General features: G+C 49.5%; 3 protein-coding genes across 3 annotated transcripts; all 3 read left to right on the top strand.

The window, feature by feature from the left end:
- The first annotated feature begins 23164 nt into the window (after positions 1-23164).
- PSMA5 (proteasome 20S subunit alpha 5) lies at positions 23165-43068 on the top strand. The gene is made up of 9 exons (XM_032799639.1): positions 23165-23332; positions 27942-28008; positions 31298-31424; positions 33676-33743; positions 34799-34906; positions 35011-35069; positions 36041-36143; positions 37668-37754; positions 42777-43068. Exons 1-9 carry the CDS (start codon positions 23304-23306, stop codon positions 42852-42854), a joined length of 726 nt encoding a protein of 241 aa, XP_032655530.1. The 5' UTR covers positions 23165-23303; the 3' UTR covers positions 42855-43068.
- Positions 43069-55716: 12648 nt separating this feature from the next.
- SORT1 (sortilin 1) lies at positions 55717-98101 on the top strand. Its single transcript, XM_032799642.2, has 20 exons — positions 55717-55940; positions 70371-70430; positions 72224-72297; positions 73636-73738; positions 74809-74979; positions 75366-75439; positions 76966-77015; positions 78285-78415; positions 78793-78937; positions 80859-81014; positions 83031-83137; positions 83700-83802; positions 84065-84233; positions 84650-84840; positions 90163-90352; positions 90888-91004; positions 91630-91738; positions 91908-92014; positions 92976-93099; positions 94098-98101. The coding sequence occupies exons 1-20, from the start codon at positions 55776-55778 to the stop codon at positions 94110-94112; spliced, it is 2361 nt and encodes a 786-aa protein (XP_032655533.1). The 5' UTR covers positions 55717-55775; the 3' UTR covers positions 94113-98101.
- Positions 98102-103281: 5180 nt separating this feature from the next.
- Positions 103282-105758, top strand: LOC116836181 (galanin receptor 2a-like). Its single transcript, XM_075064717.1, has 2 exons — positions 103282-103371; positions 104679-105758. Exons 1-2 carry the CDS (start codon positions 103282-103284, stop codon positions 105756-105758), a joined length of 1170 nt encoding a protein of 389 aa, XP_074920818.1.
- Positions 105759-112931: the final 7173 nt, after the last annotated feature.

Here is a 112931-nt window from a genome sequence, read left to right as displayed (position 1 = left end):
TGATCTCTCTCCTGCCATCCATCTCCACCCTCTGACAAACAGAGGCTAGGGACCCCATTCCTTACCCATCCTGGCTAATAGCCATTTATGGACTTCACCACCATGAAGTTATCTAGTTCTCTTTTAAATGCTGTTAAAATCAGACAACTCACTCTCTATAGCTTAACCAATGTCACCTTAGAGCATTAAACTCATCCAGGCTGGAGTGTGGCCCAGTGGGTAGAGCAGTGCTCTAGCAATAGGAGTCCTGGGTTCTACCCTCACTGGGGTCTAGTGGTTAGAGCAGGGAACTTAGAGTTAAGATTTTTAGGTTCTCTTCCTGAATCTTGCTCTCTGACTTATGCAAGTCTCTTCCCTTCTCTGCACTTCAGTTTACCCCATTTGTAAAATGGTGACAATAATAACAATAATAATAATAATGGAGGAATGGGGGAAAATTATTAAATATATATTTGTGAAAGTACTGTGATGCCCTTTTAAAACAATAACAAAAAGATAGACATAAAATGACTATGAAGAACAAGTGGGTAGCCAAAATAAAAACAATCATTCAGGGCCAGATCCTCCAATTCTGGCATGCCCTAATCTCCCACTGAAGCATTGTATTGGAATTGGAAAAGGTTCAGAAAAGGGCAACAAAAATTATTAGGGTTATGGAACGGCTTCCATTTGAGAAGAGATTAATAAGACTGGGACCTTTCAGCTTGGAAAAGAGACAATGAAGGGGGGATATGATGGAGGTCTATAAAATCATGACTCATGTGGAGAAAGTAAATAAGGAAGTGTTATTTATGCCTTCACATAACAAAAGAACAAGGGGTGACCTGATTAAATTAATAGGCAGCAGGTTTAAAACAAACAAAAAAGGAAGTATTTCTTCATACAATGCACAGTCAACCTGTGGAACTCCTTGCCAGAGGGTTCAAAAAAGAATTAGATAAATTCATGAGGTTAAGTCCATCAATGGCTATTAGCTAGGATGGGCAGGGATGGTGTCCCTAGCCTCTGTTTGTCAGAAGCTGGGAATAGACAACAGGGGATGGATCACTTGATGATTACCTGTTCTGTTCATTCCCTCTGAAGCACCTGGCTTTGACCACTGTCGGAAGACAGGGTACAGGGCTAGATGGACCTTTGGTCTGACCCAGTCTGGCCATTCTTATGAGAATGTTGGGTGCATGAAGAATACACAATCTTCCCTTAATATTAAATATGGTTTAGTTTGTGGTCCAGCTGAATTTGGGTCTGGAGGGTAATAAATAAATATTTATAGGAAAGTTTCGGTGATAAGGTTAGAATCAGCATGTATCCACTGTTTTTGAATAACTTTGCCTTGTTTAAAAGTTCGGGAATGCAGATTTACTCAGTCGTTATTACTAGTGGAGGTAGTGGTCTGAGGATCACATGTGTAAGGGCCTGATTCAAAGTTCACTGAAGTCAATGAGAGTCTTTCTATTGACTTAAGTTGGGCTTTGAATCAGGCATGATGAAAAATATGTCATTTCACAAACAAGTGTGACAACAAAAGCAACATCCAGATATGACATATAAATCCACCTGCCGCTGTGTCTGGGAGGCAGGGGGACAAGATCAGACTGTAGCAACATCAGGGCTGCCTGAGAGGGGCTAGTGGAGCAATTTGCCCCAGGCCCTGGGCCCTGCAGAGGCCCCAACGCGAATGCTCCAGCCCCGGCCCTGCCTCCACCTTCCCCTGGCACCTCAGTGCGCTGCGTTCAGGAGCGGCCCTGGACAGAGCTAAAGCGGCATGACTCAGGTAAGGCCTGAGCTCCTCCCACTCGGAGCTGCGTGGTAAGGGGGCGGGGCTGCGAGCTCCGGTGCTGCTGGAGCCGCGCTGTTGCAGTGCTGTCCAGGGGCCAGGGCCACTGCTGGACACAGCGCATTGAGACTCCGGGAGAGTGGGGAGGCAGAGGTAAGCATCATGGCAAGGGGCCGGGGCCAGGGCTGGGGCCGGGAGGGGGTTGGATAAGGGGCAGGGAGTCCCGGGGACAGTCAGGGGACAGGGAGGGGGCAGAGGTTCTGGGGGGGCAGTTGGGACAGGGAACCTGGGGGTTGGTGGGGTCCCGGGGGTGTGGTTGGGAAGAGGATCTCAGGGGAGTGATGAGGGGACAAGGAGCAGGATAGGTCAGGGATTCTGAGGGGGGCAGTTGTGGGGCAGGAAGTGGATGGGGGTCAGATAGGGCACAGGGCCAGGCTGTTTGGGGAGGCACAGCCTTCCCTACCCTAAAGCTCATTCAGCAGTTTGAGGCTTGCAGACAGCTATTTAACACAAACAGACAAGCTGTTATCACATGAGAATAGCAATATCCTACACCACCTACCTCCTTCTCAACCCTACCAAGGGAGACCCCCCTCCCCTGGATTACCCGAGGCTCCAGAGGGGTTAATTCAGTGGTTCTCAAACTTTTGTACTGGTGACCCCTTTCACATAGCAAACCTCTGAGTGTGACACCCTCTTACAAATTAAAAACACTTTTTTACATATTTATATTATAAATGCTGGAGGCAAAGCGGGGTTTGAGGTGGAGGCTGACAGCTCATGACCCCCAGTAATAACCTCATGACCCCCTGAGGGGTCCTGCCCCCCAGTTTGAGAACCTCTGGGTTAATTTAATGTTAGCACCCTGTGTCCATTCACATGCATGTGCTATTTTGAGCATTTCAGTTTTCACAATATAAGCTCAACCCAGATTCTGGAATAAGCTCAAATGCTCAGTTCGTGGAGTATGTACATAAGCTATACTAAAGACAAACCCACAGTAACCGTCTCCAGTTTGTGGGGGACCCCATGGAGCCAGTCTCTAGGAAACAGGTACATTCATGGAGGTTAAGTCCATTAATGACTATTAGCTAGGATGGGTAAGGAATGGTATCCCTATCCTCTGTTTGTCAGAAGGTGGAGATGGATGGCAGAAGAGAGATCACTTGATCATCACCTGTTAGGTTCACTCCCTCTGGGTCACTTGGCATTGGCCACTGTCGGTAGACAGGATATTGGGCTGGATGGGCTGGCCATTTTTATGTTCTAAGTTAAATTAGCCCAAAGTTATGGAGACAGATATGAGTCAAGGAAGCCAGCAGAATATCAGAAACCTGGAAAAATCTCTGACTGGATGGGCTCAGGCATTTGGTAACAAGCTGAGGTGGTTCAAAAGTTTTGGATTATTTTTAAGCAGATTTCTTATTGTTTCTTTAAACAAACACAGCAAGCAGCAAATATTTGGCCACACACTTCTGAAACCCCAAACCATGTTCAGGTTTTGGCAGACTAATTCCCAACCACTTGTTCATTAAACAAAACCAACAACAAGAGTTTGAATGAATAGCAGACATTACAATGATTTTTTTGCTCTTTTTACAACGCCCTCAGTTTCGATCCAAGAAAAAGTTTTGAAGAAAAAGATTTTTGTCCAACCCTTTTAATGAGCTTAGTTGCCTTTAGCAACTAGCTGATTGCTGAGCAACCAGAAAACCCTTGTAAGATGACTTGAAAAGAAGTTTTCCTCAAAACTGGGTTTGTGCCGAGATGTGGAAGGTTTTTAAATGCTTATTTTTCCCAGGGCTGCCCTGGGGGGAGGGAGGCAAGTGGGGCAATTTGCCTTGGGTTCCCCAGGGCCCCCCCATGAGAATATAGTATTTTTTTTTGTAAGGGGCCCCTAAATTGCTTTGCCCCAGGCCCCCTGAATCCTCTGGGCAACCCTGAGCAACATAAACACATGTCAACTGAATAGACAAGATCAAACATAATATCTTGAGAGCGAAAGTTACATGCATCCCTCGTTCACAGGAAGCCATGTTTAGGAGCTTCATCATATCTGAAAGCTGGCTCATCCACTTATCCCAAGTAACTCCTATTGTGTGTCACTAAAATTTACCCCTATGTGGATGATGATAATGGTCCCTTCTGGCTTTAAATCCATTGATTTCCATTTAAGAAGGGTTGCTGTAGTGGGGTGGTCACCGGCTCCTGGTCTGAAAGGGATTAAAAGCCAGCCCTTGGAGAGGGCTGAGGCTGGGAGCCTTAGGCTGGGTTGATTGGAGAGGCAGCCTCAGCTGTGCCCATGCCCCAAACAGACCCAGCTGGCCATATAAAGGCCAGGGAAGTCAGGCGCAGACACACAGTCTCCTCTAGCTGTGGAGGGAGACTGGCTGACTGCTGAGGAATTACACAAGGTACCTGGAGTGGAACAGGGCTAGGGGATGACCAAGGGAGCTGGGGAGCTCTGGCCTGAAAACCACCCTGGCTGCAGCCTAGTATAAGGCCAAACAGGTACTGGGGTTACTGGGGACAGCCCAAGGCTAGGCAGAGGCAGCAGGTCCAAACCCAACCTTGCCTGTGATGAGTGGCTTATACTGCAGTCTGCCTCAGGGAGTGGGGACTAGTTGGTGACTGGCAGGTAGCCTATGACTGAGGTGAGGGGGGGATAGAGGGTGGGGGTTCCCCAGGGAGGGGAGACCCTGAGAGTGAGGGGTTACTCGCAGGGGGAGGTGCCCCAGACAATGGGGCTCTGAAGTCCTGGAAGGCATGCGGGGGCCCAGTGGCAGTGGGACACTGACCTGCAGAGAGTGCTCCAAGGCTGGAAAATGAGCTAATTCCCAGGACACCAGCAAGAGGCACCGCAGGAGTGAGTCCTGCACTGTTACAGTTGCTTACATGGGATTTAGGGGGTGTGTGAACCTTGTGCTATGGTAAATGTCATGCTGTGTGAAGTGTCAGCACCATATAACCCCAAACAGTTACTTAAAGAATAATATGTTCTGTTCCTATAGCACCTTCTGTCCAAAGATCTCCAGGCTCTGTAAGCTTCACAATTCCCTGATAAGGTAAGTCTTACAGATGGGCAAACCAAGGCACAAAAATGTGAAGTGAATCAGCAATGTCATACAGCAAATCAATGGCAGAGCCAGGATAAGTCTGTGTTTTAAAACTCGCCTCCCATAATTTAAAAAATGCTTCCTATGTATGGGGTACCATAAAGAATTGAGAATTTTCTCAGCCAGCCAGAGTGCAGGGATGCTGTGTAGTAACTAGCACATAATTGCACACTTCTCAATTATGTAGTTCCCGGGAGCCTGAGTGGCAGAGAGATTCTGATTTGTATAATTATGTCACACTTATTTTGCAGCAGTCATGCAGCATAGAAATCCTCGCAGTGGTCCTCAGCTAATCAGAGTAGAGGTATTTGGGGAACACCTATACAGGTATGTTTCAATAACTATCTATCTGGGTGGTTCTGGTCACAAAAGAACCATCTGTATAGACAACAGAACATGCCAGTGCCCATTCTGGCACCAATGGCAACATGCAGCCAAAAGCTTCCTCACCTCATCACCTCTCCAGAGTTTGTCACCCCCACTTACTGTGTCACATCTAGAATTTTAATCACACTCTCTTTGTGGTGGGACTTACTATGTCTCTGTGAAGCATCCAGCATCCTTCTATGAGCCAGAAAATAAGACTATAATTATACTCAGACTATGCAAATCTTTGTAATCTGATTGGCTACTGCCTTCCATACAACACAATCGAAGCCCTGAGGTGACAGGATGAAAGCCCATTGCAATAATAAGTAAAAACATAAAGCTGTGTCAGATTAACTTATTAATAACTGTATTCTGGACCAAAAAGTTCTGAGGCCAAAGGCTACTCCAGGATCCAGTTTTCATGCCTACAACAGGAAGCAATCCTATCAGAGAGTCATAGATTTGAAAGCCAGAAGAGACTATTATGATCTAGTCTGTCCTGCTACCCAACACAGGCTAGAAAATTTCAGCAGATAGATCCTGCATCTAGCCCAATAACTTCTGGCTGGGCTGGATCAGATCTATTAGGACCTCCTACTTGACCCAAAGACTCAAATGATAGAGAAACCACCACATCTGTAGGTCCGTTGTTACCAGTCTGAATTCATCTAGCTTCAGCTTCCAGCCACCGGTTCTTGTCACGTCTTTGTCTGTTAGATTAAAGAGTCCTCTACTTCTCCACATTTAGGGCCTTGGAGATTGTGAGCCAGTCACCTCCCAGGCTTCTTATTAAAGTTTCTGTACTGTGTCAAATTCCTTGGGGAACCAGAAATTCTGAGTTCTAATTCTAATTGGGCCACTTGCTGTGTGACCTTTTTGGTCATAGTTAAGGCTACATTTTAGTCACGGGTATTTTTAGTAAAATTTATGGGCAGTAAACAAAAATTCACAGCCTGTGACCTGTCTGTGACTTTTACTATATACACCTAACTAAAACTGGGGTTGGGGCAGCCCAGGACCACTGTGGTAAGCGGGAGGGGCAGGCAGGCTTCCTACCCGGCTCCAATCAGCATGTCCCTGGAGCTCCTAGAGGGAGGGGCAACAAGGGGGGCTCCACACACTGTTCCGGTCACAAGCACCAGCTCCGCAGGTCCCATTGGCCGGGAACCACAGCCAATGGGAGCTGTGGAGGTGGTGCCTGAAGGTGCGAGCAGTGCGCAGAGCCCCCTGGCTCCTCCGCCTAGGAGCTGCAGAGACATGCCAGTGGGAGCTGGGGAGCCCCCCCGAGGTAAACGCTGCCCCACACCCCAACTTCCTGCCGCAGCCCCCTCCCACCGACCCAAACTGCTGCTGCCAGGTCAGGGGCAGCCCAGCCGCTGCAGATGTCACAGAGGTCACAGGAAAGTCATGGAATCGGTGACTTCCGTGACAGACACACAGACTTAGTCATAGTGACTTGTCCATTTTCCTATGGGGCCACTGATTTTTGGGTGCCCACCTGAGATTTTTGCCCTGATTCTTGGAGGTGTTGAGCATCCCCAACTCCAAATGAAGTCAATGAAAACTGTTCCTGCCTATGCCAAGGCTGACTTTGGCTTTAGTAGTTTTCCCTTGTTTTGTCAGCTGGGTGAAATGAGAGATCTGGAGGCAGCCATGTTGGTTATGGGCACCCACGTGACTGATATATTTCCAAGGCAGTAGTCAGAGTTCTAGGACTTGCCTTTAGCAGACGCTACTATCCAAAGTTTAACAGCAGCGCATCCCTGCACTCTGTCTGGCCGTGTTCATTCCATGCCAGTAAAGCAGCCACACATCTGAACAGTAACTAGCTAACCACTCATCTTCTCTAAGGAACAATAAGCCGATCAGGAACTGGTGTTTCAGTGCTGGCAGGGCCGGCTCCAAGTTTTTTTGCTGCCCCAGGCAAAAACATTTTCCTGCGCCACTCTGGCCCCGCCCCAACTCTGCCCCTTCCCTGCCCCGTTCCAACCCCTTTCCCAAATTCCTGGCCCCACCTCCTCCCTCAGGCGCACTGCACTTCCCCTCCTATCCCTCCCTCCAGGCTTGCCTAGGAGGGAGGGGGGAGAAGCGGAGTGGCAGTGCACTCGGGGGAGGAGGCAGAGGTGAGCAGGGGGGGAGTGGTTCCTCTGCCCCCCTCAGGTTATTTCCTGCAGCCCTCCCTGCGCCCCCCACCGCTGCAGCTCACCTCTGCTCTGCCCGCTCCCCTGAGCGTGCCACTGCCACTCCGCTTCTCCCCACTCTCTCCCAGATTTGCGCTGCAAGCCTGGGAGGGAGTGGGGAGAAGCGGAGCGGCAGCGTGCTTAGGGGAGCAGGCGGCAGTGGAGCAGAGGTGAGCTGAGGGGGAGCAGTTCCTCTACCCCCCGCCCTGGGTTACTTCCTGAAGCCCTCCCTGCGCCCCCCACCACCGCAGCTCACCTCCGCTCAGGACCGGCTCCTGGCTTTTTGCACCCTAAGCAACAACAAAAAAAAAGAAAAGGGAGCCAGAGTACCGCCCCTTGGAAAGTGCCGTCCCAAGCACATGCTTGGAGTGCTGGTGCCTAGAGCTGGCCCTGAGTGCTGGTGCCTTTCTGGATGCATTTCAGATTAACTCATTAATAGATGCAGTCTCAAGACACCAACTAAGCACAAGCAGAGCACAGATTGCCAGTTGTGAGAGAAAGTAAAGGCAATCATCATTAGAGAAGCCTTTATCTATATCTGGTCTGGTTGCTGTCTCAGAAATTCAGCCATAGGCAGTGAAACTATGAATCCAAAACTCCAGTTGGTGATCTGGTCTCTGGATTCAGCTCAGTTTCTGAAATGTCACTACTTACTGTGGGGTGAAAGCTACCCCTGTGCAGAGGGCCATCAGAAGGGCTAGCATATGTAAAGTCTTTTGAGGGCATGAGTAAGATTTAAATAATACATAGGCCTTGCACTGGTCCTCTGCCTAGGTGTGAATGTCACTCTGGTGGTTTGATCCATCTAAGGTCAAGCTTATATAGCCCCCATTCCTGTAATATGTGAGCACTTTATATTCTTTATAGCATCCCTTGTGAGGTATAGAAGTGACATTTTACAATAGGAAACTGAGCCACAGGGTGGGTAAGTGACTTGCCCGTGGTCAGACAGGAAGTCTCTGACAGACCAGGAACTCTAAAGGCCTGCCACATCCTAGGCTTTAGGACTAAATGCTGGACTATATCCTTCCTCAAACATAGGTGTCCCACCAACCCACTTTCCCACCAGGTGCAGGCTTTATACCAGGAGAGTGGGCTAAGCAGTGCATAGGGACTATCAACATTCCTAGAAGCTACAGGGTCAAAGTCCAGTGCAAATAACTCATTCCTTTGAATGGAGTTATACTGTGTTTTAGATGAGACTTTTGATTCTCTGACCTTGTCTGGTCTGTGTCCGTGACAATAATATAGTCCACTGATTGGAAGAATAGGGAATTGGCCTGCCAGCCTCAACTAAAATTTTCCCTTCCTCTTCTGGGATGGTGTGTACTGGCTGCTGGTGGTTCTCCACACTAGAGATGGTTGTAGGGTTGCCAACTTTCTAATCACACAACTGAATGCCCTTACCCTGCCCTTACCCTGAGGCCTCGTCCCTTCTCTGAGGCCCCGCCTCCTGCTCACTCCATCCCCTCTCCCTCCGTCGCGCGCTCTCCTCCATCCTCACTCACTTTCACAAAGCTGGGGCAGGGGGTTGGCTGTGGAAAGGGGTGAAGGCTCCAGCTGGGGATGCAGGCTTTGGGGTGTGGCCAGGGATAAGGGGTTTGGGGTGTAGGAGACATTGCAGGTTCCAGGATGGGGTTTGGGTAAGGGAGGGGGTTCAGGGTGCGGGCTCTGGCCTGGCAGCGCTTACCTCAGGCAACTCCCAGAAGCAGCCTGCATGTCCTGCTCCTAGGTGGAGAGACCAGGGGGCTCTGTGCACTCCCCACTCCCACAGATGCCACCCCCCGCAGCTCCCATTGGCCACTTCTAGGAATCACGTGGAGCCAAGGCAGGCAGGGAGCCTGCCTTAACCCCACTGCCCTGCTGACCCAACTTTTAGCAGCCCAGTCAGTGGTGCTGACCGGAACCGCCAGTGTCCCTTTACGACCAGGCCAAAAACTGGATGCCTGGCAACTCTAGATGGCTACTTTTCAGTGGTGCATGTACATGGTTTGTACAGTGCTTTGAGATGAATGGCACCATATTAAACCTGCTTGTTTTTATCAGCAGGTTTCACCAACAATACTATCTAGTGAGAAATAAGACACTCATCTCCCCAGTTTTCTTTTTTATGAAGGCAATTTTTAACAGGCATAAGCTGTGAAAAAGAGTTGTCAGGCTCCCTAAATAGCAGTTCCATCCTGTCTCTCTGCTTGCAGTACCTTCTCCTAAGTCTTGTTTACACTGGGAAATTTACCTGCTATTGATAATGGTATAGCAGAACTGGTGCTGAACACAGTTTAACTGCCAGCATAAACAGGATTAAATACTGTTCAGTTGCATCTACCAAGGCAATCCATGGTCAGCAAGAGGTTAATTTCCTAGTGTAGACAAACCTGCTGCAGCTAAGCTCTGAAAGTGGGGCTCTTCTGTCTGCTTGGTTTTGGCTGAGTTGTCTGTGGACTCCTAACAGCTCTCTTCCTAAAAGAAGATTCTTTGCAAAGAGGAGGTCTGGATGGTGCAGGGAATTGTTAGCAGACTCTGGAGGCTTTCATACATAGGTTGCCAATTTGAATCTAGCTAAACTTGTTACCCTGAAGCATGGGGCCTTCTCCCTTGGCCAGGCCTTCTACCCCATTATATTTATGGCAAACTCACTCTGAGGATGGTGAAGAATGGTGCAGGGTAGAAGCCTTGGGCTGTCTCATTCAGTGTCCCTACGGCATCCTTCCTGGAGTGGAGATGAGGAAGCAGCTGGTTCTGATGCTGCTGCCATTGTTCAGGGCTGGATAATGGGAAAGTGAACTCAGAACTTTCATTAATTGGTGTGGTGACATGAAAAGAAAATCATGTTCTTCTGGGGTATATCCATGTCCCACACACAGGCTGATCTGGTGCCCCTTCTTGCTGATTGCAAGTCTATAACCTCCCAAAGGTAGCTTTCAAATACCACAAGCACTGATCACTGAAATGGAAGGTGCAGCTATCCAGAGATGTTAACAGGGTCTGGAGCTACTCTAATTGATGCTATGTCCCAGGCAAGCCCTCAGCCTAGCCCAGAAGTTAGGAGGTATATAAGTACTTGCTGCACCTCCTGAGGTATGGCTCCTGAGAGGCATGGCTCAGAATCTAGCTCAACATTTGGAATGTGCTGACACTTTTGTCCTGTTCCAGATAGTTTTTTGTAGATGGCTGTTTTGAAGCCAGATTCAGCTCAGTGTTAATATCTAGATGCAGCATCCCCAAGGCAGAAAGTGCTGGAGGTGAGGAGGCTGCTGTCAGCAACCAAGTCATGGGCAGTCTAGCCTAATAGTTGGAGCAACAGTCCAGCCTACTATTTAGTGCTGAATCCAGCCAGGGAGAGTCCTGGACTGAAGTCAAAGGTTGAAGCCAAGAGTCAGAAGCCAATGCCTAAGCTAAATGGTATGCTGGAGTCACAGTCAGAAAGAATAGTCGAGGATCAGAGTTAGGATGGAGTGGGGTGCTGAGGCAGAAGCAGGTACTAGCTGGAATTAGGGCAGGGCTAGAGAGAGAGAGAGCAGGGCTGCCCAGGGTGGGGGGGGGGAAGTGGGGCAATTTGCCCCAGGCCCCTCAGGGGCCCCCATGAGAATATAGTATTCTATAGCATTGCAACTTTTTTTATGGAAGGGGCCCTCAAAATTGCTTTGCCCCAGTCCTCCTGAATCCTCTGGGCAGCCCTGAAAGAGAGACAGGACCAAAGGCAGCTACAGATAAGGAGCACATTGAGCAGCTACTGGAGTGCTGCTGCTTCTAATGACCTTAAGTATCATCCTGCTGATTCCTACTGCCAATCAGGTGGCTCAGACAGCTTCTATCGGGGCAAGCTACACTCATTAGATTGTCAGGAAAATGGCTCAGCTGCAGGCCTCTGACAGTATCCTCCTTCAAGAGTGTCTCCTAGAGGCCATGGGATCTGGTTTCAGAGGGTACTTCTGGTGAAAGACACATGAGTTCTCGAGCCTGGATGTTTTCTACCAGCTTCCATGATCACTCTTCTGATCCAAAACCCTCCCAATCCACTAGATAATAGGGTTTGCCTGAAACTTGTTTGGAGTCTAGGATCTCATGGACCTCATACTCCTCTTGGCCCAGGACATCTATGGGAGGTGGGGTTGGTGCAGAGCAGCCAGGACAGGAATTTCCCACCTAGGGTTTGAGAAGGGACACAAAAAACTGAGTGGACCTTCAAGGATTCTGGCAACTAGAGCCACCCTGCTTCAGGGTTTATTGGTTCCGTGATTTTAAATAGGTCAAACTGGTGGTCCAGTTTGGCTGAGAGACAGGTGGATTTGAGGTGTTTGGAGGTCAGCCAGACAGTCAGTGTGGCTTGGCGGTTTTGCTCTGCGTGATGTTTGTATACCTGCTTGGTAGCTTCCAGGTGTTCAGTATGCTCTTGATGGACCCAATGAAGATGGGCAACTAGAGCTGCTGAGGTGGGGACTGGGGAGCCTGTAGGTGTGGCTGAATGAAAGCAAGGGTGAAAACCATAGTTTACATAGAATGGACTACGTCAGGTGGATGCATGGGTGCAGCTGTTGTATGCAAACTCTGTGTATCACAGGAAAGTGACCCAATCATCTTGAGAAGAATTGATAAAACAATGGAGGTATTGTTCGAGGGCCTGGTCCAACTGTTCTGTCAGCCCCTTTTTTTGTGAGCGATAGGCTGAGGAGGTAAGCAGTTCCATTCCCATGAGTTTGCACCAAAAATGGGAAGTGAATTTTGGACCTCAATCTGAGACTATTCCAGTCAACATCCGATGGAGCTGAAAAATATAATGTAGAAAAAGGGTGGCATGGTTGGGAGAGAACAAATGGAAATGAAGTGCACCGTATTAGTGAGGAGCTAAATGGGGACAATTATGACAGTGCAATCCTGGGAGTGAGGTAACTCTATGGTGAAATCCAAAAATACCCAGGAACCATCTTTAACACCCTGAGTCAGGGATGGGGTCTGGGATGTAAAGGATACCTTCTGTGATAAAGTAGACCCTCCTTCAAATGAAACCCCAAACTGGACAGAATGCTAGGAGTATTTAGGGTCTGACAGGTCTTAGTAGCCTGGAGGTCTTGGGGAAGCAGGGGCATCACATCTGTGTCCCTCTAATAAAATTAGATGGGCATAAAATGGTAGCTAAGGGAGCCATGTCTGACTTGGCGTATTTGTCCTTGCACAACAGGGCATCTGCCTTCCCATTCTGTGATTCAAGACGGTAGTTGATAAGTCAAAACTCGCAAAGAAAAGCAACCAGCTGGTTAAGGTTATGAGCAGTTCAGAGATATTCCAGATTCTTGTGATAAGTAAGAACCTGGACTGGGAACTGAGCTCCCTCTAGTACATGTCTCCACTCTTTGAATGCTACTTTTATTGCAGGTAACTCCTTATCCCAGATATCATAATTCTTCTCAGCAGGGGTTAGTTTTCTTGAATAGAAGTTTCAGGGATGGAGTTGGTTGCAAAGATTCATATGTTGTGACAGAATTGCTGCAACAACAAAGCTAGAAGCATCTGCCTCTGGTAAAGAGCTTGGCAAGAACTGGGTGTAAACGTTCTTTAGCTGATCAGATGCACAGTTTGCATCTGCTGACCAAAAGGGGGTCCACTACTTCTAGAGAAGTACAGTTATCAGGATTACTAAGTGAGAGAATCCTTTGATAAAATGCATGTAGAAACCGGCAAAACTGAGAGAGCACAGATCACCACCTATGTCCTTCAGGGTATTCCACCCAGAGATGGCAGAAACCTTTTGGGTGACCATTGTTAGCTCTTTGGGGGAAATGATATACCTGAGGAACTCAACTGCACCTTTGTTGAACTCACATTTCTCCAGTGTAGAATAGAGATGGTTTAGGCAGAACCTGTTAAGAACATGGCATACATGTTGCTTGTGCAGGGTCTAGTTTTCAGAAAAAACAAGAATATCATTCAAATAAATAACCACAAACCAGTCCAATATGTCCCAGAAGATATTGTTGACAAAATGCTGAAATATCACTGCAGCATTACAAATCCAAAAGGCATAACTAGATATACAAAATGTCCATATCAAGTGAAGAAAACAGTCTTTCACTCATCACCCTCTCTGATTCAGACCAGGTTGTAGGCCCCATGAAGGTCCAACAATAAAAATATTGGCTGAGTGGACTCAAATAATAAGTGGAAGGGGGTAGCAATTTCAGACTGTCACTTTGTTCAGAGCTCAATAGTCAATGCAGAGACTCAAGGAACCATCCTTGTTCACCCTGAAAGATTGGCGCATGACAAGGTATCAGTTCTCTTTATCGAAAACGTTAGCATAATCCCAATATTTCACCAGGATTCCTAAAGCTACTGAAGGAGTCACAGGAACAGCAGCAGTTGCACTCAGAGTATCTCCTGCGGTCTCTGAATTCAGAGGTAGATGGTGGAGATCACAGGGCATTTCTAGTCAGGAACATGGTTTTGGGAGGCAAAGCTGACGACAAAGTCTTGACGTGAAGCATATTGTTCCTGGACCCCAGCAGATGACTGGGTCATGGGTGGTGAGCTAAGGATGATGGGGGAGTGAGGTGTACAGATCAGATCAAACTGTAGAACCCCCCCTGGTATTCTGGAGCATGGTAACCATCAAGGGTGCCATTTAATGAGTAACCAGGCTGGAGGAGAGGGGAGAATCCATCAATAGACTCCACCAAACCAGGGTTGCTCTTGTGCTGAGATGGAATATTGTGAATCTGGGCAAAGTCTAAGTCCATGAAATGGTTGGAGGCCCTGAGTCTGAGTGCCCTCAGCTCTACCCTTTGCCATGGTGGGATGCTGCAGCCATAGTGGGAGTTGGAGGGTGCTGGCACGGTGTCCATCCATAGCCAAGGTACCAATAAAAACGGGAGTTAAGATTCTGGAGTAAGGTGGGGAATACAGTCTCAGTCCAGACCCTCTTATTGAGGCTGAGGCATGGAGTCTTTCTGGTCAAAATATGGCCTGATACTTACAATAGCATCCCATGTCATGGTGTCCAGATTCCCTACAGTACAGGCATAAGCCTGAAGCATGACACCAGCCCGTCACAATGTAAGAGACGGAAGGCCAAACTGGCTGATCTGCCTCAGCTCCTGCGATGAGAATGTGGAACATGCCAGGAACCTGATTGTCTCCCCAGGCAGCGTTCAGTCAGGCAGTTGTCAGTGCTGATACACAGCTTGACCAACACGTCCAGGACAGACAGCAGCTCCAGCCATGCCAGCTCATCCTTGATTTCCTCGCTTAGGGCATGTCAGAAGCAGTAGCACTGCATTACCTCGTTTCTATCAGCATCTGCTGCTGGGTGCTGGAATTCTGCAGCAGACTTAGTGACTGACCTGTTTCCCTGATGCAGCCCCTGAAGTGCATTCTTGGAAGACTCCACCCAATTTGGATAGTCAAACACAATCACCATGGCTCAGATGAACTCTTCAAATTACCCCATTACGGGGCTAGAAGTCCCTTGGACAGGAGATGCCCAGGCCAGGGCCTACACACTTAGTAGACTAATACAAAGTCCTACTCAGGTCTGGTCAGCACGGAATGATTGAGGCCATAGCATGAACAGGAGCTGGCACGGGTTCATGAAACTACAGAACTTCCCAAGGTCCACACCAAACTTATCCAGCACTGGAATCTTTGGCTCCCTTGAAGCTGGGGCAGCAAACACAGGTGGGATGGCTGGAGCCTGTAGGACTTCAACTTGTACCTGAAGGACCATAACCTGAGCCTGTGGGGTTTGCAGAATTCCCACAATGTCCTGCAGGGCTGCCCTGATGGAATCCATCTGAAAGGCAATCCGGCCCCATGCCTACCCTTGTTCAGTCTTTTGGGCTGCTCAAATTCTCAATGACCGAGTTGCAGGCAGGCAGGCTAGCCTAATGGTTGGAGCAACAGTCCAGCCTACCAGATAAAGCTAAATTCAGCTGGGACAGGGTGCTGGAGTGAAGCCAAAGGTCAGAGCCAGGAGTCGGATGCCAAACCCTAAGCCCAAGAGTAAGCCAAAGTCATAGTCAGAAGGCATAGCCAAGAGTTGGAGCTAGAAGCAAAAGCTGAAGGATTAGCTAGAGTCACAGTCAAGTGTCATAGCCGAGGATCAGAGCCGGGACTCAGAAGCTAGGATGGAGTGGGGTGCTGGGGCAGGAATAGGACTGCAGAAAGGGACAGGACCAAGTGCAGCCACAGGCAAGAAGCACGGGGAGCAGCCACTAGAACAGGGGTTGGCAGCCTTTCAGAAGTGGTATGCCAAGTCTTCATTTATTCACTCTGATTTAAGGTTTCACGTGCCAGTAACACATTTTAACCTTTTTAGAAGGTCTCTTTCTATAAGTCTATAATATGTAACTAAACTGTTGTTGTATGTAAATTAAATAAGGTTTTTAAAATGTTTAAGAAGCTTCATTTCAAATTAAAATGCAGAGCCCCCCGGACCGGTGGCCAGGACCTGAGCAGTGTGAGTGCCACTGAAAATCAGCTCATGTGCCATAGGTTGCCTTCTCTTGCACTATAATGTTGCTACTACTGAGCTTAAGTATCAGCCTGCTGACTCCCGTAGCCTATCAGGTGGCTCAGTCAATCAGACAACTACTATCAGGGCCAACTGCGCTCAGTTTGGCAGGAGACTGGCTTTGCTGCAGGCTGGCCCCTGACAGCTGCATTGCTGCGAAGTGACCTCAGCCTTAACATGAAAAATTCCCTTTTAAACATCAGTGTCTCTGTTGGGCAAGATTTTGAAAGCGAATAGATTCTAGGAAGCCAGCAAGATTATCATTTTCCTCTTCTTATGGCAACAGCAGCAGCCTAATATAAGTGTAGAGATGGTATTGTAGGGTCTTGATTTTAACTCACATTGCCTGGTTTTCGCTGATGATGTCTTGCCTAGTCAATCACACTGAAACATAATGGTAACTGTGTAGAACTGTGCCTTCTGCTGGACAGGATCAGAACTGCTCAACTATGCATTTACTAGGCTGAAAGATGGAATAGTTTATGAAGCTTTTCCCTTATCTCACTTGTTGGGGGAGGGGGGGTGTCTTTGCTTTTGGAGCAGAAAGGTTTGAGTTCTAACACTGCTGAACCAGTGAAGGGCTTGCAGTGCACCGTAGAATGACAAACGTGAAGAGCTGGATGGCCACTGATGGCAAGCCATGAAGTCCTTCTCAATTTTCAACCTGTGTCTAAATACCAGGGGTCTCAAACACACGGCCTGTGGAATTATTTCCTGTGACTTGCCGTATCTCCCCTCACCCCCCCCACCGTTGCCCCTCTGAGTGTGCCATGTTCCCACTCCTCTGCCTACCTCGCAGGGCTTCCCGCCGCCAAACAGCTGTTTGGCGGCACTTAGGACTTTCCAGGAGGGAGGGGAGAGGAGTGGGGACGGCACGCTCTGGGGAAGAGNGCATAATTATGGAGCATAAGGTTTTAGATGGATTTGGGGAAGGGGTGAGGTGGTAGTGGGATTGTGTGACAAGTCCTTGGAGAGCTAGCAAGCAATGGGGAGCACGAGAAGGCTTTCACTTTGTCACTGCTGGTCATAGTTACTACCTTTTCCTTCCTTACTTCTCAATGCTGGCTGCTTTTCCTTCCTGATCTAGGAAGAGGTGCAGCGAGAGGGGAGGAGGAGAGAGACAGCTTGGCTAGCTGTTTAGCAAGTGTCACAGTAGCTCCAGTAGTGAGAATGAGTAATTGTAGGGCAAACTTTTCTGCCTCCTTGAAGCTCTGCTGGATGTGTGACATTACAGGAGGGCTTTGGGAATGAGACACAGCAGGACTTTGTGTATGAGTGTCATGTAAGATGCATGGCACTTGACAGGCCTTTGTGAGGATGATCACATACTGTATGTGCTGGGAAATGTATGCTTCATTATCTGTTATGCTTTCTGTCTGTTTAAAATATATTTACTCTGTTATGTAGTTGCAGTATCGCCTGCCCCATGAGTTCAAAGATCACGAGTCAGACCTGAAAACATAATGAGCCTCTTTAAAAATCACAGTTTTTAGTCTGTCTTCTGATACTTTATTTCCCCAGTCTATTCCCAATGAGTCTGTGACAAGCACAGTATGGCCAAACTGGTGTATTTACTAAAGGAAAAGATTTTGGCCTCTGCTGCAGTTCCCCTGGCAATAACATGAAGGGCTCTTGCCTTTATGCAGATTTGGAGCAGGTGCCTATAGGTCTTGCTCTCTAGGTCTTGCCCTCCCAGGTCCTGGCAGCCACTTGTTCTCTTAGCTGCCAATGTTTCCACATCTCCATGTGTGAGGTTTCTTTACAATGTAAAAATGTCACTAATCTCCCCTCCATGGTTCTCTGCTGCCACTGCACGGGGGCGTGGGAGGGACATTAGAGACTTTCTCACAAATGAGGAACATCACACATGGAGCTGCACAAAACTTCATTTGCCCCATAAAAGTCAGTTGCTACTGCCACCGTCTCTCCCACAATAATCACTTCATACTCCCCTTACATTCTTGTGGGCCTTGCTACTACCCCAGATCCCAGGGCTCTGCTGCAGGAAGCCTTTTGTCAGGATTGGGGGATGCAGAGGAAGATGTAGGAGTCAGAGCTTAGCTTTCCCTTACTCCTAATCAGCAGAAGGAGGGGCAGCCATGGCAAGAGAGGAAGGCATGGAGAAGGGCACATTTTCAGGCAGAGAGGTTGAGAGGATGCTACTGCTGCAGGCTGAGCAATCAGGACAATGCTACTCCAAGCAACTGCTTGTGAGGCAGAGTGCAGCCATTACTGAGAGGGTATATTGAAATGCCTCCCTGTGGCAATGTACATATACCTCCCAGACAGTGGGATAAGGAGGGAAGGGGCAGTGGGGCTCAGCCTTAGCTCCCAATTCCACAAGGCAGGGAGAGAGACAGAGGAGGAATTAACATTTTTACCTCCCCACTCCCAGAGCGAGAAGGGTTCCCCCCAATTGATCTCTGTTTGCATAAGGAAGGGAACTGAAGGCTGGGGAGGAGAGTGAGCCATCTTGTCAATCCCCCAAGGAAAGATGGGGAGCAAGTCAGCCAGTAACCCTGAGAAGCTTGTGGAGTAGTGGGCGAAATCAAGACCATGAGATTCTCCCAAAAAGACTCTGAGGGTAAATGGGGTGGAAGACGAAGTTTGGGGCTGTGAGGAGTTTGTGGGATGAGAGGGCAGAAGCTCTGGGGGCGGGCAGAGTAAGTAGCTGTAGATGCCAGGCGCAGGAAGGGCTCAGGGCATCAGGTTCCTTTTATGCAACTGAGTAGTGAGAAAAGGGGTTGGGTGGTGGGTACCTACTGGGGCTGGGGAGTAGTGAACACTAAGCCAATGAGAGGGAGGAGATAGCAAGGATGGGGTATAGGAGTTCCAGATTACTGAGAGGAGGTGGGGATTGGGCTGGAGGATATCAGATACCTGCCAGGACTTGGAGTGGAGAGTGGGGTTAGTGGGAGGGAGAGCAAGGAAGGGGCCAGGTAACTGGGAGAGATGGGTGAGAAGGGAAAGGGTCAGATTGGGAAGCAGGGGTTGTAGGTAGTCAGAAATAGGGAGGGCTTGAGCCAGTGGTGGGGGGAGGGGCTAGGGGAAGAGGTGGGGGCTTTTGTATCTTTGCATGAAAAGGTGTCAATGATGCGACCCTCGTGGCAATATACTCGTGTGGCTGTATTGGTGATTTGAGTTTGAGATCCCTGCTCTATACCCCGCCCTCCCTACTATTTATTATGCCACTCTAGTGCTGCATCTAAAACTATAGTGGCTGGTTGTTTAAATTTCACCCAATTATGTTTGCAGAATACAACACCTCTGTATAGTGTAGAATATATTGTAGGGGAAAACTCTTGCATTGGCTGGGCATGGGGGCTTGAGGCTAGATAATGTCAGGGGCCTTTTCCATCTCTGACAAATCTGTGTGATTGTTGAATTGCCGGGCACTTTGCAGATGCAGGCAGACGGTCCTGGCATGCAAGAGATACTCCACTGGCTTTGGAAGTGCTAAGTCTCTGCTGAGATAAACCCTGCTGATTGGATTTACCCCTTCCCCTTTGTTGAGACGCAACAAAATAACTACTTTGGGAAGGCAACGATGCCTCAGATAAACACCTGGGGATGGATTTTCATTCAAAGGCATCTTCCTGCCTAAAGTCCAACTGTTCCCCTGTTCCTGACCTACTGTAGCTTTAAAAATAAAACAACACAAGCTGCGAGTGGTGCAAACTGCTGGTGTAGACACATGAAACTCCTTAGCAGAAGGTGTGAGCAAATATTTTTTTAATCATCACAGTTACCTCTAATTATAATATTTAAATATATCCAATTATAATATTCTAATTATACGTAAAATACCAAGGGGCAGATTCACTGAAGCTGGCTTAGGAAGATGCAAATGACAGCTCTCTGCACCAGCCTGTACCTCCTCCCCCAGCCCTGGGAGGAATTTACCCACTGGATTAATTCCACCCATCACTGCAGTTTTGATTCCAGCCAGAGGCTCCAAGGGATATTTGCTTACAGAAGCTATTTCTGTGCATCCCTCAGGTTCCTTGCACGTGTCCCCTTCCCAACCAATACTTCTCACTCTTTGGGTTGCAATGGAGGAGGAGAGGTTGGGGCCACTTTCTGCCATGGCAATCTCCTCCCCAGTGGATTTGCCATTGACTTTGGGGACCCTACGCCTGTATTTGTGTTGAGCAAATCCAGCATAAATCTGAGTTGAATCTGGCCCCAAAAGTACAATCCACAGCAGTGTTCCTTCTAATTTGTCCCACGCATGTGTGGAATGAATTTTGTTATGTGCACCAATATGGAGGTGATGTGCAACACATCACCTCCATGCTGGTGCACATAACAAAAATCATGTGGCGGGGTGGGACCGAGGGGTTCGGCATATAGGAGGGGGCTCAAGGCTGGGACAGAGGGTTGGGGTGCAGGGGGATGAGGACCATGGATCATGTGGGATCTGGGGTGGGGCTGAGGATTAGGGGTTTGGGGTGCAGGCTGCCCCAGGGCTACAGCAGGGAGAGAGGACTCCCCGCAGCTCTCTCTCCCCGCAGCAGCACTTGGGCTGGGTGGGGAGAGGTGCCTCTTCCCGCTGTAGCATCTTTGGGGCTGGGCCATGGGAGGAGTGCCTCTCTCTGGCCGTGGCAGGTCCAGGCCAGGCCAGGCCAGGCTGGTGCTTGAGGAGGGGCACCTCTCTCCCAACTGCAGCAGGTCCGTCTGCAGTCTGGGCCGCCGGTGACAGTCGGCAGCTTCGGGCTCCCCAGGGGAGCCCAAAGTGGCAGACCGTCCGTCACCAGCAGCCCAGAGGAGCAACAACGGCTGTGGTCTCCTTTCCACCCCCTCCTCCTCCCTCCATGCTGTCACTGGCAGGCAGCTGGCGGCTCCTGTCTGCCAGTGACAGAGAGCAGGGGTGGAGAGAGGAGCGAGTGGACGGAGGGTGGGGAGGAGAGAAGCCCTGGGCTGGTGGGCCTAGAAGGATCAGAGAGGAGAGGACAGGATGGGCCACCAGGACCCCCTGCTGAGCATGGGCCTGCCACCATTATAAACTCAGTACTGGTTTAGGGCCGGGGGAGCGGCATCACTCCCTGCCGTGGCAGGGCTGGAACAAGGGGAGGGGTATCTCTCCCACCACAGCCCTGAGCACCTGCACAGAGCTTAATAGGCTGCTATGCGGCCGTGTGGCCACACAGCTTAGAGGGAACTTAGGTCCACAGTACCACATACAAAAATAATCTGGAGTAAAAGGAGAAGAGGCCTCAGGATAGTCCAGACTTAAAGGGGAAGGGGGATTTTATGTCTAGCATTAAAGATCATGGACTAAGACCCTCTGAAAATAAGAAAAGATGCTGACTCAGTTGTGCTGGAGGGCCCTGATATAACACAAACCATAAGTAGGGCCCTATCAAATTCATGACCATGAAAAACCCATCATGGACCATGAAATCTGATCTACCCCGTGAAATCTGTCTATTGTAGGGGATGGGCTGGATTGGGGCTCCTACTGTGCACCGAGCTTCAACTGCTAGTCCTGGACAGGCTGGGGAGGGACAGGACTTCCTCTTCCCTTGCACGGGCTGCTTCCAGGGCTGGGTCAGACCCACCTCCAGGAACCTTCTCCAGCTGCAGGAAGCTCCAGAGCTCTGAAGGCAGGACCACTGCAAGGAGCATGCAGAAGTAAGGGTGGTAATACTATACAATGGCACCCTTACTTCTGCGCTGCTGGTGGTAGCAGAGCTGCCTTTAGATCTGGCAGCTGGAGAGCGGTGGCTGCTGCCTGGGCATCTAGCTCTGAAGGCAGCGCCGCTGCCAGCAGCAGCACAGAAGTGAGAGTCACATCATATGGTGGGGTCATCACTTTTGGAGAGGACAGGGCCAGACTTACGGGTAGGTGAGTGGGTGACTGCCCAGGGCCACTTGGTCAGGGTGGTGCTGTCATCCTCCCCACATGCACACAGCCAGTCTAAGGCCCCTTTAGCTCATGTACTCAGAGCATGGGAGGGGCAGAGATGGGGGTGCCCAGCTGGGGGTTCCTACCATGCACCAGGCTCCAGCCCTCCCTAGCTGGGCTGGGACTTCCTCTTATCCTGCATGGGCGGCTCCCAGGGCTCTGTCAGACCAACCTCCGGGAACCTACCCCAGTTGTAGGAAGCTCTGCGGCTACTGGCTGGGAGCCAGGGCCGGCTCCAGGCACCAGTGCAGCAAGCAGGCGCTTGGGGCAGCCAACGGAGAAGGGCGGCACATCCAGCTCTTTGGCAGCAATTCAGCGAGAGGTCCTTTTTGGAGGGAAGGACCTGCTGCCGATTTGCTGCCTAAGAATGAAGCCGATCGTGGCTTTTTTTTTTTCCGCTGCAAAAACACTGGAGCTGGCCCAAGCAGCGGAAAAAAAAATTATTTATTGTTTGCAAAACAGCAAGTCTGAGATTTACAGAGGTCTGAAGGTGGTTTACCACCAGCGCTGGTAATTCAGAGTTTGTGATTTGTACTTCATTATTTATTGTGTACAGCATGTAAAAATCATATTTTTAAAAATATTGTAAAAAATTATACATTTTGGAGTATTTTTCTTTGCCTTCTGCTTTTAGAGCTGCTAGGGTGTATTCATTGTGTGATTCGAAAATTTTTGCTGCAGCAAAGTGGAGGAGGATCTTTTTTTAATATGAAAGCTGAGAGTCTCATGCAATCTCCTTATCTCTGTAGGTGGGGCTTTAACAAAAAACCACAACCGTTGTGAGACTTGTCATGAAGTCAGCAGTTGTGCCCAGTGACCCACCCTGGGGCCAGCAGTGAGTGGTAGGGGCAAAGGTTACTGTCACCTTGGTCCGGTTACTCTGGACCTGGTGCCCCACTAGGAGCAGGAGCAACAGAACTCAAGACCTGCTGGCCTCAACCCCTTCTTCTGCACCTGCTCCAGCTCCAGCTCCACCTCCTCCCTGCTGGACCCACTGCTCCCACATCCCGCCTTTTTCTCCCGGTTGTGCCCAGCCTCCCCCGCGCGGCCTCTGCCGGCCCGCCCCTCACACCTGTTGCCCCTCCCCCTTCATTACCATTTGGGTTCTTCCCCCATCGAAAGGATTGCAGAGGGGGGAGGGATCCTCATGCACTTTAGACACTGGCAACCAGCAGCCAATCAAGGCTTGGCAAGGTAGCTTTTGACCAATAGCAAAGAGGCAAGGTTGGATCCCGCCTCGGAGGTCTATTGGCGAGGGCACTGTGACGTATTAGGGAGTGTCACCTATTGGGTAGCGATAGGGGCGGGTCCGCGCAGGCGCAGTACGGAGCCGGTGGCTGACAGGGCCGCTCGCCGCAGGTGTCGGGCCTGGCGTGAGACTTGGATTCGGACTCGGCGTTTCCCTGCCCCGCACGCACCGGCCTTCAGCTCCGCGCCCGTCGTCGCCATGTTCCTCACCCGCTCCGAATACGACAGGTGAGCGAGGGCCGGCTCGCCCGGGCGCGGCCCTCGGTCCAGGCCCAGGATCTGCCTCGTCATGGAGCCCGGCTGGGCCTGGGGCCGGGTCACGCCGGCGGCGGCCCGGCCTCCGAGACCCCTGCGCAGCCTCTCCCGCTGAGCCCCCCCCAGCGCCCGCCTCTCTGCCTGGGGAACTTTGCCCCTATAAGCCTCCCAATTCCCTTTTCTCCGTCCTCCCCCGGCTCCTAACTTCTCTTGGTGGGGAAATCCCCCCTCCCACACCCTGTCCTTGGCCTGTTCCCTGGTGCTGTCAGTGGGGATGAGAACGAGGCCCCGGGTGTTCCTAGTACCTTCATCTTAGCCCTGAACTGGGCCCCTTTAGTGGGGGAGTACAGTCCCCACTACATCATCACTCTGGAAGGGACTACTCCTCTGGTGGTGGCCCAGGGAAATGGGAAAGGATGCTTTAGCCACCCAGCCTTAATGAGTCTGAAATAGGAAACTTGGGGTTTGTTTATACTGGCACTTTACACTCCCCCTCCCCTGAGTGCTGCAAGTTTCAAGGCTGTCAAGTGCTAGTGTAGCCAGTGCACCAGCGCTGGGAGCTACTCTCCTCTTCGGGGTGGTTTTTTTATTGTGCTGGGAGAGCTCTCTCCCAGTGCTGTGTCATGACTACACAAGCCATGTTAAAGCACTAAAGTCAAAGAAACACCATCGGATTATCCCACTACAGTATCTTCCTTTTCCACTCATGGCACGCGACTCTCCCTGAAGTCTCTTGAGATTGAATACCAAAAGTGCTGCAGTATGACTAAAAGTCTGATGTAAAGCAGCAGTAACCAAGTGGACTCCAAGTCAGCAAGGTCATTTTGGTTCTGTCCACGCTACAGTTACAGGTGGCCGTAGACTTCATTACAAGAAAGAGACACATTGGATGGGTTTCAGAGTAGCAGCTGTGTTAGTTTGTATCTGCAAAAAAACAAGAGTACTTGTGGCACCTTAGAAACTAACAGATGTATTTGTTAGACATATTGGAGAGAGGTAGTTGTAGAGTAGTTGGAGCCTTGTCCCTAATTCAACATATTGTGCCTTTGTATTATAGTTTAACTGCTGTTCTCAAACACTTGGGCCCTTTCTATGCCATGGCTCAATCTGCTTTAAATATGGTGATGGTTAGCAAAGTGTTTAATGTAGTTTCCCTGACCTGAGTAGATGAGGCCTACTCATGTTAGGCCTCCTACTGTCTGACTTGCAACTCAAACTATAGTGTAGGCAGGGCCTAAGAAGCAGGCTGGGTTAGTCACAGAGTGGCTCCGAGTTTTCAGGCTTTTGGTTTCATTTTTAGTTGGACTGAATTCTATATTTTGCATGGTTATTAAACTGCCATCAAAGCAAATAAATAAAAACTACTCTCAAAGTTTAGGTGACCGTATAATCATGAGCTAAGTGTTTTGTGGGGATCTGATAAATGTGAATTTGCATATGCACCCTTGCACTTTGAATGTATTTGGAATTGTTCAAATAATAACTTTTCAATTAAAAACATAGCTAATTGTTCCTCATACAGTTACAAATCCTAATACAAACTTACAATTGTATTCCAAAATGATTGCAATATATACTGATATGACAGCAAAGTCATTGGGTACAAAAACAACACAGGAATATAGAAATCATAGTAAGACAGTGTTTCATTGATTTGAGGTTTATTTCTGAGAAAAATGCAAAGTTAATTAACTTTGATAAATGGCTGAGTTGCAGCTAATGCTTCTGCCTTTTTATGGTTTTGTTGTGTGTGTATATAATTCAGATGTATAAGGTCCTGATCCTGCAAGGAGACTTATGTGGGCTGAGCCCCACTGAAGTCACTGAGGCTTTGTGTGTGTGCAGTGATCCACCCATGGAGCCCTGTGCAGGTGCAAGAGTCTCTCCATATGGAACTCATTGCAGATTTGAGGCCTCAGGGTAGATCTTTTTGCATGGTAGGGTATAATACAGAATTCTGTTGCAGCAATTAAAAATAAAAATCTGAGTGACCCCGAAAGAGAGTTAGCAGGAAGATATTTACAACTTCTTTGATGTGCTGTAACAATACTATATACATCTCACATTTCTATACCATTAAAATACTGTGGAGAAAATAGCTTTATGTGCTGCAAGGCTACTTCGAACTGGCAGCGTGGTGGGGGTAATTAGGAAGAGAGTAACCTCAAAATGTAACTTGATGCTGCTGTTGCGAGTTGTCTTGGTGTCCCATCGAGCTGTTTCTTCCCATCTGAAGTCTCTTCAGTTGTCAGCAGCTTGATTGTTCTACCCTCTTCAATAGCTCTTTTGGGGGTGGGAACCAGCATCTATTTTGCCCATCCCTTGCATGATGATCACCTTCATGGGAGCAGCTGGGGGGCTCATTCAACGGCAATTGCTAATGTAAGTTTGCCTGCAAATTGTCGATGCAGAACAAGATAGTACATGCACACAGGTCTTCTGGCTCTAGATTTTGGGTAGATGGTGGGACAAGGCTGCTTGGATTCCTTCTCGGGCATTTGCAAGAGTCTCTCTTCTCTTCCTCCCCCCTCTCCCTTTCCACATATCAATATGGCACTTCCTTCTCCTTCCCACTCCCCCACAAAGGTTTACATAGATATTCCCTTCATCCCTTTCCACCAATAGGTTCATTTCTTTAGTGTGGTGGTGTTCCTATTTCTAACTGCCCAACCCAAAATACCAATTAAGTCTCTTTTATGAAGAAGGGCTATATGCAGTATCGCTAGAGTAGTCCAAGATTTTTTGTGGGTAGCAGGTGGTGGCATGGAATGAGTTCCTGGCATATACCAGTGGCTGGCTGTGCCCTGGGTACCAGCATCTGGACCAGTCAGTTGGGGCACTGTGCTGTACCAAATATGGAGTTTCGTACGGTTACATTTAAAATGATACTGTCTTCCAAAGTGAGGCGGAAGTCGTATGTTAAGAAATCTCCCAGAGTTCCCACAGTTTTCTGGATGTTAGTGGGGCATTTGGTGGTGGCACTGCATTCACGTAGGCTACATCTGCACTACAACACTTACAGTGGTGCAGCTGCACCGATGCATTGCTTGTGGTGGAGACACTCTAAGCCAGTGTTTTTCAAAGTACAGATCAGGCCCTGGGTCACCTTGCTGATTCAAATTATAACGATTGTTGCTGCGCAACAGCTCTAAAGGAACCTGGAGAGGAGAAAGGAAAGAGGTGGGTGGGAACTGGGGAGGGGAGCAAGTTGGGGCTTGGAGGGCTGCTGCAGGCATCTCCCCTGGCCCTCCGGAGCTTGCTGCTGTGGCGGGAGAGAGGGGCCCTTCCCCCTGAGCTTGGGGCTAGGGGGAGTCCTCTGGCCCCAGCTCTGAGGCAGCCTGCCTGCTGCATCCCAAGCTTCTCATCCCTGGCCCCACCCCAGACCCGCATCCCCAGCCAGTGCCCTTACCCCCTCACATCCCAGCCCTGAGCCCCCTCCAGCACTCTGAACTCCTCATCCCCAGCTCTACCCTAGAGCCGTCACCCCCACATGCCACCCTCTACCCTACCCTGGGCCACCTCCCACACTCCTTACCATGGGCTTACTAAGGTTAGTGTCTAGTGTTCATTATGTAAAGTGGGTTAACCTGGAATGTTTTGCATTATGATTTTATGAAAACTCTAGTCAAAAGATATGATTATATTGGGTTACGAGCATCAACATTTTTCTTCAACTGGGTCATGAGGAAAAAAGTTTGAAAACCACTGCTCTAAGCCAACGGGAGAGAGCTCTCCTGTCGGGTTGTTAACTCCTGCCTCCGCAAGAGGCGGTAGCTATGTAGGTGGGAAAAACTCTTGCTAAATATAAGCAAGGCAATAGCTTTCCTGAGCCAATAGGAGCATATACTGTTTAGAGTCCAGTGGCCATTCTAGCATCTGCTTGTGGAAGATCCCTCAAAGCATTTCTCCCTACATTTATAACTGGACCCACTGGAATTCTAGGGCATCTTCTGCTTCTTTGTCCAGTCCCTGCTGCTTTTTCACTTCTTCCTCTTTTTAAAACTTGTGGATCTACATCCCTCTAGTCCAGGGGTCGGCAACCTTTAAAAAGTGCTGTGCCGAGTCTTCATGTATTCACTCTAATTTAAGATTTCGCATGCCAGTAATACATTTTAACATTTTAGGTGTCTTTCTTTAAGTCTATAATATATAACTAAATTATTGTTGTATGTAAAGTAAATAAGGTTTTTAAAATGTTTAAGAAGCTTCATTTAAAATTAAATTAAAATGCAGAGCCCCCTGGACCAGTGGCCAGGATCCAGGCAGTGTGAGTGCCACTGAAAATCAACTCGTGTGCCGCCTTCGGCACGTGCCATAGGTTGCCTACACCTGCTCTAGTCAATATCTGCCATGTTTGTGTTCGCTTTCTGATTATACAGGTGGCATGCTGCTGAATGAGGAATGTACCTCTATAAACTTAATCTAGCCATTGACTTTAATGCACTCTTTCAGCATTACCAGCTGACTTGACTTAGTGCCATTAGGTCCCTCTGTGGAATTGAAACAGGAACTATTTTCTCTGATGTTTGTCCTTAAGTTTTTGGCCTTTTCTCTAGCTCTGATTTTGTTTTCTTCATTGCAGGGGTGTGAATACCTTTTCTCCAGAGGGGCGGTTGTTCCAGGTGGAATATGCAATTGAGGCTATCAAGGTATTGCAAACCTCAGCCATTGTTGTTACATTGCAATCTGTAGCCCAAATGCTTCTAATTGTGATTGGGTTTAGTCACTAATGATGGGAGAGCTCTTAAGAAAGGTCCTGTTCATTTCAGTAGTTGACTCTCTTCATTTGAAGTGAGGACTGAACCAGTGCCCTATCATTATTTATTGTTCCCTTTTTGTGTACACATACCTGGTGGAGCGCTTATGTTCATACAGTGATACTGATGACATCTTGCAGTTGAGAGCCAATCCCGTTCCATTGATGTTCATGGGCTTCGGGTACTGGCAACAGGCATACCACTTATTAACAACTTTTTCTGGAGGAAAGACCCCAGCTGCAGGCAGGTTTGCAGGACTATAGCAAGGAAAGGAAGCGCTTGAGGCTGCACAGTACGTCTCTATGCTATCTTGCTTTAGCACTAGTACCTGGGCTTGGCACTCCCCAGTGCTTCCTTCTCTGGCTGCGGCCCCACAAACCTGCCTGTGACCAGGAACTGCCATCCACATCCATAGTGCCCTGGAGTGCTCACATTCCTGGCTCTATGAGCTGGGAGAGGAGGCTGTGGGCTGGGCAGTGATAGAGAAGGAGACTTCAGCCCGGATGCTAGGGCTTTCCATGGAGAGTATAGGTGCTGAGGCCCAACAAGGCTGCACAATACCTCTCCCTGCACTTTACTGGCTGTGTCCTGTCTTGGCACCGGGGGCTCAGGCTGTTCTACTGCTTGTTCCCTGGCTGCAGCCCTGCAAACTTGTCTTCTGCTTATTGGCAACTTCTGGACAGCAGCAATTTTTACTGGGAACCAAGAGGTTGCTAATAAGCAAAATCCATTGTATAGTCAATTGAATTGAATGTTAGTTAACGCTTAGGAGCGCCACAGCCTGGAGTAGGGGAATGGGAAAGACCTCTTCCCCAAAACTACACAGTCAGCAAAAGTTTAGGGAAACTACTGAATGCTAACATACTGCCAAATGTTGTGACTGGGACCCCCCAGTTCTAACCTGAGATTATTAAAGATCCTATGGCATTTTTGAGACTTGGTGTTAGCGCCAACATACAAACCAAATTCTAATGAGAGTAACATTCTACCTCCTTAAATGCACCCCTACAGCTTCAGTTAAAAATATTCACTTGATGCCCTGAACCTTCTTGGGCTAATGGAGCATTGCATTCTGGGATGTGTAGTTTCCACATACCGCCCCTCTCAAAAATTACCATTTTATAACTACACTATTCTATGTTAACTAGGTGACCTTTATTTTTTTGGCTAATTGCCAAAGAAATTGGGGGGTTGTGAAGTTTGGCAGTGCCTGTTTATAATGGTTGGGAGTGTTCTTTCTGTTGCAAGTGATGCAGTTGTCTCATTGCACATGCACAAGATATGTTCTAAATGAATTGAGAGATGGAGGTGTATTTTTTCTAATATGTAAAGAAACGAACAGTTTCTCCCCAAATTTTTGATGCAGAGCGTTTTAGTGTAAGTGGCACTGAGGAAAGAAACCTTTTTTTTATAGGTTTCTTGATGGCCTCTATTTAGGGATTAGTGTTAAGGGTCCCTACAGATGAATATCTTCTCTGTGTTACTATTGCCCACTCAAACACTTTGGCCACAAGGAGCAGGCAAGGTGCAGCTATTCATTTTCATCGAGCTTTTGGAAGCAAGAACTCCTTAAATGCATCCTAGTAGTCAGGGTGTTGATGCATTCATATTGCTCAGAAAATACGTATAATAAAGCTGAAATCCAATCCATAGGATAAACTTGCTTGTCTTTATTGTCAGTTCCACCAATAAGCCTGGAAATGAATTCAATTTATGCTGCTCAAATATTGCCTTAAAGATGCTTGGTACATTATTCCATGTATCGGGAGTACAGCGGGGTCCTTCAGTTTACAGGGAAATAAATTGGGGCAGTTGGTAATGCAATCTTTGCTGTACCTCAGACAATAATATTTTGTTTCATAATTACAGTCAAAGCTTTGAATATGGTTCAGGCAAGCTAAATACTTAAAAGGGATCCAGGTGGTTCAGTTATTGAGAAACATGTAGGTGAAGATGATGTAACTTCCAGAATTAGGGAATTCTTACGTGCATTTGACAGTGGCATGATTTAGGGCTTATCTACATGGGGAAATTTACTGATATAGTTATACAAGTAAACTTCCTTGTGTAGGTAAGCTCTTAAAGTTATGAACAGGCAATTGATAGCCAAGTATTTTAATCCTAGTTTTGGTGCCCTGTGTGGCCTTTGTTGGTCACCTCACTTCATTATTCATCATTTCCATGTCTCTAAGAGGAGTGTAATACTTAATTATCTCAGAGGGGAGTTGAGGATGCAGTAATTAAGGCATGAAAAGCGGTATGTGGTGTGAGTGCAAAGTACCTCTCACTTGTACACTAAGTAAATTCTGAAGTGGTAGGGGATTTCACAGCAAAGAAAAGAATAAAAGTGACTAAATTAATAAAATTAATCTGAAAATAGTAGTTATATCCTGTTTTAAGGCCTCCATAGAAATCAATGCATCTGACTTTAATTTTATTCTGCAAAAGAAAATTCACAAGGCTCTTTTTAATCTGTAAAATTAAAAAAAAAAATCTGAGAGATTGTTACAGCTCGGGGAAGAGATTAATTACTAATCTGTAAGAGGGTTTCTGGGTCTCAGTGCACTTTCAAACTGCACATCCTGAGCAGTTTAACTTCCTCTGGTTCCCAGATCAAATTCTGACCTCTTAGTTTAGCTCTCACTGTGCGTTATCCTGTATTTGTTGTGAAGGTACACAATTGTAGATACATTAGTGCAGCAGTTCTCAAACTTCATAGCACCACAACTCCCTTCTGACTACAAAAATTACTACACAACCCCAGGAGGGGGGACCGAAATCTGAGCCCCACCGCCCCAGCTGGGGGAGGGGAGCAAAGCAAAGGCCAAGCCCCTCCCTGGGCAGGGGGCCTGTAATCTGAGCTCAGTTGCTCAGGGCTGAATCTCTCCGGCTTTGGCCCCAGCAAGTATAACACCAGCCCTGGCAATCCCATTAAAATGGGGTTGCAACCCACTTTGGGGTCCTGACCCACAGTTTAGAACCCCTGCGTTAGTATATGCAGAATCTTTTTATGCTACTGATGTTGTAGTACAGTAATGGCATCATTCTGGGGGGTAGAGATATTACAAATGATGTAGGTCAAGATAAGCATCTTCATTTTGTGTAGATTAGATACCAAAGTGGAGGCGCCCTGGTAATGTTGTAGATTGTGTGATGGTGGTAACTGTGTGTGTTTTCTTAGCTTGGCTCCACAGCCATTGGGATTCAGACATCAGAAGGTGTTTGCCTGGCAGTGGAGAAGAGAATCACCTCTTCGCTTATGGAACCCAGCAGTATTGAGAAAATCGTAGAAATAGATTCTCATATAGGTAAGAGTAATGCAGGTTTGTTCCTTCTCATGGTAAGGCCTGTTGCATCCTTGCAGCCCTGGATGTGTAATGAAAGCCTCTCCTTCAGAGGAGTTTCATGAGAGACTTGTCTTGAAACATGACTTCTGAAGTCAGCTGTCATGCCTTCACCTGGCTTTCTTGGGTGGGAACAAACAAGCAACTCTCAGCAAATACTGGGTGCTGGTTACTGGTTTTCCAGGCTCCAGGCCAGCAGGACATAGTTGCAGAAGCAGGAAGCAGCAGCTGAAATGCTCCTCCTGTTTGACCTCTCTAATGAAAGCTCATCCCCAAATTTAGATCTGGGAGGGCACGGAATTATTGCAATGTAAACGTTTGATCCCAGGCCAGTGTCTGTGCTGGAAGCTCACTGATTGGATCACTAATGTTAGCCTGTTCCTCTGTGCTAAAGGCAGCTTGCTGCGGCTACAGGGGGCCCGAGGAAGATTGATTGCCAACTATGTCAGCTTAAAAAATTAGAGCTCTCCAAAGCACTAGTCTTGTAAGTGATGAGAATTGGGGTGGGCTGTGCTGCTCGTGGAGAGACAGGCTAGATTCCCAGAAAAGAAACTTTCTCTCTGCTTTCTTATGATACAGCCCTTTCCACAGCTACCAGCAGCCATGTGGTATTACAAGTTGAACAAATCTGTTTATTTATAGCCACTTACTTCAGCCAGCTTATAGTAAGGGAAAGCTTCACTGGTGTGGCGCCTTCTGCTGCTTGTCCTGGGAATTAGCTCTTCCAGCCCAGAGCGCCCTCTGCAGGCCAGTGTCTTGCCTGCTGCTGGCCTGTGTCCCTCCTGGACCCTGGTGCCCCTCTGTGTCAGGGTTCTGCCCCCAGCAGTAACCCACAATCTGAGTCTCCCCACCCAGGGAAACCCCCCAAGCCTCTATCCCCACCTTGCCTCAGTGGCTACTGCTATTCACCATCTAGCCCCTGCTCACTGGGGCAGACCGCAGTCTATAAACCACCCATCATTGACATGGAGGGGTTCAACCAGCTGCCTCTGCCTATTCCCAGGCTACACTTCTGTAGCCCCAGTACCTTTCCTGGCCTTTAGCAAGGCTTGCAGCCTGGAGGGTTTTCAGGCTGGAGCTCCCCAGCTCCTCCGGACTTCCCCCAGCCCTGCTTCACTCTAAGTACCCTGCTCAGCTCCCAGGTAACCAGGTCCTTCTCTCTCTACAGCTAGAGAGAAACTCTCTATGCATGCCTGGCTCACAGCCCTTTTATAGGGCCAACTGTAGCCTGATTGGGGTGTGGCTCCAGCAGTGGCTCCTTCCCCAGTCAGCCCAGCCTTTCACAGCTGCAGCCCCCTCTGGGGCTGCTTTTAACCCCTGTTCTTGAGGAATGGGGCAGCCACCTCACTACACAGCTACAAATGTGCAACTTGGTGGTATTGTGTGTGTGTGTATATATATCAGCGAGATGCATCTGACGAAGTGGGTATTCACCTACGAAAGCTCATGCTCCAATATTTCTGTCAGTCTATAAGGTACAACAGGACTCTGTCGCTTTTTACAGATCCAGACTAACACGGCTGCCCCTCTGATACTTGTGTGTATACCAAATACTGTCAAGCAGAAAGGTGACTCTTCCAGTACTTAGATTTTTAGTCAATAGCCCCACGGGTCCTTCCACTCCAACCCTTCACACTCACACGTATAGTAGGTCCCTGGCCTGAATTCTGGCTGCTTTGTGCTACCCAGCCACTAATTAATTCACCCTTGCATTATGCCACCTGTGTTCAGGAAGCTGGTGAGTGGCTCCCTGTGGAGCCTGATTGCTGTCTCAGACCTCCTACTGTGCCAGTGCCAGCTAATAGAGAAGCAGCCAGCCCTGTTTTCAGGGGAAGATAACTTTTTTCTTTTCAGCAGATTTGGCTAGTGTCTTGGATTCTCTTCCAAGGTTCCAGATTCAGTTCCTTTGTCAATTCACTGCACTGGTGTTTTGTGTTTGTTTTTTTTTTGCCCTGATGAGCCATAGCTTTAGCCATCTTGCTGAGTAGTAGAACCTCATCTGTCTGGCAATACTATTTGCATCCAGTGTTCTTCACTTTCTGACCTAAACTATTGTACAGTGTTACTGAATGCTGTTACACAGCAGCCACGTTTGGCCTGGTGGGTGAAGGAGTACTTATGTCACTAGTACAGTGCTTTGAGGATTTGGGGGACAAAAGTGGTAGATAATTTCATTTATTAAGTTATTTGTCACACTCTCTCCCCTTTGTTTCAGGCTGTGCCATGAGCGGATTAATAGCTGATGCAAAGACTTTAATTGATAAAGCTAGAGTGGAGACACAGGTAAAGCTTCCTCTGTTGTTGTTCCCCCTCCCCAAAACAATGACCTGATTCTGAGAACAGATTATTTTTGTGGCCAGTTGGATGGTCCTGGCACTTGCAGACCTGGGTAGCAAAGGCAAACAATGCTGAGTAGGAACTGAGAAACTTGGAGCTAAGCCCAGCAGCTGAAATTTCACAGGTGTGTGGCAGAACTGACTCTCTCGCTCTCACTTGTTGTTTGTTTTGGTCTTTTTAGTAGTGAGAGCTTGGTATGAAGAAGGAACTGCATTAATTTCTCTTGTAGAGGGGCTTTTCCTGGGGGACTCGCAGCTGGTATGGGTGGATAAAGGCACATCAGCACTGCTCCTCCTCGTCTTTTGGATTAACATGAATCCTTCTCTCCTTTCAGCTGAGTGTAGTTCTAAGATCCCTGACCTTGCAATCACCCTGTTAGTGGCCCAGGGTCTCAGACTTCCCTAAGGGAGCAGCAAACTAGTAAAGAACCAATCCACTACTCCTGAAAGAAGTCCTTGTGAATTGGTATTTTCAAATTACTGGGTTTTTCCCATACCAAACCAGGCCATGAAGATGCCCTTCTTCTGAGAGGCCCATGTCAAAGACACACGTCCTTTAGTTTGGGATATCACTTCTGAGCACTTCCTTGCATTATCTCTATATTGTAATTGAACGTACTGCCCTTGTAATGCTCCAAGCCCCTGCCAGGTTAGGAAATGGAACTGGAGTCCAGAAGCTGGGAATGGGTGACAGGGAATGGATCTCTTGGTGATGACCTGTTCTGTTCATTCCCTCTGGGGCACCTGGCATTGGCCACTGTTGGAAGACAGGATACTGGGCTAGATGGACCTTTGGTCTGACCCAGTATGGCTGTTCTTATGAGTCTTCTGCATGGCAGTGAAGAGCACCGTCACAAGGCTGCATGGCAGGCCCATTATCTTTGAGACCCTTTTATTCCATCAGAGCATTGGCTTGTGCATGTGTCCTGATGAGGATCACATGCAAGAACTGGCTTTTGGAAAGGGATGGGTAGTTCAAGCCCTTGTATTATCTTCTCCTAGAATCACTGGTTTACATACAATGAAATCATGACAGTAGAGAGTGTGACACAGGCCGTATCCAACCTAGCCTTGCAGTTTGGAGAGGAGGATGCTGATCCTGGTGCTATGGTGAGTAGGTGCTGGCACGGGACATTTTCTGAGTGTAAAACCATTGGATTTCCTCTGCCTTAACAGTCCTGGTCTCTCTCAACCCTCCTGTGGTTTTGTTTCAGTCTCGTCCATTTGGTGTAGCACTGTTGTTCGGAGGAGTCGATGAAAAAGGACCCCAACTGTAAGTTCAAGTCTCTCGCTGGTTCATGCTCTTCTTGGGAAGAGGTGGGGCTTCTACCTGAAGCACCACAAGATAGTCTTATTAGACAGGAAATAGGGAATTGCATAGAAATCAACATCTTGGGCTTATCTCGGTATGTGTCTAGGGATGCAACAAGCTTCAGTGGTTGCCTGTTCAGTGTTGAACAGAATATGATGCTTGCAGTAAATCCTGATTTTAAGTCTTATTTAAATTGAGAATAAAGTTAGAAGGGGAGACCTTTCTTACCCTTCCCCAGAGAACTAGCAGAACCACTCGTAACATAATATCTGGAGTCTGCTATACGATTCCTTAGGGAGGGGGTGGGAGCACTTGTAATCAGAAACTCAATGTGCTTCCAAGATCCAGACCTTCCTGGAGTGGTGGGGCTGGAATCTCCATTAATGCAGTAGGAGGAATAGCTCAGTCAGAAGAATCTCTAGCTGAAGGTCTGTCTTTCTGGGTAACCATGGCCTCAGTCCCTATCAGAATAATAAAAAATCCTGTTGATGTGAAATGCTTCTGCATGGGTTGCAAATGATAGTGACAGAAAGGGGTGCAACTCTAATTCTAGTTTGGATACCCTGGTTGTGTGTTAGGTTTGGCATTTGCATCAGGGCATTTCTTGACCCTTCAGCCCCTTTGGAATCTTGGTCTGAATTTCATCTTGCCCTTCAAATGCCAGCAGGAGTTACCTGTGGCTGGGGTGTCTTGTCTCAGCAACCCCTCAAATCTGTCATACAGGATGATGCTGGCTTTAGCCACATATCATGTACACTGAGCCTCTGCCTCAGGATGTCAGGCAAGCTGCCACTCTCTACATTTCACCCAATGAGTCCTTAATTTCCAGCTGTGAATTGGGCTCTGCAGAGAACGTTTCATTGTTGTGAATCTTCTGGGGAAACCCCTTGCAATGCAATGGCATAAGACACTCTTATCTGTATTCCTGGCAGGTTTCACATGGACCCTTCTGGGACGTTTGTGCAGTGTGATGCCAAAGCAATTGGGTCTGCCTCGGAAGGTGCACAGAGCTCCCTGCAAGAGGTTTATCACAAGGTAATGGAATGAGTTCAGAATTACACCTGTTGATTAGCTAGCTGATGTTTGCAGTGCCCTGGGAAGTAGGTATTACCCCCACTTCATGGGTGGGGAAACTAGGTACGGGGCTAAATCCGGAAGGGTAGTACCAGAACACACCAGTACCAAGTTATGGTATAAACAGGCTCCACAAAGATGATACAGGGACACACTGATCCTTCCTAAGGATAAGGTCAGGATGACAGCGTGATGGATAGAGATGTTTTGATCGAACCAACAGGTACAAGTTAAAGGGTGGTAAATAACTATGTCAGAGAGGCAATACGTAACTTGTTTATATCGGTGTATAAAAGTCGGATTGCCGAGGGGGTGTGTCTGTCTGGACTAGTGGGGAGCAGAAGGTCATGCCTGCTCACTGAGCTGTGCCCATTGTAATGGGTATACATGTGTTAAGTGTCCCCATAGAACAGGGGTTCTCACAACAAATATTTTGGTGGCCTCAGAGTGTGACCACCAACTCTTGCTGGTGGCCGCTCTGACAAACCAGATTCTCTGTCCCTGCCTCCCACAACCCTTCAGCGAGAGCCTTCCTCAGGCAGGTGGGTCAGGAACTCACCAGCCATTTGCAGAGTCCCAGGCTCCCTTTGCCTTGCCAGGGCAGGAGCAGGGGAGCTACCCAGGGGAGCGCCCCAGCAACCGAACACTGCAGCCACCTCCGATGCCATGCACACCAGCCCCATGTGCCTTCAGAGGCGCTGCCCAGAGCCCCTGAGGAGGGTGCAGGACGCAGAACCCTTGTGGCAGCACCAGCACAAACACCAAGGGAGCACATCTCGCTGGTTTTGCTAACAGCTATTCGGGAGCAACAGCTGGATGCTGCAGGTAGAGGCCATTGCTTTGCCCCCCAACTCTCCATGTACGCTTTGGAGGCTGTCGTAGCTGAAAAAAAATCCGCTGGTGGCAGCATTTGAGAAATGCTGCCATAAAGTCTACCAGGTGCTAGGACCGCGCTTCATAAACAATAAACCTGGCCAAACACCTTTGCCACTGAACCAAGTCTGTGATCTTCTTGGGAGGTTAACCCATACAGCAGACCTTGATCGATCTGGTCAGAGCCAGTACAGTACAACACACGTGCGGCCAACTACTGATAACAGCTAGTCATCCATTCTTGGGTATCACATAAATCTTTGGCTCTGGACATTGGCTCATGGGGGGGCCTCACATGTTAGAGCATGAAGATGTCTGTGAATACGGAGGCCAATTTTTCATACATGTTAAAACACTTACGCTGTAATTTATTACCTTGCCTGAACTACATTCCTCACTACTTCAGTGTTGGTAATATATAAAAAATTTGGTGACATTTTGATTTACTGCCAATGGTAGCTTCATATATTTTGGAGCAGGACAGAGGGAGGACATGACATCTAGAGAGGATGTGATTTTTCTTTTTTTCAGAGGACTAGTTAGAGGGGTGTACATGAGAAGCTAAGCAATGAAACTGAGTGGCTAACTTTTGTGGCTTGTTTTATTTAACAGTCAATGACACTGAAAGAAGCAATCAAGTCATCCCTCATCATCCTAAAGCAAGTTATGGAAGAGAAACTGAATGCAACTAACATTGAGGTACGTGCTGCTGTACTATTCTTCCTTGCATAAATGCTGTAGGAGTTTACAGCATTTGGACTACAAGAAAAGTCTATCCTGCTTATATTCTCTGCTTCCCTGGTCCAAGTGTCTGTGGTTGCACAGCAAATGTGTCCCCTTATGGTGTCTTACCTGATACTAAGTCAGGGCTGATTTTAGATATTTGTCAAAACAGCAATGACTGGGATGAGGGGACTTTAAAACAAGGGCCGATCCGCAACTCTTAAGACTTCAGTCTTTTTCTGAGGTTCTCTCTTTCAATGTCTATATATTTCTAATGTGCTCATTGGCATAATATCAGTGTGTTGCCACATAACTCCATGTGGCATACCTGAAGTAAGAATGAAATCCTCAGTCTTTCTCTTGATGTGGGCTCTTCTGCCCTGCTAATTGGAGAATGCTTGTCTGAGTGAATATCTCAATCCTGCAACACTCCCTGAATGTGGCTAGACTTGACTTTGTATTGCTCTCCAAAACCTTGAAGGGGGGGCCCTGCTGAGAGCACTAACACAAGATCTCAAGAGTTGCCAGAGTGGACATGTCATGCCAGCTGGGCAATTTTTTTAGACTTTCCCACTGCCATCCTTTCTTGGCACTTCAAGGAATGAAAATTATACAGCTTCAGGACTTGCTATTCTTAGTCTTGTATCAGTGCAAAAATCCTTGTTAGATAACAAGACCAAAGAGATGAGTTTCCCAGACTTCAAATCTCTGGGAAGGAATATGTAGAGCAGGGGTCGGCAACCTTTCGGAAGTGCTGTGCCAAGTCTCCATTTATTCACTCTAATTTAAGGTTTTGCGTGCCAGTAATACATTTTAATGTTTTTAGAAGGTCTATTTCTATAAGTCTATAATATATAACTAAACAATTGTTGTATGTAAAGTAAATACATTTTTTTAAATGTTTAAGAAGCTTCATTTAAAACTGAATTAAAATGCAGAGCCCGCCAGACCGGTGGCCAGGGCCTAGGCAGTGTGAGTGCCACTGAAAATCAGCTTGTGTGCCGCCTTCGGCACCCGTGCCATAGGCTGCCTACCCCGATGTAGAGTCTGTTAACCTCCATTTCCTAGTGATGAGCAGCAGCCTTGCCAGATGTCATTGGGTTCAGACATGCTAATACTTTTTTAGGGGGCAAATAAAAATGTTTTCCCTCTGGGTAAAGAGTAAGTGAATCAATTTCTTTTTAGCAAGGCTGGTGTATAACATTTGTCTCTATTTCTGGCAGTTTACAAGATAACTGAACCTTAAAATCATGTCATTCTGACTATTAACTTGCTCTTCTGTCTCTTCAGTTATTGATGTGATTTCAACAGCTGCTGTCTCTAGCTGGTAACTTTCAAGCGGAAAGTAGTAGGCACACACTCTAATTTTGGGTGCCTCTGTTTTTGACTGTCCACCCTGAGATGCCTTGGGGCCTGACTTCTCAGAGTTGTGAGCAGCAGGTGTCTTAATTCTGGCAGTCTGTGAAGGATCAGTTGCTGAAATTATAATGGAAGTGAGGTGGGGAAGCGAAGCAAGATGACGGTCAGAATGATGTGATTTTACATTTTTGTATGCACACCCTACTGAAGCACAGAAATACTTTGGGTCCAGTATGAATGCTCTGAGGTCCAGTAAACTTCCCTAAGCGCTGTTCCTGAACAGTACCAGCAATAGGAGAGAAGTTTAATGACTACATTAGATACTAGCAACCGTTTGAGCAACAGAAGCTACTAGCAATAGGCATCTGACGCTAGCTGTGCTGCTTGTCTAATATTAAATGCTGCTAGTGAGCCCTTCTGAGATGATAAACTGAGCTGTCCTGGAGAGGAGAGATGGAAGAGGACGTGCCAGGTTGAGTTTGCACACTCAGAGCACAATCTTGTGCCACATCCAGAAATGTTCCAATTAGCATGGACTATGTCATGAGCATTTTAACAGGGTAGCAAGCCCCTTAAATGAAGTTGGACTCAGCTATCCTTTTTCAGTCCAGATGTGCTCTAGTTCAGTGTAATGAGGGTGAGGCTGCCCCAGGAGTTATAAACGAAAGCTCAGGATCCTGAGGTACAGTTTAGAATGGAAGAGGGTCCAGAGGCTTGAGAGTAAGGAGCTCAGAGGAAGAGCAGAGCTGGGCTGAGAGCTCAGGGACGAGATGTCCCTGAAGCCAGATCAGGCTGGGGAAAGCAGAAGGCAAGCAGGCAGTTGGAGGTGGGGCCCCTACAAACTTCCCCAGGCCAGAGTGCTGACGGCTGAGAGCGGCAGAGGGTGATGCCTCTGAACTGGAGAGCTGAAAATGGAAAGCCAGAGAGGGCTGAAGGCCAGATGGGTGAGCCTGCTGATGTCTCAGGCAAGAGCTGGAACTATTCCTGAAAAAAAACAAGGGTGGAGAGAATCCCCAGCTAGAGGCAGTGAGATGGGGCATGTTGAGAAAAGCCAGAGCTGTACTTGGTGTTGGACTGTTGGGACAAATGTGCTATTTGGACTGTGCAGGGGGCATCTTGGTTTATGGTAGATAGCAGGACTTCTGGTAATAAACTAAAACTGCAACAAGGGTTACTTACGTATTCCAAAGGCTGTACTGAGTTTATTTGAGGAATAGAGGGAAACTGAGGCAAGGGACCATTTGCAGGGCTGCCATGAGGCTACAGTGGGGTGCCCAGTAAGGGGCCACACATTTACAAGCATGTTTGCTCATTATTACTATCTTACAAATCCAGTATCTGGGTCAGTAAAGTTTTCTTCTGGATGACTGACTTGTAGTACAGTGTGTGAAGAAATCAGTGCAGAGTAATGTGTACAGTATACTTATGTCAGGCCCTCATTTAACGGGGCTTATCTATCCTCAGCATAGCTCTGTATGCATTGAGGAATCACTGTCAGGTTTAGGTGTGAGAATAGTGTACTGAGGATTAAAGGGGCACTGTAGACTGAAATCTCCCTTCTAGTTGAGAATGTTTGAGTTAATTACTATATCTGAAAGGCTAGAATGCAAACTGAAGAGAGAGTTAAGGTTTGGGGTTGGGTTTTTTACATTTGGCACCACGGTGTTTGGGTTTTTTCACATAGAAGCAGGGTGTAGAAAAACAACATGAAAATGTGGTAAAAGAACAGTTAAAAATATACGTTGACAGCAGGGTTCAGGAGCCAGTGCAGCACCTGAAACGTCTCTCAATTTGCTTTTTCAGTGTGACTGTTTCCCTTTATTTAACCTCTTTCCTTACAGACAAGTTTTAAAATCTAGAGCAGTGGTTCTCAACATGTGGTCCACGGGCTGCTTGGGGCCCAGTCAGCATACGGCTGCGGTCCATGTGACATCCTCGGGGCCATACAGGTAGTGTATATATTGTGTGGCTGTGGCCCACATAACACACACAGCGGCATATGCGGCCCACAATGGTAAATAGGTTGCGAACCACTGGTCTAGAGTTTAGACAAATTTGAGTCGTTCACTAGTGTTTTTGAGTGGTGGTTTGGGGGCATGGGTAGATTTGTGCTTAAAGGGTTACCTAGTCAAAATGGGTCCAGTATCTTAGGGCAACACTATCAAAAGCAGTTAGTGATTTTTAGGTGCCCAACGTGAGACTTCTTAAACAGAGCTGTCTTTCAGAAAGTGCCAACCGCCCGCTGTCTGAAAGCCAGGCCTGATTAAGGTGTCCCATGTTGGGACTCATCATTTAGAAAATGCTGGCCTTAAAAGTTCTTGACCTATTTTTATACTCTTCGTCTTGTACATCTTTGACATTCTTTGCTCCCTTGCTGGTATCTATGAGTGACCACAAAGCAGCGCCAGTGGGGCCCAATGGAAGCTCCAGGACATGCAGGGCCTTGGCCCTTTTTGTTCTGCACTTCTGTGCCCAGTCCTTCCTCTTCCATTGATGTGTGGCAGCAGCATAGTCCCCATTCCCTAGAGCGTGAAGACTTCTGCCCCACTTCCAGAACTCAGTACATCCCAGGGTGGTCCAAGAAATGAAGATTCTATGCAACACACACTAGCAGCCACGGGTGCTCCCCAGTCCCCCTTGTCAGCTGCCACTGCTTCTATTCTTTACTGCTGTCTTCCCATGTCAGCCCCATTAAATGGCTTTTCAAATGTTCTGTTGCTCATTTTCCAATTTCTTCTTAATATTTTGGTACTTGGTCCATGAAGGTTCCAGGCAGTCTGCCCTAGAAACTGAATTCCTCTGATCCAAACAGCATCAGGAGATCCATGCCCTGCCCTGCCTTGCTCTGCCTTGTCTTGTTAATGCGCCTCTGTCCTGTTCTCCTGGGGTCACTTCCAAGAGAGTGAACTCCCTCTCAGCCCAGGTCCCCTTGAATCCTTGGCCCTCTTGCTATCTCCATGTGAGACACTAAACAACTGATTGATAAATGGCAGTGACTGATGTTCATTACTGATGAGGTCTGTATTTGAAGTAATGACTTAGGTGTAAATTGCCTCTTTGGTTACCAATTTCCCAAAGATACTTAAGCTCAGTATTAACAAATTATATCATTAGGGGACAATTTGTTATAGGCTCATTTTTAGAATGCCTGTACGACAGGACAGGGCTTGTAACCCTGGTTGTTATAGAAGAGGGCAGCTGGCTCCCTAATCTTGCCTCCTGAAGATGTTGGTCAAAAGATGTTTGCCTGAATCTGATTAGAAATGGGACTGGGCTGAATTGCAGCTTGTCTTTCCCCCTGCTTCTGTAGTGTCTGCTGAAGAATTAGTGCTAACTGGTCTGTCCCTGCAGAGGGAGAAGCAGCTGAACCTGAGCCGTTCCCAGTAGATGTCTCCCTGAGCTGCTGCTACGATGAGGAGATTGAGTCAATTAGAAGCTATTTCTGCAGCAGGCAGCTATTTTTGGGAATCAAAGAACATGTTACAGGCTGGAACGATCTTGCTGGGCTGGCGGATCAGGCAGCCGAGAAAGAACAGCTGCTCTATCTCTGGCAGTTTCTCTGTTCCATGCCCTGTGCTGTCACTTCCTCCTGTATGCAGGCAAACAGTTACACTGAACCCTTCCTTCTTCTCCTTCCAGCTTGCAACTGTGGAGCCCGGAATGAAGTTTCACATGTACACGAAAGAAGAGCTTGAAGAAGTCATCAAGGATATCTGAAAAACACAGAGCTTGAGAGAGAGACTCCCTCAAAACCCTCATTCCCTAGTCTAAGCGAACTGGAAGAAGTCAGTTTGCTTTGAGTGCCTGTGATTTTATTTCCAGCAGCATTATGTACTTGCTCTTTGTAGAAGGCTCTAATGGTTTTTTTTACAGGTTCTGTACATAAACAATCTACAATAAGAAAATGAGAATAAATCCTTTTGTTACTCTATCTTGATTCTCTTGTATTGAAGATCTGGGGTGGGGGGAGATGCGGAACAGATATAGAACGACCTCTGCTGTTAAACTGCTGCAAGGTAATACAGTAAGCCCTGCATCTAATGTATGTTCTGCAATCTGGCATCCCTAATAAAACTGCTCTCCCTGCCCTGCTATGCAGACTGCTTCTCTGAACAGTATGGTCTGGTGTTCCCAGGGCCGGCGCTACCATTTAGGCGACCTAGGCAATGGCTTAGGGTGCCAGAATTTTGGGGGTGCGCTATTTTGCTGGGGGGGCGGCATGCGGGTCTGGGGGACCTTCCACAGTGATGCCGGCGGACGGTCCGCTGCTGTGAAGGTCCGGCAGAGCTGCCGCAGTCATGTCGGCGGACGGTGCGCTGCTCTAAAGGCTCCAGCGGACCTACCGCAGTCATGCCAGTGGCAGGTCCACCAGAGCCTTTAGACCAACGCACCATCCGCTGACATGACTGCGGCAGCTCCACCGGACCCGCGGGGGGCGGTGAAACGGCCGTCTGCCTAGGGCGTCAGAAACCCTGGTGCTGCTCCTGGGTGTTCCCAGACGTGGCACGACCTTCAGCACTCACTCTGGGGAAGATCCTTTCTGGCAACTCCAATGGCAAAGCTCCCTCTTGTGGAGAATGCTGTAATAACATACTATCTGTAATGAAACATCTGATCCAATGTCACTTATCTGAGACCGATGGCCCTTTGTGTATCAAGTGCGTCAAAAAGACCCCCTGCTAATCCAGATTCATCTTGCCCATTCTCCGTCATGTGTCCAAGGCTTGCCTGTAGTTTTGATTTATGTTGAAGGTTGTGAAATCAATAACTGGATTTGACATTCTTTCTTAACAGGAGCCTTAAAAGTAGGACCAAAGAGCATGGTAGGATACTTATACCCTTAACTGGAAATGAATTTTAATGTACCAAAGTCCTGTGACTTTATTTTCATAGTTAATTTTCAGAGAGCGACTTCTTTTCCCAGATCTGAAATTGCTTTGAGATTTATGGGTGCAGTAGTGTCCTGTTAACAATCAGACTAGTGTCATTTATCTCTGGTGGTTGTCATTTAGATCAGTGTCCTTTTTGCTTATCTAGAGTGAATCTTATCGCGTTATTTGTCTCACTTTTGTTCCCAATTGAGTAACACACAGCATTAGTTTCTCTAACCAGAGGAGCTGTAACTTCTGCTGCACAATCTGGGTACTGGGGATTGAGATCAATGTGTGTTGGATTGTTAAAAGTAAAAGGAAGCTCTGCTTAATCATCGGACCAAAAATGTTTGTTCCTCTGAAATCAAGGTCTTATTTTACTAATGCTGTTTCAGAATTTAGGAAATTAGCTGTGTGGTGGTCCCTGCCAGTAAAGGCCTGAGACTACAGTTCTGTTGAGTGGGTGGCTCTTTAAACCCTTGCATATGATTGAGAGTGGGCCTACCTGAAGTTTCGCTTTGTCTGTGTCTTATTTTGAAAAATTAAAGTTTCATAATGAAGAAATTAGAACTTCTGTTTTTTGTGAAATAAGCAACCGAGGTAGCTTTTTTTAATACAGGCATTGAGAGACTCTGAGTACTGCAGAGAAGAAAACTTGCTTTGGCAAATGGGAATGCTTAAGACATCAATTTCTGTAGAATTTACTGAAACAGAAAACTAGTATTCTTACACCTCTGAAAAAAACCTTTCCACTGTGACTCTGAAGTGGAAGCTGTTTCTGTCTCCAGCATTAATTTCATGGCTGCTTTTAGCTTTTTCAAGCAGGAGCGTGAAATTGACAAGACTGATCAGTTTCACTGTTACTATCCCTTACCTTGTGGAAGTCCCAACACCAAGAATTGGGTCAGTTTTCTTTTGCTGTTGCTTGGGAATGGTCTGAGCAGCAGCAAAGGGAGGCAGGGGGGTGTTGAAGGCAGGAGGAAGACCTCATAATGGAGACTGGGTAAGGTTAGAATAGCAGAGCCCTCCAGAAGGCTAGGCAGAGGGAAAACTCATCCTTCCAGCTGCTGGGAGCATGAAAGTTTCAAATTGAACACAAATAGACATGTAAGGTAAACCCCAAAGCAATGTCCAGACAGCATCCTTATAGGAATCCCAGCATCTCTTTCTAGTAGAAAGAGTGGGAGGCTGGACTTCACCAGCCAATTGTCTGTGGACCTTAAAAATAAATTAAATAAATAAATAAAAATAAAGCCATATTGGGTCAGACCAATGGGCCATCTAGCCAAGTATCCTATCTTCTGACCATGCCCAGTGCCAGATGCTTCATGACTGGTGTGGAGAAATTGCCCATTCCCTCTGATTTTATAGATCCCTATCATATCCCTCCTTAGTCATGACTTTTTTCTAACCTGAACAGTCCCAGTCTAAGCTCTCCTTGTATGGAAGCTATTCCATAACCCTAATCATTTTTATTACTTTGTACCTGTACCTACTGTTCATGGAGGCTCCCTCATATCCGGTACTAGAGTAATTGTATGTTGGATTCTCTTGTCCATCGAAGCAACAAGTGTTCAGCTGGTGTTGACTTAAGCGCTGTTTATTTGGTTTTATGGCTTCACACATGGGAAGTGACTTTGATCCTGGATTTGCAAAATATGGTTGCATGTCTTGCTAGTGTAGTGGTTATTGAGGGGAGAGTTTGAGGCATTGGCCTTCTGACTTGCTCTCTTCTCCTGCAGAGATTTCTCACTCTACTTCTCGAAAGTAAAGAGAGCCTCATGGCACTGACCTCTCCATCTAGATCTGTCCAATGCAACAAGTTCCCACGTTTCAGTGACTAGCATGCTTTGAGGTTGGCCTTCAGGGTGTCTTTGTATCTAAGGCTAAGTCGACCCTTAGAATGGGTTCCTGTGCTCCGCTGGCTGTAGAGCACTGCTTTTGGTATATAGGAAACCTCCATGCAGACCAGGTGCCAAACCCAGCAAAGCTGAACCTGGATGAGGATGGTCTCAATGGCAGAGATTTCACACCTCTCAAGGACTTAAATGTTGGGGCTCCTGTCCTGCCCCTTGATGTTGGAGATGGATGTTAGGTTGCTCTCCACTTGTTTGATATGGCAGCGGTACGATGTCCATGTGTCACAGACATGGAAGAGTTGAGTGCGTACAATAGCATGGTAGATCATCTTGGTTCTGAGGTAGACTGCATGCTCCCTTTGGAGGAGCCTGTGGGTGAGCCTGCCAAATGCCAAGTTTCCTTCACCAGGTGCTGAGTGATCTCATAATCCAACATGGCATTGCTGGAAAGTGTGCTACCCAGGTAGCAGAATTTCCTGCCTGAGATGAAGGGTGTATTGTTAATTGTGACACTGGGATCATTGTGCTCATGATGCTGATGATCTGATGCTGGTGAATGCAGGCTGATTGTAAAAACAAAGCATTTTGAGGCTGAGGCATAGGCAAAGCAGTTCACGGTAAGCTGATTGTCCTTGGGCGTGTGTTCAATGAGGGCACAGTTATCAGCACAGGAGCTGTCCTAATAGCTGTTTGATTACCTTGATGCGGGCCCTGAGTCACTGAGATTGAATAGACCCATCCTCCACCCCCATCCAATCTGAACTGGATGTGTACTTCTCCCTCCATCAAAGTCCTGGAATGCAAACAAGAGCATGGCTGAAAAGACAAATGCAGAGAATGAGAGCCATTCTTCACCCCTGTTTGGGGCCATTGGTGACAGGGAAGGCTTCTGATGAGTCACCACACTCCATCACCTTGGCCATCATGCCACCGTGAAATGAGCAGATGGTAGCAATCACCTTCTCTGTGCAGCCAAATTTAAGAAGGCGTTCCCATAGGCCCTCGAGATTCACCGTGTTGAAGGCCATGGCCAGGTCAGCAAACACTACGTACAGGTCCTTGTTCTGTTCACAAGCCTTCTGTTGTGTTTGTCAGGCTGAAAAAATAATGTCCAGGGTGTCGCAGTCAGCACCAAAGCCACACTGTGACTGAGTCAACTAGATGAGAGACAAGCCTGTTGGGGACAACCTGAGCAAGGATCAGACACCAGTGAGATTCTGCACCGGTTGTCACAGCTAGAGGTGCTTCCCTTCCTCTTGTAGAGATGGACTATGAAAGCTTCCTTATATGCCTGTTGCACCATACCCTGTTCCTATAGAACCTTGAAAAGGCTGGGGGGCTTCCTGATTAGGGGGGCACCTCCCACATTTGTGCACTTCAGGTTGACGCGACGCTATCAGGACATGGTGACTTGCCTATGGACAGCTCCTTTAACTTCATCTAAAGAAAGGTACACGGGCAGCTCCTCCAGGCCAGGACGCTGCAGGAGTGAGTCAATGGCATTGTCAGACATAGTTCAGGAGACGATCAATGTACTTTGCTCAGGGAGAGAATATTCCCTTTGTGAGCAACTGGTTACTGTCGGCTGTGAGGGCAGTGACTGTACCACTGGATTTTGGGCCATACACAGCACGGAGACCTTCATAGAAGGTCTTCATGTCATGCTTGTCAGCAGCTTCCTGCAGTTCTAGAGCCTTCTGCTCCCCCCACTGGTTCTTCATCAGGTTTGCAGTGTTTGGCCTGATGCTACCAGGCCTTCCTTGCTGATTTCTTATCCAAAATGTAGGGGGTGTGTGTGGTGTGCATAGTCTCCACTAGCCGGTCTGTTTCTTGGTCACTCTCATTGAACCAATCTTGGTGTTTCTGCCTTAGAAAGCCAAGAACCTTGGATGTGACATCTGAGCTTCTGCGTGATTGCATCAATATCTCCAGAGTTCTCTGGGACCTCAGCTAATGCAGTCTCTGGTGTTAGTTTGAACTTTGCTTGCTTGCTGGGGTATTTCGTGGCAGCTCATTGATCTTCTTTGGTGGTTTGTGGTGTCTTCTAGAGCACTCTGAGAAGTGTAGCAACATGCTTCTCTCCAGCATTCGGCTCTTCTCACAGCGTGGGTGATGTGCACATCTTTAGTGTCTTTAAACCATACAATTATGTAATACAGCATGTGCCTGTTTTGATCTGGGATGCATCCATATTGTCTTGGCCTGTTGGAAGACTGTGTTGGTAAGGGTGAGATTGAGCTCGGCACACTTGGAGAGAAGTAGTTGGCTGCTGGAGTTTGACCTTCCAATAGCATTCTATTCCCCATGTCAGAACTGGCTCGCACACAAGCATTAAAGTCTCTGAAAAGGCCTGCTCTGTTAGCTCAGGAGGATATGAGCTGCATATCTGCTCTAGTTTGTGGAGAATGACCATTGCCATAAGGCCACCTGTGTGCAGAGTTGTGACTAAGGACTGCCAGCAGCATCCTCTGCCTGTCCTTGTCACCACAGCATTTGGGTAAGTTGTTTACGCTGAATGAGCTAAATGAGTTTGGCTGAACAACCAGCACTATGAATGGGTTTAAGTGAGAGAGGCTTGCTCAGAGCCTCTCCCATGCTCTTACCCAAGCAGCTGTTGCTCCGCTGGTGCAATAAATGCCACTGGCATGGCAGCTGTTGTGCATGCAAGATTTCTGTTCGCAGTTGTCCCTTTTCCTAGGTGAGCTGCCGAGCTGAGCTGAAAAGACTCATCTACCATAAACGTAGTAATTGGCCAGTGACTACTTATATCACACAGGTTGCCCTTATATGCCATCACAAGGCATGTGCTTCGTTGACCTGAGTATTAGAATCCTTGACTCTTACTAAAATCTACAGATGAAAAGTAAGTCTCAGCTCCATTTTACAGATGAGTATTCCTCACGGGCCTTATTTGCAGACCTATAATCTCAAAGGTGTGTGCCACTGAAACTTGCCCATTAAAAAGAAATGTAGGATTCAGGTATGTGGAGGTCAGTGTTAGTGTTTCCATGGCTTGGATTAATATGATGCACAACAGCATGTTGCCTTTATAGCAACATTCTCTGGTTCTCAATTGTTGTGCAATTAGTCATGGTACCTGACCAGAAGAATCCTGCTGTTCCAGGGGATGGTGCTGTTCCTTTGACTTTCCTTTTCTAGGCAACAAATACAACAAACACATCTTCCCTGGGTGGGGACTCAAAACAAAGAAATGTCCTTTATATCCTATCCTAATCACGTTTGCTGGTACCAACTATCATGTGATGCTGACATGGTATTTTAACTAAATCAAGGCTTTGCATTCTGATCTCTGTTCCCTCGGCCCTAGGGAGAAACACTAAACACTTGAAGTTGTTGCAAGTCAGCCAACAAGTCAAATATAGTACAAGTAGGGCATCCTGAAATAATAGATTTTGCTCTCTTGCCACATCCCACTCAAATGAGTTTCATCTCGGCTCTTTTTGATGCCTTCCCACAGTACTACTCAGATGATATACAATGCTGTTAGGCAGTTGTAGAAATGTCAGATATTTGTCCTTATGTTTTTCAAATTTGAAATCCAAATGAATGCATGGAAAAATAGCATCTGTGGAGGGGATGACACTGATATAAAATTAAGCTCTTTTCTTGCCTGCAGTCCCCCTCTCATTTGCTAGAGAGCATGGAATGAGAACAAAATGAAGAGTCAGAAACTTCTGATTTTTAATCTGTTTACCCGCTGACTTAATCTGTGGCTTTGGGCAAAGCAAAGTCACTTAACCTGTCTTCTACACAGCTTATCTCACTTTGGCAGATATCTCACTTCCGCATAGTTATGAGGCTTAGTCACTGAAAAGCTTTCAAGATGACGAGTGTTGCACAGATGGGTTAGGAATTTTCTCCTTTGCGCCTTCCCTTAACCTGAATATCTGTAAACTCCATACCTGCCTTGGGCCAAAGGGGGAGCTTTTATCTCTTTGATTCCAATGGTCGTTTCTGAATGGTCTTACTTTCCCCATGACCTCTGCCATGGAGTTGGAGCTTAATTTGTTACAAAGCTGTTCTTTACCATCAAAAAGCACTTAAAGTTTCATTGTGCTGGCATGGAGCTGCACTCTTCAAACAGCAGCATCGCACTGTGGGAGCTGAGGTTTAGTCTCCTTGCTAGGATTCTGAGACTGTGTAAGTGTGTGGCCATGGTTCAGCTATCTTGCATAACATTTTAAATGTGGATTTGTAAGGGCATAATTATAGCCCAGAATGAAAAACCTTTCAGAATGTTTATGCTAGAAGAGGGCTTAGGCATTGAAGAGAAACCAGTTAAACGTGCATGTCCAGCTTCTCTGCCTCTTCCAGTGAATGAACATCTATTCCAGCCTACCTACTAAAAGTATCTTTTTACATTCCTTCTATATAGTGCTATATTGCATCCCTTCACTGAGTCCCCATCTGTTAATCCATCTAATTCAAACTCATTGTTTTACTAATCTCGCACCTCATATCATTTGTGCTCTCATGTCCCCTTTCTCACTAGGTTTGTTTTTCCCCATCTTCTCATTTTACTAATCCTTTTGCCTCCAGTTTTTGGCTTCATGTCTCTGTCATGCTACTTGCCTAGGCCTGGATCAGTTACCAAGCTCCCTCTCTATCTCTCCCTTTCAGTCTAATTCTCCAGCAATTTCTTCTCAGATCCCTGCACTGTCTTGAGGGTGAAGTCCAGTGGTGAAGGGCATGTGCCTTAAAGCATGTAAAACATCATGTGAATTTGGGATTCTAGATTTGTTTTCCAACCTTTGCAAGCAGCCATCTGTTTAATCGTGCTAAATCCTCACCTGTAACAGAAGCTGCTTTCCACTCATGCCATGGCGTCACTGAGGCTTGGAATTGGGGTTACTCTTGTTCCTGCCCAAATTACCGTGGCTTGCACTGCTCACTGGGCCAGCTACCCCTAGCATTGCTACCATGAAGCGCTCAAAAATCTTGATGTGATTTTTGAACCAAAGATTTTAAAAACATTTAAAAAAAAATGACCTTCTGGTTTTTAAGCCTTTAGAGCATGTTCTGGGTCCCACTTTCAACTTTGTTCACAGCCAGGATGGTTAGAAACTTTTAAAACTACTTGGTTGAGTCTCACATATTCACCCAACTTCAGCTGGAGCTGTAAGAAAAACACTGTCAGGTGAATGTCAGATTGTTTGTTTGAAAAGTGTGAATTGGGAGTGCTTTGTTCCAGGTGGGCCTTGAGTGGGCCTGACTGTTATAAAAAGGCAGTTAGCTGCTCAGCTGGTTTGCCGCTAACAGCGAAGGCTAACAAGGGGAGTTTGCCTGGGAATTGGCCGGGGGAGAGCCCACCTAGGCTGTCATCTCACGGGCTTCTGTGAGTTGCTGCAACAGTAGAGGAAGCTCTTAGAAGGAAGAAATTATGGATGGTGAACGATCAGCTGTTGTAACCTGCACAGGATGTGCCATGTTTGTCTTTCTTCCACAGGACAGAACTGACTTTGTACAGACAAAGTGCAAGCTGGTCTCCATATTGGAAGAGAAGGTTCAAGGTCTGGAGCAACAAGTATCGACCCTGCATTGCATAGGAAAAAATAAAGATTTCCTGGACAGACATCAGGATATGCTTCTACGGGCACAACATTCTGAAGAATTGGAGCAGGCTATGCAGAGGGGGGAGAGAGATGGTGAAGAAATTTGGCAGCATGTGACCTCCAGAAGAAGAATGAGGAGTGTCCATGTACCAGCAGTGGAGATACAGAAAAGTAACTGTTTTCATGTTCTCTCCACAGGCACTAATGTGGAGAGTGGACTAGATGATATGTCTGAGGGAAGGGAGCAGAAGGAGACTTCACCGATTGGAAGGCATGAGATGCACTGTCCTAGGAATGGGGGTTCCATGACCACCGCTCCCAAGGAGGGGGGTGGTGGTTGGAGACTCCCTCCTCAGGGGGACTGAGTCATCTATCTGCTGCCCCGACCAAGAAAACCAAGAGGTCTGCTGCTTGCCAGGAGCTAGGATTCACAATGTGATGGAGAAACTGCTGAGACTCATCAAGCCCTTGGATCGCTACCCCTTCCTGCTTCTCCACGTGGGCACGAATGATACTGCCAGGAATGACCTTGAGCAGATCACTGCAGACTACGTGGCTCTGGGAAGAAGGATAAAGGAGTTTGAGGCGCAAGTGGTGGTCTTGTCCATCCTCCCTGTGAAAGGAAAAGGCCTGGGTAGAGATCGTCGAATTGTGGAAGTCAACGAATGGCTACGCAGGTGGTGTCGGAGAGAAGGCTTTGGGTTCTTTGACCATGGGATGGTGTTCCAAGAAGGAGGAGTGCTAGGCAGAGATGGGCTCCATCTAACGAAGAGAGAGAAGAGCATCTTTGCAAGCAGGCTGGCTAACCTAGTGAGGAGGTCTTTAAACTAGGTTCACCAGGGGAAGGAGACCAAAGCCCTGAGGTAAATGGGGAAACGAGATACCGGGAGGAAGCACGAGCAGGAGAGTGCAAGAGGGGAGGACTCCTATATCATACTGAGAAAGCAGGACAATCAGCAAGTTACCTTAAGTGCCTATACACAAATGCAGGAAGCATGGGAAACAAGCAGGGAGTCCTGGCAGAGTCAAGGAACTATGATGTGACAGGAATAACAGAGACTTGGTGGGATAACTCGCATGACTGGAGTACTGTCATGGATGGATATACACTGTTCAGAAAGGACAGGCAGGGCAGAAAAGGTGGAGTTGCACTGTATGTAAGAGAGCAGTATGACTGCTCAGAGCTCCAGTATGAAATTGGAGAAAAACCAGAGAGTCTCTGAATTAAGTTTAGAAGTGTGAGCAACAAAGATGATGTTGTGGTGGGAGTCTGTTATAGACCACCAGACCAGGGGGGATGAAGTGAACGAGGCTTTCTTCTGGCAAGTAGCAGAAGTTACTAGATTGCAGGCCCTGGTTCTGATAGGAGACTTTAATCACCCTGATATCTGCTGGGAGAGCAATACAGCAGTGCACAGACAATCCAGGAAGTTTTTGGAACACGTAGGGGACAATTTCCTGCTGCAAGTACTGGAGGATACAACTAGGGGCAGAGCTCTTCTAGATCTGTTGCTCACAAACCAGGAAGAATTAATAGGGGAAGCAAAAGTGGATGGGAAGCTGGGAGGCTGTGACCATGAGATGGTCGAGTTCAGGATCCGGATGCAAGGAAGAAAGGAGATCAGCAGAATACGGACTCTGGACTTCGGAAAAGCAGACTTTGACTCCCTCAGGGAACTGATGGGCAGGATCTTCTGGGAAAATAACATGAGGGGGAAAAGAGTCCAGGAGAGCTGGCTGTATTTTAAAGAATCTTTATTGAGGTTGCAGGAAAAATACATCCCAATGTGTAGAAAGAATAGTAAATATGGCAGGCAACCAGCTTGGGTTAACAGTGAAATCCTTGCTGATCTTAAACGCAAAAAAGAAGCTGACGATGTGGAAGATTGGACAAATGACCAGGGAAGAGTATAAAAATATTGCTCAGGCTTGCAGGAATGAAATCAGGAAGGCCAAATCACACTTGGAGCCGCAGCTAGCAAGAGATGTTAAGAGTAACAAGAAGGGTTTCTTCAGGTATGTTAGCAACAAGAAGAAAGTCAAGGAAAGTGTGGGCCCCTTACTGAATAAGGGAGGCAAGCCTGAGACAGAGGATGTGGAAAAAGCTAATGTACTCAATGCTTTTTTTGCCTCTGTCTTCACAACAAGGTCAGCTCCCAGACTGCTGCACTGGCAGCACAGTATGGGAGAAGGTGACCAGCCCTCTGTGGAGAAAGAAGTGGTTCGGGACTATTTAGAAAAACTGGATGAGCACACAAGTCCATGGGGCCGGATGCACTGCATCCGAGGGTGCTAAAGGAGTTGGCAGATGTGATTGCAGAGCCATTGGCCATTATCTTTGAAAAACTCATGGCAAACGGGGGAGGTCCTGATGACTGGAAAAAGGCTAATGTAGTGCCCATCTTTAAAAAAGGGAAGGAGGAGGATCCAGGGAACTACAGGCCAGTCAGCCTCACCTCAGTCCCTGGAAAAATCATGGAGCAGGTCCTCAAGGAATCAATTCTGAAGCACTTAGAGGAGAGGAAAGTGATCAGGAACAGTCAGCATGGATTCACCAAGGGCAAGTCATGCCTGACTAACCTAATTGCCTTCTATGAGGAGATAACTGGCTCTGTGGATGAGGGAAAGCAGTGGATGTGTTTATTCCTTGACTTTAGCAAAGCTTTTGATACGGTCTCCCACAGTATTCTTGCCAGCAAGTTAAAGAAGTATGGGCTGGATGAATGGACTATAAGGTGGATAGAAAGCTGGCTAGATCATCTCGGGCTCAACGGGTAGTGATCAATGGCTCCATGTCTAGTTGGCAGCCGGTATCAAGCGGAGTGCCCAAGGGTCGGTCCTGGGGCCAGTTTTGTTCAATATCTTCATTAATGATCTGGAGGATGGCGTGGACTGCACTCTCAGCAAGTTTGCAGATGACACTAAACTGGGAGGAGTGGTAGATACGCTGGAGGGTAGGGATAGGATACAGAGGGACCTAGACAAATTAGAGGATTGGGCCAAAAGAAACCTGATGAGGTTCAACAAGGACAAGTGCAGAGTCCTGCACTTAGGACGGGAAGAATCCCATGCACTGTTACAGACTAGGGACCGAATGGCTAGGCAGCAGTTCTGCAGAAATAGGTTGGATATTAGGAAAAACTTTTTCACTAGGAGGATGGTGAAGCACTAGAATGGGTTATCTCTGGAGGTAGTGGAATCTCCTTCCTTTGAGGTTTATAAGGTCAGGCTTGACAAATCCCTTGCTGGGATGATTTAGTTGGGGACTGGTCCCACTTTGAGCAGGGGGTGAGACTAGATGACCTCCTCAGGTCCCTTTCAAACCTGAGATTCTATGATTCTAATGGTGATAGATGGAGCCCGCCAGCAGGGTTAGCTTTAAGTCCATTATTAATGTAGAACCATAGAATATCAGGGTTGGAAGGGACCTCAGGAGGTCATCTAGTCACAGCCCCTGCTAAAGCAGGACCAATCCCCAGAACAGGTTTTTACCCCAGTTCCCTAAATGGCCCCCTCCACGACTGAGCTCACAATCCAGGATTTAGCAGGCTACTGAGCTATCCCTCCCCCCATAGAACCAGCATGCAGCAAAAACGCCCATAGGGCCACAGCTGGGGGCCTAGGACAAGGCCTGGACTCAGATGCCTGGGTTCTGGTCTCAGCTCTGGGGCCCGGCTCTAGTAGGGGAGTAGGCTGTTGTACCCCCGGGCTGCCTGGTGGGAGCGTGGAGGAACCAGGCTTCCACAGGGCGCTGCGCCTTTAAGTGCTCTGGGGAGCGGGACTTGTAGACACAACGTTTCCAGGTTGCAAAGTAGAGGCTGTTAAATTCAACCAATTAAAAAAAGAACAACCTGCTCTGCGCATCTACTAGCCAATCAGAGAACGGTCGCGGGGTAGACTAGGATTGAGGGGAAATAAGATTAACGGTGGGTCTAGGCAATCACTTTATGCGAGGTCAACCAATGAGCGAGGCGTTTGTGGAAGAAGGTGGTGCTTGGAATGCATGAGTGACAAGGAGGGAACCTAATCAGAAGGTAAAGGGTCTGGTCAGGTTCGGCCCATGTGACGTTGCTAGGGGGACGGTGTGAGTGCTTGAGAGATAGAGACGGACAGTTCATGAAGCCAATCACAATTATGAGGCGCGCTCGGCCACACGAACGGGGAAAGAACCCTCATGGAGGGCGGGGCTTGTTTCCTGGATGGAGAGTGCCGTTTCCTTTAACCAATGAGAAGTGGCAGCTGAGTGCGTGCTACCCAATGGGGTGGCTGTAGGCGGGGCGCGGCGAAGCCGGGGTCCGGACGCTGGCAGCTGCTGGCCTGGGCTGGTTAGTGGCGATGGGGCTGAGGGAGGCTGCGCTGTGGGGGACCGTCCTGCTGCTGCTGGGACCCGACCGGCTGGAAGGGGCCCGTGGCGGGCCGCTGCGGAGACGGCGGGCGGTGGAGCCGGGCTGCGGGGAGCTGCGCGGGGTCGAACCCATCCTGGGCAACAACACCTACCAGGTGCGGGGCGGGGGGGCGGACAGACCGACACACCGCGTTCCCCCCCGCCGCCGCTGAGTGCGGACAGACCGACACACCGCGTTCCCCCCCGCCGCCGCTGAGGGCGGACAGACCGACACACCGCGTTCCCCCCCGCCGCTGAGGGCGGACAGACCGACACACCGCGTTCCCCCCCGCCGCCGCCGCTGATGGTCTTGCCGTGCCCAGAATAGGGGATACTGCCCTGTGCCAGCCATGCCTGCCTGGTCTTGGGGGGCTCCCACGCTGCCTTGGTCTTTGCCTCCTATCAGAGCCGCCAGGACAGCAATTCACCTTCCTCCTCTTGCAGGCAGGGGCCCGGGAGAGCTAAAGCTGGCCCTCCCACCTTGCTTTCTAGCACTAGTTGCCGGTGCCTTCAAGAAATCGCTGCATACAATAGGTATTGGGGCGGGAGGCAGCTGGTCTTTGCCTGCGCAGCCAGGAGCCGAGGGGGTTAAGTTTGTATAGAGCAGGTTCCTGCCACGTGAGTGTCTATTATGGCAAATGTCAGTGTGACCTTTGGTAAGTCACTTCCTAGGTTGGTGCCTCTGTTTCCCCATCTGCTGAATGGGGATAATGGAACCCATTTTGCCTGGAGTTAGAGAGGTATCTTTAATGTCTGAGCGCTTGGTTTACCTGCATGTGTCAGCGAAGGGCAGGCTAGTCTGTGCGCTATTGCAGGCCCATAGAGGACCTACAGAGAACACTTCAACGTTGTGTTGAACACCTGGGTGTGCCTTCACCTGAGAAGCATTGTAACTTCTCCCTGATTTTCAAAGTGAGATTGAAAACAGGTCACTCTGCTGATGCTGAGCGAGCGGCAGAGGGGCCATACTGCTGCTCCTGTGAGCTTGTCGGGCGTCTGAGGTGCTGAGTCTTGTTGCATCTGTGGAACTCTGTAGCAGTCTCTGAAAAAAACAAAATATAAAACAGCCATTCCCTCGCCCCCCTAGTCATCAGTTAGCCACACTTCACTGACCTGATAGAGTGCAGTGGCTCCAAAGATTGCACCTGTATGTGTACTGCAGGAACCTGTGCTCCACTGACAATGAGCATAGGGGCATATAATCCAGACTGTAACAGGCCCTTAACTGTAGCAGGGCAATTCAGTGCTGCTGTTGCATTAATAATCTGCTGTAGAAAATCCTATTATTTGGTTCCTTCTGTATCCCTCCTGTCTCTCCCTATTCTCTTTATGGCTTTAGCAGATGTTTGTTTCACTCTTGGTGTTTGTCTTTGTGATTTAATTCTGTACCTGAGACGTATTACCATTTTGGGGATCCCCTGAGAGGCAGAACTATGTCTGGCAGGCTTATCCCCCTTTCCTCTGGGGAGGGATCTCTTAGCTGGGTAGAGCCTGAGTTAACATTTGATTCAGTGGCTTCTCTTTCTGCATTTTTCTATTTTAAACTTTAAGTAATAGCTGAGATGCTATTCTCACAGAAGATGTGATGTCAGCACTTCACCTGAATGCAGTAGCTTCTTAGTACAGTGATTGAAAGAATGAGGTGGAAGATTAAGGAGATGCTGCCAGGTTTGGTAGACCTAAAATCTAATGTCCTGGTTATTTCCCATTTGCACAGACAGCTTAAACTTCAGTCATCTAACCCCCACAAAAGCTAAATGGGTTAGTCCTCTCTCCTAGTACAGGTCTCCCCCGCAACAGCCACCTTACCAATTGCTTACTAGCCAGGAGCTGGTAGAAAAAAGGAGATGTTAACCCCAGAAAGATCTAGGGGTACTGTGCTGGAAGCCCCAGCTGCCTTCTGCTTTTGTGTAAATACTCTGTTTTATTGTTACCTCATGCTCCCAACTCACCCTCATCCTGCTTGCCTGTGGCATCCTGCCTGACACCTTGATTGTAACTCTATGGGGGAAGGAGTGTTGTCCTAGTTACTTGTCTGTCCAGCACTTAGCACAGTGGAATACTGTTCTTTGATGGGGGTTCCTGGTTGCTACTATAATATAGCAACTGGGAAGGGTCCTGGGATTCTTAACTATTGTACTATCGTTCCCGCCACCTGCCTCAAATAGGTGAGCTTCCTGGCTGCTCAGAAGGGCAGAGGTTTCTTCTACCCATCCCACAGAGCCTCTGTGCTACAGCAAGCTGGGGGTGCGGCGGAGGGGGAGTGTGACTATTAGTCCCCTTCTTTCCCCAGCCTCTTCTTTGGGCCCTTCTCCCCCCAGGAGCAGCTCCAGTGTCTGCCTCTGCTTTTAGCTTTCCAAACTAACAGGTGCTGGGAGAAAAAGACAGAGATTCTAAGGCCAGAAGTGATGATCCTGATCAGTTTCGCCTCCTGGCCACAGCATTCTTAGTGCTATTATTAATCTTAACTGCTCTTGTTAATTTCATGCTGTTGCTTGGCAAAACTATGAGCAGAAGCAGAGGCACTGTCTGCAGACTCTGGAAGATAGGCACTGCATCGATTTACATGAAATTCACATTTGGGAAGGTTTTCTTCGCAATCATAAGGACTAAAACCTTAGATTCTGTAGCAATGAGTGGTGAAGCCTACCACTCACTAGGCAGTAGTAAACTGGCCTGGCTTGGATAATTGGGTTTTAAGCCCATTTCTATTAGCCTCTTCTTTACCTGATGTAGGATCAAAAGTTGGGATTCATTTGCTTACTCTTTCTGACACATTGGAGGTATTTAGTCCCAGTGTAATGTGACATTGTTTGTGGATGCTTTATCCTTCCTTTGTGGTGGATGGGCCCTATGGTATAACGGTATTCTGCAGTATATCTGCTGTCATCCTATTGTGTCTGGAGCTGAGACTTAAAAACCTCCTCTGGCTTCCTTCCAGGGATTGCAAAGCCCTTTACTAACACTGAGTTTAGCATCCCAACCTCCCTGTAACACAGGCAGTTTTGTCCCATTTTACAGTTGAGAAACAAGCTTAGAGAGGGCAAGTGTCTTGCCCAAAGTGAGTATATGACAGATCTGAGAACAGAGGCCATATATCCTGCTTCCTGTTTCTTTGCCTTAACCTACAATCCCATCCTCTCTCCCCTTCAGCGCATAGCTTCTGTAGGCATGTAAAAAGCACTTAGTGCCTAAAAGAAACAGGCTGTGTCAGAAATCAGCATTGGGGAATAACATTGGTGTCTCAGCACAGAGAAGAATATGAGCATTTATTTGCTAGAACTGTCAGTGTTTTGTCCTAGCCATCTGTGATAGAACAGATCGTGTCTGCTGGAGACGAGAGAACAAGCCATAGCTCTTACGCTTTTATTATGGGCCTCTGGAGTCCTGAAGAGGGAGTGAAATCTGGTATCTTCTTACACAGATTTCAGCCTCTGTTTTTGTTTAGCTTGCTCTCCCCCAGCCCTTGAGGGTCCTCTTCTCCCAGAGTCTCTGCTTTATGCTTGAGAGGTCCAACATCTCAGCTATGCCTGTGTGTGTATCTGTGGGGAATATAGTCTGTTCCCCATTCCCTATGGAGGGGAAAGGGTCTGTCAGTCTTCAGTCCAGGGAGGCCTGACCGGAGCTTTCTGTACAACTGAAGTACTGCTCCCTATTTGGCCAAGCAGACGACACAAGACACTCCTTCCATCCCCTCCTTGCGCAGGCCAGCTAAGGTAACTTCCCAAACCCTCTGCAGATTGCTGCCTGGGTAAACAGCTCTGTCTCACAGCAACACTTCTTCCTGGGATTCTCACTGTACTGGGATGTCAGTTCCAAAACTTCCAAGCAGCAGTAGGGGTGAGGAGAGAGCCAGTGGGTTTAATTCTATTGTTTGCTGGGCTTTCTTTCTCTAATCAGATGCTGAAACATGTGCCCACATGTGGCTGGCTCCTGATGGGTTTGAAAACCTCCTAGCTCAAGAATACACCTGCAAATCCAGGGTGGGGGTGAGGCTAGCATCAGCCAGTGTGCTCTCCTGCCTTAGCTGCCAAGTTAATGCGTAGCACCTGCCAGCTGGCTTGTGGAATAATAGCAGCTCCTCCTCCCTTTGCAGGTGTTTCCTCTGGGTTAAACATGCCATATGAGCAGACCTGTTTGGGTCTGAAGTGTTTTGTTGCCTTATATGTAAGAGGCAGTGTGGCCTCAGGGGCTGCGCATGGGACCGCGAGACAGCAGCTCTGGGGTTTCCATCCTAGCTTGGAAGCTACACTGGTTTATGCCTTGTGTAAGCCAACGGAAAGTGTTGCAAAACCCCCTCACTGCTTGCAATTCTTCTACCTTACAACACTTCCATATCTAAACACAACAGTGTTTGGGGGAATAAGGGAGTGATGCTTGAGCTTCTCTGAAAGCTGTGGCCCGAACATCATAGAAGGGAGCTGTGCTGCATGCTGATGTATCACAATGGTTTTGTCAGAAACCATGTGGCTGTGGGGACAAGTGAGATAGCCGCTGTCCCTGGAGCAACACTCGGTAAAGCTGCTTAGCCTCTGCACCTCAGTTTCTCTACTGTAACATGGGAGGCTACCTCTACCATTAGGGAGGAATATGGAAAAATCCTTGATGCAGTTTGAAAATAGAAAGTGTTAAACAGCTGGGGAATGTTAAACTAGAGGGAAGGCCTCAGAGTGATTTGCCCTGGATTTGGGAAACTTTCTGTGTGCGGTCTCTTATCTACTCAGTGGCATTTTGGGTTGCTTGTTGGCAGCCTGGCAGACAGCTTTTCTCTGAAATAAAATGATTCTTACCCTCTTAACAGAGTGAGGTCCCAGATCAATGTGAAGAAAAGGGACTTTCTGGCAGCAGAAGTGGGCCCTGCTCCAGCTCTGCTCATGCTTGAGGACATTTCATTTATTCTGTGTTCAGAGCAGCAGCCACCAAAACGTTTCCCAGCAGAGCCGGAATTTCCGGTTTAGAGACCGTGCTGACCAGCAGTGCGAATGCTGTTCCAACAGTGGGAAAGTGGGAGAACTCTCTGCTGTCCTGCTTGGTCCCTGCTGCACTGTCAGCCCTTTGCACTCTTGTCTGAGCATGAGCCATACCACGGCCTCTAGGTTTAGGAAGACACAATGCTCTGTTGCGAGGCTGGGAAGGTCAAGTTCTGAGCTCCTCCTCTGGTTTCCAGTGAGGGATGTTGTCTTCCATGATCAAGGGCTGCAGATGCAACCAGCCACCCTCGCTGTGTAATTAAACTGAAGAGGTGGCTTTGCTGATTGCCAGACCTCTCCAAGGGCAAGGGACAAGACACCTGAATAAGGAAACGCTTAAAATAAAATTCCTAGCTTTCCGCCTTCTCTTTATCGCCCTCCCAAATAGAATTTAAACAGGGGGTAATGAAAACCCATCAGGGATGTAGTGCTCCCATTCTGACGTTTCCAGAGTTCTTTGTAGGAATTGCGGTTGCTGCTTCTGGGGTGGAGCCCAGCAGCTGCCAAACAGCCATGCTGCTCCATGGTTTGGGAAAGCAATGGAGAGCCTTGTTTCTAGCAATGTAGTGGGGTTAAAGCTTCTACTCTTGAGGAAAAGCACTTGGGGTCTCTAATGACTCTAGGTAGTCAGGCCCTTGCATTTAGATCTTTCCAGAGATGGAGGATGGTCCAGTGGTTAGGGCTCTGGCCTAGGACTTGAGACATCTGGGTCCAATTCCCAGCCCTGCCACAAACTCCCTGTGTGAACTGGGGCAAGTCACTTAGCCTCACTTTGTGCTCAGTTCCTCATCTGTGCAATGGGGATAATAATCACGGAGGAAGATTGGAAGGTGCCCAGATAATAGCAGTGGGGCCATCTAGGTACCTTGGATATCGTACGGTATCAGAAAAATGGCTTCTATAGCGCATGGATTTTCATCAAGGATGTTTCTTATCCAGCTACAGCACAATCTGAGCCTGTGGCGTAGATGTGGGTTGTGGTTAGACGGGTGTGGTCCTCTAGATTCAGACTGATCCAGTAGGTCAGCCTGGTGACTTTCGTTGGCTGTTGGCAGGACTCAGGCATTACTATCCCCTGTATTACTGTACTGGATATATTCTACTGCCCCCTGTCCTGTATTTTGCATTTCAGGAGCTGGGTGTCTTGTTTGTGTAAGGGAACATCCTGTCTCCCAGGTGACTGGGTGGAAAGCTGCCTCTCTCTCTAGATGTATTGCCCAGTCTCCTGTTAGCACACATGGTGTGGGCGTGCTGGGGTATATGTCAGAATGTGGCTGTGCAGCTTTCAAAAAACCCTTAAACCTTGGCAGAACACTGAGTAATGATGATGCCACACTGCAGGAGCTGGGAACAGATGCTAATCTCAGTGTCTCAGAATCCCGGTGTGCTGACAGCTGCATTTCAAAGCATGATCCCTGTCAGGATAAGATACAGGGTCAGGAAGGACAGAAGGGGGGCTCTTCCCTTCCAAAAAGCAACTCTTAGCTCAGTCATTGGAGACTGGAGACCCCTGTGCTCTCTGCCAGATCTGCCTTCCTCATGCGCTGATGGAGGGGGCCTGATGTGCTAAATGCCACGATGACATAAGTGACCCATACTTTGCAGGGTCTGATTCACCACAGGGGTAACTTTTTTTCCTCTGCCCTTCCCAGGGAAGGGGTCAAGGTCCCGCCCGTTCAGCCACTGCTCTAGGATTTGATGGCGTCGGTACATGCTGAACCTGAACCCAGCCTAGCTCTCCACATGGTGTGATTTGTTGCCTTCTGTCCTGTCTGGTGCCTCCTGCGCTAACATGCACTGTCTGCTCATGCTCAGGCCTATTGCAAAGGCCTCAGATGCCTAGCTGGGATTTTCTCTTCTACCACAAATGAGGATTTAAAGTCTTTGCACCACTGATCGTTTACTGGAGGAGGTGAGCACTGTCAAGGCACAGACCAGATAGAACTTGACAGGTCTCGTCCCTGCCTAGCATTTAGTGCTAGATGGATGCTCTCTAGGTGATCAGCCTAGCTGATCCCCAAGGTCCTGTCCGCCTTGGAATCTGTGACCGAATGAGCCATGTGAGGGCTTGTCTACACTGGCACTTTACAGCGCTGCAACTTTCTCGCTCGGGTGTGTGAAAAAATACCCCCCTGAGCGCAGCAAGTTTCAGCGCTGCAAAGCACTGGTGCAAACAGTGCCCCAGCGCTGGGAGCTGCGTCCCTTGTGGAGGTGGTTTTTTTTAGAGCGCTGGGAGAGCTCTCTCCCAGCACTGCGCCGTTAAAGCATTGCCAGTGTAGACTAGCCCTGAGTTCCCCTCTTCCCTCAGCTGTGATCTGAGGGAAGGGATGCTTTGGCTGCATGTGTGCCGGCATACAGTCCCCCTCCTCGGACGGAATGAGTGCACATCTTGTCTCCCGGGAAAGAAACAACTGAAAGGTTGGCTAGGGGGATGGGTGGGAAGGAGTGAAAACTGGGTTCATGTTTTCTTAATATGGATACTTGGCATTTCTGTAGTGCTGGTCACTGAAGGATCTCAAAGCAGCTTGAACGTCAATGACTAACTCTCCTTTTGAGAACCATTCTAGAGACTGGGGAGAGCTGGAAATAGGGCCCAGGGTGGTCCAGAGGATTCAGGGGGCCTGGGGCAAAGCAATTTTGGGGGCCCCTTCCATAAAAAAGTTGCAATACTATATTCTCGTTGGGGCCCCTGTGGGGCCCGGTGTAAATTGCCCCACTTGCTTCCCCCCCATGGGCGGCCCTGGGAAAAATAAACCTTCTGCATCTCGGCACAAAGCCAGTTTTGAGAAAACTTCTTTACAAGGTATCACTGGTTCTCAGCATCAGCTAGTGCTAAAAGGCACTAAAGCTCATTAAAAGGGTTGGACAAATATTTTCCGTCAAAACTTTTTCTGGATTGAAAACTAGAGGTTTTTAAAAAGGAGAAAAAAATCACGGACAATGTCTGCTTTCCTTCAAAATTTGTTGTGGTTTTTTTTAACTGAAAAGCTGAAATTAGTCTGCCAAAACCTGAATATGGTTTCGGGTTTCAGAGGCGTGTGGCTAAATATTTGCTGCTTGCTATGTTTGATTGTTTAAAGAAACAATAAAAAAATTCTGCTTAAAAAAAATCCAAAACTTTTGAACCAGCTCAGCTTGTGACCAAATGCCTGAGCCCATCCAGTCAGAGATTTTTCCAGGTTTCTGAAACTCTGCTGGCTTCCTTGACTCATTTCTGTCTCCATAACTTTTATGGAGCTTTTATGTTCATTTAGCTTAGAACATAAGAATGGCCATACTGGGTCAAACCAAAGGTCCCAGTATCCTGTCTTACCGACAATGAGCCAATGCCAAGTGCTCCCAGAGGGGAATACCTAACTGGTAGTAGATCAAATATCTCTCTCGGCACCATCTCCACCCTCTTACACAAGAGGCTAGATACCATTCTTACACATCCTGGCTAATAGCCATTAATACTAACCTCCATGCATTTAGTCTTTCTCCAGAAGACTGGCTCATGGGTCCCCCACAAACTGGAACGGTTACAATTGGATTTGTCTTTACATACTCCACGAACTGAGCATTTGAGCTTGTTCCAGAATCTGGGATGAGCCTATGTTGTGAAAACTGAAATGCTCAAAATAGCACATGCATGTGAATGGACACAGGGTGCTAAAATTAAACTAACCCAGGGGTTCTCAAACTGGGGGTCAGGACCTCTCAGGGGGCATGAGGTTATTACTGGGCGTCGCGAGCTGTCATCCTCCACCTCAAACCCAGCTTTGCCTCCAGCATTTATAATAGTGTTAAATATATAAAAAGAATATTTTAAATTTATATGGGGAGGGAGGTCAGACTCAGAGGTTTGCTATGTGAAAGGGGTCACCAGTATAAAAGTTTGAGAACCACTGAATTAACCCCTCTGAAGCCCTCAGGGAATGCAGGGGAGGGGGGTTTCCCTTGGTAGGGTTGGGAAGGATATTGCTCTTCTCATGTGATCCCTCACCCAGAGGCTAATTTTAAATGAAGCTACCCTCTCCTGACATGAATCTCCCTACGGCACTGAAATGAAATATAGACTAGGGATAGGCAACCTATGGCACGTGTGCCGAAGGCAGCACACGAGCTGATTTTCAGTGGCACTCACAGTGCTCCAGTTCTGGCCACCAGTCTGGGGGACTCTGCATTTTAATTTAATTTTAAATGAAACTTCTTAAACATTTTGAAAGCCTTATTTACTTTACATACAACAATAGTTTAATTATATATTATAGACTTATAGAAAGAGACCTTCTAAAAAAGTTAAAATGTATTACTGGCACGCGGGACCTTAAATCAGAGTGAATAAATGAAGACTCACCACACCACTTCTGAAATTGCCCCACTTCCTCCCCCCCTTCCCCCCCGGGCAGCCCTGCTTATTCTCAGTCCCATTCTTCAGCCCGCACAGGGATGTGGTAGGGTCACAGGAAGTGGTGCTGCGGTCCGAAGGGGCACTCTAATACTGGAGCTTTCCTGGACTGCTCCCTCAGCTGTTCCTGAGGAAAGCTCCATTTTCACTGGGGTCTTTTGCCCTTGGCCCAGCCTCCTCCTCCAGTAGGGGAGCTGTCGGACACAAGTCGTTAACCTTTCCCATGACAAGTGGAAGCGATGGGCATTCTCTCGGCTTTGGAAAATGTCCCTATTTCACTAGATGTCATATTTGACGTGGGTTGTGAAGATCCACAGCACATCTGGGCCTTTATTTTTAGCTATGCTCTTATGAACCTAACAGGGTCAAGTCATCTCTAATAAGACCTGAAATATTAAACACGAGGGCATTTTTCATATTAGTTTTGCCAGAGATTCTCTTCAAGCTTCTACACACACAATTGTTCCCCACCTTAGAAGTCATTCCCCTTCGGTTAGATCACACCAGCACCGTGTCTGCTTAGCCAGAGCGTGCTGCTGATGCCTTCTAAGCAGCAATGCTCAGGCTCCTGTCACTGTAATCTTCTCTAAGCACTGTTGACAATAGAAGAGCTGATCAAATGGACACTTGTGCTTTTTAAAAAAGCACAACAAAGCTTGTCTGTCTGTCTGTCTAACCCGTGTGTCCTGGTCAGTTTCCAACTGATGTGGCTAGCTCCTAGCTCAGCAGTTTGCAAACTTTAGCAACCCGAGGACCTCCATTTTCATTTAAAAATTTTCATGGACCCCCAAGTCAGCTTCTGTTTTTCCCCAGGGGTGCTCAACCCCTGCTCAGCCACAAGCCCTGCCCCACCCCTTCCCCCAAGGCCCCACCTGTTCCCACTCCTGCTGCACCTCTGCCACTCCTCTTCCCTGCCTCTGCCCTCCCCTGAGCATGCCCTGTCCCTACTCCTGTTCCCTCCCAGTGTGTTCTGCATACTGCGGAACAGCTGTCCAGCAGCGTGCAGGAGGAGGTGCTGGGAGGGAGGAGAAGGAGTTGATCAGTGGGGCTGGTGGCCCCGGACATGACTCGCAGACCCCCAGAGGTCCGCAGGCCCCAGTTTGAGAACTGCTGTCCTAGCTCCCTAGAGCCTTCCTCTAATTGCAGTTGGATTGCACTACCTTTTATGCCTTGACCTCTGCCATTTCTCTGGTGCGGTGGCGTGAGCTCTGCATGGCAGGAGCTGTTTGTGTGGTGCTTAGCAAAACGAGATGCTGATGTTGGTTGGGTTCTCCAGATGCTACCATAATGCAAATAGTAAAAGAACAGCTGCCATGTTCCATCCCAGAGGTAGCTGCACTTCAGTGCCCTGGGAAGAGATATCTTCATGTTCCTTACCTGTATACTGTGGTGTTGAGGCTTAGCTGTTAAACACTCTGTGATCATTTATAAAGTGCAAAGTAGCTTTCCTTCTGCCTCCCTGAGGGATAGTCAGTGCTGAGGTGAAATGCATTTGAGTTGCCAGCATCTGTGCTAAGGAGCTATGTGAGTAAGCAAGTTTTAACTGCTTAAGAGGAGAGTCTCTATCCTGCTTCTAGTCAAGCAAGCCCTGAATCCGCCCACTAGCCTTCTAGCATGATGATCTTCCTGGGTATGGCAGCCTCTCTCATGCAGACAGGTGCATTTAGACAGCAAACTCTGTTGCCTTCTTTGTGCTGCTGCAGATGCCACTCCTAGAGTTCCTAGTTTAGCACCTGCACCCCTGCCGTGGGCCCAAATGTCATCTCATAGGAGGTGGGAGGGCTGCTATCCATAGAGCCCCTTCTGACTGTAAGAACTTATTGCAATGTAATAAGCCCATTTTTTCCATTTCTGCATGAAGAGGAGCCATTAAAATCATCCTTTATTAACAGAGACTGAGTAGCAGGGGTTACGCTACCATGAAGCTTGGCTACTAATGGACCAGTAGGCCAAAAACACAAGATCTTTTACCCTGCTGTATAGCAGAGTGGCCTCCTGTTGCATGGCTGTCCAGTGGATGATTTGATGACCTCATAGCATGAGGCCTGGCGAGATTAAAGCACAACCTAGTTCCTAGAGAAGCAGAATCTTCCCGATCTCGCTTGGCTGAAGTGGAGATGGGTTTAGAAAACCTGTTGGGATTGTTGGGTGAGTGAGCCATGTGCCCTGGGAGTGACTCAGTGCTCTCAGCAGAACTGTTCCCCATCTTGCGTCAAAGCAGAATCTTTACGTAACTGTTCCTTCCTGGGAGGAGGGGAACGAGGAGGTGGATTTGCCTGAGGTTGGGGATGGCTAGGACAGTAATGCAAAGTCAGATGCCGTGTTTGGAGGTGGCTGGTAGCGGGCAGTTTTTTGCCAACCATTTGTAAATTTCCCCCATGGATTTCCTCACACTGGAAGCCCTGGCTGTGTTGTCTGGATTACATTCACTGTGGCATGTCTGTAACCGCCGTTGGTATCCCCCGTCCCATCTGTCATACAAGCAGCTAATTTACATTTCTTCCATTTTTTTAATGAGATGCTAATAGGTGTCTCTCAGATGAATCTGCTAATGCTGCACTGGCTCCCGGGGGGGAGGGGCACAGCTGCCCTGACTTTTCTCCCCCTTTCTTCAGCTCACAGGTTCTGCTCTTTGTCTGCACTCTACCATACCCACCACTCTGACACTGCTGCACTGCTGTATGCCATGTATGTCATTTCCTCTTTCCTTCCTTTGCTTGGAAGGTCCCTCTGCCTCCCCCTCTTGTCCAGAACTTTCCTCCTTCACCTGCCTCGTGCGGCTGGTGTAGCCTGCTGCCAGTTCCTGGCTGTGGCAAGTCCCACCTGTGTCTCCCTGCCTCTCTCCATGTCTGCTGAAAATGCCTCCCCTGTCTCCCAAAGTCCCAGTTCCCTGCACTCAAGCACATCGTCAGCCACTTCCTGCACACTCCAAATGGTGAGACTGCATCAAACTCCACACTTGTTCTTGGGTCCATTTCAGAGTCACCCAGGCTAGTGATTCTCTAAGGGCTGCTCCAGCCCACTTCTTGGATTTTCTGTCTACTCCTCCCCTTGTTTGCATAGCATCAGCTCTCTTCTGTCCTTCATGCCATCCTCGTTGATGCAAGAGCCTTCTCCACAGCCTCCTTGTCTCCTTTCGTCTTCCTTCTGATCGCCCCAGGAGCCTGCCTTTTGCACAGGTCTGGCATAGCTCAATAACCGTGTTGGCACAGCCCTGCCCCTGCACTACTGAGGCCGTAAGGTGCCCATGGCTGTGAAGAAACAGCATCCTGCACTCTCCCCCAGGTATTCCCTGGGTCTCTGCTCCCCTCCAGCGAAGGTAACTGGACACTTGAGGTTGAAACTGGTAGTGCTTCTCCTGTCGCAGTGAAGGTATTGAGGGCCTCTCAGAACAGACCATTCCAAGGTCGCAGGTGTATTTCCATGGTGACTGTCTGGCCATCTCCCAGGTTTTGCCTGTAGAATGCTGGGATTCCTGTTCCCAGAGGCAGAGGTGTATCAGAGTCACTGCTCTGGGAGGGGGAGAGGTTTCTCTGCCTGAAACCCAGATCTCGGTTTATGTCCTGTCCAGCTCAGAAACTGATCTAGGATTTTATGGCGTAAGTGCTGGCTGAGCTGTAACATGGCGAGCCTCAAAATGTAGCGAGATTGTGAACAGATTATGAGGCAACCTTTGAGACGGCAGGGCAGGGCACTGATGGCATTCATTGTTCTGCTCAGGAGAATATTTGCATTGCCAGGTTTCTTCTTGGCACTAACGTGGCGCTAGCTAGCCAAATCCCAGTATCACTGCTCTGCTGGCTTCATCTCTCTGGTGTCCCTCTGGGCTCTTAGGCCGGGTCCAGTTTGTCCCCTTGCTGAACAGGAGCTTTTGCTGTGGTCCTGCCTGGCAGCCAGCAGGAGCTGTGGAAAATATTATCTGGAGGCAGATGCCTTTGCAGAGTGGCAGGGCTGCGCTGTTTACTCTAGTGCTTGTGATAAAGTGCACAGCCCAGTTTTACTGCTCTACAAGGCCAAACAAATGCACCAGAGTATTTCTTGTCGGCATGGTGCTGCTCTTAGGGGTGACTAGTATGTCCAACAGGAAAAGAGTCCAGCTCTGCTTAACTTTCAGCCATTACTGCCCGTCTGGGTTGGGATGCTTCTCGATGCCAAGTGGATGCTGGGGAGCTCTCTGATAGGAGAGGCGTTGTTAACTGATGAGGGTGTGAGATCTGGGAGCAGTCTGTGCTGCTCACTCTCGTGTTCTTGCAGGGCTAGATTAGAAACGATCGCAGGCCTCATGACGCTCGTGGGTCCCTGGCTTCTGGTTTAGCAATGAAGCCCTATTAGGGGAGGGTGACCACGCCGGGCAAGCATCTGCACTTCAGCAGAACCAAAAGTGAAATCAGCTTCCCTTAGCAGAGCTGCTATCCTGCACATGTGTTCAAGGGCAGACACAAGGGGAACCTGATTATGCTTTTTCCATATTGCAATAACTCGCTGATGAGTATCAAGTGCTAAGAGGAAAGGCCGCAAGCCCCTGCAAAGCTTTGAGGTAGAGACAGGATGGCTCTGTAGCTCAGATGTGAGCACGTCAGCCCCTTGGAGAGGTGGTCAGTGGGGGCTGAACTTAGCACCTTCGACCCACAAAGCTTGAGTTCTGCTTCACTCTGTCTGCCCAGCACAAGCCGCCCAGTGTTATCTGAACTACTGAAGGGACAAGGTAGTATTGAGAGAGAGAGGACTCGGGACACCTGCCCATGAGATCTGCCAAGGAGACAAACTCTGAGTTGTCACACATAGGGTGTGTGGCAAGAATCCACTGGGCATTTCAGCAACGTCCCACGTAAGGGGATGTGTGGGGGTTGGTGAAGGAAGCCACCTGAGGGAGCATGAAGCTGGAGAAAAAGCGCCTCCTGGGATGTGTCTCCTGGCTTTACTGATTCAGCAATAGACTGCCCAGGTAATCCCTAGCGACCTGTGATGAATGGGGGGTGGAAATGCCAGTGGGCTGGACAAATCTTGGGCTGGCAGCTGGGTGGTTAATACTGCCTTGGGATGGTGTGTGTAACTGGGAGGTACTCCACCATGCAGATCAAATTCCTCCTGATCCCCTCTGGTGACAGGAGGTATAGGGGCTTGTTGCCTGATCCGGGGTGTGGAGCACAGAAGTTTGGTTGTGACTCCAATCTTTTTCCTTGCAGTATATCTTTGATGACTTCAGCGGCACTGTGTCGCTCTCCTGGGTTGGAGACAGCACTGGAGTAAGTAGTGCATTTGATCTGAATGGGCTTTAAAAGGTAACTCTTCTAAATGATGGGGCAGCAGTGGGGGTGGGCAAGCCGGAGAGGCAGCTGGGAAGCACAGCTTGGCTTCCGGGAAGCAGTGTCCAACTTGAGCACAAGCATTCCTGATATTGGACATTCCCAGTGTTCTGCGCGCCCAGACATTTAATCCTGCCTAGGAAGGTCCCCAGTGGGGGCTGGTCTAACACTCCAGCTAGATCATTGGCACAAATCTACATATCCTACAGCAGGGGTGCAGTTATGCTGGTAGAATGGTGCTTAAACTGGTATTGCTTATTTAGGTCCAGTTCCCGGAATGAGCTGCACCGATAGAACACCTTTATCCTGATGTCTGTGCCACCCTGGAGCCCCACCCCAGAGCCTGCACCCCCAGCTGGAGCCCTTACCCCTTCCCACATCCCAACCCTCTGCCTGAGCCCCAGAGCCCGCACCCTCAGCAGGAGCCCTCACTCCCCCACATCCCAGCCCTTTGCCCCAGCCTTGAGCCCCCTCCCATAACCCAAACCCCTCGGCCCCACCCCTGCCACTCATCACCTCGATATCGGTGCACAGAACAAAATTCATTCTGCACCTGGATGTAAAAAATTAGCGGGAACATTGCAGTGGTCCCTTCAGGCTTTGGGATCTATGGAAGCTCCTGGCATTTGAGGAGTGGGATGGTGCTGGGCCGTGCTCTTGTGTGACTGATGCCCATTAGAAGTGTCCGAACATGGAGCAAGTGAGCTGCTGCTAGGAAACCTTCATAGCCAGCACTGCTCGCTGAGCAGCTGCTGTCGAAGGGTTTATCTGTAGAGCTATCACAAGACGGCTGCTCCTCCAGCCCCTGGAATTGACCCTCTAAATTACAGCTCCGGGCAGGGCAGGGCTGTGCTGTCTTTATCAGGCAAGGCAACCTACACTCCCGTGGGCTCCTGCAGGAAAGAACTGCTGAGGCAGCCAACCTCCCTGACTCTCATCAGATGGCCGCTGCGTCCCAGACAATGCTGGTTCTCGCAGAGCAGCTTGGAGGCTCAAGTCCGTGTCTGAAGTTCTTGGCTCAAGCCCTGGCAGAGTTGGCTCAGCTCCTCAGCCTCCCCTACGTGTGGGCCTGCTGGGCAAGACCAAGGTCTTGTCTGGGCTGTGGACATCAAAGAACCCTTGGCCTTTCTCATGCGGGGGGAATGGTTTGTCCTAAAGCCTGGCCAAACCCCTCCCTCCACATCAGTTTTGTGCATTGTGCTGTCCGTAGCTTGGTGCCTTCCACCCTAGAAGTGGCTGCATGTTGGGAGGTGAAGGTGCCGTATACCCCTGTAAGACCATCCTTTGATACTAGCTTGTGGCATTTGCTGCCTTAAAGACATTGGGATTGGCTGTTGAAAGAGGTGGGTTGAGCCAATAACCTGCCCCTGGATTTGGCTGGAGGCCAGATGACTGTCTGATTGCCTGTGATTTGGGGGTATCTTCCCAGCAGACTCATTTCCTGCCCTGGCAAATACAAACCTTTTTGGCCAGCGAGTCCCTATCTTGTTAAAGCCGTTCTCACTGGGAGAAGCCACATGAGAGGGGTAAGAGTGGGGTGGAGGGTTGGTCAAAGCACTAACTGACTATCCTGAGGTGGATATTTAAGGGACTGTCAAATCCCTTCTCAGGGTCAGTAAATCCAGTGGGAGGGGGTGAACTGAGGGCTGTACTCACAGGCTGCCTGGGGGGGCAAGGGGGGGCCTGCTAGTGACTCTCCCCAGGATTGACACTCTGGTCCTCTCTTTGGCCAGGTTATTCTCGTCCTGACCACATTCAAGTTACCGTTGCTGTTCGTGAGTTTCAAGCAGTCCAAACTCTACAGGAGGTGAGGCCCCCCGTGCCTGATGCATGCAGCTGATTTGATTAACTCAGTGAATTAGCGAGCTGCATCGTCTGGCCATCCAACCTGATGCTGCAGCTCTCCGTCGCTCGCCCGTGGGAGGCCAGCCGTAAGCGTGGCGTACCCACTGGGGGAGGAGTTGGAGGGAGGCTGAGCTGCCAGCAGGCTCAAGCAGCCTTTTGGGGTGTGGTGGGGGAGGCAGGGCTTCGAAATTGGTGCCGACTCACTCCACTGTGTCACCCCAGCTGACAGGTGCTGGGCTGCCGTACAGGAATGGGAGATACCTCGAGTGGGGATAATTGCCAAGGGCTTGGTTGTATCTTGCCTCTTCCTCTGATGTGCCTGGTAGAGGGTGAGGAATGCAAGAAACTCTGCCCAGCCCAGTGGGATGGGTGTGCTGCAGGGTAACAAGAACAGCTCTGGGCTGCTCTGGGAATCTGGGTGTTCAGTTGCTGAGACTCTTTTCATGCCAGTGAGGAGCTAGCATTCGGTAAACCTGGTGCGTGGTGCCTGGTCACTCACTTCCCTCTACAAAATCATGCCCTGGTTCCGCATGTGCACGAGTGATCAGTACCCGCAGCTTCCCAGACTCCTCTGCACTGATGCAAAGGATTGTGGGGCTCATTGGAGACTGGAATATCCTCAGTCCTGGGTAAACACCTTTTTGGGGGGGAGGAGCCTTGTAGGCCAGAGCTGAGCAATGCAGGACTGGCCTGGTGGTCTTGTGACTCCCTTTTGGGCCAGTCCTGGGTGATTGGAACTCTTGCAGGTTGGCTCCTCCCTAGCTCGAGTGTTGGAAAAGCAGCTGTTTGCCATGGAATGCTTCCGTTCTTTGTCTGAGCAGCTGCTTTGAGGTGCCCAGCACATTCCTTCTTTGAGGCTCTCTAATCCCAGCAGTTGTTTCGGAAGCATCAGTGACACCTTGTCCCCTGTGCTGCATCCCAAGGTGTCTCCTAGACCAGGGACTCTCAACCTTTCTGTGTCTGAGGCTCACCCGACGTGCTATAAAAACTCCACGGTCCACCCATGCCTCAACAGCTGGTTTTCTGCATATAAAAGCCAGGGTCAGCATTAGAGGGTAACAAGCAGGGCAATTGCCCGGGGCCCACACCACAGAATCCCCTGCGAAGCTACATTGCTCAGACTTCTGCTTTAGCCCTGGGTGGTGGGACTTTGGCTTTCTGCCCTGGGCCCCAGCGAGTCTAACACTGGTGCTGCTTGGCAGACCCCCTGAAATCTGCCCACAGCTCTCCAGGAGGCCCCAGACCCCTGCTTGAGAACCACTGCTCTAGAAGAATCATTATCTACTTTCTTCCCTCTCAGTGAGGACTATGGAAAAACTTTCATAGACATCACAAAGCTCATTAACCACACCTTCATCCGGACGGAGCTTGGGATGGCCATCGGCCCGGAGAACTCGGGGAAGGTAGGAGACAGCTGCTCATAGACTCATAGGTCAGAAGGGACCAATATGATCATCTAGTCTGACCTCCTGCACAAGGCAGGCCACAGAACCCTACCCATCCACTTTTATAACAACCCCTAACCCATGACTGAGTTATTGAAATCCTCAAAATTGTGGTTTGAAGACCTCAAGCTGCAGAGAATCCACCAGCAAGCGACCCATGCCCCACGCTGCAGAGAAAGGCAAAAAACCTCCAGGGCCCCTGCCAATCCGCCCTGGAGGAAAATTCCTTCCCGACCCCAAATATGGCGATCAGCTAAACCCTGAGCATGTGGGCAAGACTCACCAGCCAGCACCCAGGAAAGAATTCTCTGCAGTAACTCAGTTCCCATCCCATCCAACATCCCCTCACAGACCATTGAGCAGACTTATCTGCTGATAATCCAAGATCAATTGCCCAAATTAAACTATCCCATCATAACATCCCCTCCATATACTTATCAAGCTTAGTCTTAAAGCCAGATAAGTCTTTTGCCCCCACTACTTCCCTCGGAAGGCTGTTCCAGAACTTCACTCCCCTAATGGTTAGAAACCTTCGTCTAATTTCAAGTCTAAATGTGCTCTTGAACAGCATATACTCCCTGGAACTGCCCCTGAGTTGGGGATGGAGCTGGCCTTCATGAGGGCTGCATTCATGCTGCATAGCAATGCACTTCTGTTCACTGAAATGCACCTCTCCGCATGGCAGTGCTGACTGGTGTTCAGAGGAGGGGTGGTGGTATGCTCCTGGGTACTGCTCCCAACGCTCCACTTACCTGCTGGGAGACTTAGGGGAAGTCACATCACAGCTCTGTGCCTTGGTTTCCCTGTCTGTAGAACGGGGGTAGTGCCTTTCTCTCTGGGCTTAGCCAGAGCCTATGAAGCCCTTGGAGCCCCCTTGCCAGGAAATGGGGTCTGAGTGAGCCACACAAAGCCCATTTGTATTGGAGCAGGTCAGTACGGCTGGTGCAGGGGATGTGGCCGAGGCTGACTGTCACGGTGAAGGCATGTTCACCCTCGCTGACCTGGTCTCCCTCTTGCTCCTTGTCTAGGTGATTCTGACGGGGGACATGCCTGTGCCTGGAGGGAGCCATGGAGGAAAGATCTTCAGATCGTCTGATTATGCTAAGAACTTTGCTCAGACAGATCTCCCCTTTCAGCCCCAGAGTCAGGTCATATACCACCCGCAGAACTCCGACAACCTGCTGGTCCTCAGCACTGAAGTAAGAGACAGCACACATCCCACTCCCTCTCATCTCTGCTTTTTTACATAGCTGCCAGTGTGCTCTGTGAGATGTCCTGGGACTGAGTTCTGTAGCGACACCTGGCGGGGTCGGGTGGTAGCATCCCACAAGGGGAAGAATGACAAATCACAGCTGCTGTGTCCTTTAGCCCTTTAGGATTCTGGGTGATGAACTTCTATTCCTGAATCTGAAACATACAGTCAGTACTTTCCAGGGAGTGTTATGTGGCCTTGTATTTAGAAGCCCTGATGTGTGTTCCATTTCAGAGGGTTGGCTCTGCATTTTTTTAGGGCAGATGCTATTTGAAGCGTTAGAGGTAACACAGCCAGTAACCAGCAATCCTGTCTGACTACTGAACTTTTCAGAACAGCCTCTGGGTGTCCAGGAACTTTGGGGAGAGGTGGGAAGAAATCCACAAAGCTGTTTGTCTGGCAAAATGGTGAGTAGCCGAATGGTAACTCGGTAGCTGCTGCTCTAAGCTCTCCTGCCAAAGGAAAGGAGGAGCTGCTCAACACAGCTTGTGGCACTTCCATCAGCTCTCCTGCACTCTTTTTTCTGTCCCCTCTGTCTTCCCATAGAGGAAGCCCAACAGCATGCGGGGCCCATGCTACTCATGTTTAATACTTTTTTATTTAGAAATAAGTGTCCCATCCCCCTGGGGGCTGGGGAGTCTTCCCTGCCATAATGCAATGTCCTGGACTCAGATTCTTCCATCAGGAGCAGCAGCATGGACTGAGTGTTCCCTCAATGGAAGGCTCCACTCTTTTCACATGGAGTGTCTAGAATTCTGCACACAGCCATGGGCTTCTGGCTGGGCTCATCTGGTAACCTGCCTGACTGGCTTCACCTAACTGTCTGCTCTGGAGCCTCCCCATACCCTGGCCAGCCACCCTTCCTTACTGGGGTTATCTGAGTGTCTTTGTTCATCACACACTTCATTTAGACCTTTGGCCGTCTGATAAATACTCCAGTTCCTGCTTGGCTCCTCCACTTCTCTAATGTGTGTATAAACTACTGTGCCTGTGCTGCACCCACTCATGTCAGATTCTGCCTATGGATGCCCACAATCTTCCTTCCTGGCTGCTGTAGAGGGAGGGAGGGCGGGCGGGTGGGCACTCAGAAGGTGAGAGGACCTTGGATTGTTTGGAGTTGATTCCCAGTTTGCTTAGTCTCTCTGGATTTTGAACCCCTTGGAGTCAGCAATGCCACTCAGCATTCTGGTCCTAGATACCAAGGTGACATGTGCATCCGATAGCTTTCAGTTCAGACTGGAACAGTTTAGGAACCATGGGCTTGGGTGCCATGAGTTTGATAGGTCTCAGCCCTGCTTCTGGTAGGTAGAAGCTTCATCACAATCTTACTTGTATCTAGTCAAACTAGTCCTTCAGTGACTACCTGGATGGGACCGTGTGTGCAGTATGGATGGTATCTGGTTGCAGTTCACAGACCCCTTGGATGTTCCCCAGACTTTTGAGCAAAAGGACCCATGCTTCTCTGAAAGGCCCTGTAGCAGTCCTTGCTGGTGCATGTGTTGTAGAATCCCAGTATACCACTGGGATAGAAGCTGTCCCTGCTCAGGGAGTCTGGCTTCACTTGTGTCCTCATGTTGTGTAAAATTATGGGCATGTCTACAGTGCAATCGGGGGTATGACTGCTGCCTCTGTGGGCGTGCCTGAGCTAGTTGTAATATAACTGGCGCAGCTAAAAGGAGCAGAGAAGACATGCTGGCCGGGACTCTGGCAATGTGTTCTGGGTGTGCTTGTATAGCCTGCGTTGGTGTATGTGCTGCTGCATCTTCATGGCTATTTCAGCAATGCTAGTTAGAAGAAAGTTAGCACAGATCTGCCTACCCAAGCTACAGTTACATCTCCAACTGCAGTGTAGACGGCCTGACACAGCTGTTGATCTGCTTTTCTTATATCAGGTTTCTAAGCACTCTTTTTTCCTCCTCCTGTCTTTTTCTAGGGGCCCCAACACCACGATTTTCTTCACCACCTACCTGAATGACTCCTGCAGTAAGTACTCAATGCACAACTGTTAGTTGGAACCAGGATCAGAGAATCAAAGCCACTTTGTGTGTGCATGAGGCCAGAGACTTCACAAGCCTTTTCCCTTCAGCTCCATGTTCTGAAAACACCTTAATAAATCATCAGCTGTTAGCAACTGACTCATTTGCCCAAGGAGCTGGGGACAGACCAGTGAATGGTCCTGAGCCCAAATGCTCTGGAGGTTGTATAAAGCTAATCGGTGGCTATTTTAACATGTGATTCTGAAACCCATCAACTGTGTGCCAGGCACCATACAAGGTGACTTAGATGCCTGGATTTACAGGCTAAACAATTTATGTAAATTACATCTCCAGTCTGTTTAAATGTAGCAGTCCCACAGGTCAGAATTCTCCAGGTGCTCTCCACCGATCACAAAAGCATGATGCCGTAATAGCCTCACAAAACTCTAAGCAAACCGATGGGTTTGATGCTGGGGAATGGGTGAGGGAGAACGGAGGCTGGCAGTGCTCATGCTACAGCTCCTTAGTGTGTTGTGGGAGAGTTTGGGTGTCGAGAAGTGAGGCAAGATGGATGTCTGGGGGGAGATTTGCTCTCCTTAGGGCTTCCCAGAGACTTCATCACTGCCAGCTTGAGATGTGATGGTGGGATCCCGAAAGGTGGGTGATGTGGGAGCGCAGATGAATCTGCCGTGTTCCAGGGCTGCGAGCACAGAAGGTGGAAAGGAAGCTGAACAGGCCTGTGTTGTGAAGTAGAGCCAGGGTTGTCTGAGGTTTCGGGGGCAGCCTGGTGTGGAATCCTGCCACTGGGCAGGTTGAGGCTAAGCTGCTGATGGCAGGATGTGGGCACGTCAGGGTGGCAGTCTGTAACAGACAATCTGGTAGCCTTTAGAGCAGACTGATGCTTCAGGATGAGGTTCTGCCCGGAATGCGGGCGGGGCTGGGTGAGAAACTGCTGTGGTGAAGCAGGAACGAACTTTAAGGGGGATCAGCACTTCCCAGCCTCGGGGTTTGTCTACTCTTAAAATGTTGCAGCGGTTCAGTGAAGATGCTACTGATGCCGACAGGAGAGCTTCTCCTGGCAGCATGGGTACTTCTAGCTATCGCCTTTCAAGGAGCTGGTCGCCAGAGAATTCTCCGATTGACCTAGCCCTGTCTACACTGGGGACTTTGACTTAACTACTTTGTTCACACCCTTGAGTGACGTAGTTATACCAACCTCACCTCAGCGTCCCCTCCTCTACTGCAGCAACGTTAATTCTCGTTTCCTTCTCTTAAGAAACTGATCTTGGGTTTTTGGAGCTAAAGAAAACCAGTGACTTTGGCAAAAGCTTTAAGACCATAGGAAACAAAATCTACTCGTTTGGCCTAGGAGGTCGCTTCCTGTTTACTTCCGTGATGACAGAGAAGGTAGGAGATTTGCTTTACTCCTTTCTGTCTGGCTTCCAGGTGGTTCTGCGAGTCCACAGAGTCACAGCCTTTCTTTGTTTCCTTGTGGGAGGCCATGGCCCAGGTTTGGATAGATGCCCTGGTTTGGATTTGTGGGTGCAGGGTCTGTGTGAATGTGATTATGCCTTAAGGGGCTGGGAACAGGCAGGGGCATAAATGAGCATGTGGCTGTCCAGAGTTTTTCGTCCCATTCCTGTGTCCTGATCTAGTACCGGGACTGTTCTCGCTCCTGTTTCTCTTCCCTGTCACCCTATCTGATCCGTCTAGGCCCTCACTGATGAACACTTGAGTACCATAGACATTGGTGGTGCAGCATAAAGATTGTGCTCGTCTTCCAGGGCAATACAAGGAGGATCCATGTCTCGACTGACCAAGGGGAGACCTGGAATATGGCCCAGCTTCCATCTGTGGGTCAGGAGCAGTTCTTCTCCATCCTGGCAGCTAACGAGGACATGGTGTTCATGCATGTGGATGACCCAGGAGGTGAGTGATAGAGGACAGGTGGGCGATGCGTGCCTGAATAGATCCAAATGTCAGTTCCAATGCTTCATCCAACTGGAGCCGATTGTAAATCTCTACTCAAGGGAACACTGTAGTCTTCTGATAACAAACCCTAGGAAATGCAGAGCCAACCTGACAGTTCATGTAACTTCCCTGCATTCTGAAGGAGAGTTCAGCAAGAGCTCTAATTCCTGGTAGCCCATGGCTGTGGGAATCACATAGCCACAGACATACATGATGGTTTTGTACGATGCCGGTCTGAAATGCATGTGGTTTCCACACTACCCTGCACCCCATCATTTAAGTTACCTAAGTTTTGGTGCACACCTTAAGTTTGTTCCCTTAGAAGTATTAGCCCTTTATCTGTGCCAAATCTTTCACTGTGGTACTTACAGCATTTGAAAAATCTGTCCTTTGAATCTTATGGTCCTGAATCCAGACTGCTTTGATGAAGGGAAGTGCATCAGTCTCCTTTATTTCCTCTGAAGTTATTCATGGCCTTGGAGGGTAAGAGCAGCTTGTAGTGATGGAAAGAATAGTGCCCTTCAGTTTAAATTCCTCAGTGCAAACTAGGAGCAAGACCAAAGCAGGCCAGTTAGATCACAAGTCAGTTTTCAGAGTCGCTGATGCAGTCAACACATTTGTTGCTGGAAAGTAGGACTGTCTTGTGAGTAGTGATACAAGGGCAGAGTTAAGGTTATCTCGCTAGCCTTAACTCTGACTTTCCAGGCTTTCTAATGCTTGTGGAGTGTTCCGAACAGTGTGGCATTCTCTCAGAGGCTTTTCCCATGAGTAACTGATCTTTACAGTCTTAACCCTGACTGAAATATTTTGCTAGGGAATATTCTTTAAGACTTCAGCAGATGGCCCTGCTCCTTCTCAGACCAGTCCCTTTGTGGAGTCTTCCTTTCTAGTGTCAAGACTGGACACCTCATGTAGCTCCCTGCCATTCCGTTCTCCAGTCATGGAGAGAGCCACATCAGGCTGGTGGCCGCATGGGACGAGGATTGAGGGGGTCCCCTCTGCGCTCCTTGCTGCTCTCCCCATGCCATAGCTGTGTGTGTCACATGAAGTTGCTTGTCAGATATGTGTAAACACTTAAATTATCCCCCCAAATCCCTCCCCAGCAAACTCCTCCATGGCACCAGGCTTCCAGAGTAGCAGATTAAGCCAAGCTTCTGCTTTCTAGGCTGCATGCTTTGAGAGTTAATGACCGCCCAGAGTTTCACTGAGTGTAATCCTCACTTCTGCACCATTGTCTGGCTTCAGACTTGCCAGAAAAGCTGTCCCCAGCACATGATCATGCCAGTGACATTTCAGTTGCACTGGTTTTGGTTTGGCAAAGCTAAGGGGCTTGGGATCAGGGCTTCCCTGGGCATTGGACAAAGAGAGACCTTTGCTCAGATGGCCCTGTTATCAGAGTACTGTCATTGGTTTATCCTCTCACACCCCTGGGGGGCAGGGCTGTTCTCCCTGTAGTACAAATGAGGAACTGAAGCCAGAGAGACTGAGTGACTTGCCCATGGTCTGTGATCAAGCCCGGAGTCCCTGTCTGGCACCCTAACTGCTGAGCCATCGTTTCTGGCAAAGCAGAGGGTGAAAGTGCTGTCTCAAAGGCCAGCTGTAAGGAGAAGCAAAGAATTTGGCATCTAGTAGCGTCACACCACGTAAGCGCTGGATTTCATGAGCCATCTTTGCTTCTCCTTTGGGACTTGCTGCTTCTCTCTGCCCCCACCACTCCTGCCATGTGAACTAGGGATAAATTGCTGATGTGATGCTGTGTCAGCACTGGCAGCATAAGGTGTGACTCTGGCATGTGGAGGCTTGAGTCTGGTAACCTCTTTCACAATTACACTGTGGGTACTATCTGATTGCCCAGCTGTATCACCTGTCTGTCTTGCAGATACTGGGTGTGGCACAATCTACACCTCAGACGATAGAGGCCTCATATACTCCAAGTCCCTCGAACGGCATCTCTACACTGGCATTGGGAGTGAAACTGACTTCACCAATGTGACCTCGCTGCGGGGCGTCTATATCACCAGCGTGCTCTCTGAAGGCAAGCGCTCGCTCTTGGGGGATGGGCTGCACCCAGCAGGACGGCTGTGGTAGAGCAAAATCCTCAGCCTCAACATCAGGGAAGGGCCTGGGCTAAAGCTTCAGTCAAGGCAGAACCTTTCTCTTGAATGCTCCTCCCTGTTCCTGGGGGGCGCGATTCCCCGGGGTCTGCACCAGGTCTCGGGAATGCCTTGGGGCACACCGAGGCCCAGGAAGGATGGGGTGGATCTCTGCTGTCCTTTGCCTGCTCCTGTTTGAGTCCAACCCTTACTCTGTCTGCAGGGCTCACTTGGGCCTGGCTTACAGGACTGGATAGCGTGCAGTCCTTGCTCATGTGAGTAGCCCCACTGGAGTCAGTGGGCTGGTCTTGCTCCCATTGATGCCGGTAGCCCTGCTCACAGGAGTAAAGTAGTGGCTGGCTCCTGGATGCAAAACTTTCATGTGTGAGTCTCCTGCAGGGCTCGAAATGGCCACATTTGGGTTCAGCCTGGAGGTCTTCAGGGAAGAGCCTGAGTTGGCTTCCAGAAGCCTGGACAAATTTATTCTGGCTGGGGGAGGGGGTGAGACCTAGACCACAGGACTCTACTCACTGAGCTTGAAAGCATCAGGTTGTTGGCAGAGCCCTGCTGGGGTTCTGTGCTGCTCAGCAGGCTATGGCACTATGCAGGCTGTCACGGAGTTCCCGGGCGATGCTCTGGAACTGCTCCCCACTAAGCCAGTCAGGACTTTGGGGAGCCTCCTCTCCCTTAGAGCAGACTTGTTCAGGGCAAGAAGCTCACACGGCTTCACCTCCTGGGTCTCTCCTTGGAGCATTCAGCATCCTCTGCCCCTCCGTGGGCTTCCCACAGTGGGGTCCTGGGAGCACAGGGTTCTGCACCCACATTTGGAGTCAGACGTGACTCTCAGCAGCAAACAGAGGTTTATTCATGACAGAAACAGAGTCTAAACAGAGCTTTAGATACAGCGAACCGATCCCTCGCGCCGGTCCATTTGGGGCAGCGAGCACAGACCCTAGTATGCACTTCACTCCTTGTCCCAGGCAGCTCAGAATAACACCCCTCCAGCCCTCCTCTCTGCTCAGCCCTTTCCGGGCCAGGAGGTCACCTGATCCCTTTGTCTCACACTTCAGCTTGCCCTCTGTCAGAGGAGGGGCCCACGCCATCAGTTGCTAGGAGACAGAGTGCCAGGCATTCAGGTGCACTGGCCCCTTCCTCTGTAGCAATCACACACCCTTATCCCACCACCTAGATATTAAGAACTGCATAGGGGACACTGAAGCACCAACACAGTGTTCAGAGCAAACATTAAGAACAGTCCCAGTTCGTCACACAGGCACACCTGGGGGCGTCGCTGGCAGGTAACACAGCGCTCTCACTGCCGTGTCTGAATTTACAACTGAAATGGTGCAGTGAAGGGAGGAGAGTAAGCCATGGCAATATGAGCTAATATGGTGAACGGTGCTAACTATGCCATGCAGGTCCATTCTGCCTTCTAAGGCAGAGCAGGGAGGGAGCCTGGCTGGCTTAATAATGATTAAAAAAATCCTTGAAACTTGCTTGCTCCTCCTTTTCCTCCACGGATGGTTCTTCACCTCCACTGTCTCCTGGACAGCCTGCTGGTGTAACTTGGGAGCTTGCTAATTGCCCATTATTGAACTATTAGCCTGAACCAATCCTTGGGGTCCTACTAGTCCTTGAAGTCCTGAACTGGAACAGTCTCAGTGCAGTGATTGCAGCTGGAGAGACACTGCCTCAGTGCAGTCTAGCCGGAGCTCTCTACACTGGGAAAATGGTGCAGCAGAAATATACATGGGTCAGCTGCCAGGGAGTAATCGACTCATCACCTGCTGCTGCAGCCAGGCTGCCTGTTTCATGGGGGTGGGAGGTAGGCTAGAGGGACTGGGATGACAGTCCCATCAGACTGTATTGCTGTCTTCAATGGGCGGGCTGAGTTGGAGTGAGCTGAGTGGAATACAAAACACCGAGGGTTTCACACCAAGTGTTTCCCCCTCCCCCAGACCGTTCCATCCAGTCGGTGATCACGTTCGACCAAGGTGGTGAGTGGCTGCCACTGAGGATGCCTGTCAACGCTAAGTGTAACTCCACAGCAAAGAACAAGGAGGAGGTTTGTCTGTCTGGGGTCCCAGGGCAGCCAGGCTCAGGTGTGGGGCACTGCCGTGTGTCAGGACGCAGGCAGGGCAGACATGGCTCCATAGTTCATTTTTTGTAAGCAATCTTTTATTTTAAGACCACTGCATATTCCCATGCGCAAGTCCAAGGGGACCTATTCCCATGGCAGGGCTAGTGGCCCAGACACTGCAGCATCAGGCCTGCATGCGGCGACTGCTTAGTTTATTCCCATCCTGCAGCGTGAGTGAGATGCGTAATAAAGTGAAGTTCAATAGTGACACCAGCCAAGACTTCACAGTGTGTTAATCCAGGCTTTTGTGGGGTATCTTTGGGGGCAGACGGCTGCCTGTCCTGTGTGGTTGGTCTGCCTCGCACAACATGGAAATGGCAGAAGCGGGTAAAGGTCCCTGGCTCTACATTAGTTGAGTGGCCCAGGATGGGCACAAACCTGAGCTGGGCTTTGCTGAGATGCTGGTGGGAACATGCCGGAAAGACCCCCCCCACCCCCCCATGTGTCATCTTGTCTCCTAACCTGGATTCTCTGGTGTTGTTCACAGTGTAGCCTTTACATCTATGCATTGTACGGCATCTCCCTGAATCACAACGTGCCCATGCTGCCTCTGTCCGAGCCCAATGTGGTGGGAATAGTCATCGCTCACGGTAACGAACCCGACTGCTACCAACACAGGGAGAGGGCAAGTGGAGGGGTATGTGGGCGGGGCAGAGGGGTCTCTCAGGATCCATCCTCTGGGCCTTGGGCTGGGAAGTGACAGGTTTAATCCATTTGGGGTGAGTTGCTCGTTCCTACAGAGCAAGGCTGGGGGGGCAAGGGAAGGTCAAAGGAAATAAGTCTGTCTGCCCCTGAGGAAGGGACACTTCCTGGACTTGCTCTAATCCCCGTGGTGTTGGGCCCTGGTTGCAGGCAGCGTGGGAGATGCCGTCCCCGTGGTGAGCCCAGACGTTTACATATCTGATGATGGGGGCTACACCTGGACATGGGTGCTGGAAGGACCCCATCACTACGCCATCCTAGACTCCGGGGGCATCATCGTAGCCATTGAGCACAGCCTCGAGCCGATCAATGTGATTAAGTAAGCCTGAGCTCCACTTGCTGAAGGGGATGCGGTGGGGGGTGGGTCTGTTCTCCGGTGAGCTGTAAGCAGAGGTCTGTCCATATAGATTGGTGCTGAGGGAGATACCAGGCTGCTGTCAGTGTTGGGATTTCTCCTCCCTCCCTTGTTCTGCAGCTGCTCAAAGGATCTTCTATGGGAGTGGGGCTGTTCGGAGTGGAAGGAGCCCTCTCCTTTGGCAGATACTGCTTTGTGCTTAGCGCTCTGTCGGTAATCTCCCCCTTCTGGGCCTTCACTCCTGTGCACAAGCCAAGCTGCATGGCCCGTGTTGTCTTTCCACACCTCTTCGCCTTTGAACGTAACGGGGTCACAGAAGGTTCCACCTGGTGTCTGCTTGGTTGTGACACAGCTCCTCACTGTAAGCCTTTTTTGTCTAGGTTCTCGACGGATGAAGGTCAGTGCTGGCACAAGTACACTTTCTCCAAGGAGCCCATTTACTTCACCGGTCTGGCGTCGGAGCCAGGAGCCAGATCTATGAACGTCAGCCTCTGGGGCTACAGAGACTCTGTCTTGCCCCGCAAGTGGGTCTCCTACACCATTGACTTCAGTCATCTTCTCAGCAGGAACTGTGAGCTTCTCTTGTTTCCTTCCTTTCCATGCAGAGATGGGGGTGCGGAAGGGCTGAGGGGCAAAGTGGGGGAGCAATCTGAATAGATGAGTATGGATGCGTTAGGACTGAGAGATACAGATTGGTTTCAGCTCCCATAGCAGTGGAACATCTGCTCCAGAGAGGCTGCTGTAGAGTGCCTCTCTAGACTGCACACATCACACTGCTGCTTCCTTTCACACCTGAGCATGTTTGTGGGATTTCATGCAGGAATCCAAATTAAGCTGCAGCAATTGGAATCCCCCTACCCCAGATTTCCTACGGTTTGGTCCCGTCTAGAATCATAGGGTTAGAAGAGACTGCAAAGGTCAGCTAATCCAGCCCCTGCCAAGATAAAGGACTTGTTGTTGTGTCTAACCCAGGGGTGGGCAAACTACAGCCTGGGGGCTGCATCCAGCCCTTCAGATGCTTTAATCTGGCCCTCAAGCTCCTGCCAGGGAGCAGGGTCTGGGGCTGCCCTGCTCCATGCGTGCTGTGGCTCTGCACGGCTCCCGGAAGCAGGGGCATGTTCCCCAGCTCCTACATGTAGGGGCAGCCAGGGGTCTCTGCATGCTGTCCCTACCCCAAGCGCTGCCCCCACATCTCCCATACCATGGCCAATGGGAGCTGCAGGGGCGGTACCAGTGGATGGGGCAGCGTGCAGAGCTGCCTGGCCATGCTGCCGCATAAGAGCTGGAGGAGGGACATGCTGCTGCTTCCAGGAGGAGCTTGAGGTAAATGCCACCCAGAGCCTGCACCCCGATCCCCTCTAGTGCCCCAACCCCCTTCCCCAGCCCTGATCTCCCTCCTGTACCCTGAATGCCTCATTTCTGGCCCCACACCAGAGCCCGCACCTCCAGTCGGAGCCCTCACCCCCTCTCGCACCCCAACCCCCAATTTCATGAGCATTCATGGCCCGCCATACAATTTCCGTACCCAGATGTGGCCCTTGGTCCAAAAAGTTTGCCCACCCCTGGTCTAACCCACCCAGACAGATGGCTCTAGCCTCCTTTTGAAAACTTCCAGTGAAGGAGCTTCCACAGGCTCTCTAGGCATCTGGCCCATTGCCCTGTTGTTTTTACAGTCAGGGAGCTTTTCCTGAGGTTTAATCTAAATCTGCTGGGCTGTCGTTTGACCCCAGCGCCTCTTGTCCTGCCCTCTGTGGCAAGAGAGAACAACTTTTTTTCCAAGTATCTGAAAATCATTATCAAGTCCCCACTTAATCTCCTCTTTTCCAAACTACACAGTTCCTTCAGCCTTTGCTCTTATGGCTTGTGTTCCATCGCTCTGATCATCTCTGTCACTCGCCTCTAGATCCTTTCCAGTTTCTCTACATCCTTTCTAGACATTGGTGACCAAAACTGGACACCGTACTCCAGCTGAGGCCAAACCAGCGCTGAGTGGAGCAGTACTATCGTAGAATCTCAGGGTTGGAAGAGACTTCAGGAGGTCATCTAGTCCAACTCCCTGCTCAAAGCAGGACCAATTCCCAACTAAATCATCCCAGCCAGGGCTTTGTCAAGCCTGACCTTAAAAACCTCTAAGGAAGGAGATTCCACCACTTCCCTAGTGAAAACTTCCAGTGCTTCACCACCCTCCTAGTGAAAAAGTTTTTCCTAATATCCAATGTAAACCTCCCCCACTGCAACTTGAGACCATTACTCCTTATTCTGTCATCTGATGCCACTGAGAACAGTCTAGATCCATCCTCTTTGAAACCCCCTTTCAGGTAGTTGAAAGCAGCTATCAAATCCTCACTCTTCTCTTCTGCAGACCAAACAATCCCAGTTCCCTCAGCCTCTCCTCATAAGTCATGTGTTCCAGCCCCCTAATCATTTTTGTTGCCCTCTGCTGGACTCTTTCCAATTTTTCCACATCCTCCTCCTAGTGTGGGACCCAAAACTGAACACAGTACTCCAGATGAGGCCTCACCAATGTCGAATAGAGGGGAATGATCACGTCCCTCGATCTGCTGGCAATGCCCCTACTTATGCAGCCCAAAATGCCATTAGCTTTCTTGGCAACAATGGCACACTGTAGCCTCATATCCAGCTTCTCGTCCACTGTAACCCCTAGGTCCTTTTCTGCAGAACTGCTTCCTAGCCATTCAGTCTCTTGTCTGTAACAGTGAATGGGATTCTTCCATCCTAAATGCAGGACTCTGCACATGTCCTTGTTGAACCTCATCAGATTTCTTTTGGCCCAATCCTCTAATTTGTCTAGGTCCCTCTGTATCCTATCCCTACCCTCCAGCATATCTACCACGCCTCCCAGTTTAGTGTCATCTGAAAACTTGTCGAGGGTGCAGTCCACGCCGTCCTCCAGATCATTAATGAAGATACTGAACAAAACTGGCCCCAGGACTGACCCTTGGGACATTCCACTTGAAACCGGCTGCCAACTAGACATGGAGCCATTGATCACTACCTGTTAAGTCCGACGAACTAGCCAGCTTTCTGTCCACTTTATAGACCAGTCATCCAGCCCATACTACTTTAACTTGCTGGCAAGAATACTGTAGAAGATCGTATCAAAAGGTTTGCTAAAGTCAAGGAATAACACATCCACTGCTTTCCGCTCATCCACAGACCCAGTTGTCTCCTCATAGAACGCCATTAGGTTAGTCAAGCATGACTTGCCCTTGGTGAATCCATGCTGACTGTTCCTGATCACTTTCCTCTCCTCTCTAAGTGTTTCAGAATTGATTCCTTGAGGACCTGCTCCATGATTTTTTCAGGGACGGAGGTGAGGCTGACTGGCCTGTAGTTCCCCAGATCCTCCTCCTTCCCTTTTTCAAAGATGGGCACTACAGTAGCCTTTTTCCAGTCATCCGGGACCGCCCCGATCGCCATGAGTTTTCAAAGACAGTGGCCAATGGCTCTGCAATCACATTCGCCAACTCCTTTAGCACCCTCGGATGCAGTGCATGGGGACTGTCGCCTCCCGTGACTTGCGTGCTATACTTCTGTTAATGCAGCCTAAAACTGCATTTGCCTTTCTTGCAACTGCTTCACATTGCTGGCTCATGGTTAGTTTGCAACCCCCCTTGTCTCCACCCCCCGCCCCAAACCAACTGTGCGTTATCTGCAAACTTGATCTATTCTTGCATCTAGGTCATTAATAAAAAAGATGTTAAACAACACCGGACCCAAAACAAATCCCTGTGGAACCCCACTTGAGACCTCCCTCCAGTCTGACATCATTCCATTAATAGTTACTCTTTGTTTGTGGTTCTTTTAACCAATTATGTATCCACTTAATGGTAATTCCGTCAAGCCCACATTTCTCCAGTGTACCTGTCAGAATGCCATGTGGGACTTGTCAAAAGCCTTGGTGAAGTCCAGGTATATTATCTCCAGTGCACTACCCCCATCCACCAGACCAGTTATCCTGCCAAAGAAGGAAATCGAGCTGGTTTGGCATGATTTGTTCTTGGTAAACCCAGGCTGGTTGCTAGTGATCACCCCTTTCTCCTCCAGGCATTTGGAAATGGAATGTTTTATACGTTGCTCTAGTAGCTTCCCAGGCATCGTGGGGATGAATAGCATCCGGCCCTGCTGACTTGAATTCATTCAAATTGGTCAGAAGATCTCGGAAATGTTCTTTTCTGCAGCCGTTCCCCTTTGTTGTCTGTGATAACTTTGTTAGTCGTCCGGTCACGTTATTTTTTTGTGAGAAGACTGAAGCAAAAGAGGCATTGAGCAGCTCTGCTTTCTTATCATCTGTTACCAGCTCCATTGAACAGCGGGACCACACTATCCCTGATCTGTCTTTTTATTCTGACATATTTGTAGAAACCTCCCTGTTGTCTCTAACGTTTCTTGCCAGTTTTAACTTCTTCCTTGCCTGGGTTTTCCTGATTTTTTTGTCCCTACACACTTGGCTACTCCTTAATGATATACCCCTCCCTCCATTTCCTAAATGTCCCTTTTTGGTTTATATAAAGCTAAAACGCTCCTTGTGCAACCCTGATGTAGGCTGCTGCTACGGGTGGGGTAGTGCCGATGCTGTGACTCCCTTGCTGTAGAATTGTGCTCCGGCACAGAGCGGTCATTTAGAGCTATTTGTACCTGTGGCTTGTCTGTGGTAAAACGCGTGAACAGAGTGTGGAATTCTGCAGTGTCTGCTTGAGTCTGCAAACAGCCGTAAGACTAGCTCTGGGTATGAATGCTGGAAGTGTCGTCATTAACCACTGCGCTGCTGGTCACTTCAGGAACATTGAGGCAATGTGCTTAACTTGCCCTCCCAAACCTCTCCCACTCCTCTCCAGGGGTCAAAAGCCCCAACTACCCGTGGCTAGCACCTCCAGCTTCACCCCGACCACTTCTGTGATGCAGTTAGTGGCTGCGAATGCAGGTGCAGCATACAACGGAACTTGCTCTTCACCCACTGCTGCGCTGCCCTCCTTCAGTAAAAGCCTTCACTTCCAAAGCGTGACCAAAGCTGTGCTGGCCCCAGGAGCCTGGGCACAGCTTTGGGTTTCAGCTTGGTGTGGAGAACATGGAGGTGTAGGGGGCTTTGTTCTAATGGGCTTGCCTCTTGCTAGTGGTTAGGGCAGGCAGCTGGGCAAGTTGTGGTGTGACCTCGGGCAAGGCCCACACCCCTCAGTAAAACAGGCCTGGTTCACAAAGCTGCAGGGATGCTGCACAGCCCCTCTGAGAGCCTCTGCTGGACACTGTCATGGTAACATCTTGGGCACTTAGTTGTCCTGAGGGTTGTGTAAATGAGAGGAGCCTTCTGCACTCGGTGCAGAGCTCTGAATCTTCCCAAAGTGCTAGATCTCATGGCTCCTCTGAGGCGGATGCAATAGGGAGTGACACACCCACTGCCATCAGAGCCAGGATAGAAATCAGGGGTTCCTGGAGTTAATCTCATGCATGATCCTGTAACTTCCCAGTGAGATGAGGGGGTAGCTCCCATAGGCTACTTGGGAACCGGGGTTCCCTACCAGTGTCCTGAGTCCCACTGGCAGCAAATGACTTCACCGGGCAGTCAAAGCCCTGCGGATGTTGCTAGGGTTTTTCAGGGCAGATTTTAGTGTTGATGGAAAGGAATGTGGTTGATGCTGGCTAGAGCAGGTGGTGTAAAATCCCTCCCCCTTCTCCCAGTGCCCCCAGGTGTTACCCAGTACTGCCTCTCCTGCGGGCGGGCAGACTGTCCTGCTTCATTGTGCCACACTCCTTTTCTTGCTTTCAGCCCTGTGAGCTGTAGCTCTAGGGTTGGCAGCTGTTGCCTAGGTCAGTTCCTATCTTCTCAATTACATCATCTCATGCCTGGAGTCTGATTACCTTTCTCCTCTCGTAGGTGACGACGATGACTATACCATCTGGCTGGCTCACTCCAGCGAGCCCGGCAGCCGCACTGATGGCTGCGTTCTGGGCTATAAGGAGCAGTACCTGCGTCTCCGCAAGTCATCCGTCTGTCAGAACGGCCGGGATTACGTGACGATGAAGCAGCCGTCAGTCTGCCCATGCACGCTGGAGGACTACCTCTGGTACGGTGAGCAAAGGCTCGCTCCCCTTGCGCGGCGAGGGGGCTGGCATAGTTGGCCAAGGGGTGATGGCTACTCTGCTAAGGTTACTAGAGTGGCACTGCATCAGGTGGCACTCTCGTCTGGGACTCAGGTGGTGGCATAGGAGCTGCCTTTGCGCTGGACCCGCTCGTGTGGATCATTTAGCCTGGTCGGCGTGTAGGGTTTGTCAGAGCATTGCCCAGTGAGTCAGGGATCCCACTCCTAGTGCCTGGCAAAGGCAAATCTGCTCAGAGTGCACCACACATGGTGCCATGTGTAACTAGGGGATGGGGGGACCTCTAACCAGACCCTGACTTCCTTACAGTGTAGGTGGGAGTGCCTGGAGCTCACCCGCAGGCCCAGCACAGCATGTGTCTGCTTGGCTAGAAGAGTCCACTTCAGGTGCTCCAGGACTGTCTGTGTGACAGCGCTCTAGCCGGCTAGGTGAAGTTCACCCCTGAGCCATCACTCAGTGTGTCGCTCACGCCTGTCTCTGCTTTTTGTCCTTGCGCTGCAGTGATTTTGGCTATTTCCGCCCTGAAAACCAGTCTGTCTGCATGGAGCAGCCGGAGCTGAAGGGCCACGACCTGGAGTTCTGTCTCTATGGCAGGCAGGAGCTACTGACGACTAGTGGGTAAAGTGGCTTTTTAACAGGGATTCGCTGAGCAAACCCTGGCCCTAGATAGGGGCAGGAGCAGCATGGCAGGGACTCCTGGGAGCAGGGGGATAGATCTTGCTGCTGCCAGTGGGTAGGGCTACAGGGTGGGAATTAGGAGGACCTGGGTTCTGTGCCAGGCTGTGTCACCAATTCCCCCTCTGGGCAACGATGGTACTTCCCAGCCTGGGCCCAGGGCTTTGGGAAAAGTGCAGCTGTAGCATACTCAAGTGGGAAACTGCCCTTCTGGTCCTGGGAGGCCAGTGTTGGACACACAGAATGGATGTGGATACCCCTGCTGCTGGCCCTGTGCTGTTTGTGGGGGATTCGGTCATGGAGCCAGACCTCAGGGGAGCCTGCCCAGCTTCAGGAGGCTGTTCCTCTGGCCCCCTGGCAGGATAGGGCTGGAGATCTCCCAGCAGGTCTGGGTGTAGCTTTTGGATCCTGGCTAGGAAACCACATTGCTCTGCACACTTTTTGCCCTCCCAGGGTAGGGGTGTGGGGTTTGATGTCTCCAGAAATGACCGGACAATCTCTGAGCTGGCCTGGGAAGTTCCCTCCTGATCATCAGGCCCTGCAGGTGTTTTCTTCCCTGACATTCCAGGTATCGTAAGATCCCAGGAGACAAATGTAGCGGTGGAAAGAGTCCGAGCCGTGAGGTGAAGGACCTTAAGAGGAAATGTACAAGCAACTTGTTGACCCCCAGCCCACTGGTAGGTGATAGCAAACGTGTGGGGAGCCAGCCAATACCAGGGTGTGAAGTGCTTGGGACCCTTGGAGTGCAAGGTTCTTGTACAAACGCCAGGAACTGGAGCAGTCTTGGTTTAAATTTCATGTTTTGTGAATTTAGCAAAACTTCCTTCTCTCTCTCTCTCTCTGCAGTCTGCTGCCTCCAGCTCCGCTCCCATAATCCTGGCTGTCGCGGGCGTAATGCTCCTCACCATCATAGCTGGAGTCCTGATCATTAAGAAATACGTCTGCGGGGGCAGGTGAGGTTTGGGACGGGTTTCAGCCAGAGCAACTGCATGTGAAGTATTACACATCTCATAGATTTTAAAGCCAGAAGGGGCCATCGTGATCATCTAGTCTGACCTCCTGCACGTCACAGGCCACAGAACCTCACCCACTCACTCCTGTAGCAGACCCCTAATCTCTGGCTGAGTTACTGAAGTCCTGAAATCATGGTTTAAAGCCGTCAGGTTACAGAGAATCCACCATTGACTCTAGTTTAAACCTGCAAGTGACATGCTGCAGAAGAAGGTGAAAAAAACCCAGGGTTTCTGCCAATCTGGGGGAAAATTCCCTCCCAACCTGAAATCTGGTGATTAGCTAGACCCTGAGCATGTGGGCAAGACCCAGCAGCCAGACACCTGGGCAGGAATTCTCTGTAGTAACTTGGAGCCCTTTCATCTAGTGTCCTGTCACCAGTCACTGGGGATTTTTGCTACTGGCCGTCGCTGCTGGGCCACATGCCGTTGTAGGCAGTCTCAACGCACCGTCTCCTCTATAAACTTATCAGGCTCAGGCTTGAAGCCAGTTAAGTTTTCTGCCCTCTCAGTGGATACGGCCATGCTGGAATTCAAGGTGTACGTGCAGCACCCTGGCTAAAAGTAGCAGTGTAGCCCAATGGCACAGCTCCGGCGCAAACTGTCCGAGATCCCGGGCACCTGCTCGTGTTGCTAGCAGTTGTACCTCAGACTGTGGCGTAGGCATATCCTGAGAGGGCTCTGAAATCTACCAGCTTCAGTTAAGTGAAGGTCATTGATGGTTAGCAGCTCCTGAATCCTTCCCATAGTCACTAACTATTCCACTGCAGAGTATGGGGCATCTTAAAAGCCTGGAAGTCTTCCTCCAGTGCTGGCTGCGTTAGAAGGTCTTGCTGTTTGACATGCCAGAGATGCAATAGACAGCATGGCATGGCCCTGACTCCTGTGTCTGCTCCACCCCCAGGTTCCTGGTCCATCGCTATTCTGTCCTGCAGCAGCACGCAGAGGCGAACGGGGTGGAAGGGGTTGAAGCTCTGGATGCAGCCAGCCCTGCTAATAAAGGGGGCTACCACGACGATTCTGACGAGGTAGGTGATTGGAGGGTGATGCAGATGCAGCAGAGAGCAGTGCCTGAACATGGCATGTCCTCCTTGGTGTCCTGGGGAACCAGGGCTTGAGTTGGACGCTGGAAGGATGGGGTTAAGAACGGCTGCTGCTCCCATGCAGGGAGGGGACTGAATGTCAGAGCCATCTAAAACTGCCCCTTTGTTTGAGCAGCCCTGGTGGAGTGCAGACCACAGCCACCGGCAACGGGAGCGTAGGGCTGCCGCTGGAGAACCTGCCTCCCACTCAGTGTCATCCCGAGGCTGCAGAAGGCCAGGCCGGTCATGAATGTAGGCCCTGACCCGCTCCAGCTGAAGGAGCCTTTGGGGGGCTGAGTGGGCAGGCCAGTGGGTTCTGAATGGTGGGTTGCAAACGTATTCAAGCCTGGAATGTCTTCAGTGGCTTGGAGAACACTTGATCTTGGGTCTCCCATTCAGCCTTGCGGGGCAGGCTAGTTCCCAAACATCTCTGAAAGCCCCCCCCCCCCCCCCCATGTGGGCTGAATAGCCTGCATGAAATAAGTCAGTCCCAGTCCCGTTCCTAGGTGGTCTGTCCGAGAGAATAGCGCAGCGGGCCCCCGTGCCGGCTGGCTGAGCCCCGGACACTGCCCCCGCCCCCATGTCCTTAGCCCTCTGGGCCAGGAACTCCATGGTGCATGTGAGAAGCTTGCACTGCAGTGATGCCTTCCTGTCAATAACAGGACTTCAGTCCTGGGGCTGTTAGGCAGAGGAGTGGGCTTGTGCTGTCCTGGTGGCTTTGCCCACCATCCTAGCTATCACACAGGCTGAGATTTTCACGTAGTACTGAGTTCCCAGGGGCCCCGTGGCTTCCTGAGCATGAGGGGACGGCAGCAGGTATGGTGTCCTGTGCTCTCCCATTCCCAGGGCAGGAGGAGAGTGATCCTGGGCTGGGATCTGAGAGAGATGGGGGAGGCTCTGGTGCTGTCTGCCCTGAGGGGTGAGCACTCATGTTCTCTCCTCAGGACCTCCTGGAGTAGGGGCACGTTGCTGCTCTTCGGCACTGGACAAGTGGGTTTGGATGCTGCCACGGATCTGCAGAACAGCAAACGCCTCCTCCAGCTCACGCTTCTCTGCAGTGGCTGCCCGTCCCCTTTCCGAGGGACTCCACTCTCCTGTCGCTTCCCTTGAAACTGTCCAGAGCCAGCTGCGCTGCAGACCCGGGGAGGAGACAGGGAGCTGCTGCAGCGACCTGGCAGCCTAGAGACCGGGGGGGAGGGCAGGGGCGTAATTTAACTTTATTTTAATGAGATTTCTTTCCAGCTGTTTGTTTTTTTTAAGGAAGACTAAATAGGAAGGTGAAATCAGCATTTCACTAAGCACTAACCATGACAAAGGTGCAATTCACCCTGCTGCAGAGAGAAGGCTCTTAACTCCAGCGTCACCCCTTGGAGGCTCATCTCTGCCTCAGCATGGCCTCAGCTGGGCAAAGCTGCTGGTGGCACTGGCCTATCCCCACCACTTCACCTAGCATAGGCAGGCCTCGGGCCCCCTGCCAGGACAGCATGTCGCTTAGCCAGCACCCTGCAGGGCCACAAGCCAAAAATGAGCAGTGATTGGATGAAACCCAGCATGGCGCATCAAGTGGAATTCATCTCCGTGCCAGGAGTAACTGCTGTGACTGGCCCTTGTGGAATCAAAGCAGTGAACTGGGAAAGCACCATGTCTGCAAACACCGGCAACAGCAGCAGGGGAGGGAAAGGGGTTCTTTTTAGTTCTAGGAATAAGTGCAGCAGAAAGCTCGGTAGGAATAAATCTCCTGCTTGTTGGTGTGTTCTTTGGGGTGGTGGGAAGCGTGTTCCAGGTGGAGCTGTGCACTGAAATGCCAGTGCTCTGGCAAAGAGCCCCATGGCTTCGTTTAAGGGGGCAGAAGCAGGGCTGGCCAGGATTTGGGAGGGTGGTATTTTGCAGCCCTCGGTTGCAATTTGGCGGCGGGGGATCCTTCCGTGCTCCATGTCTTCGGCGGCAATTCTGTGGCGGGTCCCCATTCCACACTTCGGGACCCGCCGCTGAAGTGCCCCGAAGACCAGGAGCGTGGAGGACTCCCCGCCACAGAATGGCGCAGACTGGAGTGCAGAAGGACCCACTGCTAGGGCGCCAAAAACCCTGGCGTGCTCCTGGGCAGAAGAGAGAGGCTCTAGTTTTCTAACATCCGCCTGTTTCCCCACTAAAGCGGTAGGAGACCAGCTGCTTGGTAGCTCCTAGAGCTGCTGTTGATGTGGCCAGGCCTGGCGGTGGCTTGCAGGCACTCTGGCTATTTATAACAGGATCCTCAGTGCCCCGCCCTTCCCAGCGGTACCACCTTTGGGGGGTGTCACCTGGCAAACTGTAAGCTGCTGCTCTAGGCGCATTTCCACTCGGCTGAGTACACTGCAGGTGTGTCCATATCCCTGTTTAAATGTCCAGTTGTCTTCTGCAATAGATCTGCCCTGCTGATTGTGAGGGGGTGTCTAGGCCAATGCCTGGTTGGCCTTTGCACTTGGAGGGTGGTGATAAAAAGTGAATGTACAGAACAGTCTGATGGATATAACTGGGGTTTGTTCTCCACAGCTGGGTCCCAGTGGGCTGCCATTCGTCCGTGCATTGTTAGGCACCAGCGTAGGCCAGAGCAAGGAACACAGTTCAGCCCCAGGCATGTGAGAGACAGGAGTCTCAAGAACTGGTATTTTTAAACTTGGCTTATTTGAACTGAGCTGGTTTGAGTGGAATTGTCCATCTCACTGTCCCATTAGCAGCCCCCCCCACAACTCTCTTCACCTAAACCCATTATTGCAACTCTCACGTTGCTAAGTTCCAGCCTTGGCAGGACCTTAGGCATTGCTCTGCTCAGCGTTGCAGCACCAGTGACTTAAGAGCATAGTGTCATTTTCAGGAGAGCTTGGGCTCTGTCTGCACTGCCTGGGTTAGTGGAACTCAAGCTGGCAGCGTAGGGCTTGAGCGTCTACGTTGTCTGTAACCCAGTTCAGAATCTTGAACTGTGGGTCCCAGACTGAGCTCCAACATCTACTCTGCAGTATGCAGGCTGAGTCCAGCCACCCCATCCCAGGCTTCCTAGTTCCTCCTTAAACGTGAGCACTTGAAGCCCTGTGTCTGTGGTGCACCATGGAAACAATGACTGTCCAGGGCACAAAGAAATTTGGCTCACAGGATTGTGGGTGCTTTCTGCAGACTCCCAGAATGCAAACCAGTGGGGCTGCATCTACACTGCAAAGCAATAGGGCTTGAACCCTGGGTCCTGGCTTGACTCAGGCCCATATCCTCCACCCCTATGGGGTCCTGGGTCACTGGTCCAAACGTGCGTTAGGATGATTTATGTGTAGACGAAGGGGGGTTAGCTTGAGCCTGAGTTCGAACCCTGGACTTACACTGCAGTGTTAGACATACCCTTAGCTCCTGAGTCTCACTGAAAGTAGGGTTTAGGCTCCTAAATCAGTGAAGTGTTTGCAATAAGGAGTGGAGCAGCCCTTTAAATACCTTCACAAAATCTGGCTCTAGCTACCGAGCTCTGTTACACTGGGGCTTTTCTTTAAAAATTTACAGGAAGAGCCATGCTGTTCCTGTGGCCACTAGAAGCGCAGTTTCCCCAGCTACGGCTGGAAGGCTGCTCTCCAAAGCTGTGCGTATGTTTTGGAGTAGCCTATTGCAAGGGAGCGAAATGTGATCTGGCCAAGATAAAGGCTGTTTCGGTGGTGAAGGCAGATCTGGGTGCATTTTCCTGGGCAACACATGCCAAACTCTACCCTCGTCCCAGCAGTATCCCCCAGGATTTACGCAGCTGGTCGTGTAGTATAGGAATGAAGTAGCTTAGCCTGTTCGCTGGAGAGTGTCTGGCTCCCAGATTGGTTTAACAAAATTTCTTTTTAAGAATGAGCTTTTGAGAAGCTTTCCTTTAGAATTTGACTAGCAGCCCAAATAGCCGCAGCTGGCCAAAGGTCAGGAGAAGCTCTGGGTCCACGTTCCTCACCAGCGGGGAACGGAGGCTGAAGAATAATGAAAGGCGGTTGCTCTGTCTCTGGAGTCTCCTGCAGACTGTCTCAAGCACTGCACAGCATGGACATCTGGGCAGAATCAGACGTCCACGGCTCAGATCCCTAGAGCGGTCGCTGGAGCTCCAGGCACCAGCCTGCGATTGGAAACAGCAGTAGAACATTTGGGGGATGGGACGGTCAGATGCTATGAATGTAAACTGGCTACGAATTCTCATGCTCTTGAATCAGCCTGTTCTGAAGGTGCATTCTCTGTTTACAGGCTGTCGGGAAGCTGGTAAACACTGTGGTTGGTCTTTTGCACACCCCTACCCTATTTTCCTGCCGCCAAAACCATCAGCCTTGATGTTCGCTGTGCACACGCGTACACTGGGCCATTGGAGTGGGAGAGGCACCTGCCCCCAGAAAGCTTGCGCCGCCAGTGGGGTGAACGCAGCCTTGGCGAGAGACAAATGTCATTTTTCTGGTGGCAACGGTGCGTTTCCCCTTGGGCCAGTGCGACGGCAGCCCTTTCTCTCCTGAGGCAAAGCATGCTGATAATGCTGCAGCCCTGTCCCTGCTGAATGGTTGTTGCCGAGCACTACCCTGGGTAGCTGCTGTCATGTGCATTGGAGCACCAATGCTGCCCATTACCGTGGCTTACCGCATGGCTGCAGGGCAGATCAACACAGGGATGCTGTGCCAGGTGCCCTGCCCAGGATATTTCACTACGTAACTAAAGCCAGAGCCCCTGCCCGCCATGTAGAGTATCTCTGGCTCCAGGCCAAGGGCAGGTCCAGGGGATGGGTTGAGGGGTGTGTGATGTTCTGCATTACAAACCTGGCTGGGCTATAACTGTACTGTGGAGAACGGTGGGGGAGGGGGTCTTTTACTGGACCAATGTCTTGTGAGAGAAGTCAGGGCTGGGGAATACTTTGTACTGGGATTTTTCTGTATATTTGCAATATTTGGGTTAGAAATAAAAACCAAACGGACTTTGTGTTCTTGCCTCTGTGGGTGCCTTACACTGTTCGAACAGGAGGGGTTGGCTCCTGCTAAGACTCCTCTAAAGCGCCTCTCCCCCCTGGCCCAGCGACAAGGCCTCAGCAGACCCCTCACACTATAACAAACACTAGGTGCTTTCTCCTGGGCCCAGCTCTCTCCCGTGACTAGCCCACATAACACACTGTAGGGGCGGGGTCAGGGGATAGCAGCACAAATCAATCTGTTTAGCCATGTGCCCCTCTTAAGGCTCCAGTAAGTCTTGTACTTGGGTGGGCATTTCCCTTGCAATGCACTTCTCTGGGAATGCACTGATGTCAATAAAATGTTCACGTTGATTAGTCCTATTGAATCTCCATCTTACCAGTGGCAGGAAAACTCCCCTCCCTTTTGCTCAATGATTCTTCTGCCCTGCAGAGAGAGGCTGGCTTCCATGCCTGGCATCCCTAAGGGAGCTGCGTGAAAGCAGTGTGGGCTTGCCCTGGGGCGGGCAGCCAGGGAGCAGCAGGACACTGGGGGCTGTGCTGTGGACAAGGCACTCGTGGGAGGCTGTGGGTGATTGTTGGAGTCTGAGGGCTCAGACCAAAGCAGGTGGCTATTGGGTGAGTGTGAGAGGCAGAACTGATCATCCCACCCCTCCCCTTCCAGGGTCTAACTCAGAGTCCACTGCACGACTCCCCAGGGCGGTTTGTCCCTGAGCACTTCCAGGGCTTTTGAAAGGAAAAGCTACTGTAGTGCTTTGAAAACCTATTGGCAGAATGGGCCAGGGCTGTGTGTAGCCGCTGTAGAAAAGCCAGTTCCATAACAGGCGTGTCAGCATGCAAACCGGCGTGCTCTGCTGCTGAACTAGGGTGACTAGATGTCCTGATTTTATAGAGACAGTCCAATTTTGGGGTCTTTGTCTTATAATTGGGTCTCCTATTACTATCCCTTCCCCCCCCCCGTCTCAATTTTTCACACTTGCTGTCTGGTCACCTGACGCTGAACTGCCGTTTGTTACTGTCACATCCAGGAGACCTGCTCATGCGTGGGATCCCCCATGCTAGGTGAACACAAAGCCTGTCCCTGCCCTAAGGCACTGATGATCCTGTACTGTGTGCATTAGATGCCTACAGGCTCTCTTAGAACCTCTTTGTATTGTGGTAGCTGCCTGGGGTATGTCCACACTGTGGCTGGGCATGAACCTCCCAGCCCGAGTAGACAGACTAGTGCTAGCAGGCAGTGGTGGAGGCCGGCCCCGTGGAGCAGGACCCCAGCGTGCTAGGTGCTGTACGAATGTTACCAATCTGGTGCTTGTTTTCTCAGCATTCACTGAGCTGCTCTGGCACCCAGCGAGGGTGGGGATGGGGGCTCCCAGCACGCACTTTAGGAAGAACAGCCTTGGGAGCTCAATCTAATTTTGAGTCGGTTAAGAGGTGACTCTTCTGGCCAGTGCTACCTAGGGGGACAGTCCCTGTAATTCAGGGTCTGTAACTGGGCATCCCAGAGCCTAGCAGGATGCAGGGGTTCCCAGCTGAAGTAACATCAAATGGGAAAGAAGATGGAACTTCTTGAGAGTGATTAACTGTAGGAGCAGCGTAGGCAGCAATGGGGTCGCTGGGAGCGTTGTCTAGAATCTGTAAACAGAGCTTGGGGGGAGCAACTAGTTTAACAAGTCCCTGGGCTGTTCAACAATCCCATCTGCAGGGAAGAACAATTCCCTCCAGTGCAGGAACAGCTGGGAGACTGGCTCTGGCCTGGGCCATGCAGGAGGTCAGACACAGCATCAGCATAGTCCCTGCTGGTCTTAATTCAGTGAGAATTAGGCCTCGCATTGGACAAAGGGACTTCAAAGCCAGGTGCTTATCTCCTGCTGCCACAGCACTTGCTTATCAGACCTTGCCATCTGCATTACTTCGACACAGTGGGATCGGGCGTGTTCTACTCTGTGCATCCCCATCCCAGCCGCTCTCTCTGCTGCCTCATGCCCTCTTGGGTGGTACTGTGATTGGGAACAGCCAGGGCAGCACTCTAGGCTGGTGTTTGTTCCATTCTCGGCAGCAAGTTGTGCCTGTGTCCCACTGGCAATTGGTGTGGGGTGGGCAGCAAGATCTTTGCAATCAATTCCCCTCCCTCCTCACAGCTGCTCCCAGGCTCTGCACACCCAGAAATCAATCCAAGCAGCCTGGACTTGTGAAAATGCTTCCCCTGAGCCAGGCAGCAGAGTAACACCTTTCCCAACATAAGGCTGCACGCCTTTCCCTGGCTGTGGAGGTGAGAGCTCTTAATAAGCACTGTGGCGCCTCTTGAGAATCCATGCTAACGATGGACGGTGTTTGGAGGCTTTAATGATGTCTTTAGGGCCTTGGTGAACACAAACACCAGCTTAATGAAACAGACGGTCTGCCAGTAAATCTTTCTGGCTGGAATTTAGCAGATTTAACCAATGACATCTGCTCTCAGGGGGAAGGGGGAGGAGTGTGGGGTGGAAAGCAGCCCGGAAGGAAGGTGGTGGTTGAGGATTCAGGGATGTGATTGTTTGGTGTTGGGGGACCCTACCATGTTTCTGAGTGTCTTTCTCCGCGACACGCCGTTTGAACCAACAGAGCCTCAGACTGGGGCTTTGGCAGGTAAAGGCAAAAATTAGCTCCTGCGGGCAAAACCTGTGTGCATTTCCAGCCCTGCTGGTGGTGCAGTTCAATGAGTGAGTGCCAGGAGCTCTGTTACTGGCACAGCGACATGACCACACGCTCTGGTCCATCAGAGCCTGCACTGTGTGGCTGCAATGTGACATATCTCCTTGCTTAGGCTGTGGTTGTTTTAAACTTTAGAAATATCAAATCTTGTCCCTGCTCCTGCTGGAGATCTGCTTGGAGTAGCAGAGAGCTGGAGCTCAGCTTCCTCGGCTCTTCACTGCAGGGGGATGCTGAATTCTTTATAAAGAGCTTTCTTCCCAGGTGGCCGGAGTTTGGATTGAACACTGTTAATACTGGAGTGTTAAACAGCCTGATTAAAAATCCCGTCTCTCTACTGCTCTGGCTCTAGCCCCATGCAATGTCCTAATCTTGCTAGTTCTCCCGTTTTCTGAGGGGTCCTCCAGCAAAACAACAGGGGAGAAAGAGATCAGATTGTTTGATTTGTTCTGGTTTTAGTGTGTTAAAAAAGCAAGAATAACCTTTCCCTTCATGGAATAAAGTTGCTCTTTATACATAAGAAAGAAGTGCCAAAAAAAATAATGCTGCCATTTAACACAAAAGTCCTTCCCACTGTTGTGGTAGCAGCAGGGGTGAATCCAGAACCAGCAGTCCTGGCCCCCATTCCTGGCACTGGGAGAAGAGTATGGTCTAGTGGTTGGATCAGGGAAAATGGGAGTTTAGACTGCTGGGTTCTGCCCTGACTCACTGTGTGAACTTGGGGAAATTAACTTCCCTTTTATCTCCATTTCCCCATCTTTAAGAGGGGCAGAATATCTCCCATCTGGGGATGCTGAGGTGGTCTGTGTTTATAAAATGCTTTGAGACCTGCAGGTGGAGAGCTCTACAGAAGGGCAAAGTATGTGGAATAACTTCCAAAAGTACACGTGATCGACCTGTAAAAGGCAGTGCTGTGATGACAGGACAAATACTCACCAGCCATGGACTTACCAGGACTCCGGTATGCCAACATGGACCATTATTAGTCACCTGACTGAGCCCAGCTCTTGCATCAGATTTTTCAGCTGCATGTCCCTGCATGAAGGGAAGCTATTAGAAATCCCTGCTGTTCCTTTAAATAGGCTAAGTTCTGTCCCAATCCTATATGGCAATAGTTGGGCCCAGTTCCCATCTGGCCCAAGCAGGTGGAGCTGGTGTGAAGTCAGTGGAGTTGTAGTTGCTTAGGCCAGGTCTCTTTCAAATTCCCTCGTGTTAAAGTTTGGATTCAGCGCCTGCTGGGTCCTGTTGAAGGGCAGTGATCTGCTAGAGCAAATGTTTATGAATCTGCACCTGCAATAAAGGCTTTGGTTTCTTTGGCTCCTGGCATGTTATGGCTTCACATTTGGAAAGGATCGGGTGTGTTCAGTCTGAACGAGCTTCCTTCTACAGCAGGGAAAATAACAGAGCAGGAAAGAGAACCACAGGAAAGTCATAGAATATTAGGGTTGGAAGGGACCTCAGGAGGTCATCTAGTCCAACCTGCTGCTCAAAGTCAACCAATCCCCAGACAGATTTTTGCCTAAGATCCCTAAATGGCCCCCTTAAGGATTGAGCTCATAACTCTGGGTTTAGTAGGCCAATGCTCAAACCACTGAGCTATCCTTCCCCCTGTAAGCCTTTGGGGTGAGTGCAGTGTGTGTGACATGTTCTGTAAGCACAGCTCCAGGAAAGCTCGCTGTATCAAAGCCCAGGATGCAGACCACAGTTGTGATAGTCAGAGCACTGAGTGAATAACTGACTTTTTGATTCAGTGGCCAAAATTAAAATAATAATCATAATATTAAATACATTAAATAAAGGGGGGTGAAATTGTTCCCCAGATTTGCCCTGGATTTATGAAAAATACATTTTTTAGCAATATTTCTGTTCACTGAAAATTTGTTACCCTGCTTCACTGTGTGCCTCATGTAGTTCCTTCCCCATCAGCCCCCAGTGTCCTCTGGAACAGCGAGTGCTGTGAGTCAGGCTAGACTGGGGGTTCCAGTCTCAATCCACACTCCCCAGAAGCTCAGCGGTGGCAGGATCCAGGGGGTCAATTTCAGCCTGCTTCTTGGTTATTTGGAACAAGTGGCAGAAGTAGGCAGAGTCCCCTTGCTCACCCCAGTTCGCAGACGGTTTCTCCACCAGGCTGACTGACGGCCGTCTGTGCCTTTTGGCTGATCTCTGCGCTGGAGCAGGTTGCCTGGTTGCTCAGCCAGAGGGATTGTGATGGACAGCCCTGGGCAGAGCAGGGGTGTTGCCACCTCCTGAGGTTTTTCTGGCTGGAGTTTATAAATTGTCTCTCATTAGTCAGCAGGGGTTTGCTCAGGAAAGTGACACGGTCAAGACAAGAGCAGCTGCCAGGGACTGCAGCTTCATCCAGCTGTTCCCTGCAAGGGGCACCCACGCGCACTGGAGAGGCAAGTCCTTTTGGCTTGGACACGCCACGGGCTCCCAGCTTACAGGCCAGGGAGCCAGGAACCTCTCTGCACTGCAGAAGGAGACGCACATGAAGGAGCGGGTTCGTAGAGATGCGTTTCAAATACAGGAAGGACGGGGTGTGTCGGGAACTTGGACGTCGGGCCTGCTCTTGCACCATGGAAGTTCAGTTCCTGACTTCGGTGGGAGCAGGATCAGGCCCATCGGGCGAGTCCAACATGTAGTTGAGGAGAACGGGTGTCCAGACTCGTGCAAAGCGTGATTCCAATGCAACTTGGGGGAATCTTCCCGGTGACCAAATGAGAAGCTACCTTCTAACTAGAGCGTTTCCTGTGCTGCAGCATCAGTTCCTAGCTCACTGGCCAAACCAAACCCCCATCCTGAGGGAAGTTTCCTGCTCCCTCTCTGGGTGAGCAAACAGCCTGCCCGTGAGAGGGTGCTGGAGTTTGGGGAGCCTGTCTGCCCTTCAGAAACATCCACATGTGGAGGTTAGCGGGGAGAAATAACCAACAACAGGCTTGGTGTTGGACAAGGCCCAGGCAAACTGGCCCTGCTCCAAAGAGCTTGGTAGGTGCTTTACCGAGCGCAGCAGAACCTGAGGTGCTCTGGCCCCCTAGACACCCAGCTAGAGCCTCTGTCCCTCAGCCATGGACACTGGGCTCCTGCACGTTCTCCCGCTTTCCTGCTGTGCTTTGAGTATTTTATTCTCCAGCAGTGCCTGGCTCTCCCAAGGCCGCTCCCCGACCCCCCAGTACGTTTCTCTAGTGGTGCGGTCAGACTCACTCTAATTAAATCCACCTCTTTGAAATTATCTGGCTGCTCCTGCCTTTACTGGGCTCTTAGTGCTACGAATCCACCACTGGCCTTGAACTACAGCTTCCGGGGTGTCAGCCAAGGCTGTCTTGCTCGCTAGCTAAGCAGGAGGCTGGGGTGCCTGGGTTCTGTTCCCTAAGCAGTCACAAATCCCTGCTAGAGAAACCTCTGGGGGGTTAGTATTTGCTCTGGCATCCTACAGAGCTTTCCCATCAGGGAGCTGTGTTCCCTCTGTGTCTGGATTTCTAGTGGTTTTGTCCCCAGGAAGCTGGAAGTTTTGTTTCTGGGGGTCAGAATTTCTCAGGCTGCCTGGTGAATTTGTTACTCATCCCGCATCCGCGCACCAAACCTCTGTATTTTCCTCTTGGGGAGCCGTGCTTCTGACCATTCTCCGAGGGCTGGACCCTTAGCACTGCTGCTTTTTCTGGCCTGGTCTATACTGCAGACGTGTAGTGGTATAACCACATTGCTCAGGGGTGTGAAAAATCCCCCTCCCTGAGTGATACTTATACTGACCTCATCCCGGTGTAGACAGCTACCTTGTCAACGGGAGAGTAGCAGTGTCTTCACAAACGTGCTACAGCAGCACAGTTGCACCAGTGCCACTACCGTGCTGTCCATGAAGACAAGCCCGTAGGTGCTGAATGCCATGCTAACTTTGTCCTTTGATTTCCAGAACAGAACGACAGGGCCAGCTGCAGCCGAGCTCCGCTTGACAAGGCACGTCAGCGTTGCTATGACCTCCAACTCCAGTGCAGGGAACAGCTCCAGCTCTGTGCTGAGTGATCTCTTCCTCCTCCAATCCAGGAGGTTCTTTGCTTCCATCTACTTTCTCATTTTCCTGCTGGGCATGCCTGGGAATGTCCTGCTGCTCCTGGTCCTGATCCCAGACCTCATGAGGACTGGTGCCAGCCATGTCTCCCGCCTGACTGGGCCCCTGCTGGTCAATATTGCTCTCCTGGACCTCCTCTTCTTCCTCTATGTCGTTCCGGTGATGTTTGGCAATGTGCTCTTCGAGGGCTGGCCCTTGGGGTACGTGGTGTGCGTCACCTACAACAGCCTGTCCCTCTCCATCATCTTTGCCGATTTCTACTGCCTCCTGGCAGTCTCCCTGCTGCGCTACGTGGCTGTGATCCACCCCACACGCACCATGGCTGTGTCCCAGAGGCTCATCGCCTGGGCCTGCGTGTTTATATGGACGCTTGGCTTCCTCTTCTCCATCCCCTTATGGATTCACTACACAACAGTGGAGGTGGAGGGGGAGACGTACTGCGTGAACCAAATGCCCAAGCAGCAACTGACTCTTTACTTCAGGCTCCTGGGGGGCTTGGCATTTCTCCCCCCCATGCTACTGATGATCCTCTGCTACTCCAGCATCATCTTCACTCTGTGGGTTAGGAGGGGGCTGGCTGTCCACACGGCCTCCACCCTCCAGGTTAACAGGCGTGCCACGGTCATGGCTCTGGTCACCGTGATGACCTTTGTGGTTATGTGGGTGCCCTACTGGCTGGTGGTTTTCCTCACGAAGGATGATGAGTTGCTCACCACAGGCCCCATGTATTTGGCATCCAACCTGACCACCTTGCTGGCCTACGCCAACCGCTGCGTCAACCCCATCATCTGCTTCAGCCTCTCCAGCCAGTATCAGGCTGGGCTGAGGAAGCTTGTGAGGCGGACGGGGTGCTGCCGCGAGCCAGCGTGCTCCAAGGACATGGTCAGGATGGAAACTGCAGGTGGCGAGGGAGGAGCGCTGTAGGGGCTGATGGGGCTGGGCGGAGCTGGGATGAGGAAGGCATGGAGAAGTCTGACGTTCTCCATCCTGGTTACGTGTGACCATGCCTGTTCCAGGCTGATCCCTGTTCTTTTCTCATGTGCCTGGGCCACACATAGAGGGGATGAACTGGGCCTCATGACTCAAGCATGAGCCTCTATTGCCTGTAGAGCAAGAGGTCCCAAGTTCAGTCCCCATGGCTGCTGGGTGTGCAATATTGCATACACCGGATTAGCTCTTCAGCCCCTGTCCCGGGGCAGGGGCACCCCAGACTGGGCCATTCCCACAGGGCTCCGTAGACACCCAGCCTCCCAGAGGCGGTGAAGAAGCCAGCAGGGTGGGCAGCCTGACTGGCTGAGAACCAAGCACATCCCATTGCATGGGTTAAGCTGCTGCTTCAACCTTGCTTGGCTGTCTTGGTTCTAGACAGGAAGCTCCATGGGGCCGCAGTGGTGATACTCTCACAGGTTTGTACATCACCAGGCATGCGAGCCCAGCCTGGCTTGAGCAGAGCAGAGGGGCTGGATACAGCAATAGGTGATGGGCTCTCTGGGCTGCACGCTGCAGGAGCTCAGCTGCCGATTGTCACAGTCCTGGCAGGCCTTAAAATCTGATTCTTTAGGTGTTATTGCAACATGGCGTTACCAGTAAATCAGGGGCCTAGACTGCCCTCACAGGGAGAGGCTGTTTCATCTGGTCCTTAGCACGTGTTACGGTAGCACCCAGGAGCCCCGTGTGCCAGGCCTGGTACGAGTGCAGAACACACCGTCAGCTCATCGTGGCAGGCGCTAGCGAGGTAAACTAGTAGCTCCCCCAGCCTGCTCCGCCTCGACAAGAATTTTGGTCTCTGTTTGTCAAAGTTCCTTCCCCATGCTGAACTTTAGGGTACAGATGTAGGGATCTGCATGAGAACCTCTAAGCTTAATTATCAGCTTAGATCTGGTTTTACTCCCACCACCAAAATCCTTTAAGAGTTATTTGGGAACCTCTGTCTACCTTCCTCCCCAGACTATCTTCCTCCCAGTACCCTTGAGAGACTTCTCCACCAAGCTCCTGGTGAACACAGAGCCAAACCTCTGGATCTTAAAACAAGGCGAAATTAACCATTCCCCTTCCTTTCCCCCNCAATACCTTTTATTAAATAAGAGTTGGTTTCTCATATTTTTTGTGAGTTTATTTCAATCTCCAGCAGGACAAAACTGCTCTCTTTGTTTGTTTGTAGGATATAGACTGTCTTTACAAGTTACTAGAAAGACTTAGGAGTGTTTGTTTATTGATTTTTAAGACCAGTCTCCCTGGGAGATTAGTTTTGAAGGTGATCAGGTTTGTCGGCCAACTTCTTGGCTCATTAAGTAGTTTCAGGTGACCATATTGCAACTATAGGTCTCTGTTAATAAAATTTGGAAAGACTTCTCCAGTGGTGTTAGCCAAATAGAATGAATTTTCTTATCATATGTATTTATACAAGAAGAGCTGAAACTGCAGCTTCAAGTGTAGCAAACTGTGTCATCCTGAAGATCAATAAATAGGAAGGATTTAAATGTTTGTTTACGTATACAGTTTTTCAGATTTTCTAAAGCAGGATTTATACTGGTTTCACAGTGTCTTTGTATTGCCACAAATGACAATTTTTAGGATAGCCATCTCCAATAATAAGCTTTAATATGTTAATTTCAGCATAACATTTAAGTATATATTTCATAGTCTCTACACAGTGAGAAGTGTATGAATTTTCAGGTTGACTTGCTTAGTAAAATAGGTATGGCTTTTTTCTTTTTGATATAGGGTTTCCCTATCACTCTGCCAGGTATAGAATACTTAACCCTAATCCAGCTTTGAGATGAAGGAAAGAAAGTTTTAACATTTTTCTGAATGAAAATTAAACGCAAGTGTAGCTGACAAAGTGTGCTGAATTTTTGGACTTGATGAGTTTCTGCAGTTTATAAGCAGAGCCTTTTCGCTCGTACATTGAAGGAATAGAGCATCATAACATGGAATGCAGAGTGTAACCTGATGAACACCATTTGTTGTTATTTGATTCCATTTTGTACTCTTGATTGTAGCTCTGGCTACATATTCCTAACTCTAGAACAGATACAGAAAGGGCACGGAAGACAAATGGTTGCTTATATTGTTTGCTTCCTTGTTAAGCAAGCAATCATGACACTTTGACAATGTTAATACATTTGAAACTTATTGCAGCTTAATGTTACTTAAATATTCATGCTTTAGTTTCAGACAGCCTGTGGATTGGTATGTTCCTTCACATCTTAACCTAATTTAGTGTCATTCTCTTTTAGGATCTTGCTAAGATTTTCCAATTTGGAGTTACCTCACAGATCCTCGCTTTTTGGAGTCTGGATATGTGTATGCTTCAGAGTCTTTTAAAGAGTTGAAATATTAAATTGATGGCCGAGAAAAGAGGTTTTTGATAATGTGAAGCGGGAGGAAAGGTTGGATCTTGGAGATGTTATGTAAAGGGCAATATTTAGACGTAACCTCGATATTTGGGACTCAAAGAGCTTGTCTAGATTATGGGCCTGAATAACAGGTTCTGTGAGAGGAAAAATGGGAAGGGTTAGTGGGCAGGGGCAGAGCAGGGGGGTCAAGCACCCCCCAGCTAGAGGGAAAGTCAGCACCTATAGGTGGAGCTCAGGTTACAGGTCCCCTGCCTGAGGCTGAAGCCTTTGGTGTGACATGGCTTGGGTGGGCTGAAGCTTCGGTCTCTCTTCCTGGGGCCATGTAGTAATTTTGGTTGTCAGAAGGGGGTTGGGGTGCACTGACGTTTGGGAATAAGCTATATCATCTCTCTCCTCTTGGCTGGGGTACAGCAACCCGCCACACCTGGGCAGGAAGCCTTTAGTGCTGATGAAACTCCAGCTAGTCCAGAACGATGCAGCATGTCTGCTCAGCACCACGGGTTCCTGTGAACACATCTCAACCATCCTACATTCTCTACCCCAGCGTCCCAGAGAACAGGCCTCTGCCCTTCTCTGCACAGGGCTGCGTGGCCTGGGCCCAGGTAGCTCTAAGAGCCTGAACTCTGTGATGACGACCATGGTTGATTAGAGGATCACAATGGTCCTGTCTGACCTGGGAATCTCTGGGCTCTGCTGCTCCGGCCCAGTGCAACGCTCCGCAGGCCGGCAAAGGGGTTTGGGGGGCTGGTGCCCTGTGATATGTGGGACAGAGTGGATCATCTGGTGGTTCCCTCTGGCCTTAAACTTGAATCTGTCTCTCTGCAGGAGACACAATTTCCTTGGAGGCCAGTCCCAGGCTGTGGCACGAACCCCCAGGAGCGAAGAGCCATCCCAAACCTCCCCACCTTCCTATCCAAGTGTGAGGCACAGTTCTCTGACCTGACACCTTTGATCTAGTTTCATGTTAATGTGACTATTTAAAAACAGAATAACCCCTTCCTAAAATCCCCCCAAAACACGACCCCACAGCATGTGCTGCCCCAGGGGGTGGATCAGAGAGCGAATTGTGTGACAGATGTGGGCCATGTTGCTTAGTGCACAGCTGGAAGATGCTCAGACACTCCAGTGATGAGCATGGTGTGAGAACTAGCATAAAACAGAATATCCTGGTAAAAGGCAGCTCTGTGCCATTTAACTGTATGTAGCCGCCAGCCAAACTGGTGCCATTGGTACAAAGTCTGCAGGTGGGGCAGGCCCTGGTATGAGAGACAGGCTCTGCCCCAAAGCGTGTATGGCATAAATCAGTGAGATAGGTCAGTTCTACATGGCAGCATTTTGTCAGTGTAGCTGTGGGTCAGGACTGTGAAAACATCATGCCCCCTAAGTGACATACCTGCACTGGCAAAATCCCCGTGTAGACACAGTGTATACCAGCTTATACCTTTGGACAGGCTAGCTTATGTCGTTTGGAGAGGTAGTGTAATTATACTGGTGAAAAAACTCCTGTGCTAGCCTACACTGCATCTTTGTTAGGGTGTCATTATGTACCAGCAAAGTCTTTGTAGACTAGGTCAGAGCATGAGAGGGGAAACTGAGGTACAGGTGGGGGTGTGACTTGCCCAAAGTCATCCAGCAGGCCCACGACAGATCCAGGAAGAGACCCCAGGTTTCCTGACCTAGGTGCCATGCCTCAGCCACTGATCCATGCTGCCTGTCTGGGGAGTTCTTGAAATGCTATAACGTACGCTATAAGATTGCTGCATTTTATGGCATGCAGGTGGAATAGCTGGCTATTAGTCTGTTTCTATATGCATCTGATTTTACCGAGATTCTTCTCTGGCGCTCAGGTGGTATCCAGACAGTATATTGCTTCACCTCCATGGTGAATCAGCTGTTTGTTCCCCCGGAGGGAATTCAGCAGCACTAGCCTCCAGAGGGAACGTTAACGGTGCTGCTGTTCCCAAGTAGGGTGGAAGGCGGGAGATGCCGGCTCCTGGAACACTAGGTGTGAATGAGCTCAGTGATAATGAGGTCCCAGTGGGAAGCAAAATGGGGTTGCTGGGCTGGAAGATGCGCCTGTCTTCTCCAAAGCACTCACTCAGTAAGATTCCGTTTCTATCTCCAGCAGCAGCATGGTGGGCTGAGCGCACTTGCTGTGAGGTCAGTGACAACATGGTTCCCCAGGCCTGTGACGTGACTGAACCTGCTCTGCAGCTAGGTCCTATTTCTGCCAGGCACTGAGCACTCTCACGCTGCTCGCGCTGACCTGCAGGACGGAGTCCAGGCTGCAGGCAGAGAGCTGAGCATGTCATTGGTCTCTGGTGCTAATCAGTGTAACTCGTGACCACAGCCATGCTCCCCTTGGCTTTGTTTGATGACAAGTCCCAGAGTAAGAGAACATTAAGCTGCTGCAGCCTGGCTTTTGTCATTCTTGGTCCTCTTGAGTGCTTGTTACAGGTTGTCCCTGACCCTGCAATACTGAGGTGTGTTACGGCGGTGCCCCCAGCTGAAGTCAGGGCCTCAGTGCTAGGTACTGTACGTGCGCATAGTGAGAGATGGACTCTTGGCTCCTTTATTTTTAAAATACTCACACACATGCACACTTGCTTTTTAACATGATGCTGCCCCACCAGCCCTGGTGCAGCATTCAGCTCTGTGCAAGGCATTCCTGGCCCACCCTGCCCATGGCTCACTCCTTCTGAAGGACTGATGGTGTTCTCCATGTGTGGCAGATCGGGAGTGTCCTTGCTCAAGCCTGGCTTTAGGTGTCGTGTGGGGTGCACAGACATGGCTCTCCCAAGTCACAGGTGTTTGCCCTTGACGTTTGTCTGGTGGCCTGGAAGAGTGGGACTGATAGTGCTGAATCCCCGGAAACTCACTGCTTCGACCCCAGCTCTCCTGTGGTACAGGAAAGCAGAGCAACTGAGTGCAGAGTGCTGCTGTAGCTGCCCGTCCTGCTGATGCTGCCTCCTGGAAACCATCCCCCAGCACCTAGATCCCTTCTCTTCTGGTTGGGCCCCAGCACAGTCATGGCAAAACTCCTGCTGACTTGACTAGGAGCAGGCCTGGGCCCTTGGTTTCTGATCTAATGTCTAGGGATGTATGAAAATAGGATCAGTGGACGTCCTGAGTTCCAGCTGCTTGCATTGGTGATTCCATGGTCCTAATCTTCCATGGAAAGTCAAAGGAACAGTTCCAAGGGTGAAATGCCTGCAAGCTGCATGGAAATTAAAAAAAAACACATCGTAATAGAGGCTCAAATTAAACGTATATCCCCCATTAAAAAGAATAGTAAGAGGACCAAAAAACTGCCAACTTGACTAAACCACATAATAACAGAAGCAGTGTGAGGCAAAAAGGCATCCTTTAAAATTGGAAGTGAGGAAAACAGAAAGGAGCATAAGCTCTGGCCAGTCAAGTGTAGAAGTATAATTAGGCAGGCCAAAAAAGAATCCACAGAGCAACTAATAAAAGACTCAAAATCTAACTGCAATTTTTTTTAAGTACATCAGAAGCAGAAAGCCTGCCACTCAGTGGGGCCACTGGATAATCAAGATGCTAAAGGAGCACTCAAGGAAGACAAAGCCATTGCAGAAAAACTATATCAATTCTTTGTATCAGTCTTCATGGCTGAGGATGGGAGGGAGATTCCACACCTGAGCCATTGTTTTTAGGTGACAGATCTGAGGAACTGTCCCAGATTGAGGTGTCATTAGAGGAGGTTTTAGAACAAGTTGATAAATTAAACAGCAATAAGTCACCAGGCTCAGATGGTTTTCACCCAAGAATTCTGAAGGCACTCAAATGTGAAATTGCAGTAGTATGCTTAAATAAGGCTCTGTATCAGTTGACTAGAGGATAGTTAATGTAATCCCAATTTTTAAAAAAGGCTCCAGAGGTGATCCTGGCAATTACAGACTAATAAGCCTAACTTCAATACCAGGCAAATTGGTTGAAACTATAGGAAAGAACAGACCTATCAGACATATAGATGAACGTAATTTGTTGGGGAAGAGTCAGCATGGTTTTTATAAAGGGAAATCATGCCTCACCACTCTACTAGAATTCTTTGAGGAGGTCAACAAGCATGTGGACAAGGGAGATCCAGTGGATATAGTGTACCTGGACTTTCAGAAAGTCTTTGACAGGGTCCTTCACCAAAGGCTCTTAAGCAAAGTAAGCTCCCATGAGATAAGAAGAAAAGTTCTCTCATGAATGGGTAACTGGTTAAAAGAAAGGAAACAAAGGGTAGGAATAAATGATCAGTTTTCAGAATGCAGAAATGTAAATGGTGAGGTCTGTACTGGGCTAAGTTCTATTCAACATGTTCATAAATGATCTGGAAAAGGGCGTAAACTGTTAGGTGGCAAAATTTGCAGATAATACAAAACTACTCAAGATGGCTAAGTCCCAGGCAGACTGCAAAGAGCTACAAAGGGATCTCACAAAACTGGGTGACTGGGCAACAAAATGGCAGATGAAATTCAGTGTTGATAAATGCAAAGTAATGCATCTGTTTAGCCATGTGCCCCTCTTAAGGGCTCCAGTAAGTCTGTTACTTGGGTGGCCATTTCCCTGCTTAATGCACTTCTCTGGGAATGCACTGATGTCAATAAAATGTACAGTTGATTAGTCCTATTGAATCTCCATCTTACCAGTGGCAGGAAAACTCCCCTCCCTTTGCTCACATGATTCTTCTGCCCTGCAGAGAGAGGCTGGCTTCCATGCCTGGCATCCC

This window comes from Chelonoidis abingdonii, chromosome 4 (genome assembly GCF_003597395.2).
Source record: "Chelonoidis abingdonii isolate Lonesome George chromosome 4, CheloAbing_2.0, whole genome shotgun sequence".
NCBI classification, from domain to species: domain Eukaryota; kingdom Metazoa; phylum Chordata; order Testudines; family Testudinidae; genus Chelonoidis; species Chelonoidis abingdonii.
This window is presented reverse-complemented; position numbering and strand designations above follow the sequence as displayed.

Coding starts and splice junctions, on each gene's coding strand:
- SORT1 (XM_032799642.2), top strand. CDS start 55,776: ATGGGGCTGAGGGAGGCTGCGCTGTGGGGGACCGTCCTGCTGCTGCTG. Junction 83,138..83,699: donor CAGCAAAGAACAAGGAGGAG/GTTTGTCTGTCT, acceptor TGTTGTTCACAG/TGTAGCCTTTACATCTATGC. Junction 84,841..90,162: donor TCATCTTCTCAGCAGGAACT/GTGAGCTTCTCT, acceptor CTCCTCTCGTAG/GTGACGACGATGACTATACC.
- LOC116836181 (XM_075064717.1), top strand. CDS start 103,282: ATGCGTTTCAAATACAGGAAGGACGGGGTGTGTCGGGAACTTGGACGT. Junction 103,372..104,678: donor AAGTTCAGTTCCTGACTTCG/GTGGGAGCAGGA, acceptor TTTGATTTCCAG/AACAGAACGACAGGGCCAGC.
- PSMA5 (XM_032799639.1), top strand. CDS start 23,304: ATGTTCCTCACCCGCTCCGAATACGACAG. Junction 31,425..33,675: donor AGAAATAGATTCTCATATAG/GTAAGAGTAATG, acceptor CCTTTGTTTCAG/GCTGTGCCATGAGCGGATTA. Junction 34,907..35,010: donor ATGCTGATCCTGGTGCTATG/GTGAGTAGGTGC, acceptor GTTTTGTTTCAG/TCTCGTCCATTTGGTGTAGC.